The sequence below is a fragment of the Sceloporus occidentalis genome, unplaced genomic scaffold (assembly GCF_023333645.1).
Source record: "Sceloporus occidentalis isolate IW3139 unplaced genomic scaffold, rSceOcc1.0.p SCAF_62, whole genome shotgun sequence".
NCBI classification, from domain to species: Eukaryota; Metazoa; Chordata; class Lepidosauria; order Squamata; family Phrynosomatidae; genus Sceloporus; species Sceloporus occidentalis.
This window is the reverse complement of record NW_028317042.1, coordinates 3209204-3353382: the sequence shown is the minus strand read 5'-3', so window position 1 is coordinate 3353382 and position 144179 is coordinate 3209204. Positions and strand designations below refer to the sequence as shown.

At 42.5% G+C, this 144179-nt stretch overlaps 5 protein-coding genes across 5 annotated transcripts; 3 read left to right on the top strand and 2 right to left on the bottom strand.

The window, feature by feature from the left end:
* Window positions 1–29037: 29037 nt before the first annotated feature.
* On the top strand, window positions 29038–53630 carry LOC149287310 (la-related protein 1-like). The gene is made up of 19 exons (XM_089493018.1): window positions 29038–29293; window positions 39661–39722; window positions 40063–40128; window positions 43289–43453; window positions 43809–43950; window positions 44069–44218; window positions 44743–44905; window positions 45422–45566; window positions 45817–45991; window positions 46136–46308; window positions 46486–46872; window positions 49177–49300; window positions 50173–50378; window positions 50869–50975; window positions 51132–51298; window positions 51404–51548; window positions 52220–52329; window positions 52608–52735; window positions 53436–53630. The coding sequence occupies exons 1-19, from the start codon at window positions 29038–29040 to the stop codon at window positions 53628–53630; spliced, it is 3066 nt and encodes a 1021-aa protein (XP_089349144.1).
* Window positions 53631–60216: 6586 nt separating this feature from the next.
* On the bottom strand, window positions 60217–65094 carry LOC149287309 (fatty acid hydroxylase domain-containing protein 2-like). The gene is made up of 8 exons (XM_089493017.1): window positions 65050–65094; window positions 64133–64224; window positions 63581–63684; window positions 62949–63070; window positions 62295–62500; window positions 61013–61118; window positions 60578–60744; window positions 60217–60373 (listed from the first exon to the last, which is right to left on the bottom strand). Exons 1-8 carry the CDS (start codon window positions 65092–65094, stop codon window positions 60217–60219), a joined length of 999 nt encoding a protein of 332 aa, XP_089349143.1.
* A 10154-nt stretch (window positions 65095–75248) lies between these two features.
* On the top strand, window positions 75249–81270 carry LOC149287308 (CCR4-NOT transcription complex subunit 8-like). Its single transcript, XM_089493068.1, has 6 exons — window positions 75249–75365; window positions 78264–78457; window positions 79296–79457; window positions 80299–80443; window positions 80566–80676; window positions 81130–81270. Exons 1-6 carry the CDS (start codon window positions 75249–75251, stop codon window positions 81268–81270), a joined length of 870 nt encoding a protein of 289 aa, XP_089349194.1.
* Window positions 81271–92221: 10951 nt separating this feature from the next.
* On the bottom strand, window positions 92222–107059 carry LOC149287307 (gem-associated protein 5-like). The gene is made up of 28 exons (XM_089493016.1): window positions 106915–107059; window positions 106268–106422; window positions 105736–105917; window positions 105452–105603; window positions 105168–105284; window positions 104647–104779; window positions 104184–104346; window positions 103813–104025; window positions 102742–102827; window positions 102245–102327; window positions 101963–102099; window positions 101543–101616; window positions 101162–101343; window positions 100328–100467; window positions 99955–100126; window positions 99522–99752; window positions 97664–97783; window positions 96976–97098; window positions 96730–96825; window positions 96275–96412; window positions 95864–96011; window positions 95361–95480; window positions 94879–95089; window positions 94425–94685; window positions 94024–94186; window positions 93493–93919; window positions 92856–92949; window positions 92222–92392 (listed from the first exon to the last, which is right to left on the bottom strand). The coding sequence occupies exons 1-28, from the start codon at window positions 107057–107059 to the stop codon at window positions 92222–92224; spliced, it is 4437 nt and encodes a 1478-aa protein (XP_089349142.1).
* A 5279-nt stretch (window positions 107060–112338) lies between these two features.
* Window positions 112339–117178, top strand: LOC149287306 (large ribosomal subunit protein uL22m). Its single transcript, XM_089493087.1, has 4 exons — window positions 112339–112359; window positions 113223–113300; window positions 115215–115284; window positions 116967–117178. The coding sequence occupies exons 1-4, from the start codon at window positions 112339–112341 to the stop codon at window positions 117176–117178; spliced, it is 381 nt and encodes a 126-aa protein (XP_089349213.1).
* Window positions 117179–144179: the final 27001 nt, after the last annotated feature.

Sequence of the window (144179 nt, the reverse complement as noted above, 5' to 3'; positions counted from 1 at the left end):
GATATGGCAGTATCAACCTTTAGGTGCCTTCATGACCTACTAATAGGTTTTTACGAACTACATCGCATAGGGCAAGAACTAAGCATTTTGTTTTACACAAGCTCAATTTTAAACCGCTCTTTAAATCAATGTTAACGTGAGTTTTATAGCTTAGACTGGTGTTGTCAGACTCTTTTTACAGGGACCTATTAAATCAGTCATGTAATGCAATTAAGTCTATGGGTGTTCCAGGTAGCATGGAGACTTTAGATTTGCCCCATGGATGTCCAATGTTCTAAGGCATTGTAGTATTTTTATACCCACTGAGAATTCCAAGCTCCAAGAAAAGAGGATCAGTTGGATTTTGGTGACCCCCAAGAGTTTTGCTTGTTTTGCTTGTGATTGATGTGTATGAACTATTGTGGAAAATATTCCAAGCTTAAGAAAAAGAGGTTTGAAGATATTGCAAATAATAAGAATTTTTGGTCCTTATCGTACTTTCATTCAAAGTTCCTGGCAAGAGTGATGGGCTTATGAGGGCCCCGCTCACAAGCTCACAATCTATGATAAAATTATATTATAGAATTTCTTTGTCTTAAGCACCGGCAAAAAAATAATAATTTGCAGCCGATCAGAAATATATGAGCAAAGTACAAAGCTGGGGAGAAAGAGGTCTCATTGGAACCAGCTCCATGTGGAAATGGCCCAAGCATGTGAAGCCAAGTCCAACAGCTGGCGTGGAGGGCCACAGGAGCAAGCCGGCTCATAATGGTTCATTAACTCCAACCTGCTGGCATTTCTTCTGAATTCCAGGCAGGTCAACATGAGAGGGACTCCAGGGCTTCAACTAGCTGCAGAATTAGATAAATATGTGGAAATCTGGAGGAAAGGATTCCGTAAACCCAGTGCTTACTCTGAATTGCTCAATGATCATTAAACAAGCACTTTGCTTTACAGGTAGTTTACTAATCTGTAAATATAATAACACATTGTAAAGTTTTTTTTTCAAATCCTTATTTTTCTCCTCTTTGAGATGTAGCATTAAGTAAAAATATTTCTTTTTATTGATGGTCCAAAAAATTTCACATACCTGGGAGGGTTCCTATCTACTGTGACATCAGTATGACATCAGCATGCACTTTGAAATTTTATTGCCTTGTAGAATATTGTGAATATTGGGTTTTATGTAGCTTTTATGAGTAGCTTTGCTCAAGAAATCTGGAAAATATGTTTACTCTTGTTTAGAAAGCTTTTCATGTTAAAGTGACTTGTAAATAATATATATATTTATATATATATATATATATATATATATATATATAGTATGGCTGGTACTGTAGAATATATTCACACATCTATAAATTCTGTGAAAAGTATAAACCAGATTAAAAGAAAACACAAACTTTTTTTGTGGTCGGTTAATTGCTTTTGGGTAGTCTTCTGGGTGGAGGTCTACCCTGGTCAGTGGCCAGGGTAGATGTGCTATCTGGAGATCTCTTGACCCATTCCTACACTTCCATTGGCCAAATGTATCCCTCATAAATTAAACTTTGTCTTCTGCTTTGTTTATTCAGTTTACTGTGATTCTTTAACCTGTGTGATCCATGGGTATAAATCACGAGGCTGGTCATTTATCTGGAGGGCGGCCAAGCTTTCATTAGTTTTACTCTAAACAAAGGGACAGACCTCCCGCCCCATCTCCTCCTGCCATAAAACGACTAAGGGACACTGACATGGTCTATACTTTGACAAGGTCCTGCTGGAGCTGTTGAGCTATTGTCTTAGGGACAACTTCATAGGAACCTAATAAAAAAAAAAATCCAACTAAATTATTTTATTTTAATGAAAATAAAATTGTAAGTGTAAAAAATGCAACTAATCATTATGATAAAATTTCCATGTTCTTGCCATGACATTTTATATTTCCAAATTCTGGGATTTCTTCACTTTCTTTGGATTTTTATTTATTTATTTGTAATTTAATTTTATTCTTTTGCTAGGGTGACACACAACACCTTTTTTCGAAAATATGGAGTCATTTGTGGTTCAAGAACATTTTCAGAACCGGCCCACATATTCCGCTCCTTATAGTTTAAAATAACTATGTGGTTTCAACCCATGAATCTGTTACCCAGCTATGGTTTATGGATAAGTTATCCCATCTCATAAACCTATTTAATTGTTAGATTTTTTAATGGCTACAATTTATTGAAGTGGAAACACATTCCACTGACTTTAACCTCATGATTTGCTGCTTAAAGTAGCTCCTAGTGACCTTGGAGCAAATATACATTTTTCTAACACCAGAATGAGTTTTGTCTTTGTATATATTTTGTTTCCAGCTCATTAACTTTCAAATGTTATTCTGAATTGCACTTGTTACAGGGGTTTATGCTTCTTGCATCTTAGCTGGCTGAGTGTCATGGGTGTTGGCGTGTAGGGTTGTATATCCCTACTGTATAGCTATATCCCAGAATGCTGAGAATTGCTGAAAAAAGTTTCCGTTTCACCAAATATTTTGACTCGTAGACCCTAATTTGGTGAATATTTAACGCAAACTTCAGAATTTCGTGTATATTCCGATAGTTTGTGCTACAAATTACTTGGTGACGCACGTTGTCACATTCCAGCTGAGTATATAAGCAAATACAGGTAGCGTATATACATTTCGTCAGCCTAAACACAGGTTTAGGCAAAGTATTTGTACAGGCTCACTAGCAGGGCCAGACTGGGGATCACTGAAGATCAAGCGAGGATGGTCACTGTTGGCCACCGGCCCACCGGGCATTTGCCAGATATCTAGTCCGGGCATGCTCGCGAGTGTCCAGGACAAATGTTACCTACCATGCCTTTAGGGTCCCAGAAACATAGAATTTAAGGGCAGATAATATCCATTTGTCCAATCTAGTCTGCCCATTTCTAGGGGCATGAGGCCCCCACTAATATATTATATTACTAGAACATGATTTAGACTCAAAGGCTTCTTTAGAATGTTCCTTGTCCTGATCGACCTGAAATATAAGTTATCGTTCTGTTTCCCTGTCCAATTACTAGAGGTGGCTCAACGGGCATCACACATGAGCCAGGTGAGATGGCTACAAAAGGTCCCGACGTTTGGCCAATGTGGTATAAATAAATCACTAACTGAAGAATGTATATGGATTTACTGGCTAAAAAACAAGCTTCACGTCCAAATGTGGAAAAATATATCCCTGGCTAACGTACGCGATCATACTGTATGTCTACTTGTCTGCAACACAAGCAAAGTCCTTGTAAGGATCTGTAAATATTGAGCCACGTTGGTACCATTTACAAAAGGCTGTTGGTTTGCTCCCATTATCTGCCACAGGAGATGAGAAGAGTTTGTACAACCAAAAAAGTAGTATATTCATTGACCTGCTATCCTAAAAACAAACCTACTGCTTATCATATTTTATTAATAGTGTAATATAATGTGATTTAAAATATATATATATTTATTGCCTATTAATAACGTTGACTTCTGAGCTTTGAGCCACCTGTTTGGTTATAATAACCTCTATATGTTGTTCTGACAAGTTGTGTGGCCTCACGATGGGGTTATTTTAGGACGAACAAAGATTTTACGTAAAATCCAGAAACATTAAAAAAAATAATTATTAATTTAAAAATAGTTGTTGACGGATCTGTCATATTCCACATCACCTTGGCCTTGTTTTAAATAAGTATTTTTAAGTTGATAACAGAGGGTGGCAGTCCATAAAATATTTTGCACTACTGATTTTTATGAGAACCACTATGATTTTTTAACCCCTTAAGGACAATGGGCGGTCCCAAAACCCATTGAAAACAATGCATTTGGAGCCCGTACATGCACAGGCTTTGTCATTAAGGGGTTAAAGGAAAATTATAAAGGAATTTTAGATTTAAGAACACAACACATGACATAAAAGTTAATCGATGAGACAATTGATTGAGAATAGCCAAATACACAAATTCCCGCGAAATCGCTCTCAACGGAATGATTATTGGAAAAGCTGGTTTTATTCCTCTATATCCTGTCAATCAGCACCTAATAAAAATAATTGCTGATATCGGTTAATTTTGTTACCGGTTCGTCGTATGAGGAGAGGGTGATATATTGATAAGTGGCGACTGCTTGCGGTATATTACAAGTCAAAATATTGTTGTACTAAGGACGGGTCTTTAACACGTTAGTTACATATTCCATACGTCTCCCTACTCGTGGTAACACGGTCACTGTCTGTCACATCTAACTTCACTCGGAGGGTTTGATACTAAACATCCTTTCCTCAAACCTCTTGGATCTGATGTGCTATCCTCCACTTGAGAGGCTCTATGACAGGCCTAGGAGTGACTGCAGCAGGCCTGGGCCCGGGGAGGACTGGGAAGGAGGCACATTGCTGTTTAGTCTACCAATCACATTGGTGACGAGAAGTCTAGGGCTAGACGGGACTCGGAGGAGCTCTGATGTATTCTCTATGGTCTGCGATGTATGGACCGCGGCGAGGCCTGAGATGGGAGACCGGTCATACCCCTTGTTTCTGTTTAACCCTTTTTGGGTACAAGGCGTAATATGCTTTTCTCGCCAATGAAAGGGTTAAACCGTTTTTCTTTCAGATTATTTCACTTATACAAATGAGGCGATAAATATACATTTTTGCACAAAAATTATAAGTGTGATTATATTAGTAAATATGGAAATAATTAGTAAATACACATGCTATTATGGCATTTGTTGATAAAGGTATACTTTTTGAGATTGTAATTTTTTTTATATCGTACATTTTTTGCTCAGTTTGGTTAGATCCAAGACATGCTTGGTAGCGCTATTAATGACATGCCATAAACATTATTATACTAAATTAGAGGCAAAAGACAATGCTCCAGCTCCCTTATAACGGACCCCAGAGGTGCATATCGGTGCCAGATTCCTTATAACGCAAACTAGTTTTTAGGGTAAAATTAAGGGATTATGATATCAACAGGTCCTAAACCGGTTACCGTTAGAAAGCCACTCTAATTTCCTTATTTCTTATACCCCGTTCCTGCTTTGGGGTGAGGTACTCGACCCTGGCACTCAAGGGCTTGTGAGGTCTGTGCCTTCTCCAGCGCAAAGACCTCTTTGGCGATCCTACCTCACCTTTCTTCCGCTAAAGGCCTATGTGATAAGTTCCCAGTTTGTATTTAATGGATCATATTTTATTGAAATAAAATTTGCCCTGATGCTGTAATTTAGATATTTTCCCATGTATGCCTGCCTCATGTCTCACATTTCTTTTTAGCCCCTTTTCTTCTCCCAAAACTACTGTTCTAAGACATCATGGCCATCAACTAAGACTTATAGAGTTCCATGGAGGACTATAACCAGGGCCGGCCTTAGGGGTGTGCGACCTGTGCGACCGCACAGGGCGCCATGGTTGCAGGGGCGCCTGCCCGGGACTTAACTTAAAACATCGGGGTTTTTTTTAAACTTTATTAAACATCATTTATGTTAAATAAAGTTTTTTTTTTTTTAAAACGAAGCTTTAATCTAAGTCCGGGGCAGGGGCGCCGAGTGGTTGCTCGTGAAGTTCTCAGCAACCGCTCGGCGCCCCTTACGCTCCGTGACTCCGTCGCGGTGCCGGCATCTCATGTTGAGCGCCGGTCTATTCCGGCACTCAACATGAAATGCCAGCACGGCGGCAGAGTGAGAAGACGGATGCCTCCCGCTCTCACCTCAGGACTCCGGCACCAAGGTAAGTTTGAAGGGGCAGAGGGGGGGGGGGTAGTTTGAAGGGGCAGAGAGGAGGGGTAATTTGAAGGGGCAGAGGGGGGGGCGCCAGAGGAGTAGTCCGCACAGGGCGCCACAACGCCTAAGGCCGGCTCTGACTATAACAACCGTGCTGTGTGTAGGAAGAAGCCGAATTTCCACCCAAGCCTTAAAACGGGATGTGATTTAAAACCCATAGCAAACCCCCCAACTAAACGTCCCGATAATCCACAGGAACTGTGTGATATGCCTGGATTTCTATTAGTGGCACAATGCCGCATGGCACATTATGTTAGGTAAAGTCTGCTCGTTTCGCATGCATGTACCTAGGCATCATTATATACATTACACTAATTTAGCCCACGTTTGTCCCTTGTTTTGTTACTGCAAAATCGTCTTTATGCACATAATTCCTCATAATAGGTCAGTGGCAGATGAAGCCACAGATGTTACATGCTGCAGACTTTACACGTGGAACTTGTATGTTCTCGCTATACCATGTAGGATATGTAGAATACGTAGAATATCCATGAATGTCCCAAATTTCTATACCCTAGGGATAAATCACCTGGACCAAGAAGACCACATGGGTAAGGCTGCCATATTCTTGGTAAAAATGATCTTAGGATCAATAAAAAATACATACCGTAGGTTAGTATCATTTACCATACGAACCAATAATTACCAAAGTAATAAGCATGCTTCTTCCGTAACAAATCCCGTTTCATTACATCTAACCACCAAAATAAACTTTTGAATGGATTTATCTTTTCATAACATCTTTGAAAACCTTTTAATGAACACTTATAAGACTGTTGGCTCTAATTAATGTATCTTCTCTGTCTTAATAAACACAACAGGGGACATTAGCTCTGTTTGGGGCATTTTATCCGATATTCTAATGGAAAACACTGATTAGTCTGTCTCCAGAAGGGCTTCTTATCTCTGAGAATGGCAGGAGACTCTAATCAAAGTGCTCTGCAGGGCCAAAAGAGATTAACCCCTGGAACCAGAGCGCAAGTCTCCATGGGCCCCACTTAACACAACAGACGTGATTTTACACCCCTAATCTCACACTTACTGTAAGAATGTACCCAAAATACTTCACATAATTATTTATCAGAAACAACGTGATTTTTCTAATGGAAGCGTAATCATGTCTAGAAATCACGGAGAATAGACGCTAAGCTTCAGACCTTATTACATGGCATGTTTGCTTTATCTATAGATACTAAAACTGCAATTACATGGCAATTATCTTAGTATGAAATTTTACAATTTTTTTTTAACATTTTTCCTCCATTTTAGGGATAAATAGCAAAAATATTCACTAATTGCACTAGATTTGTATTCAACAAACTACACATGTAGTACCGCTGTGATCTAAGACAGTAATAGTATTCATTTGATAATAATGTCTTAAACCTATTGGAAAGATATTTTGAGGCTCATACCAAAAAGGGTCGGGAGCCAGTACAATTGGTGTAACCACAACAGCGCAGATCGCTATTAATTATACAGCTCCCTGGGCCAGTCAGGGGAGATCAGAAGATCTTCCCAACCAGCCCATTGTCCACAAAAGCAGGACAGTGGGGCAGCTACATGGGGCAGTGGAACAATGAGAATAAAGCGGGACTGATAGGATGTATGGGATATGACATCATAACCTGGTGTTTTCTGTAAGGCTTTTCAGAGAAGAGCAAATGATTGACCTAGAAGACCAGTCAATAACCCCCTTCTTCAGAAAAATTGGTCTGTGGAGTCCAATGCAGGAGAAGTCTCATGGAAGGATTCATTATTTTCATTGTGTCTAAAACGCCCGTACTGTATACAGTAATATTGTTTAGCATTGAAGAAAACCTGGTTTTATTTTAATTTCTTCCAATAAACTCTCTTTAACTACAGGCGCGATGGCCGCCATTGTTGTCAGTCATGTGACCTTTTGGAGGACTTTGCCTGCTCAAACACCACACTGAGCTGATTCTTTATGGCAATGCTAATGAAGTCCTTTTTAAGTCTTTCCACTGCAGACTTTCATTAGATAAGAAGTCTAGTAGCTTAGGCTAATATACTCTAAGACAGCCAGAACACATACACACGACAAAATATACAGCGGTCTAAAATACTGTATTATGTAAAAAGTAGAATTGTTTCAAAATGTTTTTGGAAACATATTTTAATGTAATACTTGTAATTTTTAAAAAAATAGTGGGGATTTCCCTTTAAGCAAGACTCTCATTGTTTAGCTTTTGGTCCAAGTTAACTAAACTTACCAGCACAACTTACTTAGTGAGATCCTAGATATCCTATAGACTACAACAGAAAAAAAATAAAATGAAAACAAAATATGAACATATTTTTCACATGTAATTTAATAATGTACTGAATTGGATACACCGAGAACTTTGAGTATAGCCAGGCTTTCATATTTGTTAAACTGACACTTTGATCATTTTTACCTCTTAAGTTTTGTTTCATTTCTTTCTTTTTTTTTTTTTAAATGACATTTTCTCCTCTGTGGAGGGTTCACCGATGCTCTTCATTTAGCAACGTAACTCCACTGAATGGTTAAAAATAATGACGGATCCTACAGAGTTAAATGGGTGCTTTCTTTCATCTCAGGGATGCGAATCCCCATAAAATTATTTTTTACCCTTAAAAACTTACTAGTGAGGTCACCATACAAGCCTCCCCGAAATCTAAATCAATGGTCTCCGGTTTTTGATAAGGTGATGGACAATGTGAATAATTCTACATATGTCCAAATCCCCTTAAATGCAGAAATAAGGAACATGCCACATTTTAATTTAGATGAATTTGCTCCCTCTGGGTATTTGCTATAAAAGGAATTGTGTGTGTCAGTATGTTTGTGTGTGTGTGTGTGTGTCACACACACACATTTTTTACACCCATCTGGTTTCCATCCTGATTGTACATGTTAATTGCCGATTCGCCGACTTTCTCTTTTGAAGAATTTCCCAGTTATGAAAAAGAATAAAGGGGGAAAATAAATGGAGTGTATGGGAGACAAAAGAAAGAAAAGGAAAGAACGAGAAAGTAAAAAAAAAGGAGAAAGAAGGAAAAGGAAAGAAAGAAAGAAAAAGATAGATGCAGAGACAGACAGATATAAGAGAAAAAATAGGTACTTAACAGGATCATTGAACCTCGGAGAAGTATTTGGAATTTCACCCAATAAGTCTGCATGGTAATTAGGGGTAATTATGCGCAGGGAAACTCTTTTTTTTTTAGAAATAAGGTGAAATTAAGTTAAAGTGAAATTAGGGAGATGCTTGGATGAAATATCAAAGGGCATATAAGTAGAAAAAAGAAAAGGGGGATCACTTAGATGTTGGTTTGCCCCTTGCCTTGAAATATTTTCTGTGGACATCCCTGAAAATGTTCTTAGTGAATGGAACGTAAAGGACTCAACCTTAGCAATGCTGCCATTTCTTGGCATGGCGGTCCTTATGGGTTCCAGCCAGTCTCTGCGATATCTGGGTGCGCTGCTGCCTCAGTGTCCTTCATATACGCGAGACAGAGTGAGACAGAGCTCTAGGAGCAATGAGATGGCGTCGGGATAGTGGAGGTACACAAAAAGAAAGGTTGGAATGCAGCACTCAGCAGCGAAATGGTGCACGAGCCAGGGCACCACCAAGTCCCCCAACAAATCCAAAACAAAGAAGCAAAGGCTCAGCACTCAAATGATAAGGTGAGTTTATTTCACACAGGCAACGTTTCGACGCACAGGTCTTTCTCAAGCCTTAGATGGCGTCGGGATAGTGGAGGTGGCCAGATGCCCAGGAGAAGATGAGATAGACAGGGGAGATAAGGGGGAAAAAAATTCTATCCCAACAAACCAAATGTTCACCAAGACACAAATACTACACAACCCATACAAAGGGAAACAGGGGTTACAGTAAAAACTGTTATTGGTGGTTGGTCGGTAGAGATGAGGCATATGAATACATTGTGAGATTTGAGAAGAACACGGCCCACCTTCTCTATACTTTCTGTGAGTAGATTATATATTGTACTGTAGATTACATTAATAAACCGTATAGACAGCAAAAAAAAATGAGTCTATTCATGTTATAGGGCAGTTTTTGGTGAAAAGTGTTGAATAAGGAAAACAGGGTGTCCACCTAGGCCATTTTCCCCAAATATACTGTATTTCATACTACTGATCTGTGCGTGTAAAGTGCTGCCCCCTGCAGTGAATGAGATGTATAACCGAGTAATTGATTCTCGTCTGTGAGTTTTTTCATCCCACATACTATGCGGCAGCAACATACATGTGCTGGCCATCAACAGGTGAAATGGCCAATGTGGACTCCCTAATGGTGCAATCACAGGAACATTCTATTGCCATAAAGAATCAACTGCAATGTGATCTATATGACATATGTGTAAGTGGACAGCCCTTCTAATTATTGAGTTTAGGTGTTTGCAAACAGGTGTAGAAAATGAAGCACCTAGGCAGCCATCTGTGAGTCCAGAGCTTCATGAAATGGGTTTCCATGGCTGAGGAGCTGCACACAAGCCGAGCATCACTATGTACAATGCTAAGCGTGGGCTGGAGTGGTGTAAAGCCACCACCACTGGACTCTGGATCAGTGGAAACCTGTTCTCTGGAGGGATGAATCACCCTTCTGGAAGCCTGATGATGGACAAATCTATGTCTGGCTGATGCCAGGAGAACGCTACCTACTGGAATACATAGTGCCTGCCGTAGAACTTCAAAACTTTGTTGCACCAGTTTGGGGAAGGCCTGTTCCAGCATGACTATGTCCCAGCGCACAAAGCAAGGTCCATAAAGACATGGTTTGACGAGTCTGGTGAGGAGGAACTCGAGTAGCTGCACAGAGCCCTGACCTCAACCTCATCGAACACCTTTGGGATGAACTGGAATGGAGATTGCGAGCCGGGCGTCTCATCCAACATCAGTGTTTGACCTCACAAATACTCTACTGGATAAATGGGCAAAAATTCCCACAGAAACTCCCCAAAATCGTGAGGAAAGCCTCCCCAGAAGAGAGGAAGCCGTTATAAGTGCAAAAGTGGAGTAGCAGGTACACACACAGCTTTTTACCCTAATGATAGGACATTGCAATGTCTGTGTTTAAAGTCGATGCCCATGTCCTTTATTAATTGGACAACTATATTTCCCATTTAACTGGAGGATACTTGCGGCATTATGTACCTCACAGAAGCATTCAATTGCTTCCATTCCATATGTTTTTCCATGTTTTCCGGTTTAAAGCAGACGTGCAATCACATAATATATTTATTTATTATGCTTTAGATCTTTATTGATACATCCCATTAAGGTAACAACTAAGACTATTTTTTTATTTTTGTTAATTCAACATGCTTGTGTGCGTGAGATCTGGAGTATGGGAAAATGTAACATTCATTTGTAACTTGGGTTGTACTGCCCCCTACTGGACAAAACAATTGCAACACAAATGAATATACTGTACATATTATAACAAAAGTATGTATTTTTACATGTTTATTATACGACGTAAGATAATCCTCATCTTGGTAGCTCTAACTAAGTGGATATCATTCGTTTGGCTCCTCAACATGGTCATAATGAGGGGATGCGGTTCTGTGTAGGGGCTCTAGACACAGCAGGGTGTCCAAATGGGTCCCTGTTATGGTGCAGACAAAAGTATTACCAAGGTTCAGACCACAGGTCATAGAATCCAGGACTTTTATACAATCCTGCACCCAACGAGAACATGACATAAGGATGCTGCAATAGTTCGAGGTCCTTAAAGAACCATTACATTTGGAAAATAACAAAGTAAGTCATTTCCAATTGTAATTCTGAGAGCTGGGCACCCAAAAGCCCACCATTGCTGCCGGGAACTTTGTATAAAGTACCATAAGACTAGATGGCAGCTCACAGGCAGGGTTCTTCTCCTTCTGTTGTGTCTGTATGTATTAATATATATTTGTCATGTGTGTTAACTGCCCCATTTAAATTGTAGAGGGCTGCGTAATAAGTAAAATATATTAATAATAATATCTACTGAGATACACCTTGTCCTGTCTAGTTGTCCGTCTGAAAGGTAATGGCACACGCGCATGGATGAGGTCACCAAGCATCTCAACCAATCAAGTAAATATTGACTGAGTAGAGTACCAATTTTTTTCCAGGTCACATATAATGTTTACATGTTGCTAACCAGCACCGGTTCTTCTCTATAGGGATGAATAAACCTGATTCAGTATTATAAGAAGACTAGATGAACCGTAGGCACCTCTACAACTAAGCAACGTTCTCTCGCAGCTCCTCCGGTGAGGAACGCTCATTTTAATTCACACACAGTACATTTTTACAAGTCATTTTTAAAATCAGGTGGCTTTTTAAATTTCAGCAAAAGGGGAAGAACCAAATAGACAGAAGGAATAAAGATGGTAAAGGGATAGAAAGAGGAAAACTGGTAACAAGATATAAACAGGCAACAAACGCTGGTAGAAATAGATATAGACGGCCACAGAGGACAAACAGAGATGGCCAAAGAGATAGAAGGGAAGCGGCAATAAAAATAGATTTCCAAATGAGTACATTTCATACATACCAAAGGACCCTCCCAGTATCCCTAGTAGTATTAGGTGATATCATACAATGTGAGATAATATGTTCATCATGGTAAATGTAGGGTGATATACTAGATACACTTTAGTGAAGAGTGATAGAATACTAGAAGTAGTATTCTGAGAGTGAGTGGCAATGTCATAATGTTACCAGCAGGTGGCAGCAGAGTTCTGCTGTGATGATTTTAGTAATTTGTATTATAGTCAGTGGTGGTGCTGGCATATAATCTGATTAAGCAGTTTAATGCACTCTTTGGACTAGATTGGCCCCTTACACAAAGAAGGGCTATAAAAGGAAAAAAAAACCCACAGCATTGAAAAAAGAATGCAATATGTATTGAACAGCCAAATTAAAGAGACGGGTATGAGGTCATCGGGATACTCTCTGAAATCATCCGGCAGTTTGGCAAATACAGAAATTACAAGGAAAGATGTATCTGCTGAGTCACTTAAATATGTAAAAGATTAGGACTTATTTTTCTTAATTATGTGCAATTAAAGTTGTTTTATTTACAAGTGAGACTGCTTTTTGCCGTATTGACTTGGTGCCAGGAGGTTCCCACTCAAAATGAACGTTGAGGTTATATAGTAACAGGCATATGAAGCATGCTTGATTCCTTCATTAGAAATGTTGTCATGAGCAGGGTCGGTCCTCAACGTAATATTACCCCAGGCAAGAAGGGCATTTGTCGCCCCACACACTCTATGTCTTTTGTATATTAACGCCAACGTAGGCATAGACCTCTTTGTGAAGGTATCCGTTCTAACGCACCCCTGTCAGGTACCAGAATGACATTTTCTGTGGTGACTGCTGACACCTCCTGACCCAGGGACCTCGGGTACCTGCCTGACTCACCTGACAGTAAGACCTGTTGCACAAGGTATATTAAAGTTGATTTTACATGGGCTCTAATCCAGCCCGGACTGGCCATCAGGAACACCGGGCAAATGCCTGATCATTGGTTGCTGGTCATTGGCGCTGCATACTCACCCGATCTGCCCCTCCAGCCTCTGGGTATGCTGGTTAAGTCCGGCCACATGCTAGGTTTTTATACTCATGTCGCGTGCGCATATCTAGCCATCAGCTGTGGCCACAGACCTTAAAGTGCCAAGGCTGCCCTGTGACCGCCGGTTTGGCCTTGGTTCTAATCTATTTATTCTGCATGCAAATTATTGCTCATATTCTTTTGCTATTGGGATTAAAAATTTAACTTTTGTCTAGTTTCTCTACTGAAAATAGCAAATGTAGTTGCTGTAGCATACATGCAATTGGCTGCCCCTACTCCCAACGAAGGTAAGTATGAAAGTTTATATATACACCGTGCTAGAAAAGTAGCTACCAAAGGAATGTATAAAAAGTAATACTCGATTGATGGTGATACTAACTCCTGTTTTTTTGGGTGTGATTTTAGAGGATTTTGGGGACTGTATGTTGATAAAGTATCAGGGTGTAATATGTGCATCGGGGACATCAGACCGAAACTGAAGCCTGAGATGCTCATAAAATAGTGCAGTAGCGTATCTACAGGGGTCGAAACTGTCTCCACTTGTTCCTGTCTCATTTGGCCAATCCAGAATTGTTCAGAAAGGGCCTTCTCACCTGATGCGTGTGTATGTATGTGAGCATGTATGTCTACATACACCGATCAGCCATAACAATATGACCACATCCCTAATAATGTGTAGGTCCCCCTTTTGCTGCCAAAACAGCCCTGGCCCATCGAGGCATGGACTCCACTAGACCTCTGAAGGTATCCAGCACCAAGACGTTAGCAGCAGATCCTTTAAGTCCTGTAAGTTGCGAGGTGCGGCCTCCACGGATGCATTCCGGTGCCGCGTGTTCTCTAGGTAACGCACCCGGCCTTCCATGCAATGCAAAAGAAAACACGATCAATCAGACCAGTTCTTATGCCCAGTGGACAGGAGTCAGTACAGGCACCCTGACTGGTCTGTGGCTACGCAGCCCCATACGCAACAAACTGCGATGCACTGTGTGTTCGGACACCTTTCTATCAGAACCAGCAGTAACTTTTTTCGGCAATGTAAGATACAGTAGCTTGTGAAAGTCGCTCAGATCCTTATGCTCGCCCATTTTTCCTGCTTCTAGCACCTCAACTTTAAGGATGAAATGTTCACTTGCTGGCTAGTATATCCCACCCACTGACAGACGCCATGATAATAAAATTATCCGTGTTATTCACTTCACCTATCAGTGTATAAGTGTATGTAGGCGTGGATACCTATGTATAAGTGTGTATGTGATCTTGGATGTCTATGAATAAGTGTGTGTGAATGGATGTGTATGTAGAAGTGAATGTTAGCATGGATGCGCATGTATACGTGTGTAAACTTGGATGTGTATGCATAAGTGTGTGTGTGAGCATGGATGCATGTGTGTAAGTGTTTGCATGTGAGAAGGTATGTGTAAGTGGTGTGTAATGGAGTATGTGTTAGTATGAAGGGTGTGAGAGGGATTGTGTGTTAAAATGAGTGTGTACGTATGTGTAAGTACGAGTAAGGGGGTTTGTTAGCATGTGTAAATGTGTGTAAGTGTCTTTACATATGTGTGCCAGACTGTATGCTTGAGGGGGCAAAGAGCAAAGAAGGCACAAACAAGCTGTTTGATTGCAAAAATGGCACAGGCCAGTTGTTTGAGGGCAAAGATGGCACAGATAAGCTGTTTGGGACAATGATAAGCAATGATGGGTTAGGATGCCAACGATATGCTGCTTGAGGGCAAAGGTGCCACTCACAAGCTGTTTGGGGGCAAATATGGCACTGTGGGACACCTGATCACACCCTAAAAGCTTTGCCCTAACCCACACTCCAACTTACGGAGACAGTTTATTTTTGCTGGCAGACCCCACTAAAGAAAATACACATTAAAGTACTCACCGAGCACTTTAATATGGATTTTTTATTTAAATAATAAAATTGGAGCTGACTGGCAGTAAGTATATCACATGCAAGGAGATGCGTTCGGGGAAAAAACAACTCCTGCACAAAAGATAGATGGAGGTGGGCAAAGGGGGATTCTGCACAATCCCCCTCGTGTACATAATATGCAAATGGGATGCAACAGAGATTTATGGGGACCTCTTGGCTATTATATACATGTGAAATCAAGTACATGTAATAGCTGAAGTGGGGGGGGCATGCATCCTATAATTAGGACAATGCTTTAGATAGACAGACAGACAGACAGACAGATAGATAGATAGATAGATAGATAGATAGATAGATAGTATTATTCCGCGTCTCTCATCCCTCGGTTTGCCATTACACTGCAGCATCTCCATTCATTCTCTTTCTCCCGTATGCAGCGAAGGAATTCAAAGCCCGAGTAACTGAACATTCAAGAATGCTCTCTATTGTGGCAAAGAGAATTTGGTCGCTCATGTTTTCAGCGAGCTCTATGGTGGCACCGGTGCTCTGCCCCCTCCTTTCTCGTCCCCGATATCCCATGCTGTGCAGTATTATCAGTGCTGAGTTTGCCGCCGATCCACACCCAAACTCGGCCAGCTAGCAGTGGCTGGATGTCACTGATTAAAAAGGATAGGACATGGGTGCTGCCTAATTTTTTTTGCCTTCTCTGCAGTCAGCATGATGCAGAAAAGCCTCACTATGCAGAATATGATCTCGGTCACAATCAAGCAGCTCCTCGTAAGGAGAAATAAAATAGTAATAATCATAATGCATTTTTATGAATGGATCCAGTTACCGGAGATACTATTTAGAATTAGGTCATTGATCCAGTGAGAATTGCGATCACAATGCTCTAGTGTTGGGGGGGGGGTCTAGCTATATATTCCCTTAATTATGGAAATCAAGTTAGTGAACCATGAGCTAAAGAGTTAAAAGCTGGGGAATGGGCGAGCTCACAGGTCACCAAGCTGCTCACCGCACAGAGGATTTTGGTCTGGCTCAGCCATTGACTTTTTATGACTCTTTAACAACTTAGTTTATCAGTTCTGAATTAGGTTACTTGAGGTAGCTCAGGAAGAATATTCAGGGCCAGATTTATACCCCCAGGGACACCTAAGACCCTCTTTACCACAAGGCCAAAAGGGGCAGCTGCCTAAATATCCTCTGGGGGGCTGCTTTCCCCACTCATGGTTTTTCCAATGAAAACCCCTTTGTTATGCATAAATGAGCTGAATAGATTGCACCCCCACACTGCCTCAAGTGGTTCGTTCCATAGGTACTTCCTGTGTGGAGAGCAAGCAGGGAGTGCTTCCTGTGCCAGGGTGAGATTCATGTGTTCTGGAGAGATTATGGGACACCCCATCAGTATATAAGTGCAGATGAGTGAAGGCAGTATATACATACCTGGGAACTCACCAGGTTTGGCCCAGAGAACTCCAGGAGAAGTGCTTCTTCTATGGTTCTCCAGGTCAAAACCCAAATACCCCAGGTCGCGGGGTCCTAACACGCCCAACTCCCTGCCAATTTCCCCTTTAAAGGGGGTTATTCTGCACAATGTTGCCACGTCCCGCAAGGGTAGGCTTTGGGTAGCCGGAGCCCAAAAGTCCCCAGGTATGAGTATATACTCCGTAAGGGCGACATAATTGTCTGTTATTGTTTGATAATTTGGACTCGTCACATATGATAATATGCATTTTATTTGGGGTATTCACAGAAAATAAAAAAAAAGAGCTTAATTGATGTATTTTGTAAATAACTAATATATTTCTAAATACAACCGAAACTGTTACGAAGATTTGGTTGTAATGCCCGCTTTGGGTGAGTTAGTATCATTTGGGGTTTAATGTGGTCATGCTGGCTTGTATTGTCCGCCCAAGTAAAATATATTTATGGGGCCCGACCACAGAGGTTCACCCAGGGCCCCATGAGAATTAAGCACAACCCTTTAACACTACCGCAGTCCCCACTTCCTAAAAAAATAAGTAAAAGGACATGGAATATTTAGTATCAACAGTATAGGCACCGAACTGGCAGATCCCAGTTAAATAATGGGGGGAATGAACTTTGTTTGACCACGAGATACAGCGTGGGCTTGAGTGGGTGAGAGGAGTTGGAGCCAGGTAGGGCAAAACACAGGAGCCGAGGAGCTGCCCCTTTTGCCCGTCGCTCAACCTACCCTGTAGACTTTAACACTGATCGCAGTGTTGGAAGCATCATTCCTAGTACTTCCAAATTCTTTAAACATGTACGTTTTTTTCAATCAATCATATTTTCATATGGAACACTTAATTGTCTAGTGACATAAAAGCAGACGCTATGTTGCCAAAGAAACTAAAAAACACATCTTCGGTTTTGGGTGTTGTTTTTATGGGATTTAAACTTCACAGGAATAAATAAATTTAAAGATCTGCTAATATTCATTCGCTTAACATGCTAGAGAGAAATGCATTTTTTTTTGTCTTAGTAGAAGCACTTTTAGAGGTGACCCCGGGCATGGATAAAGTTATTTTTTTTCTCTTTTTTACCCATATTTGCATACTCTCTTTGTATGCAGGTTGCCAGTAGCATATCTATCTAGAGATATTGTGCAATCTTCACTCCAGCTCAGTGAACTCGGCTTCGGTAAATGCTGACATGTCATTATCTGGATGTGCAGGAAATTCAGGACAGAGCAAAGGGCTTTCTAGCACTTCCGACAACCTTTTCGTGGCCAGGGAGGAGAAAGTTGTCTGTGGCTTTTGTGCACGTACAGGGTTAAATTTCCCTTTTTTTTTTAGAGCAGTTGAGGATTATTTCTGAGCGATGCCTGGGGTAAAAGTGGGAATATATTTTATGGTGAAGAACAACAATTTAACAAGTTCACCAAGCTACTGGTTTTCATACTTCTCAATATATTTACTGTGAAGCCAGTTATCCAAATTGCCACAAATCAGAATTATAAAGAAGTTAATAACCATTCCTGAAAAAGCAACCAAGCTTACAACAGAACAAACTGAGGACATCATTCCCTGGCCAAGGCCACCAGAGTGACCACCTCAAGATAGCGCTGCCAATGCCCAGTGTACCAAGTGGCCAGTCCAAGACTGACCATAGCTCTCACTGTACTCAACGCTAATTACTGTCTTCCAGAAAGGTTTCTCAGGTGCCACTATTATTATAATTATTTATAAAGCGCCATCATATTCCACAGCGATGTACAATGGCTAAGTGAGTTTACAAAAAGTACATAAGAATTTTAACCTACAGAAAGGTAAGGAGAACCCTGCCCAAACAAGCTTACAATCACTACTCGGCCACTTGATTGGGTTTGCTCTAAAAGTTACCCTCTCTCCCGTGTAAACGCACGAACCGGGTGATGAATGTGTGTAATGTTTTCACACTGGGTAATGGGAACAAAAAGTTTGAAGAACACAGCTGTTTTAGGCTCCTGCTCACAAAAGCCTCAGGCGCTGCTCGGGTGTAAGCACCTGGGAATATTCCTTCCCCCTTCCTGCATCAAAATACAAACGTTGGCATTGACGATATGTCAAAATACAGAAACGTTTACACATATATCTGGGAATTTCAGAAAACACTGCTTTTCGTACTACGTAGAGTTGATATTCCTATAAGTCACATTTTTCTCAACTTCAGAAATGAACACCATACCCACATATCTTATATAGACAAAGCAATACGTGGCTGTATGATTATGATAACAATGATACACAAACATAGCAGGGTACTGTATATTTAGCTGCAGTCCTTCAACCACCCTTCACCCAATTATTTGGCTAAAGGAGCGGAACAAACGTTGTCCTCCCAGGTAGGGTTGCAGTCTGCTCCATGTGTGAGCCACAAGCTGCCAACAACAATATCTGCTGAGCCATTCGATGAGCTGCTTATCTGTATACTAAGCGGCCTTCACTGATTGGTAGATCTGGGTGTCACTAATTCACTATTAACATACTCAAGAACCTCTCAGCAGTTAAAGGGTTGAGATTAGTTAATCATTGGTGATTTGGCACTAATGTCTTTGTCATCTATGATAACAAGTCCACCTCTTAACCTTGTTGTATTAATCCCTACCGTTGCACGTTTCGATATCTAGACCATTTCGAAAGAGTACAAATGGCAGGGGCCAAGGGTATAACATCACTGAACCATGTCTGCCAAAAACTCATGAAGGAAATTCTGAGGGCAGGTTGGAGTTGCATGAAAATGTAATGATTTATCGTGATGATATGTTCTGGCTGGAGTGACGGTTCTCCTACTTATGATCTGGCTAGAATGATGGTTCTCCTACTTATAACGCCATGCTTGCATATTTTTTGGTGGATAGTAAAACCAAGCAAAAGGAATGTTTGATATAGTAGCAGGGGATGCTTGCTTGAAATTATTTCTGACTCATGTAGAAGCACCTCAAGTCATTCTGATGGCCACTGACAAAAGGACACAGACAAACAGGGAACTTTGAGTCCATATCTTCTGAGACCATGATTGTCCTACTACTTATCTGAATGTGCTAATGCTTCCAATCTTGGCCAAAACCCAACCCAATTCATCATCCACTCTTCTGTAGAAAGCAGTCAAAGCAGTCTAGGTAAGTCCCTCTCTCACAATGTACTAATCTCAAATATTCTGCTGGAATAATAATTTGCATTATCCGTATAACGTTTAATGGTTGTCGCTTCTGTTGCTTCCTTCTAGAGTTATCTGGTAGGACTTGACCTCCTTGCCCCTCCTGGTTCCTACGCCAATGTTCTCAATGGTGTTTACTGCTCAATTCACAAGACTAGCTTCTGAAAATAGCTTCTTGTTAGTAGCTATGTCAAGTATTTATCTCTCTGCTGTTCTGATGACAACCTGGGCTAATCTTGATAAAAGCATTGTGAAATCACGTAACAAATATTTAGCTATTTCAGTGATGACTGTGTGTGAGTTCATTATGTCCTCATTGCTCCCTCAATGCTCATCGCAAAGGCATAACAAAGGGACATTTTTTCACCTTGGCCCCTAGGTATATTGAGCTTCAAATCTGGAACTCAGCAGATGAAGAAGAAAGCAAAGTTGCTACCAGGGGAGAATATTCTTATAATTACCGGTAGTAGTATATAAACACTATTTTAGTTCGTATAGGCACAGTATTATGGTCCGCCAGGACCTTGCCCTTTCCTGGCACTGGGTGCTACATGGTTATGCGCCCTTCTTAACTGGTTGTATATTCTCTCCAGCATAATCATCAATAAAAAAGGTGTTAGTAGCTATTGCTGCAATGTTATCATATCTCTAATGTTTGAAACACAAGGTTAATTGATCGAGGACTGTTGTGGAAGACAAGTGAGATAAGGACCAGGTAAACACCACCACACTGTTCCAGGAATACAGACTTCAAAAGCACTGAATTTTACACAGAACGACACCTACGCAAAAAGACACGACACTACAAAACATAAATCTGAAACAAATTATTAATATCATAACTGAATGCAATGCTTGGCCCGCATTGCAACAATAACTAATAATTACAGTAATACAGAGAAACATGATTTAGGAAAAACACATGGAAAGTGATTTTAATAATTTTAAATGATGGCAGAAATGAGTCCTCTCTAAATACAGACCCATACTCCTGCATTCATTCCATCATTCATTCATCCATCTATTCACTGCAGAGAGAGTAATCAGGAGTAATACATTCTGCGGGGCCAACCCAGAAAGCAGGAAGGTCTTGATATGTATAGTTACATTTCTTCAGTCTCCTAAGCCATTGAATTGTACATTACGCAGGACTAGCTCAGCCCTTCTTCCTGGAGAAATTTGCTGGGGATGGCACTAAATGATAAATAGCGAAGTGAGAGAGTTAATCCTCATTTAGTGAATAAACCTCAAAGAGTTTAAGGTTGATCTCCCATAAACAGACATGCTGTCCCCCTCCCTTTGACACTGTAATTTAGTTCACAAAGTTCTATTATTCCAATAATGGATATCAATTCAGCATGGAGCACCACCAACCCGATGCCACCAAGTCCACCAAATAACAAGGACATCTCAAAGTGGAATAACTAAAGGATGGCCCTAAAAATAAACTTTTCACTCCACAACTTGCAGATACTCTCTCTCTCTCCCCTTTATTGCACCTTCAGCCACTGAATTCAGTTTCCTCAGTTACTTTAAAGCCAAATGTAAGAAAACAATTATATTATTTGAAGAACAAAACCACCAGTTTTGATAAATTAGTTTGATGACACTGAAAAGCTATGAAGGTGACAATTCTCAATACAGAATCACAAATGATAGATGGCCAAGTGGAACAGCATCGCTAAAGCACCGCTATGTCCTTATGAAACCCCCGCTGCATTTAAACACGTTGCCTGCCACCTTGCAGACTGTGAGCTTTATGATCAAAGTACTTTCTCAGACGTACCAGTCGCAAGTGGAAGCAGAAACCTGTCTTTATTTATGATCTCTCACAGTTCCCAGCGCACAATAAACCGAGGGGGACATCTCTCTCAGAATCTAATCAGCATATGTATAGCTAGAAAAGAATCTAGCTGCGTTTTCATGCTAACAATTAAGACCTAGCGAAATTTTGGCAAAAACAGTTTAAGGACTAATAATATGGCGTCCTTAAACATTTGGCTAACCATAACTAGGGCAGCATTGCCCAATTGTGCACAATCCTGACCTGCCCAAAGTATATATGCTGACATGGACTGCACAAAAGGAGCATAGAATTAATACAGTCAGGGTGTAAATGTTGCCCAAACCCCATGCTACACTAGACCCTGGTGGCTATATGTGGTACTGCAAGCGACTAGCCTTACTGAGGGCTGTAGGTAGATGTGATCAGAGGCAGATATTGGGTGAAAGCTATCAGGAAGTCTGCAAATTTAGGAACAAGAGACTTCTCCCAAGGCAGAGCTATTCTACCTAAAGCCCTTGGGGCAGATGGGGAGAGTTGCCAGGTATGGTCATTTTGTTGAGTGACAAGAGGCAGGTCTTTGCCAAGGCATTTAACGAACTTGTGATGGGTTGATAGCTCGTTATGTAACTAGGAAATACAAATAAAACAAGAATAATGCATTATATTTGCACAATTTAAGAACACAGTTTCTGCTGTTGACACATTATTGTCACTTGTAGGGCTGTAGAACCCTGTGATACACTCATAGCCAGCAAACATTCTCAGCTCCTGGAACAAAGGGACTGGGGGATTTGTCCCTCTTAAGAAGAGACACTTAGGATGTATGACTCAATAGGACTCAATACTGAACTCCTACCTTGGCAAGTACAGCCCTGCAGTATGAATACCTTTAGTGCTCGCAGCATCCACTCATTCTTTTTAGCAGTATTTATATTTTTTGGAGTTACATATATCAGTATACTTTAGCGCTTGATCACTATATAAATTATTTGTACCGCAGTATGAATAGTCTACTGATTTTAACAATTCTATAGCTAAATCCATAATTCTGGGTAATGCTGAATGTCCAAACCTTTTTTTCCGGAAATAATTATGGAATAGTGTATAATTTTACTCCATTCATTATTTTTCAGGAAATGCCTAATTGCCACGTGACAGAAAAGGAAGCACCGATTGGCTGTTGCCATAAAGTCTAAAAAGAACCGCAAATGTTTGTGTTGGTTTAATAAATGGCAAGCACTTTTTCATTATTTTACCACAATGATGAAGTATTCCAGTGTTACGGGGTGCCATTGGAAGCTATGCAGTGGTCGCAGATTTGTGTGACCACCTGTCAGAGTTATGGTACGTAGATCGCATGATGGGGGGTGAAGATGTGCCATTCACACAAGGCATTTGATGGCCTAGGGGCCACCTTGGTTTAGAGGGTGTATCCTAAATAAAGCGTGGTCTCAATTCACATTCAGACTTAAAGAGTTCAAGATGGGGTTGAGCCAGCTAAAGACGGCTATCAGGGGTGTCGACATGGCAATAACCCTGGCTGTTTTGATTTAAACATTTTGGGCCACTACCTGAAGCTTTTTTTTATGTTCTATTCACAGTTCCAGGTGTATCCATTGGTGTACCTAGAGTAACAAGGAAGTGATTACATCATGTCTGGATCTTTTTTGTGCTCTTTTTATTGGTTTTTGATGCATCGCCTTTATAAAAATCTGTTTTAGAAATAGCAGGATAGTACGCCTTGGGCTTGTTATGTGACCTTGGGCTGTGAATTACAGGGCCGTTGAATGTCCACTTCAGTGGACACACACTAGGACCTTCAAAAATCCAGCTCTGCTTTTGTGTTGTTTGACTTGTCAAATTTGGGTCCTGGCCTTACCCCGGTTTGGATTGAACCTTCGCCTTTTTTCCACCCACCTGCTATGGTCTAAGACCTAACAATCTATGATGGGCATTGGACAAAAAGTTTGGAGTCGGAGCATTTTACAATTTGTATCACTACTACGTGATGCAGGACCTGAACATCTCCGAAACGACTGTTCAGCAATCCCCTCCCCTTTGGAAACGCTGGCCTGCCCGTACCCCTGATATACAGGCATGATATGGTCACGCAGATCCTTTAATCCCATTTCTGTGTCCCATGTACACCCCTTGTACAATAGCAGCCTGGGGCCCTGATGCTGGCACTGCACTTTCCTTGATAGTTGAAGCCTTTTCACCTCCGATTCGCTGACCAGCTGCTGACTGTGTGATATCGGAAGGCTATGGGTACAGAGGACTCCATCGGTGTGAGAGGCAGGGCAAATAACTCTGCGTTCTATAGAAAGACCAGGGTAAGCTGCAGATCCACCTGTCATGCAGCAGCATAGCCCATCATCCTCAGTTAGATGTGCAGGATGGCAGCAATAGCCTCGTGAAAACGCAAGTCATGTTCTATACTTGATCAATAGATTTCAGCCATCAGCAGAACACCATATTCCATGAAATGTACATTACAGTCATATAGTATATGCACGACATCTTAGAATGGTCGTTGATGCATAAAGAACAGGGTCTCTTGGAAAGCATTGGGCAGAACATACGCTAGACTTCCATAAGTTCTTCCAGTTTTTCTCGCATAAAGATGGCCCATGAACTGATGTGGTTCTCAAGATACTGTATGATAGACTTAAAACTTTTCTTAATAAAAAATTGAAACAGTTGACGCAATGGATACAAATGTAGATCTTCAATGTATCACAATAACAATCATTGCAAACGTGCAAATCAGTTGGGGAGAAGACCTCCCCATGTATCTGTTTTAATTGTGTTTAATGGATGATTTTACAAATGAAACTCTGGCAAAGTTTTAAACAATACATAGAGTAACTCAAAACCCAGGCTCAAAGATTCAGAACCAGAAATCACTTCAAATTTCTTGAATGTCACAGAGTACTCCAGAACACCTATAGCATATAGGAACCATCTATCATTTTTATGGTACTTGTGCAACATTTAGCACTTTCCTTGAGTTCGTTTAAATATATATCACGTTGAAGAAATGCCATGGCACCTGACACTGGACTAAAAGACAGCAACGGGCCACTGATCATAGCAGCACAAGAACCAAGAAGCACTAATCACCAGATCAAAAGAAGAAGGGATCTACCCCACCAGACAGGACCCAAGGTGCAGACATTGTAGAGAGGCCTCTGAGACAGTCCAACGTATGAAAAGCACAGGCACGCAAACATTTACACATCCACATGTATGCAAACACACACCTATACATTCATTCACACACTCATTCATTCACCCATTCATTCACTCGCTCATACTGGTCAATCAACCTGACAATGGGCATTATATACTGACCATTCTATTTCTTGTTATGGAAATAAAACTATTTTAGAACTCTGCATCAGAATCAGTTTTTATATGACTCAAACTATAGATGTAGAATATGAGAATGGGGCAAATTGGGTGCTACTGGCTGGATATGCCTGACTGCATTAAGCATGAGTATAAAAATGTAGCGCCCTGTGTGCTTATCACGCCTTAAAGTGCCAGAGCAGCCTCATCATACATAGTCTTGCCCTCTTTGAAGGCATAATAATTCCCCCTGAGGTCTGTTTGCCCTCAGTTTAATAAATAGGTTGCTATAGTCAGTGGGTTTAAAATAAAGCTAACAATTGAAGCAACTTGTAAGCAGCCAGTCGGCCTGTTTTCTAAAATACATCTACAGTATATGATTCCTGCCATTATTTACGTGATAAATAGCCCCGGTAAACATGTCAATTTGTCTAAAGAGAGGTAGTTTGTCACACAGTCTCACTAACACTTCAGCTCTAAATCTATGTGTCAACATTACTTGTTAACAGCGGCAAATATCTAATAACTTCTATCTACAATATACAATTGTCAGGCATACTAGCATACCTAGGAACAGAGACGGAATTTTGGGGCCCAGTTCCGGGTACCCCCATGAGCATACCCAGGAACTCTCTCTCCGGGAGAAGAGTCACTTCTCCAGTTCAACACCCAAATCCGGAGCTTAAAAGTTCCCAGGTATGCCCATGAGTGTTGCATCCCTTACCAATGTTCTCTGAGACCACTTCTCTTCCCAGCCCCCTCAATATCCTTGCCTCTGCTCCCAGTGCCCATACCCCTCTGCCGCCCATTTCCCAGTGCCCATACCCCTCTGTCTTCCTCCCCCACTGAGGCACTCGCTGATGGCAGCCCTACCCGGGAACTCACAGGGTTTGACTCTGAGTCAAATGGTTTTAGTCTCAGGGTCTCAGGGTGAAGGGGCAGATTCTCAGAGTCGCAGAGTCCAGAACTGACTCCTTCCTAATCCACACTGCAGTGATCATATATAAGACTCCCAACGGGTGCTTTTGCTACCAGTATGTTATGGATGATATCCCTGCTTGAATGCAGTTGACTCAATTAAGGATTTGCTTATATGTATTAGAGCTAGTTGGTATTAGAACATAGAACAGGGGCGTCCAACATGCGGAACCTCGAGGTGCGGCCCGCGTGAGATCGGCAGCCAGGATCACAAGAGCCCTGCTGCTTACTTGTGGGAGGGTCTATTCTCTATGGATGTGTAAGTGCTGGAACCTAGGCATGATGGGACTGTGATTGCTGTTAGCAATCACACTCCTATCATGCCAAGTCAGCCAGTACATGCTGAAACCTGGCTAGCTGCCCCCCTTGTGTATTGATGCTGCCAGCAGTATGGGGTCTGCACTTACAGCCACCCTGTACCAGCACGTATTGGCTGACTTGGGATGATAGGAGTGTGATTGCTAACAGCTAACAGCAATCACAGTCCCATCATGCCTGGGTTCCAGCATTTACTGGTTGCCTGGGCATAAAAAGAGTGTGTTTGCTGTTAGCAATCACACTCCTATCATGCCAAGTCAGCCAGTACATGCTGAAACCTGGCTAGCTGCCCCCCTTGTGTATTGATGCCGCCAGCAGTATGGGGTCTGAACTTACAGCCACCTTGTACCAGCATGTATTGGCTGATTTGGGATGATAGGATTGTGATTGTTAACAGCAATCTGCTAACAGCATTCACAGTCCCATCATGCCTAGGTTCCAGCATTCACTGGTTGCCTGTGTATAAAAAGAGTGTGTTTGCTGTTAGCAATCAGACTCCTATCATGCCAAGTCATATTGTTGATTTTTTTTTTGTCCAATTGTGGTGTGTTACTTTTAATAAAAGTGTGGTTACACACTAAAATTGGACAAAAAATACAATGCCCAGCCAACCAGTACATGCTGGAATCTGGGTTTGCCTGAGATTGCTGTTAACAATCATAATATATAATTTTTTGTACAATTTTGGTGTGTAACTTACTTTTATTAAAAGTGTGGGGGGGGGTCACTTTCAGTTTCGGCTAAGTGAACCCTGAATTTTCGGTTTTGGTCCAGAATTTTCATTTAGGTGCATCCCTAAATAAATAGAACTATTTTATTTTTACTTATCCAGAATCCTGAATTTGTAGGCCCAGAAATCCCAGAAATCAGTGAGAGGAAAAGTAAAGGTTTTGTGTCATTTACTTTATTTTAATCTGCATATCTTATTAAAGGCCATATTTTCTCTCAGTGAAAAATGAGTGCGGCCTGCGCACGTATACAATTCTGATGAAGCGGCCCACTGCAGAAAAAACTTGGACACCACTGACATAGAATCTTTATGACACTCTATTAACAGATTAATATTTCAAGTCTCAGAGTCTGAGAAGAGGATCCTGCTCTTGGGAGCTTACGATCTGTTAGGGACATCGATTAGGTACATTGTGAGGTCGTGTGGCTCCTGTGTGTCCACTCAATGCAAAAAGATGAATATGAAAAACTTAATTATTACAAAATACCATTGTGTACGTTTTTACCGGTATATTTTAGACACTTCAATCTTGCTGGATGGTTATATGCCCCAGAAAATCACTTTCACTCCAATAATGGCTGCCTAGCCCACACCAACATGGTACAGAAGGATGGGTTAACACCGGGGAAAGTTTGACATCCTTCGTATTTGGGAAGCATTTTAGTACCTCTGGGGTCATTGACTTTTTGTGTCTTCTCCAAGGTCGGGATCCATGGACATTTAACTGATTGATTAGATTTAAATAACCTTCAGGGAAAACTGAGAAGCGATGTGTTGAGCGGAGTCTTAAGGACTTTCCTTGGAGCCTTGAGATGGGAAAATGCTGGGAAAGTGTGATGATGTCACACCCGTGGGATATTTGCTTTTGCTCATCCTCAGATTATTCTGCTTGTTTAGCCTGGAATTTATTTATTTTTTTATTATGGGTCATCCTCAGATGACAACCCAAGGTCTGAGTTTCAAAAAAAAACTAGACTAGATGGGCCAAATGGTAACCATGCGACGGCAAATGGAGCAAAGCAGGTCACACAGAAGACAGCAATGTTTCCCGCCATTACTCTGGTGGGGTTTAATATTTATTATATTTTATTATTATTATTATTAACATTTATTTTATGTGTAGAATGTAAAGGGGTCACACAGCAGCTGCAAATGTTTCCAACTATTACTTTGGTGGGGTGTAAGATATTTGTTGTTATTATTACTATTATTATTATTATTATTAGCGACATTTATTCCATAAGTAGAATGTAAAGGGGTTACAAAGTGACCTCCATTACTCTGGATGGGCTTTGATATTTATTATTATGTTTTTATTAAAATTATTATTAGTGACATTTATTCCATGAGTAGAATGTGAAGGGTCACACAGTAGCCAGGAATGTTTGCCTCCATTACTGTGGTGGGGTTTAAGACATTTATTATTATGTTTTTATTAATAATTATTATTGTTTTTATTATTATTAGTGATATTTATTCCATGTGTAGAATGCGAAGGGTCACACAGTAGCCAGGAATGTTTGCCTCCATTACTGTGGTGGGGTTTAATACATTTATTATGTTTTTATTAATGATTATTATTAGTATTATTATTAGTGACATTTATTCCATGAGTAGAATGTGAAGGGATGTTTGCCTCCATTACTTTGGTGGGGCAGGAAGTCCCAGGTTCCCTCTCCCCTTCTCCCCTTCTCAGTAGAACGCACGCGCGCCCGTCATTCGAATCACGTTCACACCCCTCAGCCGCCCGGTGGCGCGCACGTCGGCGTGACTCAGTGCGCGCTCCCGTTCAGATCATCGCGTGGTCTGCCTTGGCTTCCATATTGCAGCGGTTAGCACGGGAGGCCGCCCGGTGACCGAGCAACTAGCTATTTCCGACACCCTACTCCTCGGGACGCCCGACCGCCTTTGTGTCTGCATTAACTCGGTGACAGAGGAGCCCAGGGCCTGATACCTAGCCCCACCAAAAGGGGGTTAGGGGGGGACCGGGACATGGCGACTCAGGTGGAGGCTCCACTGCTACCCGCGAACCCGCTGCCGCCCCTGCAGCAGCAGCAGCAGCCACCGGAGGAGGAGGTGGAAGAGAGGCAGCCGGAGGGGGGTATGCAGCTTAAGGAGGATGGGTGCCAGGAGGGAGAGGAAGGGCTTGCGCGGAAGGAGTTTGTGGAGGCTCCTCCACCCAAGGTGAACCCCTGGATCAAATCGAGCGGGGGCAACGGGGGACCGGTCAATGGGCAGTTGCCAATAGGTAAGGGCACCCTCACGAACCATGCATGCTACTGGGGTTTGGGCTCACCCGCTTATACTTGGTGGCTGATCACCTGGTGTGGGTGCATTGAGATGCGCCCCGTGTTCTCACCCACATGGAAGCCATTTAACTGCATGGGTGGAGGAATTGGGGTCCCTTACGGTTAGATAGTGAATAGCTGCCCCGTACACTGTCACGCGTGGATGCCCACCGCAGACCTTATACGTGGGTCCTAATGGCTTTTGCTGCCTGGTAATTTATTAAATGCACCTTTTCTTACCAGCATGGAATATTAATCATGTAACACGAGGGCTCGTAGACTTTTTTTGAGGGGGTTGGGGGTAAATGCTAGTGTGCGGTGGGTTTGAGGGGTCTGCCTGTTTTGGGGGGGGTTGCTTGGCTATACGGGTGCTTTGAGTCTTGTTTTTTGGGGGGGGCACACACGAGTGACATTGACTTTAATCTAGACTGGGATGTTTGCTGACAGTGCTGGGAGTGCCCCCGGATCACGGAGGCTGCTCAAGAAACGTGTAGACAGGGTTTTTGGGGGTGCTTTTCACTGTGTCCGATTGAAATGAGGGGTTCTTATAAGGTCACCTGCGAGCTCCCCCAGCCAGGCTTGTGACATGGCTGAGATCGTGGGGAGAAGTGGGTGGGAACGGGGGGGAGGAGATGGGGTGTGAATTACCTAGTACACCCTTTGATGACACTGCAGTCTGGCCTGGGGGGAGGAGAAGGGGTAGATGGCTTCAGTACCATCGGTTCCAAAGAGTTAAGCTGCAGTGTAAGGGCTTAAAAAGTGCTGCTTATTCAGAGGTCTGCGGCTTGTAGAGGGTTAAGACGATCGTCAGTCCAACGTTCCATTTTAGAGCCTGGCCGGTCCAACGTTCCATTCCGACAGACCCCGCCCACCCCAATTCAGCTTCTACCCAGCATTCCCCATGTAGGCAACGTGGGTCGCCCCTTTAGGCCTAAGCTGTGCTTCTGTCCCGTAGACCGCGTTTAAAGGGCGATCTCGCACCCCGGTGTTCGTGACCCTACGCGATCACAGGCGCTCGGGTGTAACCCCCCCGAGCTCATTGATCCCAGACACGAGAATCTCCCTGCGAGTTCCCACTTCCTCCTCTCAAACCTCGTGGCTCCTCCTCGCCATGCGTGCCCCGGCGATCCGGGAGAGAGCATTGCCGATTGCCCAATCTCTCATGCCGTGGCCGCGCCGTGCGATTGGCAGTGAATTGCCCGGCTGAGAAGCCTCCTCCTCCCCCCACCCGTTCCCTGCGATGGGGCGGCTCGGGCCTTGGCTCGCCTCCCGTGCTTTGCTGGCACTCGGAGCTGCAGGCCTGGTAAAAATAGTCCGGGCTGCTGCTCCCTGGCTATAAGAGGCAGTGTGACCGGGGGGAGCGGGGTTAATGGCCATACATCAGCCCCATCAGGTGCAATGGACCAGCAGCCCCCCTTCCTGCTACCTGCTGGCTAACATGTGCCACTCAGTCAACACCCATTCCCAGTAAGGCCCACCAGTAAGCCCAGTGACCTTCGACTAAATGGGTCTGCGCTGGGAGACCCGAAATAATTACATCATTTCTTACATTTAACATAGATTTCTTTAAAACCATGGATTTACCTCATTGCATTTTTTTTTTTTTTTTTTTTACATGATACTAAAACTTTGCATAACTACTAAATGGGTTACCGGTCCCGTGCGTTTTGCAGTCGCCGTCTCGTCAGATTGGTACGGCGTCTGACGCGAAACGCACGGGAATCTCAACCCATGTAGGACTTATGCGTGTGCGTCCTGGCTTTCTAGAAAATGACTGTTTTTCTTTTACTTCGAGAAATGTATAATAAAAATACGGCATATTCGTAAAGTGCCGAGCGCTTTGACAGCCCCAGGCGTTCTGCGAGTTATATGCCGTATGTGTAGACGGCTAATCTTTACTGTTTGGGGGAAAATGGATAGATGTTAATAGCAAACTTGATCCCCCTTCCCGTTGCTGTAATTTGAATTCGCTGCAATCTGGTTGGCGGTTGCCATATCTGCGTATTTTTACGTTCAGAGTTAGCTGTACGTGGTGTATAAATAGCCGTGGCGTAAGTGTATACGCTGCCTTTGTGTCCTTTTTGTGTATGTTTGTGACATTGTATCGGGGGAAACGCGATGTTTCTTATTTCCAGGGCTGCGGGTTGTCGGCTCGGGTTGCCGATGACAGCCGCTTTCTGTGTTGGCCGCATTGTTCGTGATAATTGCCCCGGGGTTGTTCTTGCTCTTTACAATCCTGTAGACGGTTCTGTGTTTTGGTTGAAGGTGTCGGACCCCTGATAGAGTCATACCCCCCAAAAATGAAACAAAAAAAAAAAGTTTAAAAACACTGCACCAGGACAAGGAGTAAAAAGTCGTGTAAATAAAATGTTCGATCTGGGGAGAAATAATTCAAATGGTGAGCGTTCTGCGGGATAAATATCGGGGGGAACTGGGGGGTTGCGGTACGTCCGGCTTGGGGGAGAGGTGAGAAAGGGGGGTATGATAGACACGTTTAAATAATTAAAGGGGGTTAACAAAGCACAGGAGGCGAGCTTATTTCACCTGTTAAGGACAATGAGCCTGTACATGTATGGACTTTGTCGGGAAGGGGTTAAAAGCACGAGAAATTTCCTACAAGAGATCTAAAGCTAGAGGATCTGAGGCCTGTTGTAATGTAGGGAAGCTTACTTTGCTGAGAGAGTGGTAGCTATATGGAGCAGCGTGCCAGCCGAGGTGGCTCGAGGGGTTTTAAGCACATGGCTTGGGATCGGGTAGACGGGCCGGACGGCGGTTCTCTGCCATCGAGTTGTTTGAGCTGCTGTTGTGCCGGCGTAAGGATTTTGGGGCAGTCTTTCCGGAATACCGGCCGGCAAAAAAGCTCATAGAATCACAAAGCCGGTGTGGAGCTGAGGGAAGGGGGGGGGATAAATGGCTGCAATGGGGAGGAATAACAGGGGAGGAGGAAAGTGGGAGAAAGGAAATGTAACACTTGGCCCCCTGCTCCATAGTAACTCATTTGCATCGGACTTCCTCCGTCCCGGCCTCCTGTTTGGGGCAGGTTGGCCGCTGACAGCAGGGGTCACTTTGTTGTTTGGCTGCTGGGGGGGGTGTTTATAAAGACAATGGATTGCTCTGTTTTCAGTAACATTAACCCTTTCATGCTGGCTGCTGTTATACGCTAATCGGCCTCCAGCAGCTAAGTGCAGCGCGGGGTGTCTTGGGAGCTGTGAGTGTGAGCGGAGCCGCGGGATCGGAATCGAGTCTGCGGTTGCAGACGGCAGCCTGTCCCACCATGTACCCCACCGTGTACCCCCCCGGAGGTAATTCCAGGCAGTGTATCTGTTTGTATCCAGTGGCGTTCCCCGAGTGACCGGTGCAAGGGATGAACATATGGCTGTCATGTTGCGGGTAGTAGTCAACGCGCGGGCTGCTCGGTGCGCAGGCAGGCAGCCGCTGTTATGTACGCTTAGATAAGCGCTTAATCTGCTAAATGCCTTCGCTTTATTAGCACAGCTCGGGGCGGCCAGCTCGCGCGCGGACTGCCCTGGGGAGCGATCTGCTCAGCAAAGCTTTTTCTCATGCATAGAAATGAAAAGGCCGTCTCTCGTATTGGTATTTTTTTGCGCTTGTTTTATGTGGGTGTTGACAGCAAGCGGGAGCTGGTGGTCGATTCCCTGCTCAGACTACCCACAGCATTCAGGTTAATTTGCATTTTTGGAGCTCGGCACGGGTTTCCATTATTTTGAGTGAGTTTGGGCCGGCTGACCCATCTGGCTTTATTACTATAACTACTATCACCCTCAGCCAGCACTCCAAATAGCAGGTGGCAGCAGCCATATATATAATCGCCCGTTTCTTACTAACGCGCGAAATTTACGGGTGCTTTAAATGCAGGGTTTTTTTCTTCCTGTGGATTATTTACTTTCCACTGTTTTGTTGGTTTAGAGAGATTAAGATTTCCCTGGCAAACATACTTTGGGCTTTATTCACTAAAGGGTGCGTAAACACTGTATGTTTAAAGGGCCATCATCAGCAAGAAGGATCTGAGCTGGCCCCCCGAATAATGCTTCACCGTGCATTGTCCGGGGCCGGCTGAGCTCTACCCGCAGCAGAAGCTCCCTGGGATTGGCTTCAACGTAATGTATCAAAGTCGCCATCGGCAATCTTCGTTCTTTCCTTCTCGCCCTTAGACTCGTTGCCGTCGTCTTTTGTTTCGTTTCCCATCAGCCTTCCGTGCATGATGGGACTTGTAGTGTGGGTGCTAGGCTGCTCGCCCCGTACGCAGCAGGGACTCTTGGTTTGGGGTGCGTCGGTTACTGGTTTTGCCGAGGTGTGACGTAGCCGAATGTGACCTCTTTGACCAGGAACCCGAGCCTGCGGAGAGCCGCCTGGCGTGGAGCGCGGCGTTGGGATGAAGGTCCTGGCGGCCGGTCCCGTGCAGTCGATTGCAGGTTTTCCTCCCGGAGCTCTCGTGTAAGCAGAGAAAGCCGAGGCTTGTTTGCTTGCTTGGGCTCTGCTAGTTATGGCCCGCGTTAACCCTTACCGCCGCTAATGGAAGCCACTCAATGCGTTCAAGGAACTGTCATCCGATGGGCCGGGCTGCTGCTGCCGCCGCCGAGGACTGTCTGCCGGGGCCTGTCTGTGATTATAGGCAGTGATTAAACTATTGATTAGATCGCAGAACTATTGATTATGAGCGTTTTCAAACACATGGTTAAATTTAACTCCCCGAGTGCTGGAATTATGAGCGCAATGCATGTTGGGATTGTGTGGCGACCTCCTGAAGAGTCCTCCTTCCAGCAGAAGTCCTGAAAGGAGATGTCCGCTGATCCCATAAGCTGCTTATACGTTGTATGTGCTGCGCGTTACCGGCGTCGTATCGATGTGTTCATTAAAATACTAGCGACCCCCTCCCGTGTCAGAGCCGGGTTCATTGCTGAATGCAGCGTGTGAACGTTTACATGCGCAGAGTCCTGCCGCTGCTCTGTGTTCTCAGACTACAGCCGCTGGGTGACCGCTTTCTGGTCGGATTTCCACGAAAGAGACTGCAGTGACGTCGCTGTTTGCGTCGCCGGTCTGTGGATAGAGCGCCCTGTCTGCCACTTTAACAGGGATTTTGGTGAAACCCCTTTTTCCACTTTTATTTCTTTATGATGTTTTCTGTACGATTGGCACGCGGCAACAAACCGGGGTATTTAATGCCCGATGTTCTGCCCCTCCTAGAATTAAACGGTTCGGCCCATCTAGCCGGTTTCTCAAACACCCTTTCCTTAATCAGTCCTCAGTCTTGTCTTATACTCGGCAGACATATCTCTATCCCATGCATGTTTGCATTCTCACTGTATTGGCCTCTACCACTTCTGCTGGTAGGCTGTTCCACTTATCTACCAACCTGTGTGTAACATTAAATATCAAATCCCTTGCGTCATCCAATGAAGCCCGTGGATCACGCTGCTAAATGCCCTATAGATTTAGGAGGTTTGGACCCTAATTTGGTCGCTATTGGGCACCATGGACCATGCATCGTTGCTCTCAGTGCACTAAAGTAGACGTCTGCAGGAGAGTTGCAGCTTAAACTCCCTTATATCGCTGCCCTAGTGTGCCGTTTTGGCAGCAGCTTGTACGGCCGTGTATGAAGCAGCCGCTCGGTACGTGATATCGGAGGATGTCTCTTGTTGCTGAGGAGTTATTTTAGACGTCTCTGCAGATCAGCGTGCGAGCGAAGAAGTCCCAACACGGAGGCTGGCGAATCCCACGTGCCGCTTTAACTGTACGCTTTCGGGTTTTCTTCTAGATCTCTCTACTTTTCCCCAATTCCTGTTAGAAATAAAATAAAATTTTTCCCTCTGACTCTGAGATCAGTCTCGTGCCGGCCTGTGCCCTCCCGCCGTGCCTCGTGTTGGGTGGCATGCAGAATATATGGAATGGTAGCCTCCAAGAGGAGTAAAACTGTGCGAAGGTACAAGACAGGCCACTTCTAACTCACACACGGCTCGGTGATTATCTACAGGTTTGTCTGTGGCCCTCGCACACACTCTGACCACTGAGCAGCGACTCGAGTAGAGAAAGGTGTGCGATGGGGTTGATATGTGGAACAGGGTCGTGGTGTGTGTATGTATGGTGAGTCGGGCGGTAAAAGCCTTTGCAGGTGGGGAAATTATTGTAAAAGTAGTACCGTAAGGAGCACGAGCCTGTGTGAGATGCTGCCGCAGGAATGGCGTGAAACGGTTAAACACTCAGTCCCCGCTGGAGCGTTTAAAAGCTGTGAAGTGCCCGTGTCACCCCCCTCGGGCACGGCGGCGGGTAAAGGAGGCAGAGTTACGCGGTAGCCGAAGCGCTGGGTGGAGACGGGAATTGGGAGGAGATCAGAGCTCCCTTCGCCGGTCGTGTCGGTGAGCCGGCGGTTCCTTTAGCCTCCGGTGGCGTTGGGTGGGGGGTGCGTGAAGGCTCGGCGGAGGTTAGTAAAAGCTTCTCTGTTTATAAACCCTGCATTTATCCCCCCCCCCCCCCCACACACAATGTTTCACGTCGAAGCCAAAACCCCGAGAAGTCCCACAGCTGTTGTAAAGGACGCTGTTGAGTCGTTCTCCGGTCTGAGAGCCCCCGCTCTCTGAGGTAATTTGCCGGCTCGGGCGGTTATTTTAGTTATATACGTATACGCCATGTAACTGTTTGTAAGTGTGTGTGTAAGTGTGTGTAAGTGTGTGTGTGTGTATATTATGGGTGGAATGTTTCTTGGCCGCCGTTGAATTCTATTCTGTGTTTCGATTCGTCCCAATAACGGCCGTATTTAAAGCTGCTTTCGGGTTAATGGTGACGGCCGCCTGTCCCCTTATGACACCGTTTTTACCCTCCCTGTTATCTGTGTTTTATTTGGCCCCCGGCAGCGGCAGCCTCCCCCTCGGCGTCTTGGCATCCGAAGGCTGCTTTGTTTGCCGATCTCTAAGTGTGCAAATAGATCGGGGATGGCATTAGCATTTTATATATCTGGAGTCAAATGTCCTCTAGATATCGAACTCCACAAACCCTTTATTTGGTACCAGAGAAGAGATCGGCGAAGAGAAGGGGTTAATTCACTGACTCTCCGAAAGGGACCCCCGTAACCCAATGCGGAGGCGATGGTGCAAATACCCCTTTTTTAAGCTTGATCGTTACCTCGCCTACGTTGAAGGAAGTCTTTGAGCCGTGGCTAAAAATGGTCATTTTGTTGGATTTTCCCGATTCGTTAAGCGCGGTAATTGTTACTTCTCGGATGTGGTGATTTGAACCCAAACTGAGGGATCGTTCCTCTTCCTTGGTCGTCTTCTGTTCCATTGAATTTGCGAAGGGTTAATCAGGATAACGGATAAGACCGGCAATGGAATGAAGATGTTGGCTTCTTTACTAGCGTCCTCTGCGCTGAGTAGCCACTTTATTAGCCTAAAGCCTACTGTTTTCCGCCCCAGGTTCCACGAGTCGTGGGGATCACTTGTGTTTCTGGCCCCAAATGTGTCACCGACCGGGGCGAACAATGTTCTCGAGTCTAGATCTACTTAGCCAGGTAGCCCCAGCCTCCAGAACTTTACTATTTCTGAAATATTTAAGCCGAGACCCGCCATTCCATCTTGACTAGTAAAGCTCTTTAGCGAGTTGCCGTGTTAGTGGGGGTTTGGGGGGCTATGTATGGTCGGCGTGTAACACGCTCCTGTGTGTGAAGGAGGCGCACACGCTGAGCCTCTGAGCTGTCTGCCGGGGATTGGTTTGGCACGGTGAGAGAGCGTGTTTTGCCTCTTATCCCTGCGGGAGGTGGTGTTCCCTCCAGCAAGCAGAGGCCTTCATGTGAATCCAAGCGCAGCGTTAAATGTCTTCCCTCTGGTGCCAAACTTCCCAAACCTTTCAAAATCCCTGCTACTAAATGTATGAAGGTAGCGCCCTGTCGTCTTTATGGAACCTGCAAGCCTACGCGGCTTCTAAGGTCCTCTTGATTGCCGCTTTTGGCAGATGGGCTCCGGGGGCTTTGGTGTCAACCATGAACCCACCAACATGCGCACGCTGGGCCCAATTATCCTCTGTCAAGTGCCAACATATTACGCAGTGCTGTACGATTTAAATGGGGGGAAACAAGTAGATGACAAATATACATTTCCACATACAGACACACCAGGGTTTGAGGACCCTGCCCGTGAGCTGCCATCTTGCCTTATGCAACGGTGGGCTTGTGAGGGCATCTCCAGAGCTTACAATCTGTAGTGTGTGCGCGCGCTCAGGATGCAGGTTCTCTGAACTTTCCATACAATGATCTATGGATTGCCGAATATAACAAAATCTAACATAACTTGAGTATCATGTGACACCGGCTGCCAGGGTGTTACCATAGAAACGGAAATGGCTTAAACTTTTCTGCTAAGGTTTATTTGCTTAGCAGGCTGGGCCGTGCGATTATTCTGGTATCTAAAGTAGAACAGCCCCTCGAAATAAACTTTGCTGTCGGCCAACCGTCAGTCCCGTCAGGACTATCCGCCATTAAGGGTTTTTTGGGGGGTGATTCGGATTCCTCTACTTTCTTCCTCTTCTTGTCGGGGGCAGGGAATATTCCGACGTTCCGTTAACCTCTTATTAGACGTGGATTAGGCGAAATCAATCTTATCTTTTTGGGTTTATTTGGAGCCGGAGTTGGATTTGTTGTTGACTCAGGTGTTCCCGTTCAGGGTCGCGCGTCTCGCGCCCGGGCTGTCACTTTCCCAGATGCCTTAAAAATAGCACTGAAGGTCGGCTCCTCTCGTGCCGTCCAGTGATCCCGAGACACGTGTCACTTGTTTGGCGTGACTCACCTGAGCGCTCGCTCACCAGATGTTCGCGGTGGAGAACGCAGGCTTTGAGTAATAATCTGTTTTTTGCCAAGAAAAGTTCTCTGCTGTCCCCAAACTAAAGAACGCTTTAGGTGACCTTTAGCCTTTAACCCTTTGCCAACCAGTAGAAGTTGTATCGCCCTGTGCCTACTTTCTTCCAATGTTTGTCTCCCCATTAAAAGCTCTAAAAGTCCTTCTGTACCCCGGTTTGAGAAACCGTCCAAAGAAAGGTGCAGCACTGGCTAATCCCGTTTTACGTGTTTTCTCGCCCAAAACAGTTCCTGGTGACCTCCGTTTCACGGACCCTTTACTAGCCAGCATTTCACTTCCATGCGAGGTGACGGGACGTTCACGTGTGACCGAACGGCAGCCATGTCTGTCTGCCGGCGTTCCTTTAACTTTAATGTTTTTGAATGGCGGGTGGGATGGGTTTACGGAGATTCTTTATCTGAGCTTCAGTTAGAAATAGATGTCAGCAAATTTATCGATAAACTCTTTTCTCTCCTAATTACTGCCAAAATAGAATACTTTTTGTGGCCTGTAGCCCTAGTGCATCAACTGAGTGTGTGTGTGTGTGTGTGTCGGTGAGTGTGTGTGTGTGTCGGCGATCACATGCCTTACCTTTTCCTATTCGGTTGTCAGATTGCCGGCTTACATAAACGGGTTAAGTCTGGCTTTTTTCTAAGCATGCGCAGAGCTTTATTTGCCAGAGGGAGTGCTAACCCCCCCCCCACACACACACACTCACAGTCTGCTTACAAAGGGTTAATTCTCGCTTTCTGTGTGGCGGGCAGAAAGAGATGTAGTATTCTCTGCCTGCAGGTCGTTCCTCCCCGCTGGAGCCGTGTGTCCCGACGGCACGCCTCTGTCGGTGGATTCTCTCCTGGCCACGTCATGCTAGGAGCGCGTCCCATATGGTTCCCCGACGGACGCGGCTGCACATCAGCTGACGGGGGCAGCACTTCTCCCTTCAATCCAAAAAGTACATGCGGTTTTATTTTTTTGTAATTTTTTTTACAATTTACATTTTTTTTTACATTTATTTGAAACCAGCGGCTGTGCCGAGTGCTTCGCGCTCCGATCCGGCAAATGCTTTGTTTGTTCTTATTTGGAGATAAACTTCTAGGATGTTGAATCAGTAAATAGATGGAATCCAGTTCTGGGGAAAGCAGCGCTGGTCGCAGGTATTTTTTGTTACTGGTTTATTCTGCGCCGTTGGCTTTACTGGAGACCACCGATGGACTCTTATCGGGTGATGTTGCCGGTTGCGTGAATCGGGGGGGGGGGGCGTGCTTGTGCCAAAAAGGGGTTTGCAATGGTGGCCCTTAGCACAGCTGAGGAGGGCCCTGCTCAAATGAGCTTACAATCAAGTGTTACCATCTACCTCTTCTACTGGAAGGCTATACTATGCATCCACCACACTCCGTATGTCAAATAATGCCCCTGAAAATGGCAATGAGATGGCCGGGTGCGATGTGTTTGGACTCTCTTACTGACGTCTTTATTTCTCTTTGCAGAGACGCCGGTTCCAGCCAAAGTGGTGAAAGCCGGGCTCCCGAAGCCGAGACGGGGCAGCAAGGTACTCACTCGCCTTTAGCTTGGTGTATGGTCACGAGACCCCCCATCTCAAGCTAATGAAACGCTCCATATGTTGTGTGAGCGTTACTAAGCCTTTTTTTTTTTTTTGCTCGCACACGTATGTCGTGGCGTGACAAGGTCGCTATAAGGGAGATTAAGCGGATTGGATTATGTTTAGATCCCTCCGTGGGTTTACGTTGGGGGGTCCGTCTGTAGTTTGTGGATTTATCTGCAGAGGTCATTACTTTGTATGGGGGGCTTTAACGACCTTTTCATTTAACGGCTGCGTCGTTTTGTTTGGGCGAGGAAACCTTTTTAACGAAGTGTTTCTTCTTCTTCAGGTCGGTGATTTTGGGGATGCCACAAACTGGCCCACGCCTGGGGAAATCGCCCATAAGAGCGCTCCGGTAAGACACCAATCTGAGGCCGTGCCGAACGTACGTCTTCTGCCCCTACGGCTCCGCCAATAAACCCGAGCATTTCACCCAACGCGGGGAAATATGTTATAGCCGCGGTATCTCCCGGCACCCCTGTTCTGCCGGGGGACTGCCCTCTGGAGGGGTGCAGAGACTTTTATTATATAGAAGAATATTGTGGGTGGGATTCATTCACGTCCTTTTCTCTGTCCTCTGCCTTCTTGGCAATAGTCTTGTCAGCTTCCCCATATTGCTTGCACGCCATATTGACAATACAAGCAGTCAATCGGTAGCAAGAAAACAATCCCATTGAAATCAGTGGAAGCGCATGGGTGTCTGAATGGTTCGCCGAGCCAACACTGGAAGTGAATACCATATTTGCTTGAATATAAGTATACCCCTCGCCTTATATTGAGGGTCGTCTTATAATCTCGTCTCAAATAGAGATCTGACTAGAAGACTAAGATCCAGATCCCCGCAGCGCTGCAGAAGACCTGGATCCTCCTCTCCGGCGCGATGTGTGCAGACAACCTCCGCTGCTGCTGGGGCTTCTATGATGGAGCACCGGCGTGACTCGACCTTCCGACGCTCCATCATAGAAGCCCCAGCGGAGGTTGTCTAGGCTCAACGTGCAGACGTTCACTGGCTGCCCCTACTAGGCTCCAGGGAGTCTGAAGCATGGGGGGTAAGTCAGGGGGGCAGAGTGGCATATAAGGTCGGCTATAAGGCAGGGCTCGACAAATCCCAGGCGCCATGGCAACTCAGAATTTTGTCCTGGCGCCTAGGTGTTTGTCAGCCTGTGATCGCGGGGGGCGCTGCTGCTGCTGTCTGCCCAGGAGTCTGTAGGCTGAAAACGCGGTTGCTAGAAAACCAGCAATTGCATTTTCAGCTGCCACAGGCAGCTTCAGGAAAGGGGGTTTAGTGTTGATTGGGTCTGACACAACACCCCCCTGCTGCCTGATCGCTCCAGGGGAGCGAAAGTGCAGCGTTAACCCCTTCAATTGGCATGATTTTTATACCCCTGTGCCCCTGATGTGGGGTCCTCTCTAGATCTGACTCCCCTAACACACGTTCAGTACACTAAATGACACATTCACAGGTTAATTCTAGATGCGTACTAAATGGCATCAAAACAGAATATATATATATATATTCTGTTATATATAACAGAATATAGCTTATTCTGTTATAGCTCTCTCTCCCCCACCGTTAAGTTGCCGTTGAATGGTTGGGGCAGCCATATTTGATCATGGGGGTGATGAGGAAAGAGAGGACCTCTGCACAGGGAATATACGCCATTTCGCCGCAGATCTCTTCTTCCTTTTTAAACCAAATGGTTGCACTTAGCAGATAAAGTCCCAAGCTGCCGCCTGCTTTGATAAACACGTTCTGTGGCGGTAAAAGCTATGAGGCGGACGGTTCCCCTTTAAGCGTGATTATGGGGGCACGTCCTCTTGTGAAGCGTGGAAGTGGCCATGTGACACCAGGAATAGCACCGGGTGCTCCAAGGACCAGGATTTCCTTTTTAGGGACCCCCGCGCTCTGCCCCCTCCCACCCGCCCCGTCTCTTACCGTCTCTATTCTGGGACAGAAAGCCTCCTTTGCCGCTGGTCGTCCTGTGGCTGAAGGCATGACCCAGGGTTTATTTTTAGGATCTAGGCGAGTGTAACTTGGCCAAGCCATGGAGGAGGTCTCCAATTTCACTAGCTCTTTGAGGACAGAGGTAAGGGAGAAACCGCTCCATGTGCTAAAAGACTTATCTTTTTTAACCTGGCTGGTCTTTTTTGTTTCTTTGATATTCCACCCCGGAGCCCTTTAATATATAACAAGGTTCCGCAGGCTAGTACCCAGGTTATATACGGAATATTAGCCTTGTCCTCCGTGCCCGAGGATTTATTTTTAGACTCGTGCAAGTTTGGGGCAGTTTTCTTTGAAATAGAAATTCTGATTCATGTTTTTGCCTATACCTTGTGCTATACATAGAGGTATGTGAGGTTTTTATACGTGTAAACAAGGCTTTTTGTCCCAAAGATCCTTAACATATTGCACCACAACATGCTCTGCGTCATCTCACACATTTGCATTTTTTGAAGTGTCCCCACGACCATAGTATGTGTGTTATATGTATTTATGCATGTAATAGGTGTCGAGTACATGTATGTAAAGCCACGAGAATGAGTCCGTAGCCACATTGGCAGAAACGGGGGGGAAAAAAAATATGGGGACCTCTGGTGTGGAACACGTAATAATAGTATATGTCAAGGTTCTTGTCTTCTGACTTGGAAATTGTTGAAAGTGCACACGTATCTACCTGAAATTGTGTTGGCAGCAAAATTGTGCATCTCACCCCAAAAAGTAACCCTACACGGAAGGCGTGTATTGGCTGAGCTGTTGTCGGCGGGCACCTAACATTACTGATGGACGGCCATGGGCTGGAACTCTTCTTGACACGACATATTGAGATATTATCTCTTTACAGATTAATTTCTAGCTGCACCCCATGGCTACCGCGTCCTCGATACGTGGCCCGTACGTTCTGGGTCATGAGGTTGAGGTCTTGTGAGTCCTCCATGGCGGTAGTGATGTAGCGTTCATGTGATCAGTATTGAGCGGTCATGTGATGTTCTGCACAGATTAAGGCTAATGGATGGAATGCCCTTTTAGATGCTATCTTCTCGCTGATGGAATGCTTGTTCCTTTTTTTCTACTTTGCTTTTGGTGCCACGGGGGAAGTGTAAAAAAAAAACACAGGAAGGACCCCGCAAAACGTATATCTGTGAAAACAGGAACCGTTTGTTGTTCCATTGGGTACGGAAAAGGCAACATTTCACCCCGAGGGGTCTATTACCTTCAAGTGAAGACGATGGACATCAATATATTATAACCAGCAGATTTTATATGTTCTGAAGGCGTCTCCACCATGTACAGCAGAGGCTTTACATTACACAAATATACCAAAATATAAATGTATAAAACTGTCAGTCCGGTAGGCCACCAGAACCCGTGTGTTGGCTTTCTTTCCTTCCTCTTTAATGTCTCGTGGGGGCAGAGGGCCTCCTGCTGAATTAGGATCCGCGGATTGGGTTTCTATTGTTGCACGCGTGTCTTGTGGGTTGCGTAAATCTCACCTAGCTGTGTCCTTCATCTTTAGCCACCTTCCAAACTACAATCGACACGGAGGTCCCTGGGAAAGAAAGACATGAAAGAAGAAAGCGCCGACGGGAAGGAAAACCAAAGGGTGAAATCCGACGAGTCCAGCGAGGAGAAGAACGGCGATGATGACGGCCAGAGATCATCCCAGAAAAAGAAAGGTGCAGTAAATAAAGGATGATATATATATATTATATATATTAAAAGCACCATATACCCTTCTTGATGACACCTGTATCTAATTATTATTTTCTCCAGTCTTAAATGTCCACACCCTGCGCAGATACAGCAAACGTACAATTTTAAATCGCCCTTTTGCATATTTATACAAATACACGTTTTAAAAGAATTCTGAGGCTTCTTGGTTTTGGTGTTTAAGCTTCGATAGTTACAGCAGCAAGAAACACACAACCAATTTAGCTTTTTTTTTTTTTTTGCGGAATTGGTAGAATTGGTGGAATTGCTGTTAGATCTGCGCGGTGTTTTTTTGTTTTTTTTTCTTCTGGGGGGCTAATATTTAGTCGTCGTCCACAGGAAACAAACACAAGTGGGTCCCACTTCAGATTGAAGTGAAAGCAGAAGGACCAAGAGACAAAACGGCAGCGAGAAACAACCGCCAGAACGAACAGCAGCGCCACGCTCTGAACCGCAGCGACCCCAAAGGTATGTGCTGTAGTCGCGAATGCTTCCTCCTCCCAGTAGAGGCGGCTCTGGGCGGAGTCAAGTGACACAGAAGTCTCTTACTGCAATTACTAAAGAATTCCTTTTTGTTTACGAATAGCTTGGTACTCGGACAACAAGCACGACCGGGACTGGCCGGACTACGACGACGCCTCCAGCGTGAAAAGCGAGGGGGCTGTCCGTGGAGGCTTCCGTGGAAGGGGGCGGGGCCGGGGCAGAGGAAGAGGACGCGGAAGAGGCGGGACTCGATGTACGTATAAAAAACCATTAAAAAAAAAACTGATGGCGTTGGGGCTGTTCGTAAGCCAAGAGTTTATCAATCCGGTTGCGCTAAAAGAACCTGGCGTGATAGCTTAACAACGGATGGCCCTTGCAATAACTCCCAAAACGCTCAGGCAGCCACAAGCAGCAGTTACCTGCCTTTCAGGTAAATAGAAAGAGTAGGCGGCTGTTATTTTGGAGGTTAAAGCGTCGACCTGCCCTTTTAAACCAACAATCTTTTTTTTGGAACGTAAAACAAAGACTCGTGCAAATAGACGATTGAAATAAGATCTGTAATGATAAGAATGGGGCTGCGTTGTCCTTTGCTTTTGTTGCTTTTAAAGCCTAGATGGATTATTTTAGGTAAATGTGAAAGTCTAGCGTGCGTCGTCTTTGTTAAAGCCTCATCGCACGCTCTGCCATTAACAGATCTTTAATTTACAGCAATGTTGGGTTTTTTTTATGATTGCTTCACAAATAAATGGTATTTAATTTTTCCTGGCTCTCCTGCAGCTCATTTCGACTACCAGTACGCATACAGGAAGTTTGACGGCGCCGACGGATCTCGTGGCCCCAAATACCCGAGTAACATCACTTACTACTACGACAACATGAGCAGCTCAGAGCTATACAGCGTGGACCAGGAGCTGCTGAAAGATTACATCAAACGCCAGATGTACGTTATTTCCATTTTTATTTTATTTTTTTTTTTTTTTGGAAAGCCCTTGGCAACAGGCATTTGATTGGCTCCTCGAGTAATCACAAGCAGGAAAATGCCTCCTATTGTCCGTCGCCGACGGTAAAGGATGACTTAATATTACGTCCCCTGCTGGTTTTGAAGACATAATTATTAAACACACTATCCTTAATTTAAAAACTTGGTTTGATTAGTGAAGAGTTTGTAAAGCACAGAAGGGTAAATTCCAATGCGGTCGTAACGATTGCATCTATGTAAAGGGTACGTGTATTTTGTAGGCGAGGGACAGATTGCTAGCTCTCAAATCCAAACCTGCAAATATATACTCAACGTAAGGCTTGGGTGCTGCATTTTGTCCAAAATAACCAAGCCGTTTTTGGAAAATTTCTATTGCCTCCTTATGGCAGAGTTTGGGTTTTCAAGTGTTTTTAATGATTCCTTCGTGTTAAGACGTGTGAGAAGATTAGCAAACCTTGTTTCTCGATTCTTCTGCAGAGAATATTACTTCAGCGTGGACAACTTGCAGAGGGACATCTTCCTTCGCAGAAAGATGGACGCCGAGGGATTTCTGCCCATTAGCCTGATTGCCAGCTTCCATAGAGTGCAGGCGCTCACCACCGACGTTGGGCTGATTATAAAGGTCAGTTTGGACTTCACATCTCTGTCTACAATACTCATAAATTGCCTGGGAATTTACTCTGAAAGCCACCTGAAACGCAAATCAAAACTGGTTTCATCACCTGTGTATAGAGGAAAAAATATTTTCAATTAAAAAAAATAAAAAATAGTTCTTTTAGATAAAACTTAAGTAGAAATGCTTCCTCTACTAAGCAAGCGATTTGTGTTTGCGGCTGTTCGCCTGCGGTTAAATCCCTTGCTGTTCTGAACAGGCACTAAAAGACAGCAAAGTGGTGGAGATCATTGATGAGAAGATCAGGCGTCTGGAACAGCCAGACATTTGGCCGCTACCCGGACCCTCTCTCTCGGACGCCTCTCAGACCGACTTCTCCCAGCTTATCGATTGCCCCGAGTTTGTACCCAGGCAGGGATTCCAGAAAGAAACAGGTGAGAAACTGGTGATAACTTTTAAATACATAGTGAGGAGTAAATATTCATCAATAATATATTATATTATTGCTTTTAGGTTTAAATGCATTGTTTATAGTACATTTAGTATGATTATTAACTCCATGTTTTCTGTGTTCCCAGAATCCGCTCCCGGGTCTCCACGAAGCTCCGGTCCCAATCTGACGACAAAGCCCGAGGAAGTCAGTAATTTAAAGACTATGCCCAGGGGACTGTCGGCCAGTCTCCCCGATCTGGACTCCGAAACCTGGATCGAAGTCAAGAAAAGGCCCCGACCCTCTCCTGCTAGAATAAAGGTGATGATGCATCTAGAAATGCGCGTATATTTCCCATGTATATTTTAGAAGCCAATCAGATGTTTATACATTTATGTAGACTGTCATTTTTGGCAATAAAATATCTCTGTCCCACCTGCTTTCAACCTTGGGGTATAATATATCTGTGTATTAAAGTTATCTCTGTGATTATTTTAGAAGGCAGAAGAAGTGAGGACCCCTCAGTCCGCTGCTACCCCTGCTACGACTCCTTCTAAACCACCAAAAGAGCAGGACGAGCCGGAGGAACTGGACTTCATGTTCGATGAGGAGATGGAGCAGATAGACGGCCGGAAGAATACCTTCACCGACTGGTCAGACGAGGACTCTGATTACGAAATAGACGATCGGGACGTGAACAAAATCCTCATCGTCACCCAGACCCCGCCATCCCTACGAAAGCACCCGGGAGGAGACCGAACCGGCAATCACACATCCAGAGCCAAGATGAGCTCCGAGTGGGCCAAAGTCATCAACGACGGCCTTTATTATTACGAGCAAGACCTTTGGACGGAGCAGTTTGAACCCGAATACTCTCAGATCAAGGTGTGTGGCGGCTTTACCCTTTCCCATGTTTACACTTATTTAAGGAGTGGTCAGTTCTTTAGAATTTTCTGTTGGTGAAAATGTTAGCTCGTGAATGTTCTTTCACCTTTCTATTTTTTTATTTTTTTTTAATGGGATATGCTTTGGTTGATTTCAGTGCTTTATTTTTATTTTTTTATAAAAAAACAAAACATTTTGGGGCATTTTTGTAGAATCCACATTCTTCTCTCTTGGCAATGAAATCAACGCTCTTCATACGCAGCTGAAATCGACAAGATGCGCTTGATTGTCATACATTGTGATATTTTTAGGAGATTAGGATCTATTTTCGGTTCGGTACAAGGCAAGCTTTGCGTCGGACGTTTGGTTTGCTTTGTTTTAAAAAGAGCTATTTTTGCGATATCTGCCTACGTTTACGACCAGAAACCAGTTTTATTAAATAGACCACGGCTGGTGAAACGGAACACGTCGCTACGACTGGTGTTGTGTAATTGGTTGGAAATGAATCCTGGTCTGTCGGTGGGTTTTCGCTTTAGACATTACACTTTTTTTCTTTTTCGCGTGGTCCTTTAGCGTTGGCTCTACCTTTTTCTGTATTCTGTGTGTAAATGTGTATAGGCTTCCTTTTTGTACAGGGTCTTCTCTGGCCTCCCGCTGGTCGCGTTGCTTTTGATAACGTCCGGGTCATCACACGGCGGCGGCCCGAGTTCTCTGCTTTTGTCTTTCGGCAGGTTCTGGGTCATTTTTACCGCCGGGTTCTGTGGGGCAAATTCCAGGCCTCTTTTGAGGTCTGATTCTGTACGCATCGCCTAGAAGGGCGATTCCCATACAGCTAACATTATCGCGGCCGTCCCTCGCAACTCCATTTTTTTTCCTCTTTTCGGCGCTGCTGGGACCCTCGTCAGTAATGCCTCTCACAGCATGCTGGAGGGTCATTTTTTGAGATGTCGGAGGGCAGAGTATTGCGACTCGGTGCCGTAGAATCGTTCTGTGACTCTTTGGGTCAGATCTCCAAATATGAGCTACATGACCACGTACTGCGTTCACCCCAGTATACGGGGATGTATGGGATCCATATCTGTCTACTTGGCTTCTTCTCCCGGTGGTCTTGGAACTCGGGGTAGACTTCTCCTCCAGGATCTAAACAAGGTTTTAATTTTCCAACCTTAAACTTGTATAATAGTGCGAATGTCCAGGAAAATAATTGTGGAAGTGGAGATTTGTAAAACGCTCATAGCATCTCTCTCCGATATACCGTATTTGCTCGATTATAAGACGAGGTTTTTTCCAGAGCAAATGCTCTGAAAAATACCCCTCGTCTTATAATCAGGGTCGTCTTATAATCAGACCTCAAATAGGTCTGATTATGAGACTAAGATCCAGATCCCCCGCAGCGATGCAGAGGACCTGGATCCTCCTGTCTCACCCCCCCCCCCCCCCAACTTACCGGTGCTTCTGAGTCCCCGGTGCTTAGTCCGGGCAGCGTGTAGAGCTCTACGCGATTGTATCGTGTAGAGCTCTACGCGATTATATCGCGTGGAGCTCTACATGCTGCCCGGACTAAGCACCGGGGGCTCAGATGCAGGGGACCTGGATCCTCCTGTGTTATGCGCCCCCCCAACTCAGAAGCACCGGTAAGTTTGGAAGAGGGAGGGGGAGTGTTAAATGGGGAGTGTAAGGCATTTCTGGAGGCAGAGTGCTCTGTGAAATGCTTTTTAACCCCTTTAATGCCACTCTGCCTCCTGAAATGCCTTAAACCTCCCTATATGGCATAATATGCCTTTTAATCCTCTAAGTGCCAGAGTGGCATATAGGGTTAAAAGGCATATCATGGGGCACAGTGGCATATAGGGTTAAAAGGCATATTATGGGGCACTGTGGCATTTAGAGGGTTAAAAGGCATATCATGGGGCACAGTGGCATATAGGGGGTATAAGGCACTTCTGGGGCAGATGTGCATAACTAGGAGGCAGGTTGGAAAATAGAAGGAAATAAAACCAAAATATTTTTCTCAAGCATAGCTTTTATTAAAAAAAGTGTTTAAATGAATTAAAATTTACTGGTAAAACTTTTTTCCTATAGGGTCGTCTTATATTCAGGCTTTTTCTTTTTTTCCTAAATTAATATTAAGATTTGGGGGGTCGTCTTATAATCAGGGTCGTCTTATAATCGAGCAAATACGGTATATTATATCGAGCTGTAGTTGGTGAGTAATACACGCTTGGGCACGAGATTCAGAAGCCCCCCAACTTATATCCTGTCAACTTTTCTCCATTGTTAATCATGTGCCTCCCTGTATTTCAGCAAGAGGTAGAGAACTTTAAAAAGGTGAACATGATCAGCCGTGAACAGTTCGACACCTTAACACCTGAGCCGCCCGTGGATCCCAACCAGGAGGTGCCGCCCGGCCCCCCGAGATTTCAGCAGGGTAAGTGTTTAGGGGGGTCCTCTATGCTATGGAGAAGCTGCATTGAACTTTCCGAGTCATTGTGGGCATGTTTGGTAATGTTTCCTATGTCGTAATATCTGCCCGTAGAAGGTATAATTACCAAAAAACGCAATTACAAAACATGATTTTAAAACATTTCCCCCCTTAATTGGTGCGGTCAAAGGGGGAAGCTTAATCCTAGCTCTTCAGGAACGCTTTTGACATCGCTTTGAAGAACGGGGATGTTGTGAAAGCTAATTTTGGAAAGCTGATATGTTGGTTACAAACATGTACGAGCAGGTCTGAAAATTCAGCATGTCCTCCGTTAGCCGGTTTTAGCCAGCATTTCAGGGGGTGGTGGGCCGTGTCTTCTTCAGATGTAGCAAAGGACGCTTCCCTCAGTTATTTAACGTGTCACAGCTTTGTGAGAGCCACGGATTTCAGCTGTCTTTAGACTGCCCCTGGTTCTCTCGGCCATTTTTAATACAGTCATGGGTCTCTTATTACATAAATCGCCCTCTAAATCCTTTGTAGAAGCCGACTTGCAAATCCGTGAAACGGCGCTCAAGTTAAAACATTCAAAGTTGAAGTTTGTATAATACTTTCATGACAGTCTCTTTAGGTCAGTAATGTAATACGGTAGGATCCTTGCAGTCAATCAAGGGGGTCTCTAAAAGCCCTTGTGTGCCCCCAGTTGAAGAGCTCTTATGTTATATGCGATTAGATTACGGTAGGGCAGACGTATCGCTGTGCCGGCTGGGAGGTAGAAGGGATAATGTTATCGGCCAAAAAGGAATGCAGGAATCGATCGTCGTGCTTTATTCCTGAGATGTCTCGCATTACACGGCTCACTGTTCCTTTCACATCGACAGTTCCCACTGACGCCTTGGCCAACAAGCTTTTTGGTGCACCTGAACCTTCCACCATTGCCCGCTCCCTCCCGACCACTGTCCCCGAATCTCCGAATTACCGCAATGCCCGGACGCCCCGCACCCCGCGCACTCCTCGGTTAAAGGATCCGACTCTGACGCCGCGCTTTTACCCGGTTGTGAAGGAGGGCCGAACGATCGATGCCAAGGTAACGACAAAAATAAAGATCGATAGTTTAAAAAGTTAGTCTCCTTGGACGCGACTTCGCTTATTTCCAAGTCTTGCTCTTTAAGATCTTTGAAGAAGCTGCCCAACCCCTCGCACCAGGTTTTGGGGACGGTTAGCAGCCTTAAAACTCGTGCACTCTATAACCGTGCGTTCACGATACATGCTAATAGCTACACCCGTGTGCAAGTTGGGTCTCTCTCATGGTGTGAGCATGTGTTGGTGGTGGTCGAGAATGTTGAGGTTCCAAGGAATTCTGCCCCTAGTGGCTTGGCTGTATTACTCAATTACATTGAATTAAGAACACTTTATCACATGATCGCCCATACCTCAATTGACTTTGATATCTTAACGGCATTTATTTTTACAGATAAGTTTTTAAGATCGAGCCCTACGTTTCACATTGACTAGTGTCCCTGTATGCCTTATTCTCCAGTTGGCGCTTTGTCATATAGAACCTATTTGTATTGCAGACACCAAGGAAAAGGAAGACCCGTCACAGCTCCAACCCACCCATGGAGTGTCACGTGGGTTGGGTGATGGACTCCAGGGAGCACAGGCCGCGTACCACCTCAGTTAGGTACGACGTGATGACGTTAGACTATCGTGTTTGGTTTAAGGGGGCATGATAAACATCCCGACAGTTCTTTTTCTCCCATTTAAAATGTGAGCGGCAGAATGTAAAAAAAAAAAATAGGTACACAGTCGCCTACTGCAAGCCAACATATTTCATGTTCCTTTTCAGCTCGAACGCCAGCCCATCCGAGGGGGCTCCATCCTTGAGCAATTATGGGTGCACTCCTCAGTCTTTGCCAAAGTTCCAGCATCCTTCTCACGAGCTACTGAAGGAGAATGGATTTACACAACACGTTTACCACAAATACCGCCGGCGTTGCCTTAATGGTGAGACACCTGCTTAGGAAACACAACGTTTGAAGGCTTTGTAGAACGTAACTCTCTTTTTATTTTTTATGGGGAGATTTAACCTTCGGTCCCATTTTTTGTCAGAGAGGAAACGGCTGGGCATCGGCCAGTCCCAGGAAATGAACACCCTCTTCCGCTTCTGGTCCTTCTTCCTACGAGATCATTTCAACAAGAAAATGTATGAGGAGTTCAAGCAACTAGCGGTGGAAGATGGAAAGGAGGGCTACAGGTTAGTACTAACGCCACACAAATAGTAGGTCGTTGTTTCTTGCAAATGGCGTTCGATAAGACGTTTCCAATGCCGTGTCAGGAGTATATTCTGAAAGAAGACATTTTGTGCATCTCAGCAATCGCTACAAAACTCTCGAGTAAATCAATAAATTGTACTTTTTTTTTATAATTTAATTTAATAAACAGAAGTGAGGCTAAAGTTAGGGGTGCCTGATTGCAGTTTTTCTTTTTGACCCCTACCGCTGGTATCTATAATATGGTCATTCTAACACGGAAACTCACTCTAACACTTATACGTTCAATACGTATAGCCGATATATATCCTTTTCCTTCGTATCACTAACCTTAGGCTCAGCCCTGACATTAACAGCGTACACCCCCACTCCAGTAACACTTACACCGTACACTCACACACTCTACCACCATGCAGTAAAACAGTCACTCTAACACCATACGCTCACACATACTCACTTTCCCATCAGCACAGCCCGCACCCTCCATGATATACGTACTAGCTTACTACCACTGGATCACATAATACACGTTTCGTGGCCCCCACTGGGTTCCTTGTTTACCTGGGACCCGCTTTATCTGTCGAACGACCCCTTTTTATCCACGCCGTACAGAACTACCCCTAATCAAGGTGCTTGCTTGTGTTCTTTCCTCCAGGTACGGGTTGGAGTGCCTTTTTAGATATTACAGTTATGGGCTGGAGAGGAAATTCCGGTTGGACATTTTCCGTGACTTCCAGGAAGAGACCAGACGGGACTACGAATCCGGTGAGAATAGTTTCCCTCCGTTTTTTTATCCTTTTTCGATTGCTTTGGAAAAGTTAGTGTTGGCATTGTGCTGAATCTCATGTAAACTCCATGCAAATTAATGTATTTACATTTCAAGGCTGCTGCCCAAAATTGAGCTCAATAACATTTTTATTTTTTCTTATCTGTGTCAGAGACCCATCCTGTATTTTGTAAAAAGTGTCTAATTTCTGGACTAACCTCTTTGCGATGGTAGCTATTTTTGTTAATGAGGTTTTTTTTTTTGTATCATTTTAAAGGTCAGCTGTACGGACTGGAAAAATTCTGGGCCTTCTTAAAATATTCCAAAGCCAAATCCCTAGACATCGATCCCAAACTGCAGGAGTACCTGAGCAAGTTCCGCAGGCTGGAGGATTTTCGAGTGGATGTAAGTAAATAGTTTTTTGGTTTTTTTTTTTGTTCTAAAGTATACTATTTTTGCTCTTCCCTAAATAAATGATTGTCCGGTCATGCGAGTCTCTTGCATAGAGTTGGATGTCTGTGGTTTATTTCTTTACGGAAATACAGCCTGGCCAGGTGTCGTAGATATAGTTCTCCTCTAAGGTTCCTCCATATTGCTTTCGGTCAGAGACTGCAAGACTTCTATCTCTATCAAATGTAGCATAGAAGATGGATGAGATGCTACACAGCCGTGATTACCGTCCCTAATAAGTGTGCTTGGAAAACGGTTCCCCTTGTTCTGATATTTGTTTTTTCGTGTTCATGGACCATTGGCCGATCAGAAGCTCCTCTACTTTTGGTTGAACTTCACAGTTCAGAGCTTTTTGTAGACCCTGTCATTGGAGGTGTGAAGAAAAACAAAGTATCCAGACATCATACTGAAAGGACAGAGCAAATGTTTTCCAGACCCGCGGGGCTTTTGCATGTTACCCATTTAGCGGGGCTTTTGCCTGTTATCACAGCGGCTTTCAGGAGTAGGGTTTTTGAGTCGGCTGTTTACCATTACACATTGATGAGTAACCTGGTGCCGCGTGTATTCGTTGCTGTTATATGTATATGGATACATATTTTGCCTTTAGAAAAGTTGGCTTGCATACACTGAAAGGGTTTTTCGTTTGTATTTCCAGCCGCCTATGGGTGAAGATGGAGGTTCCCGGAGACGCCACTCACTGTCTACCGGAGAAGGCCGACGGAGATACCCTTCTCAGTCATCAAGCAAGGGACCCGGTCATCAGATTCATAATCCACCAAGAGAAGATACCAGAGCCCAAGGCCAGAGCTCTGCTGCCACGTTGGATTCCCAAACTGGAGGGGGGAAGTAGTGGCATTCGATCAGGAAAAATCGAGGGGTCAGGGGAGGGAACATATGGGAGACATATGATCCGCCAGCAAAAATAAAAAGGATCCCCTCTGCCTCCTACGGGAAATAGTTCTGCAAACACCAGAGACTCCAGGTGCTGGAGGGAAGGGTTGACTGTTCCTATTATTTTCCTGCCAAGGGTGGCGGCCGCTCATTCTTTGGGGGGGGAAAGGTCATTTTAGTTTGTTTAGGGGTATTGGAATTTTAGTTTAAATTTTTTTTTAGCAGAATCCTGGCAGGAGAGTTGGGAATCTGTTTTTTTTTAAAAATTTTTTTCCTTTTTAAATTATTGGATTTGCTGCCCTCTCTCTGAGAATTTCCTTTTGTGGAGCGCAGAACTCTCACCTTCTCTTAAAATCACCGAACGCAGAGAAGCAGAGCTTTTGCTGTTACAGGTTTGGGGAGAGGAAACTGGGCCAAAGAATCGCTCGCCTGGCAAGGAGACGACGACTTTTTGGAAGCCGTTATTTTTTTTTTTCTCGTACAATTCCCGCACCATCCCACCGCTCGGAAAGTGGCCTTTGAATGATTCTTTCATTGGATGTGTAACAGTGGCCATTGTCCACAAGGTGGCGCCACTCCCCTCTGCTTTCCCATGACAGCTTATCCTTGGCACACAGCTCGCTGCTTCAAGACAGCTCCTGCGTTCATTTTATTTCTTTTCAAAGATATATATATATATTTTTATTTTATTTTTTTTGTTTTATTGTTACTTCAGACTGTGAAAGAAAACTTTAAAAAAAAAAACAAGAAAAAAAAAACTCAAAGGACTACAAAAAAAACTTTTAAAAAGAGACTGCCTTTACTTTCCCTTATTCCCTTTGAAAAAAAAAATTATATTAAGTGATGAAAAACATAACAAAGATTTCAAAAAGTTGCCTTATTGTAACGTTAAATTGCAGAGGGCTGCGCAGTTCTTTATCTGCTGCTTACTTTGCAGGCAGAGGATTGATGTGGTTTTTTCCCCGAACCCGTTGAACCACGAAATGCAACACAAAAAGGATTTTACTCTTTCTCTGGAACAAGGGCGGCAGCAAACATTTGAACTAAAGGGGGCGGGGTTATGGTTTTTTGTTTTTTTTTTTGAAAGGATTGGTTTATTTCATCTGGGCTCAATTCCACCAAAACATTGCCGAATTGGCCCCTGTAATGGAGGCTGGACTGACAAAGCTCCCCTTGGTTAGGAGGAGCTTCAATATCACCCCAAAAACACCCTCGCCGTCACTTTCATCGTATCACTGCCATACCGCGGTCTTAGGCTTTGGAATGCAGGCTGTTCTAATTGACGAAACAATATTTTTTTTGTTTTTTTCTTTTCAGCGGCTGCAGCAAAGGTGCATCAATGTTTTTCTTTTTGTTTTTTTTTATGCTGGTAAGGTACACTGCCGTTACCGAATAACATGGATTATTATAGGGAGTTACAGCGACAGATGGTTAGGGGGATTACTAGGCTAGCGATAGGATAATACCACGGAACAGGGAAGATCCTTACGGTTTTTCGGATTGCGTCGTGTTATGGCGGCATCGAACGTTCATAGAAGAAGGTGGTCGGTCCGCCCCGTAGCAGGGCGCTCCTGCGTTGCACACATTCCCTTTGTGTCGAGAGAGCCGTCTCTTTAACCCCCCAGGTGCTGCTTTCATAGATTGGATTCCTATGATTAGGAAAAGCTCTGTTCTGGTATCTTTTGAATATCATGGTGGTTCCATAGCGGTATGGCTGATTCGCATGATCATGGTTTAGGGCTGGGTCCTTAAGGAAAACGTATATCCGACTTGGTTAAAGGAGACTGGTTCCTTCTCTCCCCCCCCCCCCCCCTCCCCGTTCCTAATGTTCACCATTGCTGGTGGGCTAATGCAAGCACACCCCTAACCCCCCATATCTATTTCAATGTGTGGCCCTTTATGAGCGGGAATTAAGAGACATAGGAAATACTGCCTAAAAAGTCCCACCATTCCTGGAGGGGTCGTTGAAAGTGCTTGAAGCCTCTTGGTTCATCTTACTCCTTTATGCAGTGGAGAAGGCAAACCGTCCCAACAGCCTTTGGGTTTGGGCAACCCACAGCAAAATATATATATTAATATATATGAATACTCATGATTTGGCTGCTTATTTGTTGGCCTGTTTTTTTTGTTTTTTATACTTTTTTTAGGCTGTTTCCTATAACTCTAATTTATACCTACTCCTATTTCTGGCCAAGCGTAGGAAATTGGGGGCTTTCACCATAGAAATGAAGTCTTCGGTCGCCATCACCCAGGCATGGTGGGGGGTACCTTGTGGCGTATGATTGCACAGTCAGGCCACGTTTTGGTTTTTTTTTTCTTTTCACCATTTGTAAAATTAGGCAAAATAATTCCAGCAGGTGACTTGTCGGAATCATGTATTATGTCTGCAGTGCAAAATGCCGCGTTGAAGCATCGGGCAAAATAAAGGCATCGTTTTGATACGTAAAAAGCTGCGTCGTAACCCTTGTTCCTCCCCTCAACAGTCCCTTTCCGTGTTTCCCAATAATCAGATTTGAAACACCGGTAAGGGTCACTGGTTTGACTTTGTTAATGCGAGCTGCTGCCCCTGACTATGGAATGCTAAGAAATACATAATCTTGCCAGTTATGATCCAATCATAAGAGGACAGAAGCAAAAATATTTGAGAAAAAAAAAGAAAAAATGTAAAATACTTGAATGAGCGCTTGTATTATACCATTAATATTATTCAGAGTATCCATTCTTACTGCATTTTGATTTGCTTATAGCTGTGCTTTAGTCATTTCTTGGTAATTTGTGGTAATTATACTTTTTTCTTTTTAATACAAAAAAAATGTATAAAAATAAAAACTTTAAAAAGACAATCTTTTGGTTGATAATGTTCATTTTCTTATTGGAGTCAAACTTTTTGCCTTCTATTTCTTTTTTTCTGAATTGTCTTCGTAATAGAAGTTTTATGGTGGGTGTAAAGAATACGGATGAAAATGGGGTTATGGTTGTTGAACAGATTCTAAAAATGTTATTGCATCATTCTATGCGTATGTAATAGTGAGTGATTGGCCGCAGGGGGGTGGTTAGGTCAAAGGAGACGGCAGCTTGGGCAATGTCCGGTTGAGGCTGTAAAGGCATCTGTTTAAAGTGCTATGCGTTGAAGACTGGAAAATGTGAGGATCTCTATACAAAGCATTAGTTTAGGATATGCTGCTCAGATGGGATTGGAGTAAAAACTACAACATGAATAAATGGAGTGGGGGGATTTCATCTCTGGAGGGTTTACCCTTCAGAAGAGAGTCATGTTGTATCACAGTTAAGTGCTGACCCTAGGAAGCCAGTCCAGCTTCCCTCCGGTACCTACCTCCTGTGGCTGCCGTACCCTCTACTGAGTATCTGGATGTGAAGCCATGTCATATGCCACTCCATCTCAGGAAGGGGTATATGCCACAAGATACAACATACTATGGAGGTCTTGCTAGCCAGGCACAGTCCTCCATGATGTGTAAGTGGGCTTAGCCCTAGACCTAAGAGTCATTTCAATGAGCCATTGTCTATGGAGGTGACTGCAAGGGCCCTACAGGCTTTTAAGAATAAACTTATAGTACATAAGGTTGAAAAAAAGATCTAAGTCCAAGTTCAAGCCTTCTACCTAACCTTCCTACTCTTGATCCAAAAAAGGCAAAAACCCCTAATTAAGCTGCTTCGAATTCTGCCATCAGAGGGAAAAATTCCTTCTGGACTCCAAAAGGCAATCCGATTACTCGTTAAACGCATCTCCTGCCGACGTATATACTTATTGCTGGTCAACTCCAGTGCTGGCTCAGAAAGTTACCCCTGGCGGCTTCAAGCAGCCAATAAGTGGCACAAATTTGATTAGAGTAGTTCCACTGCAGCTTCTCCTTAAGGTATGTCATTTTTTTCCCGCCCGATAAAAAGAATATGCAAGGCCTTTTGAACAACAAACAGCTGATGGGCCGTTCCAGTGCTATAAACGCACCTCAACAGTTTATTTGGGTAGAATCTGGTAGGTTTTGAAACTGTTGTACCCAAGTAGTTTGTTAAATAATGCTGTCTCTGGTACCAAATTTAAGCTAATTCCAAGAAGAATAGTCACAAGAACACTGTTTGGCCCCACAAATACTTTATAATTTGTGGGCACATTCACGCATGGTGGTGCCAAACACCCCAAAAACACAATTATGAGATCTATAGAGTGTCAAATGTATCCTTATGGTGAAAGAATCCTTAAGTATAAGTGTGATCACTTGAATGCAAATGATAGCGGAGTTAGCATTTTCTCCCCTTTGCCCCACTCCCAGGCAATTCAGCTGAAGAGATCAAACTTCCAATAAGCAGAACAACGTATCACATAATACTGATTTATTTTATTAAATAATTATTTGTCACAAACAAGAAATCAAAGTGTTTTACAATTCTGTGCTCCGTCTCAGCGGAAGTAACCTGATTGCTCACTAAATATATTGTTCTTAAAAGTATCAAACGTTCCCCTCCTCTGGTTAAAGTCACATAACTTTAGAAGAAGCCTCTGAAAGTAATGATGGCTTTGAGAGGACGTTGATGTAACTGTAGAAGCAAAACGCTTGTACAGCAGAGGAGACATACAAAGTCAGGGGTGTCCAACCGGCGGCCCTCCAGCTGTTGCAGGACTGCATCTCCCATGCTCCTCAGCTGAAAGAGCATTATGGGAGATGTAGTCCTGCAGCAGGTTGGACAGCCCCGCACTGAGTAATTTAATGTCTAAAATCACAGTTTAAGGCATTCTTAACAGTTTAATGTGCTTGTTTAAGGTCCAATTGGCATCTTGGATTAGCACCAGAGAAGAGTGAGACCAGTGTCATTGGTAGGTTTCTCTTGGCCCGCCTCCTGTTCTGGTCCAAGACTAACAGAGCATACTGAATATGACATTATGGCGTAGTATCATGATTCGATGGGCAATGGCGCTGGTTATGGATGTGTAGAACAGGAGTGTGCCAACAGCTTCTGGTAATGGACCTTGGGCTTTAAGACTAGATATAGCCATGGATGTTTCCATTTATGACTGGGGTCCACAACTCCAGTCCCCAAGGGGTCCATAACTCCAGTCCCCAAGGGGTCCACAACTCCAGTCCCCAAGGGGTCCACAACTCCAGTCCCCAAGGGGTCCATAACTCCAGTCCCCAAGGGGTCCATAACTCCAGTCCCCAAGGGGTCCATAACTCCAGTCCCCAAGGGGTCCATAACTCCAGTCCCCAAGGGGTCCATAACTCCAGTCCCCAAGGGGTCCATAACTCCAGTCCCCAAGGGCTAGAAATAGGCCGGTCATTTTTTGTATCATTTCTGAAAAACAAGTTTTTCTTTAATTGATGCCTGCGCTCAAGCTGGAAATCCACAAATGGTGGCCTGTTTGTGGGCCTCGAGTACTGGAGTTACGCACTCCTGCTCTATGCTAATCCTTGCCTCAATAAGTCAAAGGCTAGAATGACCCGCACCCGGCTATGACAGGGCTTTTTTTTTTTTTTGCAGGTCCTAAAATAAAAACGTCTTTTGTTACGACCACAAGTGGTTAAATGTGATGAAGTTGCTCAAAACTGCAATTCTAGACGTATCCCGCAAGATAAAAAATAAATAATTTCCATGGATCTGTCTATGCGTGCATTCTGTATGTGTATCATTACGCTCTTTAGTTTTTGGAATAACTCGATTATGAACTTGCTAAGTAAGAAAAGATATATAATAAAGCACAATAACTGTGAAAACTGGAGTGAGGAAGAGGTTCTCCTGATATCTGAGTTGAAGCAAGAAGCTACAATATAGTCCCAGTGCACTAGAGTCAAGCTGTGAATGCAATAGCCATTTTAAAGAATTGGAGGATTAAACAAAATAAAATTAGAGAGTTTTGTATTCTTAACATGAGTTGATTTTACTGTAAAACTGTTATTTTGCAAACTTCTGAACAAAATGTATCTCCTTTATGTGCTTGTTGGGATTCTAAAGGCCTACTTTAGATGTCTGTAACGCAAGACTTCCCCAAGAGGAAGATATTCAGTTGTTGCCAACCTACAACTCCCATTGAGAACCATCATGTTCATGGCCAATGGCTAGTTTTTAATTAGTTGTAGTTCAACAGCACCCAGATAACTCCCTGCTAGACGCCACTGCCATAAACCATGCAGAACTCTAATGTTAGAGTGTTCAACTTCTAACAATCCATGTTTCAAACCCTTTACACGAAGAAAGTAGAGGTTCTTCCTTGATAAGTAAGGATTAAACAAGAATTTTGTCAGATTTGGAATGTATCCTTCTAGTCGTGCGTCTGCATGGTGCATACAGGTTCAGGGGAATATCCTCTAGTGCTGCCTCCTTCCTTATGTATAATAAATTAATGTCTGCCCGAAAAATGTCTCCAAAAATGCTGGAGATTAATCGTTTGAGGGACCCTACTGATTTCAGCAGGAGGTGACTTCTGTCTTCAGTGTAGGCAGGAATCCTCTTCTAAAGCTAGGGCTGAAAAAGGTCATGCTTGCACGGGGAAAGTGTTGTAGAAGCGTTGATTTGCTCTAATTTCCTGGAGACTACATGGATTTCTTGGTGGTTTCAGGGATGCTTTGATTCAGAGGGGTGAAGCCGAGTAGCAAGATGTGCCTTTCATAGGCTTTGGTCTGCTTAAATATCAAGTCTGTCCCATGCAGTCTATCGAGAACCCCCAAAACGCCATAACATTGGTTAAACCTAAAATGCAACCAACAAGAACATGAGAACTATTCAATGACATTTTAGATAACTGAAAATAATTACCCTTCAAGTTTCCCAATGAAGTCTGATGAGTTGAGCATGATGTCAAAGATGTTGTCCTCCTTACAGGCCAGACTATTATTATTAGTGAAAATTCAAGAGAAAAATGCTCTTTTGGAGGACCCTAGAGCAACTACTTACTTGAGATGGTGAAAATCATGGAACTCTGGGGACGGGAGGAAGGGCAGGTGATAGCCACAATGTGAGATTGTGGTGACGACCAGAGCAAGAGAGAACCACAGCATAATGGTAGTCACATGAGATCCCATCAGCATTGGACCAACCATTGAAGGCAACATATTGGAAAACTGCAAGAAGGATGATGTGTTAAACCAATGTAGCCAATAGCAGTCAAGGGGTTGTATTTATATTATACTTCCAGACTTGGGTACCCCAAACTAGTCTCTCTTAGTGTACCCATCGGGGATCACCATTTGGGGCTGAATGAACAATCCCAGAGGACCAGAGTAATGCAGATTCTTATAATAATAATTTGTTCTCAAAGACCGGTCCCCACGCCTTTCAAATCTCAACTATTGCGCTCTGCCAGAGACGCTTAATCCTGACTTAACTTACAATATGCTCCAAGGGGTGTGCGTAGAGCGACACGACTCCTACTGGGGCTGTCCATTCATGATGCTGCTTGTGGATGTGCTTGTATATACTGGGGTGGTGGAACAACCTGCGTCCGAGACAAAAACAAAGTCATTTCGCACTCCCAACCCCTTGGCTGATGATTTGCTTGAAAGGTGAAACTTAATGTATGTTTAAGCACAGCCCGATTAGGACATGACCTTTTTAATCATACACGATCAACACGGGAAAAGAGAAAGGTACTTTCCTACCGGTGGCCAGTGTCCCTGATGGCCTCCTGTCACAGAAGCTGCACAGGGAGCAATCACCAGCTCTCACGTGACGTTAGGGGACATGAAAGGGTGAGTTCTAATTAAGGATTTAAAAATACCTAAGGAGGTTTCGGTAACGCTGTGAATTACTCCAAGTACAGAAAAAAAACCTACATTTATTAAAAAGATAAAATAATAACTCCGTCTATCTCCGAAAGCTAAGAGTTCAAAATCAGATCACAAAGACAGAACTGATTAATTGATATTTGATCTGAGTAAAAATAGACACGGTGCTTTATACAAAAGTAATCCTAAAAAAATGGATACAAAAAAAAAAAAGGATAAAACACAGAAAACTTACACTTCTAAAAAAGAGTGAAAGAATCTCCAGATGTTAGCTCCTTGGCAGAATGATGTTACTAGAGACAAAGTTTTCCCCTCAGGTTCCCTTTCTTATAGGAATCGTCTTTCTTTGTCTCTGGGAGACATGGGGAGGGAAGAGCGTAGCCCAGGCCCTTATTACGTCATATTTTGTTGTTAGGGTACCTTGAACGTTAAAAACCCTGGGTTGATCACGTCCCCCATGTTATTGCAAACATACAGATACCAAACACCCCCCATCTACCTGTCAGCTAAGTCACACATTGTTATTTCTCAGGCCCCGTTGAACCCCCCTCCTGCCATGTTTTCCACCATTCTGGAGAGCAAACAGAACATCTTCATGTTATGGTTCTACCATGGAAACGTAACCATATTTCTCAAATCAGAACTCTAACGATGCTGTGTGACCCCAGTGCCTGGACCCCTGTAGGATTTTATGGCACCCATGACAGGACTTTTGAAGATACCCTGCTTGGATGCTCTTAATTTTTTCACTGATTTCATGATGGGGTCTGGCTAGGTCTCCAAATTAAAATTTATCAAATGTTTACATTTATTCCGCTCCAGGTGGCCGGCAACCATAGACTTGTAAATATGAGGTTCATGATGATGTCATATTTTAAGGTACTTACCGATGAGAGTAATAAAACAGCGTTTCTTCAATGAGTGTAAAGACTGATAACTCCAGGAGGACCCAGTGGAATGTGGGAAGCTCCATACCACAGGGGTTTCCCCACCACTTCATGAAAGGGTACATGAGCAGAACCATTGGGAATGAGATGAAGATCTGGTTGCAAAGCACAGTGATCACAGCATGCTTCAGCCTAGCTGGGTCCACCTGGAAAGAAAAAAACAAGTAAGGGATGATCCTGTCATTTAAATTGCTTAACTACAGAATATTAAGCATGTACATGCTAATACAACCACGTCCTCCAGTAGTTTACATGTCAATTGCGGGAGAAAGAATTAGGTCCACAGATGTCTTCCATAAGGAAGAAAAGGAGGTCTTCTTCTCACCCCAACAAGACACCAGGAAAAAAAGGCTCCATGGAGTGAAGACCCTCCAAGCCCGACTAGTGCCTGGTTGGAACTATATCCCCCACTCCATGCATCCTCTGATGTTACAGCACCGCATGCAGACAGCTAAGGAACTCATGTTTGGATGAAAATTCTGATGGCACACGATGCAAGTGGCTGTGTCACACAAAGGTATTGGGGGAAAGAAATGAGAGAAGGCAAGATAGATTCATATTATTAGAAACTTGACATCAAAACTACATACTTACTGGATCATTCTTTCCTAGTTGGATTCGATATCGGGTGAAAAAATGTGGCTTTCCAGCCAGGTCGATTGCCATTAGGACAGCATTATACATCCAGAAGGACAGGCTGGGAATAACCATGGAGCCTGTAAAGGAAAATGCATCTTCAAAGTTATATGTGTAATATGATTGTCTTCGTTGGTGGACCACTAAAGTGTCCTTGAAGGAAGAAGGTCTTTCTTTTTCTCAGCTACATTATAATGGCAGATTTTGTAGAATAAGTTGGAATCTGCTATGTTCATGCACAACTAGGTTCCCCTGTGATATCTTCACATATCGGTAATTTTGAAATCTATACAAATATATTGTATACATAAATATAAACTTGTTCATTATTAAAATTCCATTGTAGTTTTAGAAATCGTGACACTGCCTTTTCATTTAGGTCGTGAATTTCAAAGAACGCTAGAGCAAAGTTTTGCTCATGCCATGGATGGAATTCACCGTTCCCTGAGTTCCCTAAAACCTGGTTGAGATGAGTCCATGTTAATATCATTGGAAATTTGTTTATTCACTTGAAAACTGCAGGAACTAAGCAACTCGAACGTTCGACTGATTGTGCCGAATCCCTGTAAAGCCGTTTAATATCTACTCACCCAAACAGAACAACGCCAGTTCATTGCCATTGTAATAGCTGTAGAGCCTTTCCCATTGTGATTGCCAAAAGTCCCCAGAAGCCCCCCAGAACCGCTGCAAGTGCCTAAAAAAAACAACAAGCCAAAAGTCATGAAATACTAGCCGCCGTATGAATGTATATGGTTTTCGATCATTGCCTATATCATATCAAGTCTGGTGTCCTAAGGAGGAAGTGTTACTGTAGAACAATCCTTCGGATTACAAAAGAGGTAGCTTCTGAGATGTGAGAACTTAATGCAAGGTCACTAAAATGATACTCGACAAGGAGGAAAAAACTACAAGAAACACAAATTCCAAGACATGTTGTCAGAAAAGCCACATTGACTCATAGAACGAACTCTTCAAGGAGTTGGGGGAAGACTTAATACCCAAAGTTAAGGCCTTATCATAAACCTCCTGATGAGTTCCTAATAGGCTGAGGTTAATTTGTTCTGTTGTTGAGTCTATTTATGTTGTTAATGAATAAACATTTTCTTTGTTGAATGTCATCCTACGTTTCCATATTGACTGACCATGTCAGAGTGTTCCGGAACGCAGCGAAGGTGAGAAGTCCAGTACCGAGAACAAAAGCCGTCTTCTTCACCGAGTCCCAAACATGGACATCCTGCGGAAAGCGACAGGAATCATCTCTAAGCAACCGCGCCACATAACGTGGACACTGAATGTTACACAGAGTGGTCTGATGTGGTTTCCAGCTACTCGTGGGGGCTTCAAAAAGTATTATTCCACACCGGACATTTAGGTATAGGAATAGATTAGTAATAAAGCAGGTTTGTGGGCCGGATCGACCCAGGAATTGAAATGGGAATTTGGAAGATGTGTAATTGTTGTGTCCTAGACAGGGCCGGCCCTACAATGGAGCCGACTGGGGCAATTGCCCCAGGCGGCACTTCAGAAGGGGCGGCACTTTGTCGCCCCAAGCGTTTTTTTTTTTTGTTTTTTTTGAAGCGGAGGAGAGAGAGAGGGGCACCGAGTGGTTTTCGCTTACCCGCTCGGGGCCCCTCTCTCTCTCCTCTGCGGCGAGTTTCCCTGTTCGGTCTCTGTGCCGGCTTGTAATGCAGAGCGCCGGAAGTGACGTGAATTTCCGGCGCTCAGCATTACAAGCCGGCACCGTGGCAGCACAGGGAGACTCGCCGCAGGACTGTTTAAGGGTAAGTACCGGTGTGGGTGGGGGGTAGATAATGCCGCCCCCCCCCCCGGCGTTGGCCGGGGCGGCATTTTAAACTTCGCCCCAGGCGGCGTTAAGTCTTCAGCCGGCCCTGGTCCTAGATGGATATGACAATAGTGATACACAAGAAACAGTAATTAGGAATGTTTTATTCTAATTATTTAAAAGGAATATGATATGTAACTGTTGCTTGAATGGTATGCGTTGCGTGTCATTTGGCGTACATGTAAATTAAATATATCCAAGAGAAATGTATCGTACCTGACGACGACGTTCTGGAAGCTTGCGAGTCTCACTTTCACCCATCTGCAAAGACACAAAATTCATCATTTTCACATGGAAACTATGAATATATGCTGCAGAGAATATATATCGTCACTTCTATAATAAGCACAATGAATATGAACAGTCCTCCAATTACCAAGTATACTGTGACGCTAGATTTAAGGACACCTCAAGAAAAGGTCCAAGTTCTGCTGTCTATTAAGAAGCCAATTTGAACGTTTTTTATCTTATTTTGCTCCAGTTAGCTGAAAATGATGCGGTGATGATGTCACTAGTTGCGGAAAATGTAACCTGCACATACGCAGTGCCCAAAATGGAGAACTGTTCCAAGATGGCCGGCTGTCTGAACATCGGCCCCTCTGATGGCACTTTCTCAACTGAATTGGTGCTATTTTGGTAAGATTTTAGGATAGGATTCCAGCTATAACTGAGGTGGTTAAAGGGAAACACTAGAGAAACACCCCTTGTCACACTGCCTGTGGTAAACAATAGAATGGCTCGGTCGTAATCACCAAGCTGGACACGCTTCCTAATGAAAATCATGGAAGAATGGACTTCATTAGCATAGTTATAACGAATCATCCTCGGGGAGCTGTCGTGAGCAGTCACCCAAATATCACATGACTGATAACAATGGCGGTCTGCACCCACCCCCCTAATGTACATTACTGTATAAAGCGCCGTAAGTAAGGAAAATATTTGTTTTTCCAATACAAGTATGATTATAAAATAGTTTGGAAACAACTTGGAATAACCTTTAACTTGTTGGTGTTTATCTCGATGATAAAGTCACAATGCATGTTTACAATCACCCTTCACTTATTTATAACTCACGGGGCAACAGTTTTATTACTCATCACATTGAGATTAGAATGCACTCCGAAGTCATAAATAACTAAGTTTTCTCACTTTGAGCTAAAGTAAATAGGCTGTCGTAAACAGCTTGGTAGACCTTAAAGTGGAACTCCTACCAAAATCTGTATTACTACAGATAAAAATAAGCTTTAACAGCTGCTTATTATTTATTTGTATGTTTTCTAGCTCTGTTATCATACCCCTGTATACCAGGTAAACCCCCCAAATACTTATCATACTGCCTATGGTAAAAAAAATAACAGAATGGCTCAGTCTTAACCACCCGATATGACTCTCTGACTCATGAAAGTCTATGGAGGAACGGACTTTATGTGCATTGCCATAAAGTATCAGCTCAGCGTGGTGTTTGAGTAGGCAAAGTCATCCAAAATATTACAACTGACAACAATGGCGGCCTCAAGGTCTACAGATAAAGGGACTGCATCATAGTCTTCATAGTCATTACTCCAAAATCTGCCCCTTATTCTGCTGTACGTCCTTCTTTGCTGGGGTAAATACATGCACTACAATGCAAATACTGTCATGAAACAGAATTCATGATGGTAACTTGGCGCATCTGAACATTGACAATCTTGGTCAAGGTTGCTTGTTATCATATGTTTTTCAACGTAATTCCCAACATTCTGCCCCAGGTTCTCAGAAAAGAAATGGCAGTGACTTTACATACAGTATGGATGCCATTGTTATTAGCAAGTAACCCCACTCCCATGTAATGTGTCATGTTATCGCGCTACTGCCTGCCAAATCCTATTTAGCCATGAAATGTGCTCTGACATTGTTTACAATGCCAGCAATTGTATACATTGGAGTGGCCAGGGATAATTGTCAATCATCTTCACTCTCAAGGCACCTCTTGAGCCGTTCTTCAAGGATGTTTTTTTGGAAAATCACTACATTAAAACAGCCAGATCAGATTTGATCAGATTTGGTTCATGCTAGCAAACCTTAGGCTGTGTCATTTAGTCAAAACATTTGTGGGTCATGCTTTGTCCATCTCCGAACGGGATGCTACCCGAAGGAAGACAATCTCCAGCACATCCCTTTCACAGATAAAGGTTGAATGGGTCTGAGTAAATGAAATAAAGCATAATTAAAAGATAAAACGTACACAGTAACTACCCAATCTGATCATCCATATAAAATGTTGATGCCATTAAGCCTTCTGGTTTTGTGCCTTTCCGGCACTTATGCAAGTTCTCCTTTGTAATTGACCCATTGCCAGCACGTTCTCTTGACAAATCTGAAATCAGGATAGTTTGCAACTATGCCTTATGAGGAAAACCATGTCTGTGCCACCTCTCCCCGAATGGCATAACATCAATCACTGCATATGAAGAATGCAGGGCGCAGTCAGCCTCGGGGCTTATTTGATAAGGCAGAGCTTTCCCTTGGGAATATGCAATGACGTCTCTTGCAAACCAAGGCCACTGAGAAAACAGCAAACTTGCAAAAAACAGTATTTTTTTTTACATTGTTTTATGAAATTAAAACCAACATGAATCAACATTAGAGACCCCCACCAGCCGGGTCGCTCCAATAACTGAAGAAGCCCCGCACAGATTCACATGCTGTAAAATGAGTCAAAGTTCAAGCAAACTGGACCACAAACATGCATTTAATATGAAGATAGAGCAGGAACATTTAATATTCTAAGCGGGGGGGGGGGGGCAGGGAGACGCGTGCAGGGCCCAGGTCGGAATGGCCCTTTCTAAACTATTTTGAACCGGTATGGGGAGACAGGAACGTATCGGGGTCAAGCAGCCAGAGAGAAACCTGCAGAGCTTTGATTGTATTTTTGTATGTGAACATGGATATGTAATTGTGTGTGTGTGTGTGTGAATGAATGTGTAATTCTGTGTGGTTGTGGCTGTATAATTGTGTGTGTGTGTGAGAGCATGGATGTGTAATTCTGTGTCAGTGTGGATGTGTAATTGTGTGTGTGTGAGCGTGGATGTGAAGGTTTGTATGTGAGCATACACGTGTAATTTTGTGTGTGAGTATATATGCGTAAGTGGGGTGAGATGGAGTGTGTGTTAGAATGAATGTGTACTTGTGAGTTAGTGAGTATGAGTAAGCGTGTGTAATTTGTGTAAGAGTGTATGTTGGAAGGGGGGCAAGGGGAAAAAAAAGTACAGACAAGTTGTTTGTGGGCAATGATGGCACAGACCAACTGTTGAAGTGGGGGGCCCTGTGGTTTCTAGTTAAGCACCTGGGTGCAGTCATCAATAGGATTAGCAAACACAACGTGCCATTGGAACACAGGAGTGATGGGAGTGATGAAGGACCTCTGTACGCCTATGAAGATATTCCATTAAAATCAGCCATTTCCAGCTACAATAGTAATTTACTATTATTAGTTATTTACTATTAGCACCTTCTGAGCTGGATTTCTGATCCATTTCATGTTATTTTAATGGACAAAATGTGCTTTTCTTTCATAAAGAAGGAAATTTTGAAGTGACCCCAAACCTTTGAGCTACATGAGCGTACATGAAACTATGAACCTAAGACAAGGCCAAAGGCAACCTAACATATAAGACCTTACAGGGGGTGGAAGTTTGGTATTATTCTTTTCTATATATTAGCTGTTATGTTTGTGACCTTCGGTAACTTTTTTATCTTGTATTAGATTACAAGCTGTTCAGGGTCGGAACAGACTGTGTCTGAAACATAATTCTGCACTGAGCATTCGTCCAGCATGCACAACCTCTTCTGAGAAAATCACACAGTATAAAGATATAAAAGAAACAGCTGAACCAAACACTGGGGAGGATTAACGTCTCAAGCACCACTAGGCACAAGGATTAGAGCAGCCATTTCAACCCATTACGAATCTATTCCCCCCCCAAAAAAAATATTAATATATAAAAGAAAAGAATGGAGTGAGATGTGATAGAGGGGTGAGATGTGATAGAGGGGTGAGATGTGAGAGTGTGATAGAGAAGTGAGGTGTGATAGGTGAATGAGAGTGTGATAAAGGAATGAAGTGTGAGAAATGCTTTATGATCTGTGTTTCGGAGTGAGTGTGTAAGTGTGTTAGAATGTGTGTGTGTGGTTGGTAGTGTAGTGAATGTTTTATAGTGAGTGTGCATCTGTGTGTGTTTGTTAGTGTGTATCTTACAGGGAGGGGGGAAATAAAGAGCTAATTTCATATCTGTTTATATAAAACTAAAGTCCAAACATGGATGGAATGCTAACGTCAAGTAATAAGGCAAATACATTAGGATTCGGAATACTCATTCATTCACTTGGCTGTTACTGTTTGCAGAGGGAGCCATGCTGACAGTCTTTAATTTGACTCCCCCATGTGTATGCGCAGGAAGCACTCCCACTGACTTCAGAGCACTTCCCTGCCGCTGATTTGTCTGAGCACGGAGGTGGCATTGTGCAGCAACTGTGGAGCTGCAGCTTCTCCTAAAGGTTAAAACTTAATTTTTTTTAAAGAGGTTTAATGAAGGCGCTTACAAACCACTCAAGTATGAATTCTTTATTGGCGACGCTACATGGGACATTAGACTAATGTAAAGCAATAAAAGGTTGTTTTAAACATAATTATACTCACTGAAATGATGGTGCATAATAAATGGGCGGAATACATTCACTAAACGCTCTACATGTACAGCACCGCAGAATATGTTGGTGATTATAAAGCAATAAGTAATAATACGCATATGGTCTATAGGAATTACGTAAACAAAAGCACTTATTTATTACCAATTGCAGTATCAGGTCATCAGCATTTCTATGAATCATATTCTAAAGTATGTAAATCGTATCCCTACCACTCCCATCACCCTCATATTAAGAGTTGGCATCACAGCTAGAAGGTTCAGGTTTTACCAGTTAACGTTACTGTAAACATGAAGCACAATGTATTATATATATATATTTATATAATTATATTTATAATATATATATTCTCCATATTAAGGGGAGGGCTGGTAAGGGGGCAGGGGCAGCAATTGCCCCTTGGGCTGCTCTGACTTTAAAATTTTAGGACATTGACGTATATATCCTCCAGGATGTCCAGATTTAAAAGGACAAAAGGCAGCATTTACCACCAACTGGATTCTTTCTGTGCTCAACGTACACCATTTCACTCGGCCACTCTGTACACTCCCCCCCAGCTAAATGGTGCCAGCCCTTTCCCTCTAGATTGTAAGCTCACCTGGGCCAGGCCCTCCTTACCCTTCATCTCTGTTAAATTGTTAAATTGTTATGTGACTCAGCACGTTACCCCCTGCTTACCTACTGTACAGCGCTATGGAATATGATGGTGCTATATAAGTCTAACTCCGACTATATTGTAAGCTTACCCCCTTGGTTCTGTAAGTCGAATTGTTACGTTATATACTACTTGCTTTGTCCTGTCCACCCATTGTACAGCGCTGCAGATCATGATGGCGCTATATAGAACAATAAGTAATAATAACTATAACAGTTTCTCTAGTAAAGGTTTGCTATCTGCAGGCTGTGGGCCGCTGTGATATGATGTGATCGGGGTACTTGCCTCCCTCTCCTGGCTCCTTACCTCTGCCTGTTCTTTGTTCACTGGGACCGGCAGTAGCCTCGTACCCTGTTCTTTATTGTTATGCCTCTATGGACAGCCTAAAGAACTCCACCTCCCTGTAATACGGAGCCAAAGTGCATTCACTTCCAGATTATGAAACTCCTCTTAAAGCCACAGATCCACAAGGTTCCAAATACCGACATCAGTGATATAGCCGTCTGTACCCGGTAACTTTAAAAAGAATACACCTGGGCATGATAAGCTGGAGGACGGTACATGCTCTCCTCCCGTAACTATCTCTCAGTCCCGTCACACTTCACCATATTGTGTTTTCATATGATTAAAAATGTGGGTGCTTCGTCTTTACTGTAGACGGTCCGGAATGAAGCTATCTCTCGTTTCCAAAGAAACTAAAAAGTACTAATCTTTAGCATGACTGCACTTGTCTCAGGCATGCGTTGGTAAAATGTAGGATTTTGTATTAAGGATTAAAGCTGAAAATACAGAAAAATGTACAGTGGAGAAAAGCAATAAGGGATAAAGTGAAGGACATGATTCACAAGGACAAAGAAGGTCAAGCCACAAGATCTTCCATATTCAAATATAAAGCATTGACTATGGTCAATGGTCAATACTTTTGTTCACTTATGGGGCACTATTTTGAAATTAGACATCTTAAAACTATTTCAATCATCGAAACATTAGGTGTTTAGGTGTCACCAATATCCGTAAAAAAGCGACAGGGCTCCTTTTCTTTGGATTTCCTACGCACGTTACTGTGGTGAGTGGTGTACGTGGATCGGATGCTGCCATAAACCTGGCCATGGCCAATGCCCCCTCTGCAGACACCGTACGGAGTATTGCGGTATGACATCATATCCCTGAGGTCAGCACAGTCTTCCATAGAGTAAGTAACTGTGTCACCTGGGCCATTGGGCAGCGGCACAAATGAGGCCTGATCACCCAAGTTTTGTGCCAGAAGCACAGCCGACGTATGGACCTACCACCCAATGCATCACTGATTGTGGCTTTTTGGGCTGTGGAACACTGTGGTCACCTATACCCAGCAAACGTTCTCAGTGATAGAATTCTTCTGTCCCTCCTTCTTCCCCTGATGTCCCTCTTTTCTCAGAACCTGGAAGCCTCCTGGAGATCAGAATGTGGCAGCTGACCGGCATAAATAAGTTCTGCCCTGTATATGAGGAATGTATAAGAGAATATTGAGTTAATATACTTGTATGATACAACAATTATATCTAACAGGTGCTAAAGATCATCAATTTAATATGTAGATTCCACTCGTGGAATCCCGTGACGTCTGTTTGAGGCTAGGTTTCCACTTGGGTTTTTGTCCTGCGTTTTTTTCTTGATGAAAAACGCCAGGAAAAACGCCAAGAAAACTGCCACTGCATTTACCTGCGTTTTGGCGTTTTTTTCTGGAGTTTTTTCTGGCGTTTTAGCCTTTCTGTGGAAATTGCTTTTTTTGACCTTAGGCAGTTTTTCCAGCCTTTACACGTTAGAAGTTTCACCCAGCTAAAAGGGATTAGGATAAATGGCAAGTATCTGCCCCCTCCTGATGTCCTTTACTTGGTAGAGTTCTACTTAAACGCCCCGGCGGACCCTTTTGTCTCTTTTCTGTGGTTTGTAAGGCAGGCTTTATTCCGAATGTCTGCTCCTCTAGGAAGATTGGCCCCAAATGATGGTGCAAATTGTTTGCTGTTGCTTTTGGCAGGCAGGATCCAGTTGATGCGTCGCGTATGTTTGTTTGTAATGGCATGTTAGTTCCAAATGGTGTAGAATTCAATATGAACTTTGTTTTGTGTGAAACTGTTTGTTTCCAGCCTATTTCTCGTAGGACACACAGATACCGGGTCCATCCTCTGCATTGTAATTGTGGAAAAAAACGCCATAAAAAACGCCAAGGCAATAAACCCACCTGGCTTTTTCATGGCGTTTTTTCTCTCCCATAGACTTCTATTGGAGAAAAACGCCAAGATTTCCTTGCAAAAAACGCCAGAGTGTCAACATGCTGCGATTCTGAAAAACTGCCAAAGAGCCCAAAAAAGCAGAAAAACGCCAAAGAGGACTGAAAAAACGCCAAACAGAAAAACGCCAAGTGGATATGTCATTGTGCGATTTCCTATTGAAGAACAGCTAACATCTGGCTGCAGCGTTTTTTCACAAAAAAAACGCCAGGTGGCGCTATTGGCGTTTTTATGGGCGTTTTTAGCAAAAAAAAAACAAGTGGAAACCTAGCCTTAGGCAAGACTTGTCGTCTATGGTGTGGATGGTGGATCCCACCTTGTGGTAGAGATGATGACAGTTTGCAAGTACAGATGTTTTGACGTCCACTCCTCGCTATTAATATGAACTGCACATGTTGAGCGACCTTGACAAAAGTCCACAGAGGATAGTTTCTATAGTCAACTATTGCCCAACGCTCTCCTAATATTTCATATGTACAGTAGATAAAGACTGGACTTTCTGCTTGACTAAAGGCACAGATCAGAGCAAAGAGGCACAGATAATAGCCAGATTTATATTCAGGGAACGTACTACCGAGATAACGACCTGTTGTTTGATCTGCTGTCATCATCAGTTTCGGAATAATATCAGTCACAAACACAAATAATGTATAGCTATGGTAGGCAATAGAGGTTTCCTAGAGGCTCCTTTGGTTGTTCGCCTGTGCGAATACCCATACCTGGGGACTTTCTGGATCTGTAGGCTCTGACTGAGGGGTTTAAGGACTTCAGCTCCACCAGCTGCGACCCCATTCTGGCCAAGTGACATCCTTCCCCTGCGACTCATGCCCCACATAGCCCACCCCAGAGTCACGTTTACCCATACAGTAGCTAGATTTATTAACACAGTTTACTGGGCAAATTTCTTACCCTAGAAATAGGTGAGGGGAGACTTTAAATTAGAAGTCTATGGTGTATAGAAAGTTATTTATTTGTAAATATGTGGATGACATGTCTCCCAACTTCTACCCCCATTGAATCGGGATACCGGTGGTCAGAGCTTGGAAGGGACAACCCCAGTATGCCTTCTCTGGTGTCCCAGATACAGGAGAATGAAATTGGCACAGCGGGGTTGGAGTCCCACTGTCCCTCCAAGTTCTACCTCGGCCCTGAAGAAAGTGGGACAGAGGTAGAACTCGGTGGGATAGAGTGGCAAAACCAGGACTGTCCCACTCAATTGGGACAGTCGGTAGGCATGGGAACACCGCAGGTTGTGTGGCATCAGTTATCCCAGCGATCTCGCTATACTTTTTTTTCATAATCGGAATCGCTTTCTACCCATACATTTCCTAGATTGTCTAGCACAAGGTATAGGTGCAATTTTTTATCCTGCAAACAGGTGCATTTTATGTTAAAATTAACTCTAAGCAGTCAGTGAGGACAAACACTAAGCTGTCAGCAGAAGTGTATTGTGTGTCCACGCTATACAAAATACTAGGCACATGCATTTTAGGTTTAACAAGGCCTCAGGTGCACGCATGCGCAGTACAGCCAGTCAGCGGCACCATGCTTACGCACGCACGCCGACTGTAACCACCAAGAGAACCCCCCTCGCCCAGCCTTGTTTATCCTCCTTTGCCATAGAGACTAGAGACTAGAGACTAGATGCTAGAGCGTCCGGACGTTCACTCACACCTCGCAGCCATAGAGAGGGAGCAGAAGGAGGTTACGTACGCGCCAGTTGTGTAGCGACGTCTGTGAGGCCTGCAGCCGGGAGCCTCGTCACACGCACCGGGAGGTGAGTATGGAAAGTCCGGCGTCGGTACGGCCTATGTGCGCAGGAGGCGTATAATATCCTATAAAACGTGAATATTGTAACGTCTGTCGGACGTTATGTGTTTTCATAACAGGACATGCCTGGGGCTAGAGGGAGCAAGGAAATGCCATACCGAGTGAGTTAGTGTTATTATAGATGTGGAATTGAATAATATTATTATATAGTATAATTTAAGGTACCAGCTGGGTGAGTTTGTGTGAAGGTTATGAGTCAGATACAGAGGATCATATATATTTATATATATATATATATATATATATATATATATGCATGCCTTAGATAAGGTAACGCATTCTGAAGCACACAGTATGAAACGTTTTCGTGGACTAATTATAAGAAAATGTGTGATTTTGATGAAATGTGTGGTTTTTTTTTCTCGTAGCTCTTTCCTCCTCGTTCTGTGTTAGTGAGCGTGCAGCACACGGGCCGGGAATGGGCAGCGTCAGTATTACAGATGGGGCTAGCGAGCCAAACAAATGGACGCTTTAAAGTCCTGTTAACCATCTGCCGGCCGTCCTTAACTTTAAAGTGTAACCGTAACGAGCGGTCGCAGGCCAAACACCACCGTTTCGGCGTATACGGGAAGATATAGCGTGATAATGGTGACTGAGGACGGAAAGTTTGATTTATCCACCTTCGACGTGGCGTTTAACTGAAGTGTTAGCGGCTGTTTAACCCCTTATGTCCTGTTCAGCCCCTCTTTTTGTTAAGGCATGGACAGGCCTTCGCTAGGCTTACTTCTGATACGGGCTGCAATAAAGAAATACACCGGGGGTGTAGAGATGGCAGTTTAGGAGAGGTGCAGCGTCCTGCTCCATCCGTTAAATCCGCTGCTTTAAATTGTACCGGTCGGTAAACTGTCAGTTGTTTCCATCCCCCGTATTAATGATGTCCATTTTTTTTGTTTGTTTTTTAGGTCAGGTGAACTGCCTGTGTTTGAGACAAGTCTTCTCCGTCCCAGCACCCCATTCGCTTTCCTCCATTCACGATGCCGGCGGCTGTGGTGGATAATAGCCAAGTGATCTGTGAGGTATGGGCCGTCAACCTGGAGGAGGAGATGCGTAAGATCAGAGAGATGGTTCGTACGTATGGATACATAGCAATGGTGAGTGAGGTCAGCAGTCCCATTTTATTTTCTGAGATAAGTTTACTGCGAATACATTTACTGTTTGTGCTACTTAGTCACGAAATGTGTAAATTAGAATGACTGGCTACAGTGTCTCTGTTGCATACAGCCCCTGGCATTACCAAATTAAAGCCAAAATACTGTTTTTATGCATATACCGCTTTAAGAGTGAATGTCTCTTAAAGGGACGCTCCAGCTATTATATGCACTTGAATGTGTGATAGCTCGGTGGTCCCTCTTCATTTTTAGGATGCCCCCCTATGTGGATGTAACGGAGGATTCTGCTGAACCCCTCCATATGCATTTTTTCCCCTTCAGAAATTACTGTAATATGCATTGTGGTTTGGAATGGCTCCCCGGGACATTAAACTGACCCTTTAATTACTATTACCACTGCTCGTGTAACATAAACATAAAGGAGCTAAACAACCAAAACTTTATGGCTAAAACGCGTCTTTACTTTGGAACACTTATATTTAGAAATGGGGAAAGATAGTAAATATTTTGTAAGTTTTTAGCACTGTTTTTAATGGGAAACGGGGCGTAACAAGTATTAAATACCATAGCGATTCGATACTGCTAAATGAGTTTACAGTGTGGAGGGAGTTGCGGTTTATTACACGAGTGGTAAAAGTGCCCCTGTTAGGGATGGACCAGAAACATTAGTATAATTATTTCTTGAGAGTTACTCGGAAAGGTGAGCTAAGGGAATATTGGAGGAAGGGCATTAATGTCTAAGTTTGTAGCCATCCTTAAAGAAGTTTGTCTTGAGAGGTTTTTTTTTTTAAAGGACCGAAAGGCAGGCAGATAAGCCGGGGAGGGCATTCCAGAGGATGAGGCATGAGAACTAGAAATCCGAGGAGAGGACCGAGATCATTGGATGAGCAGAGAGTGTTAGGAGTGTATTTGGAGATGAGTGAAGAGTTGTAGGTTGGGAAAGCGCTATAAAGAACTTTGTAAAATAAGAGTCAGGATTTTGAAAGGAATTCTGAAGCACTCATGGTGGATTGAGGAGCGAGACTGGTGTGAGGGAGACCAGCTAAAATAAGGTTACAGTAGTTAAGACGGGAAATGAGGGAATGAACAAGAGCCTTAGTGGCATCTTGTGTTGGGAAGGGGTGAATGTGGGCAATGTTCTTAAGATGGAGACGGCAGTTTTTGTTCAGACTGGATGGGGGGCAGAATGAGTGGTCACCCCGAGGCAGCGAGTGTGTGAGGACGGGAAGATGGTTGGACCATTAACATTGAGGGAGACTGATGAGGGAATGTTAGCATTGGAGGGAAGATGAGAAGTTCGGAGAGATTGATTTGTAGGAGTCGTGCAGACATCCAGTTAGAGACAGAGGCAGTTGGTTACACAATCTTTAGACAGACAGACCAGGAGAGGATAGGTAGAGCTGTGTGTCATCGGCATACAGGTGGTATTGAGTTGAGTTTGTAAAGTGAGAACAGAAGGGTCCTAGAACTGAGCTTTAGGGTACCTAGATTGAGGGGAGAAACCTGAGGGGGGGTAACTGGTGAGAGAGATACTGAAGGTACGACAGTCAGGAGAGAGCAGTGTCACGGAGGCCAGTGTCAGAAGCAGCAGAAATGTCCTGTAGGATTAGCATAGAGTAGTGGCCCTTGGATTTAGCAGCGAGGAGGTCAGTAACTTTAGTAACGGCAGTCCCAGTATTATGTTGAAAGGTGTATCCAGATTCAATAGGGTCAAGGAACTGTAAACAATTCTTTCAAGAAGCATGGAGACGAGAGGAAGTATAGATGGGAAGGAAGGACTCATGGTAGTGTGCTTAGAGGCGGATGGTACGGATCAACACGGAGAGAGAGAGGGGGGGTTGGAGATCTTAGTTTAGGGACAGAGTACACGAGACTGGGAAAGACGAGATGATCGGGGCATCTAATCGTTTGTTTTATTAGTGAAGTATGTGGCGGTCGGGCAGTAAGGTTAGTGGAAGGGGTAAAGCTGTGATAGGACAAAGAGAGGAATTGAAAGTACTGGAGCTGTGTTCAGGGTTATGAGACGGGGAGGTGACGTAGGTTTCCTTAGCAGAGTAGTAGGAACGTAACATGAATTTATAGTGTAGGAAGTGAGGCTTCTACCAAGTATGTTCAGCAGTGCGGGGGCAACGGCGGAGGTGTAGGATTAATGTCATGTGTGGGGTTGGAAACGTGAGCTTCGTGAAGAACGAGTAGTAGCTGGGGCTACATCCTCCAGTGCAGATGTGAGTGAAGTTATAGAGAGGTGGGGTGGTTAGTGCGTGACATGTTTAAGAGGAAAAAAAGGGAAGAGAAGATCCAGGTAGTGATCATCTTCATGAGTAGGGCAGTCGGTATGCTGTAATGCTGTTAGTATATAGTGTGGTGGTGAGGAAAGAGGGAAAGTTCTGTTATTATAGTAACAAGCGGTTTGTGGACATGGTAGTTGGGAAATTAACCTGCATGGCAGCTGTTGACGGATCAGAGAAATTTGAAAGGCTCCCCCCAAGTTTCTCTGTCATTCCTTGTTGCCCTCCTTGGTAAACTCCTTATTGGCGCTTCGGAAAGTGGGACACAAACATAAAGTGGCCTGTGATTCCAGGAGACTTGTGCCAACAAAGTCCTGATATAAGGTTTGGCTGCTTTTGCCCCACAATAAAATCAGACACATGGGAATGCGGGGAGGACAGCCAGCAGTGATGCAGATTACAAACGAGGGTGAACACAAAAAAGTGGACTTTCTTTACACTTTAAAATGTATTTTCCCCCGGTTTTAACCCATCTTTGATGCTGTTGTCATAAGGATGTTTACATTGTTGAATCGATCTATTAAGAGTTCTTGTTAAATCTATTGGTCATGAAGGATTTCTCAAGATTTTGTTATAAATGTTGTTTTTGTAGGACACAGAATTTCCCGGGGTGGTTGTAAGGCCTATTGGTGAGTTTCGGAGCACGATAGACTACCAGTACCAGCTGCTTCGCTGTAACGTGGACCTGCTGAAGATCATTCAGCTGGGACTCACTTTCATGAACGAAAAGGGAGAGTATCCACCTGGGACCAACACGTGGCAATTCAACTTCAAGTTTAACCTCACGTACGTGCCTCTAATTTCTTACGTGATGGCTGCTTTTTCCAGATTAAGACACAAACCCCAAATGTGATGCGGCTCTGTGCTGTATTCTGAGTAGACCTCCCAACTTGGTAGAGGACAGACACCTTTCAATATGTTGTGCAAAACAAAAAAGTAACTTTAAAGGCACCTTTTATATCAAACAATTTTGTAAATGTATCTTAACCCCTTAAGGACAATGGGCGGTCCCTAAACCCATTGAAAACAATGCATTTTGAGCCCGTACATATCATTAAGGGGTTAAAAATGTTCTTTCCCTACACTGAGAAACATTACAGAACTGCCAACCTTTCCGACATATTTGTCATGAGGGTAAATACTCAGCCTAGCCGTTTGAAGAGATAAATGCTTCTGATTGTCTGCCAACAAATTCAGCTGACAGTTGGCGCTCCGTCATTTAAGGCTCGGAGTGAAACACAGAGAGGCAAAGGATAAAAAGTTCTAACCGCAACCTCCACCGGCTTTGCTATTGAAAAATGTATAATGTATATGAAAAAGTAAATTTCTAATAAGTAAGAAATTGCACCTATTTGTTGTGCTAGCCAACGTAGATAAACGTGCGGAACTCTTTCCAGGGATGGCCCTATATAATGCGTTTTCAATTTAGCAAGTTGAAACAACTCTGCTGTAAACTCTACATCCAACTGCTTTGATAAATGAAATATCGTATGGTCACCTACATGTTGGGTCACTATAGTCGTAATTTACATTTCCTAAAAATCTTTTAAAACCTTTAAAGTCAAAAGGAATTCTGTAAGAGCAACGGAGCCCTCCTGACAGTCTGTCTTGTGCTATTTTGCAGAGAGGACATGTATTCTCAGGACTCCATCGATTTGTTGGCGAATTCCGGCCTTCAGTTCCAGAAGCACGAGGAGGAAGGCATAGACACGTTGACGTTCGCTGAGCTGCTGATGACCTCTGGAGTGGTTCTGTGCGATAACGTCAAATGGCTTTCTTTTCACAGGTGAGCTTTAGTTGCTTTAGACACCGACAGCATATACATCTGATTCTAGCCATAACTTAAGTTTAATAGGTAGTATCAGAAATCAATTTACCGTATTTGCTCGAATAATGCTCTGGGAAAAAAAACCCTTGTCTTATATGTAGTCAAATAGAGGTCTGACTACAAGACTAAGATCCCCCGCAGAGCTGCAGGGGACCTGGATCCTCCTCTCTGGCTACCTCCGCTGCTGTCGGCACTTCCTCTGGGGCTTCTATGATGGAGCGCCGGCGCCATATGACCCTCCTGTGCTCAGTCATAGAACCCCCGACGGAACTGCCGGCAGCAGCGGAGGTTGTCTAAGCGCATCGTGCAGACGTTCACCAGCTGCTCCCAAGAGACACCAGGGAGTCTGGAGCACGACTTACCAATGCATCTGCAGAGTGTCATAGACGCTCCCTTAGGCAACGAACACATACAGTCCTGTGTCTTTAGTTTCTTAGGGGAGTGTTGTGCCCCCCAGTCTCTAAAAGCTTGAAGACCCTTTTCAGGCAAAAATACCATTTTAGGAAATTTTCATTCCGTTTTAAAATACAATAAAAGCTTATAATTTCAGCTAGTAAAACTGTCCAATCAGGAGGAACATTTCATTTGTTGCTATGGGGACAAGACCAGTTTTAAAAAATCTGCACCTGAATCACATTTTTATATAAAACTCCCCGTGTGTAAAGCTTTATAAAGCAGAAGAAAGGGAGTGTTGGTTCACAAAATATAATATATGGCACAGCTTCTTTCTTCTGTCATTTTGCTGTTTCTGTGCACTCTACCTGCCTCTGATCTTCACTTGTTGGCTCTCTCCCCGCAGTGGCTATGATTTTGGCTACATGGTAAAACTCCTGACAGACTCTAGGCTACCTGAAGAAGAACACGAGTTCTTTCACATTCTGAATCTCTTTTTCCCATCAATCTATGATGTGAAGTATCTTATGAAGAGCTGCAAGAACCTCAAGGTAGAGTACCCTGTGAAATGATTTAAAAACATGAAACATGGGAAACTTTCCCTTTTGTTTTTTCTTATAAAATGTATATTTTGCGTATAGCGTATGGTCAGGTATATGTATTTTTCCCATAGGGAGGTCTGCAGGAGGTGGCAGATCAGCTGGATCTGCAAAGGATCGGTCGGCAGCACCAGGCGGGCTCGGACTCTCTGCTGACGGGCATGGCTTTCTTCCGCATGAAGGAGGTGGGTGCAGATTGTCTTTTAATTGGTAATAACCAGGTTTGCATAAAAGTTTTTCTTATCGGTAATAAACAAATTTGCGATGTCGCCACCTGTGCCTTTTCATCTTTCACCATTTGCCTCTTCCGTATAACTAAGCAAAACCTGTTACACAGGATCACGTTTGTAGTCATTGGGTGTGCGCTGCGGCACATTCTCCCTCCCCTAGCAGCAGAGTTCAGGGTTGAACATGTCTATTTGGCAAATGTACCTTTAACCCCTTAATGAGCATTTCACCCTGTAGTGCTGCTGAGCAGATCTGGTTAGGCGACTGTTAAGTTTTCAAGCCTATTAAAAAAAAAAAAAAAATGTGACTGCTGTTTGTATTACCTTATGGGGTAGTATGCAAAGCATTAGTGTGGCCTTTATGTAAAATGACATGGTGGTTTTATTTTTTATTTTTTTGCTTTTATTCAGTTGTTTTTTGAGGACCACATTGACGATGCAAAGTACTGCGGCCGTCTCTATGGACTCGGCACCGGAGTGGCCCCGAAGTCTAATGAGGAGGCAGAGGAGAAAATGAGCATAATGTCTCTTATCAACAATGGACAGCCATGAATTCCAATCTTTCCGTCATCATTAACTCCTGTCCCCAGGCCATGGCGTTTTCCTTAGTGTCCCAGTGGATGGAACTGGGACTCTGGCGGTTTCCTCTCAGCCACGCAAAGCCGGTCATCATTTCCCCAAAAACCAGGAGACGAACACCACAAAGTGAATACACTGCCCTGATAAACCAGAATTTTTCTTTTACTGCAAGGTGATGCCCTCATCGTTTTTGCCTTTGACCGTTTACCTGTGGAGGGTCGTGCGACGATCATAGCTGCATGGCTACAGAGGCTCTGTTGCTTTAAGGCCCAGGCATGTATTGTGCGGTATCGTTGCCATTTTAGAAGCATGTATGCCATGAATTGTGGAGAGCCCCGGCAAGGTTAGTGTTTGTCCCCATCGTGTCCCTCTCTCCAACACAAGGCACCTTTTTAATGGTGCTTTGTGTCGTTATGGGCACGGGATACGCGATGCAGGACAGATGAAGGCATTTGTGGCAAAGCACCTGTACATCAGGAGAAAATGAAGAATTGGACAAAAAAACTTCCAAGGTGTTTCCAACGACAGCTCTGTGTGTCACAATCCCTGCCTAAACTGCTGGTTAACCACTAGCCTTCCATAGATTAGTTAATCCCACGATGCTTTCCCAGTTCATCGCAGATGTTTTTACAGTGGGACTGTCAGAGATTGCCCACCACTTCCACAGAGAACGAGAGGACCCCTTTAGTAATGTGGAAGAGTAGGTACATAAAGCCTGAAACGCAATGATTTACTTTGGACAGTTTTGCTGTAAAGAGGGACTGCGTTGCAAAACTGGAGGTTTCGTTTTTTGTACAGATTACCAGTTCTAGTGCTTTGTGTCCCAAAGCTGAATGTTTTATTTTTGTACAAGTCAGTGGTTCTAGGTCTTTGTGGAACCTGTCGTCTTCTTCTTCTTACATGGCTTCGCCTTGCATGCAATTGATGCCGACTGCAGTCAAGCTTTCCTGTTGAGTCCTCGCACCTTTAAGAGGTTGGAATGATCTTCAGATTAATCTTGGCTCTGCCTAAGCCATTGCTTACCGCGTCTCTGATTTATTTCGAGTGGGCATGAAAATAAGATACGACTGTATGTTTCTGGGGAGACTGTCAGAGTCCAGGTACATTTTACCAAATTATTTAAGTTTCATCTTAAATAGGAAAAGAGAAAAACAATGCTTTTTTTTTTTCCTTGATTCACCAAGAGAGTTAATGTTGGATACAAATTCAGTGGCTGGTTCTTAAATGTGGAGCATGTTTTGCAAAATAGTCAGGAACTGCAATTTGTTTTATAAGGGGCGCTGGCAAAACCCAGTTCACAATTCTATTTTAAGTCCTGAAAACAAAAAAATGAGATTTCAAATCTTTTTATCCAGAATGTAAGTTGATAGTAGATATTTTTTTATTGCCTTCAGTGCCACCAAATGAAAACAAACACTTTACTATCCATGTTATTTCCATGTAAAAAAAGACGTATATTTAAAAATAAAAAACAATAGTAACAATTGGTTAAAAAAAAAGAGAAAAAAGTGTTTGAATTTAAAGTTTTGCAGTTTTACCCAACACATTTTGTAATTCATGTTTCATTGTTGGCAGGAGTTTGAAACATGTGTAAATATTATTTATGTTTTTAAATTTGTAAAATAAAGATGTTTTTTCTTTTTATGATTCAAACAGAATTGTGTATTACATTTGTGTCTCCCATGTGTTTCTATCAGGAGAGTGAAAGCCCCTTGGCAGATATCCTTAAATAATATATATATATATATATATATATATATATATATATATATATATATATATATATATATATAATATATTATTATAGTTTTAAGGATTTCTTGACCAAAAAGTGGCTGGATGGCAAGACTAAACCAACAAAGCAGTGAATCGGGCAATATCTTAGGGCAGCTGGAGGACAGATGTCCTCTGCTATTGATGTTGGAGACACATTGCCATGAGAACTTCTTGTTTTATTAATATGGTTGGTATTTAAAATAAAAAAACAAAAAACGTTCTATATATAAAATCAGTGTGTGGGTGTAATAAATATAAATATATTTGTATATAATGTCAAAAAAAAGTATTGCAGAGTATGTGGTGATACCTTTTTTTTATTGAACTAACAAATTTAAAAGACAAGCTGATGAAGAGAGGAACGCTCAAAGGCTTTTGTCTACTGGACTAATACGGCTTAACTTACACGTGTGTATAATATATATATATATATATATATATATATATATATATATATATATATATATATATATATAATAAAAAACATGAGCTGCTAGGTAACTTCATCTCTTCCAAACACTACAAAAAAGGATTGATAGGCGGTGTCTCTGTAAGTGGAGAGATTGTACAGTTGGAACACTTTAGTCCACATTTAGCACCCCCCCAATATTTGGTAGCAATTATGTTTTCAATTCAGGTCTTGTTTATAGTTATAAAAAATACCTATTAAAATAACTAATACTAGTTAACTTTAGTTGTGGATGTTCTTCTGTAGTGAGGATTGTGAATCACAGCTAAATCACCATCTGTCTTTAGCTGGTGGGATATCTTTTTAAATCTACTGAGTTTTTATTTGCACCTGAGTATCTTGTAGGAACAATGTCACCGATATCCTTTCTATAGGAGAGTTAATGGGAACAGATTCCTGTCACTGGTTGGCTGCATACGACGTTAATCTGTGGCAGAAAAGTTCCCTCATTGAAATCGGTGGGAAGACTTTACACAGGCGCGTTGGGGTCTAAAAAGACCACGGCATGCACCGTTCAGCAGAGGCAGTGCTGGATCTGACCGGAGGTCAGTATATCACATGCATGGAGATGCATTCATTCACTTGTATTTCTTTCAGGGCATTAAGCTGGGTGGTGGGAATGGGGGCAAATGTATTTGGGGCGATTCTGCAGAATCTTCCTCATCCATTTGCAAACAAAGCAACATAAAAGGGACCATGCATTGTATTAAAGTGCGTATGATGGCTGGAGTGTCCGTTTAAAACAAAAAGTTGAGCAGAAATGGAAAAGCGAGAGAATGACAGAGATTAACGACAGAAGATTATAGCCAGCAACGGCTGACCAAGGCTAGAAGTGTGCCAAGGAGGTAAGCAACTCATAGCTGCCTTATTAGTAATGCCAGATAAACCCTCCATCCATCCATCCATGTATGCACGCTGTCAAAAAGGTGACTGTCGAGCGGAAAATAATTGTAGGTTTTTTGCTAGTGATGTTCAGATTATTGGGTGTTCCAACTGCAGATCCATAAACATCTCTGAGGAACGAGGGAATCTTTGGATCATGAGAAATTACCACCGCACATACTGTTCCATTATTAGTAGAACCCCGTTCAGACAAAATCTAAAACCCAAAGCTGACGATGTAGGTTCGCTAGACTGTAAATCTACTTAAACCCCATGGCCCCAAAAGGCCACTGTAGCCGCTACACAAACTTCCAAAGTCGTCTCTGTCCGCAGAGCCCGTAACAGAAGCAGAGTCCCTTCCATCTGCGGTCATCAGAAAATCATCCGTTTCAGAAATCTGAAGTTCCTATAAAATTACCTCTCATGCTTTCTTCACTCTGATAAAAAAAAAACAAAACCAAAAAAAAAACAAACCTTTTCGTGCCAGAGCGAGTACCAGCGTTGGCCATTAATGTTTGATCTGCACCCCAGAACACCACTGGTGCAATTCCTAGCAGTTACCTTCAAAATTTAGCCTCCTTCAATACCCCCCCCCCATTACTTGTGTGTGTGTGTGTGTGTGTGTATATATGTATTATATATAAATGCACGCAGGCACACACATCTGTAGTTTGTCTCTGTTATTCCGCACTGTGTATGTGAATGGATTGGTACCCCCAATTCCATTTGATTTTTTGTGTCTGTTCCACCCAATCACATTGCAGCCGGCTCAGAGTATAAAGAAGTGGCAACAGCAGGAACCATATATGGCAGGGGTGTCCAAGTTTTTTTCTGCAGTGGGCCACTTCATCAGAAATTTTATACGTGCAAGGGCTGTACTCATTTTTCACTGTGAGAAAATATGGCCTTTAATAAAATATGCAGATTAAAAAAAAGTAAATGACACAAAACCTTTACTTTTCCTCACTTTTTGGGCCTAGAAAGTTTTGTGACTACAAATTCAAGTAAAAATGAAATAGTTCTATTTGTCCTAGGGATACACCGAAATGAAAATTCTGGACCAAAACCGAAAATTCAGGGTTCACTTAGACGAAACCGAAAATGGTTTCTCTCCCACCTTTAAAAATAATAAAAAAAAATCCCACAATATAGATATATTATATAGATAGATATATAGATATAGATATACTAGATCGATATAGAGATATAGATATTATAGAGATATAGATAGATCTAGATATATTATATAGATAGATATATTATATAGATAGAAATAGATATATTATATAGATATTATATAGATAGATATATATATTATAGATATATTACAGATATAGATATATTATATAGATTATAGATATAGATAGATATATTATCTAGATTATAGATATTATATAGATATATTAAATAGATAGATATATAGATATTATATAGATTATAGATATTAGATATATTATATAGATATAGATATATTGTATAGATAGATATATTAAATAGATATATAGAAATATATAGATTATAGATATAGATATTATATAGATATATAGATATATTATAGATGTATTATATAGATATATAGATTATAGATATAGATATTATATAGATATATTATAGATGTATTATATAGATATATAGAGATATTATAGATGTATTATATAGATAGATATATTATATCAATTATAGCTATAGATATGATATATTATATAGATAGATATATTATATCAATTATAGCTATAGATATGATATATTATATAGATAGATATATTATATAGATATAGATATATGATATAGATTATAGATAGATATAGATATATTATATAGATAGATATATAAAGATATATTATATAGATATAGATATATTATATATAGATATAGATATAGATATATTATAGCTATAGATATATTACATAGATATAGATATATTATATAGATAAAGATTATAGATAGATATATGATATATTATATAGATATAGATATATGATATAGATTATAGATAGATGTAGATATATTATATAGATATATAAAGATATATTATATAGATATAGATATATTATATATAGATATAGATATATTATAGCTATAGATATTACATAGATAGATATAGATATATTATATAGATCTAGATATGTAATATAGATTATATAGATATATATTATTTAGATATAGATATATTATATAGATATTATAGATATATTATATAGATTATAGATATATTATATAGATATATTATATAGATTATAGATATATTATACAGATATATAGAGATAGATATAGATACATTATATAGATATATTATATAGATTATAGATATATTATACAGATATATTATACAGATAGATATATTATACAGATATAGATATATTATATAGATAGATATATATATTTATTATATAGATATAGATATATTATATAGATAGATATAGATAGATATATTATATAGATATATTATATTATATAGATTATAGATATATTAGATTATAGATATAGATACATTAGATAGATATAGATACATTATATAGATATATAGATATATTATATAGATATAGATATATTATACAGATATATTATATAGATAGATATAGATATATTATATCGATAGATATAGATGTATAGATAAAGATATATTATATAGATATATTATATATAGATATATTATATAGATTATAGATATATTATATAGTTATATAGATAGATATAGATATATTATATAGATAGATAGATATATAGATAAAGATATATTATATAGATATTATATAGATTATAGATATATTATATAGATAGATCTAGATATATTATATAGATTATAGATATATTATATAGATCTAGATATATTATATAGATCTAGATATGTAATATAGATTATAGATATAGATATATTATATAGATATAGATATTATAGATATATTATATAGATATATTATATTATATAGATTATAGATATAGATATATTATATAGATTATAGATATATATTATATAGATCTAGATATGTAATATAGATTATAGATATATTATATAGATATAGATATTATAGATATATTAGATATATTATATTATATAGATAGATATATTATATAGATTATAGATATAGATATATTATATAGATTATAGATATAGATATATTATATAGATAGATCTAGATATATTATATAGATCTAGATATATTATATAGATTATAGATATATTATATAGATTATAGATCTAGATATATAGATCTAGATATGTAATATAGATTATAGATATATTATATAGATATAGATATTATAGATTATAGATATATTATATAGATTATAGATATATTATATAGATATATTATATTATATAGATTATAGATATATTATATAGATCTAGATATATTATATAGATTATAGATATAGATATGTAATATAGATTATAGATATAGATATATTATTTAGATATAGATATATTATATAGATATATATTATATTATATAGATAGATATATTATATAGATTATAGATATAGATATATTATATAGATAGATATAAATATATTATATAGTTATAGATATATTATATTATATAGATATAGACAGATATATTAGATATATTTTATAGATATATTATATAGATATAGACAGATATATAGATATATTATATAGATATATTATGTTATATAGATAGATATAAATATATTATATAGTTATAGATATATTAGATAGATATAGATATATATATTAGATAGATATAGATATATTATATAGATAGATATATTAGATATATTACATAGATATATTATATATTATCTAGATATATTATATAGATTATAGATATAGATATATTATATAGATATATTATATAGATATAGATATATTATATAGACAGATATATTATATAGATATATAGATTATAGATATATTATATAGATTATAGATAGATATATTATATAGATTATAGATAGATATATTATATAGATATATTATATAGATATATAAAAAAAAAAAACAACATACCAATAACATACAAAATATGAAAAATATATGGAACAATTCATTCGTATTTCGAAATTTACAGCATTTTCTTATGCAATAGCTTAATTAAGCAGTAAAATATACCAATCAAACCCATTCAAATGGGTCTATACTAATTTTCTTATTCAATAGAAGATCATATATAAATCATACTTCCTAATACACTACATTCACTCACGACACATACTATCAAGGACGCATACAAACAAGGGTGGCGGTAGAAGGGAGGAGTAAGAATATGATTATCGGTGACTATATTATATTCCAAGACACTATAACCATTGGTGTGTTACATTACATGGGAACAGTCTAGATACAGTCTAATATGAAAAAACTCAAGGAATTTAGGATTTATACCAAAAATAGAAAGGTAACTAGATGATATGATATAATCAAATTTGTTTAAATGAATATACAAACTACATTGAATGAATAACAAACTCAGGCTAGTGTAAAAAGACTCAGGGGAGCCAAGAATAGTACCAAAGAGAAAGGATTTCTAAACAGTGGAATCAGGATAGTTTGAATGAATATCGGTAATATATTTAAACAACAAAGACCATATATGATTTTATTTTGAAAAATTTTGATTCGTCGAATAAAAGTATTTTTCCATTTTAGCTTGATGAGTTACTTGATCAATTATTTCTTTCCAGGTAGGAGCTTCAACTTTCCTCCAAGCTCTCGCCATGCATATTTTAATAGCTAATAAGATGTTAACTGTCAATAGTTTATATGCGCTATCTGAAGGAGGAAGGGTCAAATGAAAAAGCCAGGTATAAGAATGAATGGAAAAGTTACATTTAAATATGTATGAGAGAAGCTTAGCAGCTTCCAACTTAATATTGTCCAATTTGGAACAAGCCCACCAAATATGAAGTCCCCTCCTCATATCCACATCTCCAACATAAGTTAGAGTTTAAATTGGAAAATTTATTTAGACGGGAAGGAACTAAATACCAGCGGTGGAGCAGCTTAAAGAACATCTCTTGATACTAATCGCATGTACCGCATTCCTGACTTGTGACCAAGTATCCGCCCATTTTTCCATAGAAAATATAACGTCACAATCATTTTGCCATTTTTCTACAGAAGAAGGTATTATATCATTTTTTTGAGTATCTAAATATGATGCTATCAAAGAGATTAGATTTTTTTGTAATGTTTGTTAATAATTAAATCGAGTTCTAAGGATCTATATAGATATAGATATATTATATAGATATATTATATAGATAGATATGATATATTATATAGATATAGATATGATATATTATATAGATATGATATATTATATAGATATATTATATAGATATATAGATTTATTATATAGATTATGTAATATATCTATATAATATCTATATCTATATAATATATCTATGATATATGATATATTATATAGATATATTATATAGATATATAGATATTATATAGATTAGATATATTATATAGATATTATATAGATTTATTATATAGATTATAGATATATTATATAGATATATATTATATATAGATATATTATATAGATATATATTATATAATATATAGATATATTTTTACTTATCCACCCCCTTACCTGCACTGCAGCTCACTCGATGCTGCTCACAGACTTCAGCAGGGGGCGCAGCCTCCCTCTGCGTTCTCTGGTACTGCACAGAGTTCCGCTTCCTCTGTTTAGTACAAAAGACCCTCCCACAGGTAAGTAGCAGGGCTCTTATGATCATGGTTGCCCTGGCTGCCGATCTCATGCTGGCCGCACCTCGATGTGCCGCGGGCCGCATGTTGGACGCCCCTGATATATAGATTGAATGAAAATACATATATACACACACACACTACCGTTTAAAAGTTTGGGGTAACCATACCTGTGTATGCCTCTAGTGCCATAAGACAACTGTATTAATATAAATATAAATTTACTACTGTTCAAAAGTTTGGGGTCACTCAGCTGTTTTCATGATAAACATGGACATTTCTAGCTGTAACATAATTGAACAGGGTTTACTAACAATCAATTAACCTTTTAAACCTAAATAGGTAAACACAACGTACCATTGGAACACGGGAGTGATGGGAGTGATAAAGGACCTGTTTTATTCCATTAAAAATCAGCTGTTTCAAAATGTGCTTTTCTTTCAAAAACCAAGGACATTTCTAAGTGACCCCAAACTTTTGAAAATTGTTTATATTCTTTAACAAAAAATGAAGAAAAAAAAAACAGCCTTTAAATGACCTGCATCTTATATTGAAAATGCAACAAAAAGCCAGATTACTGTTTCATGGAAGATCGAAGCGCTTTTTCTCACCCCTCCCTAAAAGAAAACCGCACATACAAAATATTCAAAATCAAAAATATTTTATAATTTTTATTCCTTGGCGTAGCGTTCTGATCACGAGAACATGCAGAACAGCCTTGGCTTTCACAGTGTTGTTTTAACATCCTCTAGTAACCAATGAACAGGGTGGAAACTCTTTACATTTCTGGGTTTGCGCTATTAACTCATAGCGTCTGCCGCAGTCCATACAGCTTACAGGGCGAGACCGGGTGCGTTGGAACGTCCCAAAGCCATACAAGACAAAATACAAGTTTCTGTGTTTTTAAGTGCCATACAATAAAGTATATACACCTGCAATCTGTGCAAATCCCACTGAATTGTGTACAGGTTTCTGCAATGCAATGTCTACTCTCAAACTATAACAGCCACCGGTTAATGTAACACGTCAGCCGTGTCGCAGGAGCCACGTCTCTTGCTGGTAAGACGTTTAGCTGGATGGTTATCTGCTCGGGCGACCGCTCAGGAGAAAGCAGACGAAGCATGAATACTGGAGTCAAACCTACCACAAGCTCCCAAGTGGAGTAATCCCTCAACTTAAATCTGTCCCACTTTACCCAAGTTTATCCGAATGGCCCAAGTGAAATGAAGAAGAAGAACAAATCTTCCACTTTATGGCCTATTGCCAACCTAAGACTGACCCACCAACTTAGAGTAAAGATCGGCCAGATAATCCACTTCCAGCTGGCCTGGCCGAGGAACCGGTCAACATGGACTATGATGTCCCCCTCCAAAACATCCACTTTAACTTAATACGATTCGCTGTGGAACAATTCTGTGCCTTTAGATACCTGCCTGAGAGATCCTTACAGCAGGCAAAGAATTGTGTCCTCCAAACTTACAAAAACAGCTTGCAAACTGGAAAAAAAAAGAAGAAAAAAAATGAAAAAAGGGAAGTAGTTGCACTTGGCGTTGCACCGGCGCATTATATAAGTGCTTGTTCTGATTTTCAGAGGCAGCTGCAGTCCATGAGGCTGCTTCATCTACAAATAAGTGTCCTGTCTATGTATCTACTGCTACCCAATACGTGTCAGCCTTTAAATCAACTCCCAAATGCCTCTACGTAAGCTGCGCATGCAGATTTCCATCTAGAGCCACGGGGGCTACGGCTCTGGGGAAATAACTGAGCCACTCGTGGAGTTATCGTGTTATACGGCTCCAGCTGAGACAAGGGTAACATTACAGATGGTCGCAGGGAGTAGACGTTATTTAAGTGCAAATAAGCTAGTTTCACAGATAAGCCTTTTTGGGATCCCCTAGCCATTTAAAGAAGCCGTCAGTATACTCCATGCAGGCACGGACCCTCGGAAATAATACGTCTAGGTTAGATCTTGAGTTTGAAGAGCACGGCGGTAGAAAAGCTCACGCGGCAAGCAAACGCAGCTGCTCGGCAACTTCACTAGTGTAGAGTTATTGCAGAGAGAGAGAGACGTCCTCATCAGACGTTCCCGGAACACAAATATTCCTGGAGAAAAGTCATTTGGATGAAGAGAGGAACCTCGCGGCAGCTTTTTGATGATCAGGAGATCCCGAGCAATGGTTCTGCAGCAGAGCCAAGGCCCGCGCCTGTATTTCGGGTGAAACTCGGGAAGGAGGGAGATGAAGAAGCACCAGACAGCTCTCTAGAACCTCGGGAAAGGGCAGCACCTGGAATAAACAATACCAGAAAGGTGAACTACAGAGCGATCGGGGGCCGGGAGGTTTAGAAGATCGTGTGCCGGTTACGATGTATTTTATTGTAATATCACAGTTGTCTCGGGTGCTCGCCTGGCAGCCTACTGCCAACCCAGCTTAAGGATGGAGACGCGGACAGGTAGGGAGGTCCTTGGGCAGCGGAGACAGAGTATTAGTACCAGGGGGCTGCAGCTCTTGTGAAGCTTTTCACAGGTGTTCTAGGGGTTCTTGTGCTCCCCCACTGTTATTAAAGAGAGTAATCTCGCCAATGTGTAACAACATGTGTGCTGTTGATAAGATGTATATGTTTGCAATGAGACTTTCTATAGACCCCCAGTCTACCAATGCCTCGGATGTACAAACACACACACACATTTATATATATATTATATATATATATATATATATAAAATTTAGTTTTCATCAAGTTTCTCACCTTTAAGTACTCAGGAAATTCTGCAAGTTTATGGTTTGCCGAGGAAAGCTTTTTCATCAGTTCTGCCAATGACACGGGGCTGGGACCAGCGGAGCTGCGGAAAGAGGTAAAGAAATGAGGGAAAAGTGGATAAAAAGAGTGAAAGACAGCCACACTGACCTGAGAATGATCAAAATCTTGGCATTAAACAGCAAAAAGGTTCCAAACTCTGGCTAATTGCACTAACAATTCTAACCAACGTGTCTGTACACAGAAATAGATATATTCATAATAATAATAATAATAAAAAAATACAAGACTTGATTTCCAGGCGAAAAGTAGATTAGTCATTTTACATTTTATAATTTTACTTTTTTTTTTTTTTTTTACTTTTAATTATTAACTTCTAATCACATAAAAGCACAAGAACTTTTAGGAAGCCAACCTATCAATGCCAGCTTTCGCAACACATGACAATTAAGCATTCCATGAAAAATGATGCATTAGGAAAAATGATTCCATTCTACAAGCTGATTTATGTCTGGGAAGGGTTTGGATATTCAGCGGTACTATAAGTGCCAAGGAGTAATTTACAAACAGCATGACCCGGAGAAGCTGCCGCTTCACTTAGAGACCATAGTAAGAGACCACTGCTTACATTTGGCTGTTTGGAGATTTGTCCTGAGACAACGCACTTGGATCTTCCTCCTGCTCCAGTTCCAGGGAGTTATCCTGCGCCTGCCGGAGTCTCTGGTGCTGCTGGATCATGTCTCGGAGCGCTCCCTGTACCTCGGCAATCTCCCTTTGTGCTTTCTGAAACGCGGCGTGCATCTCCGACAACAGCACCTCAAATCCAAACACGCTTGCCAGTGTTTCTTCCTCCCCCGATGACTGCGGATCTCTGCCCGCTCCCGGTGGGGCGTCCTGATCTTGGTCTGCTTGTGGCTTGCAGGTAGGAGAACCGTCACGATGACCCCACCATTCCTCATAGAGCTTCATATAGGCAACGAATGCCCGAAGGCTGTCGCATGCAGCCACACTAGCTTTGCTGTCTGGATTTGTATTCGCCTGCAGCTCGCAGCAACCTGAGAAACGATGATATCAATTGTTTCGAATCTCCAAAAGAAGGCATTTCCAAAATATACACGAGGACCTCTCTCCATTCTCATAGCCTCTGCCTTGGACTTACCGTGAGGAAGCAGGAGCTTGGAAACCTCTTGCATTAAGGTGAAATGACCTGCTTGTTGACAGCGGGTGAGGGCACGTAATAAAGATGGGGCAGCTTCATCCCATTTATTTGTGAGAAGGCTCAGTGAAGACAGAGTGACCTCGTGAGCGATCTGGAGAAGGAGCTGCAAGCATGGAGACCGAGGAGAAGAAAATCAGCCGTGGAACTTAAGCGCACAGCTCAGGACCAGAACACACTACCATGTAATTAATCGGTCTACACAAGATGGAAAATTACTGGCAGACGTAAAATAATGAGAACTTCCAAAAACATCACGATCCTTTAACATGTTTAGGACACACAGCAGTAATCCTCAACCAGTCCCAACATGAACAGAAGATACTATGTGGCTTTACTCTTACCTGCTTAGGGTTGGTGTTGGCCGTCGTTGGAGGGGTTTCACATGTGTTTAACTGTCGATAAGCTTCGGTGTAGAGGTCTGCAGTGTTTACAGAAAACTCGCTCTGCCACAGATCCGTAAGCTTAGCGAGGAATGGGCCTTCAGCCACGCTCTTCTCCCACTCGTTGAAGCACGGGGTGGATTGCGTCTTCCAGTCTACAGGAGTCTTCTCCTCCAGGAGTTTGTACAGCAGCTCACTTGTGCAGAAGACCAACCTCTGGCCCTGGGAACCACAAATCACAAACATTCCAGATTTGCCCTCTGCAAACATCCCAGAGCGCGACCAACAAGTGATATTGTATTGACTTCCATCTAAATAAGATCCTAATTCATTCACATTCTGCTGAGAAAGAGGTCCACAAGAATAGGGAATACGTTCCTCATTCCTATCATTGGCGTTTGTTAAAGGTCCTTACCAGCAGGCTGTGGTGCTGTTGCAGGATCTGTTGGGCTCCCACCCAGTTCTTCGCAGTCACAAACTCTTGGGCACAGCGGAGGGCGAAAGAGCCGGCCAGGTCCCTTTCCCCGGCTATTAAGGCGAGTTCGGCTGCTGTGCTCAGGGACAACGCATCTCCTTTCTTGGAAAGCACTTTAGCTGCATCGTACGGAGAAGATGCCCCTAAATAACTAAATGACAAAAAGACATAGGAGAGAGAAATAAGAGCAAATACAGCTCTGCAAGTTCAAGCAGTTGGGGACATGGCGGCCACCGAGCAGTTCATCAAGAAATAGTTTATTCGTGAAATGTTAAATACATACACCCTACTTTGGTCAATTCCTAGCCACCCTTCACCAAGAACATTTCAAACCCAGAGAAACCACTGGCATATTAGCGCCTCCCCGTGTTCTTATGTATGAACAGATGTACATTGACTTTCTGTTAATGGGACCCTCTTACCACTTGGCGGCCATCGAATAATGTCCATCCTGTTCTAGCACTGCGGCCCAGGCGGTGTACAGCTCCCGTAGCACGGGGTCATCATGGAGGAGACGAGATTTAGCCACGGCGATGGCTTCCCTGAAACAGGCAGCAAAACCATAAAGATGCAATCGGTGCACCGTGCGAGGACATTTCAAATAAAAACACAAACATGTAACATTTAAAAGATACAGTATAAGAAGAGTATCAAAAAAGAAATATTCAATTGCCTTTGTAAGTACTGCCTGTCCTAAAAAAAAAAAAATATATATATATATATATATATATATATATATATATATATATATATATATATATATATATATATATATATATATATATATATATATATACACTAGCTTATATGGACTTTATAAAATGATGTATAATGAATCATTACTCCATGGCAGTAGTAATTTTCCACATGGAAAAGGAAGTTGTCCTCTAGTGATGGTTTTCCAAAGCCTTCGACATCCACTGACCTGTAGAGATGGTTTCCTCTGAGGAGTTGAACGGCTTCATACACTTTGTTAATGGACAGCAGGTGGGACGCAGCTTTCACGTATTGCTCTTGGAAGCAGAGCTGTTTGACAAACGCTTCGACCGTCCACAGCCAGACCGCGTATCCAGCTGGAAACAAAGACGCGGATAACGTTCAAAGTGAAAATACAGATTCAAAAAATACATTCTGTATCTAATAACAAGAGCTTGGGGGACCTCGGCATCAGTGCAGCGGCCAGAAGGGACGCTCAGGGATTTACTGACTAAACACGACCGAGATAGGGATGCAGCATCATACCGAGCATTCATCAAGAGTTACTTATGGCTTCCTCCGCCCAGCTGGACAGGTAAACAGCCCACCGGAGAAAAACCTTGTTACGTCAGCCACCTACCCATGGGTGAAAGGGCTACCAAGTGGTCCGTCAGCTCTCCCCTCTCCGCAGCCAGCTGCAGGGTCCCCTTCAGGTCTCCTTTCCACAGCATAATCTGGTGGTGAAGCTCTGGGTGGCCGCTCTCCAGGTGGGCTCTCCCTGTTGAGCACATAAAAGGTTAATCCGTCTGCATTGATATCGAGGCAGAAACAAAACAGAGTTTTTAGGACAGAAAATAACTGCTAAGAGGACATTCTCATTTATAAATGTAAATTACATCCTACATAAATGTGCCAAGATACAGAGACCGGTTATGTGGAGCTCCAAGTGTCTTCCACAAAGGAATCCCTTCTCCACCGGTCTCCGTTTCCAGTCGGCCGGGGTGAAATCACTACAAGGCCAGTTATACAGCCAACCGGCTGCTCTGCTTCAATATAACAATAAAATACAATTAAATACAATGAGATTCGACGTACCTTCTTCCTCCATGAGCCGATACAGAGCGGCTCGATCGCTGTAGAGACCCAGATGCATCGCATCCTCCAATACGGCAGGAGATCCGTCCTTCGCCTCTGCAAGAGGAGAAACAAGGTATGGACTACATTTATAGCCCATCAAATTCCAAGACCGAGCCAAAGCCGACACATTGGACCAAGATGTACCCGACTCCCCAAGATTGTAGCAATAGCTCTGATAGCACAAGATAAATATTAAGATACTACCTTTAGCACATACAGCAGCCGCTAGCCTCACGCAGTCACGATGCTGCTCCTCCTTGGACCGGTGATCTTTGCTGGTGCTGAGCGGGAGCAGCGAGCGAGATTTCTTCTTTCTGCTGTGGAGTTCTGACAGAGGGTGGGTGGGGGAGACGCCATTAAAGAATATTAAACCAGGGACACTAAGACACATGAGAAGAACCGCCCTATGCCGGACGGTCCTTGGTGCAGAGCCTCAGGACAGGGGGGAGCGATAACATGGAGGTCTCTGCCGGGCAATGCTCAGACCTCGGCAGTATAAACCGACCGCTTACCGTTAACTCTCGGTAGAACCCAATGGGGAAATATGGAGCAATCGGCACGGAAACCAGTGGGATGTTGAAGACACATATATAATATATACATGCATACATACATATATAACAGAGCTTCTTTAAAAGGGTCGACTGGTTGTAAAGGACAATGGGTTTTATGTATAGAAAGTAATTTGGGGGCATATCAAGTGGCCTGTTGATTAAACGAAACCATCGGTTGCATTTATTGATGGCGACTACATTTACAGAAGCGCGATGCTGGGTCACATAACGGGAAACGCGAGAAAGAAAAAAGGTTAAGCCTCTTCGTGCCGGGAAACGCGGAATAGCGTAAAGGAGAATATACGGAGGAAGGAGAGGAAGCCGCCGTGCGGATTTACCCGTCTTATCCTTGGCGTGATCTTTTCTCGTAGGCAAGTTCCTAAAGGGTGGACTGGGGCAGCGTTTCTCCGGGGTGGGGGAAGAAGGCGAAGTCGGTTGGGCCTGAGATTCAGAGGCAGCTGTAAGTTAACCATAAAGCAATGTAAGCAACAATAATAGTCATCAGGTATTATTATTATTTCATATTGTTCCAGTAAAGTCCCTTTATCCGCAGATATCGAGGTCGCCGTCGTATGGATGCGATATGGAGCTTCATTCTCTACACAGGCACCACGTTGAGCGGATTCACTACGGTGATGCCAATGAGGTCCCCGATAAGCCTTTATTAAGTCAGAGGGTCCTGCTAGGCAGCGACATATTTACTATTTTAAAAAAATATATATTTATTTATATACACCGCCGCTCGGCGTCTTAAAGGCACCCGGCGTCATACTATTAATTAAGAAACTACGTTTTAAGTTCCAGCCCAATATTCACATTGGGTTCTACAGGTTTCCAGCAGTAACCTAATGAAGCAAACTTGTGATAAAGTCATAAATGCCATTTAAAGAAACATACGAAGCATCAACTGTTCAAACACCATAAAACCTATTAAAGCGTTAAAGTCAGCCGTTTAGAGTTTCTTAAATTTTTTTTTTTTTAAATCAATATTTCTCTGAAAAATAAATCCCGTAATAAACAAAATACACAGACTGTGATCAGCGTGGGGGGAAAAAGAATACCCAGGATCCTCTAAGATCTGCAGAATTCTCATCGTTTACAATTAAACGCAGAGAAGATTAACAAGATCGCTCTTTTTTTTTTCCCTTTCTTGCAGAATAGCTAATTAGCAGCTGCTCTCGCTAAATAATGTATCGCTTTATTTATAAGGTGCCTAAAGCGCACTTTAAGATGAAAACGTTAGGGAAATGTAATTTGATATATTATTCAGAAACAATCAAAAGGAGATAAAACAGGCAAAAGATAACGCAAAGTAAAGGTTAGACGCCCCCCCCAAGGAGCTTACAATCTAATGTCGGAATGGAGCACTTAAAAGGCGCGAGAAAGGTCAACTATATCTGGAGGCAGGTATGAATAATTTAAAAACGGTAGAAAGTAGCGTTAAAAAGTTTCAAAAAGTGTTTGGTTCAGCTCCCTTGTTTATTTCTTGAAACTATCTTATTCTGTAAAGCAGAGGGACTTGCGGCTCGGGTACGGAGACGCTCTAAAAAGAGGTGGGGGGGGGCAAAAAATAATAATACATCTTAGACATGATTCATGTCCAATTTATTGATTTTGTCTCCAAGATCCGAGTAAACAAGTCAAAAGTGGTTTATCTGGCACTCAGGAAGATTATTCAAGACTGTGCAAATGAAATTTAAAGTCTTATTGATTCTTCTCGGTACGAAGACGATATCCGCGGTTCTAATTGTGCGTGTTTTCTACGGAGTCTCGAGCATTTAATTAAGGCTTGAAATTTATTTGCACAGCATGAACATTTTGTAGAGTGCTGGCCATAAATAATTCCCGATTTTCTCTCTCCTGGTTCCACTACAGGCCACCGACAAGTAGTCAAACACCTTGAAGAGCATATATATTGTGTCCCTAACCTTCTATTCTGCCATTAAGCCTCCCCGACTTGATGCCCGCTGTCTGACGCTGAATTTTGTGCCCAGTCACCTTCTGCTCTGGGCCAAAGGGCCGACATATTAACGGCAGACACAAGTGTAAAGGGATTAGCATGTTAAGTGTCTGCCACATTACCCGGCTTGTTTTAATGACTGCCAATCAAAAGCATTTCTAATAAACTTTTGCCTGCAATACAAGCAGTGGCTCCTTTAGTCTATAATGTCTTTAACACGACCGAATATAACCTACTTTGATATACAGTATCTTCCTGAGTGGCTTTGTCCGGTGTCTTCAGCGCAGAAGCCGCCTGATCCTCTTCTTGGTCTGACGTCCCGTTCTGGGCAGAAGACAGGTTGTCTATGTCTCCTCCGACGGCGTCTCCTCCGGGTTCCTGTTTGGTGCTGTCTGGCTTCTTCTTTTTCTTGGCTTTGGGTTTAGGCTGCACGGAACGTTTCCTTTCCAGGTCAGTGGCTTTTTTGCCTAGAACCAAACATATTACAGACTTGGCTTTTGAACTGGCTCAGAACCATATAAAATTCATCTCCCTGGTTCTCCAAGACGGTCCTTCTGTCAAATCGGTAAAGACTACAGCTTAACGTCTTACATGGCCGCACTCTCCGCTCTAGCACCTTGTATATTCTATATTCTATATACAGATCATCTGAAGGCGGGAAGAATTCACCTTTTGGAGGGCGACTGTGCTCCTGTTTTGATATGGACCAGTTATGGAGGCAGAAGTCATCAGCTCCGGTCCACACTTGATCAGGTTCCACAGGAGACCACTGAACACAGAGTAAGCGTCCCTTGTGCCCGCGATAGTTACTGAGCGGCTCCTCTTGCAGTACGTCCCACACCTTAGACAGGAGAACATAATACTTTTGTATAAAATTTTGCTACATGTAATCTGTTGATTGTATCACTATATTTCCACGGAGAAATGGGGAATGACAATCAAACAAAATCATTCCTGCGCAACGCAATTTACTAGACAAAGAAACGACAATCTACGGCGACAGCTTTTCTCGTGTGGCGTACACATGGATAGTTCACAGTACCTGAGATGTTCCATCATAGCAGGCAGACACCAGCCTGGCTTCGTGGTGAGGACTCCAGGAGAGGCTCGTAATCCTCGCCGTGTGGCCAGTCAGGGTACGGAACGGCTCTGCGATGGTGACGGGGGCATCGGCGGCGCTCTCTGCAATCAAAGAGAAATCAGCAGAAGTCACACAATCTGATTTTCTCCATCAAGACGGAGATTAAGTGAACAAATAAGCCAACAAAAACATACAACCGATGTCCGCTGCTCCCGAGGGGAAGAGACAAGCAAGGGGGAATGGGAAAGATAGGAAAAGAAGGTGTGTGGGGGGGGTTACAATTATTAGTATATGTGTACGGTGTATATAGGAGTATTGGTTTATTCACTCCTTCTCTCTCAAAAGTATATTTTCAAATAAAAATCAAGACTAAACATTTTTAGATTCCACTTTCTAGAATGAAATGCAAGCGACGGGTTCCTGGTTTCCCGTTTTCAGCAAATTCCTTATTCCTAACCTCCTAAAATATAATCCAGCTATACTGACCCCGACATGCGCGGTTCTGCGGTGTTCATTCAGACAACGCCTTAAGCCAGCAACCGGCTGTACAAGATCATTGAAACGGGATTTAATTATATTAGGACGGCATCAAACCCATTAGCAAATGCCAATACGGCATCATTTTGTAGACAGGCGATTGGGGCTTTGAGTAATTAAATATTAATAATATTCCTCTGAAGCGGGGGGCTCATTCATTCACATTGATCGCATGAACGATTTGAGATACCTTAATTTTCTAGATGTTCGCACCATTCAAGAGAGGAAACAGACGTATTCTACCGAGAAGCCTCTTACCCAGCACAGCTTTCAGGTTGTGTACGTAGAGGACGGCGTTGTTCGATCCCGAGGCCAAGAGGAATTTAAGGTTGGGGTCCTCGCTGTGACCGTGGTGCCAGCGCAGGGCATTCACCAGCTTGTGATGCTGCTGGATCGTGCAGACGAGCTGCAGCCGCGGGGCCCGGAAAACCTCGATGGTCCTGCAGGTCGGTCACAAGACATTGGTGTTCAGCGTTAAGAGGACTGGATACAGAATTTGGGGGAAAGGGGGATTACAGAATAGGTCGTTTTTGTCCCTATCAGAATAATGTGGTCCACATGCTGGTCCTTAAGGAAGAGCTTATGGTATACGACTGCTCCCCCGAAACCTTTCACAACTAGATCTTACAGACCACATACCCATCTTCATTGCCGATGGCTAAATGCTCCCCGTCTGATCTCCAGCTCAGTTCTGTGCGTAGAGGTAACTTGTGCTGAACGAGCAAAAAAGAGAAAAAAATAAATAAATAAGCAAGCCTTCCAAATCAAATAACTGGGAAGCCCCAGCATACTTATGCAGACAACTAGGTAAACATGTCCATCTCTGACTGTTCGTAAATTGGGATAGGCCCAAGTATAGAGGAAAAGAGATGCCATTACTTGTTATATATCTATATATATTATATATATATATATATATATATATATATATATATATATAACATTGCAGCTGGGGGTGAATTTTTATTAATATTTTGTCATTTTTAACTGAATTACAAAATGAGTAACGAGCCAACAAAACATGCCATTAAATCATAGCTGCATTTAGCGAATAGATACCTTAATGTCGTTGGTGTCTCGGATAAGTCTGTTGATGTCGTGAGCCTCTGCGTTCAGCTTCCACGGGTTGTGTTGGTAGATAACCCCTTCGCCCCCACAGCTGTACAGAGTAACGGCCGGCCGGTCCCCTTCTGCTCCTGTACGAAAACACGTATTACGGAACTACCACCGAAACTCACCGCTGGGGGGGGGGGGGGACGTATTTACTAAAGAAAGCGTTAATAAAATAAAATCCACAGGCCGGTGGGGAGACGTTCCAGCGACGAGTAACAGTAAACTCACCGAGAGAGACGGGGGGCAGCGGTGATCCCCATGACAGGGAATAAACAGTCTTCTTGTGATACGTGCTAGAAGTTTGCGGGGGTCTAAAGAGACAAAGAAAAGATACACGTTTCCTATTTTGGAATAGTAAATATGAGTTATAGATGGGAAAGCAGGGGTAAAAGGCTGTGGTTATTGTCTGGCCGATGCTACAGTATACATAAGTGTCAGTAGATAATACTTTTTTTATAATAAGAGACACTTTTTCATAGACAGACTAAATATTTGATTTATCGTCTACGTTTCCAAGTTTGTATGTTATTAAGGAGCGGAATAAAAGAGTACAATTCAAGTAAAAAGCAGGCAAAAAAGTAAAATAACCACCAGCCATTAGACTTAAAATCTGACGTCATATATGTACCACTTAAACACATAGAGGACACGTCAGTAGAGCGTAACCGGCTCATTCATTCTACATATTTCATGCACAACGTGATTCCATCATGCCAGATTCTCACTTGTTGGAGTAAACTTCATAAATGCCGACTTTCCCGTCGTCTGTCCCAAACGCCAGGCTGCCCTCTTTGGTCGGATGCCAGGACAGCTGCACGGGACAAACATTTTATTTTAACAGAACGATAGAAGACAAGAGAAGAAGAAGCAGGAGGAAAGGAGATTTACAGAAACAATGGCAAAATAAATGCATAGAAAGACTGAATAAACTCACAGATAATCCGCATCAGAAGGGATTCCGATGGTAAAACATCATCAGCCTGCCAACACCTCTCTAATTCTCAAACAAACGAAAATAACGAAAGCTTGTGAGGAGCTGCCCTAGGGGTCCCTGATCCCAGTAGGAGCAAAAATGATTGAGAGACGGGGAACTGGAGCCACGCAAACCAGGTTGCCGCATAGGCTGTATACTGATCCCAAGCTTGGGTCATCAATTCCTCAGCCTTCCTAGTCTCCTCCAGCCTGTTCACTCAATGCTCAATGGATGGAGTCTTATCCGATGTCCAATATACGGGTATCAGGCATTTTGCTGCATTAAGGAGATGTATAGCAATGGACTGCATGTAAGCGGACACAGCTAGTTGGGCGAAGGAGCATCGCACTCGGGGGCAAGGAAAGAGAGTTGTCCACCAAGAAAGTGCTGAGTGAACCCTCGATCAGAATGGCCGGAAGGAAGCTCCCTTTTGTGTGGCAGCACCAGAACATGGAATCTGTCTTTGGAAACATCCCATGGACCATAGCTGTGTACTCTACTTAGATACCTCATTCTGTAACAGGTCCTCCTACCTCCCCATAAAGCTCGCTGTGGGGGGGGGGGGGGGGGGTCCTCTTCAGTAGCATTTTGTAGAGAACCAACAACCCCCTAGGAGGGAGTGAAACCTAAGAACTGAGCTTCTCAAAAGATGGTCGCTCCCTAGTCAGCCTGTTCCTACATGGTCCAGAGCTGATGAAACATGTAACCTGGACAGAACGGAACCTCTCTCCGGGGGGGGGGGGGGCAAACAAAGTTTGGTAAACAGTACAAAAACTTCTCAGCACCTCTGTTCCTGGAGAAATCACGTAAGTAAAAATCTTACCGCAGTGACTTTACAGCGAATGCCCTGCCACAACGTCTTCACGTCATACGCGTTGACCACAGACAGAGTGTTCCACACGCGGATCATACTATCGCCAACGCCAACGGCTAGACACCCCGCAGCCACCGGGGAGAAGGCGAGCGTGTACACAAAGCCACCCAGCGACGTCAGCGACCAGCAGCACGAAAGGGAGCCCAGATCCCAACATTTCACCTGCATTCAGAAGAGGGACAGTAAAACGACTTCAAATACGTTAATCGTAGAGCACTTCTTTACGGCTCATTCCGGAGACGCAGGTTAATTGTACGTTCGATACACATCGAAACGATATCTACTGCATCACAAACGCATGGTCGGAGTTAGATACATACATCTCGATCCATGGAAGTAGACATCAGGAGCTCTCGTCCCTCCTCAGTTACTAGAGAACACAGGTTAAACACGATTCGGGAGTGATTCTGACCCTCCGAAGAGCCCAGGATCGTCCATTTCTGTCTCCCAGACCTGGAAAGATCCCATAGAAGTAGCTCTCCCCTGTATTGAAAGATCATACATGTAGACTGTAACACGTTGCGTACAGAGTGGGGAAAGTTAGACGTCAACGATTGGTCCAAGTTACAAAACTTCAGAATTTCAGTACATCTAGGATCTAAATCTCAAAGAACGCGGTCGCGGCCATAACAGAATAATAGTAGACTCTGCTGAGGTCCCTCATGGAGATTATGAGATACGATTTGGAGTTTACTGCAAATAAGTTCAGGATTCAGATATACGAGTGTGAATACAAACGGTGTTCCACGTAGAAGTCTACGGCGGGGGTAACCAGACACTGACCCAAAACAGCTCGATAATATTTGCGTAGGACGCCCACGAGGCCAGAGCACCGTCAGCCAAAGACGTTCCTTCACAGCCAGATCAACGCCACCACCGCGGCGCTTCAGGTAGGGCATCTTCAGCGTCATCACTCCTACATGCAGAAAATCAGCAGGAATTATCTTCACAAATCGGTTAATTCGTTTGGTATAAATAATCAACCTTATACTGAGTACCGGCACCAATCCTGGGCGTCCTGTGGCTCATTCAGAAACCCTTTTTTGGTTAGCTTTCAGGTGTTCGAATACAGTAGTATCATGTGATGACAGACCTATTTATCCTTTGTTTGCGTTCTGCTCTGAAACTTTATTCTGTAGTGCAGTCTTGGTATTCTTGGGCATCTATATTCGATTGCGATGTGTCCCACACATATAACCCCCCCCCTCTTGGCAGCATACCCCCACTATATGAAGAACCCTTTAAGTTCAAAGCAGATCTTAAAGCTACGATACATCATTTTAGGAAGCGTTTGACCCTCTCACCTTTGCCAGAGGAGGAGTTCCAAATACGGAGAGTTTGATCTTTGCTGCCGGAGGCCAGGTAACACACCTTGCTCTCGTTCTGCGGGAGGAGGTCGCCGTTGGCTGCGTTCAGCTCTTCTCCTGATAAAGACACAGAGCCCAGATGAATAAAGAAGAGCAAAAAAGGTCTTCAACACTAGAGAACGACTTAACGGAGACCAAGCTCGTAAGCTTAGCAGCAGCTGATGGCAAGCGCTGATCAAACGGTCTTCCAGTTGGCTTTTGGAGGTTTGTGATTCACGTACCGGTTGCCTCCTCCAACCTCAGGTGCAGTTCATCCTCGTGGGGCTGCGGGCACCATGCCAAGCAGTGTATCTCATCATCATGTCCACGTAAACGGTGGACAACGTCACCCCTTCGGCTGATGTCTATCAGTACAATCATGCCGTCCTTGTACCTGTCAACAATGGACAAACAGCTCGTTAACAGTGAGAAGGTCCAACTTTAGCTTCTTCGTGCTCTGCAAGAAGGGCGTCATCTCGACGGTGGGAAACCTAGACCTAGCAGGACATCAAAATGTAATCCTCACCCAACAGCCACCAGATCCTCTTGGTGGGGGGAGCAGGAGAGGCAGAAGATGGTTCTTGGTTCAGGAAAGAACTGCTGGCCTTCGTTGCGATTGCACCAAAAACAAACAACTATTCCTTTCTCGTCCCCGGTCACCAGCAAGTCCTTAACCAGCGGGGACCAGTGCAGGGCAGAAATCGTGCTCTGTGAAGGAATAAAGAGTGGAAAAAAAGTCAATGAAACTGTCAGTCCAACCATCGTATGCACATTACCGCGTGGCCCCGTTAGCAAACACTTGGGGGATTCTGCAGGGCCCCCATATGAATTTGCCCCCAGCTATAGGGCATGCAGGAGACGCGTTCAGCCAAAACTATCCCCCTGCACGCGATATACTCGCCTCTGGTCGACTCCAGAGCTGGCTCAGGGTCCGCTCGCTTTAGTATATGTAACTTTATGTATTTAGATTCCAGCTCATAAACGAGACCCCCCAGCATACTCCTAGCCATAGGCTTTATAACGTACCGAGGCCACCCAAAGCCCCGTCCTTAACGTACCCTGTGCAGCTTGTGTTCGGTGACGGCGCTCTTGGTCCGCGTGTCCCAAACTTTGACGGTTCCATCGTCGGAGCTGCTGGCGCAGAGGTGAGATTGCCCGGAACAGCGAGAGAAGGCAAAGCCGGAGACCCTCTCCGTGTGGCCAAGCAGCTCCCCTGGGGGGGGGGGGGGGGACAGAAGATGCAGTCGTCGGCAAACGTTCATAGAGAATACCTGGCTTACCCTGGACTTAACCCCTTCCTCTCCAAGGGAAGCCAGAGGAGGGGGCTGAGAGTGTATGGTTGGGCATTAAAAGGATGAGAGTGGGGAGGGTAGTAGTGGGGGGCACTTTGGGCCACTACCCCTCACCCAGAGGTGACCACCAATAAATGGGTATACAGTGACGACGTGTAATATGACCCTATATAGAACGATGTGATATCTGCCGGTTTGCTGGGTGATGAGTTTATCTAATACTTTCTGCCACCCGATTAAGATCCAAGTTCTAAGGAGATTCTGATTTAATGATATTATGCAACGCCATCGTCCCGCAACCAACGGAACAGCCCTTCTGAGCGGCCCGTGCATTGGTTGTCATGGTAACAGCACACTCTGCACCGTTGTTAGAAACCCCCTACAGGGTTAAATCCGCAGCAGGGACCACGTACCATACAATCCAGGCTCCTCCGGGGTGATCCGCAGAAGGTGGACAGAGTTCCGCGCCCCGAATCCAAAGAGACCCCCGGCGGCATCGCTACACCGGGTACAATACCAATTGGGAGACGCGCTCAACACCCGATCCGGGTCCCCCATCCTGTACAAAGACAAAACACCATCAGCGTCGCCCCACGGACCAGTTTCAGGTGGGTACAGAGAACGCTGCCTGTGTCTGGAGGGCCACAAGGATTTAATGTTGGCACCAAAAAGGGGGGGCAAGAATCAGGGCAACCAGGCAAGGGTATGTGCTTATGAATGGGGCACGAGGAAGGCATTTAACAGCCTCGCTGCATTAGAGGGGCATTATTAGGGCATGTCTTTCTATAACAGCCTCGCTGCATTAGAGCGGATTCCCTGCAGAGGTGGGCTACAGGAAGCCTGTAAGTAGCCCCGGAGCCCGGCTGGGTTAAAGCCCATTACAGCCCCGCATATACTCTATCGGTTTTATGCCCCGGCATCCCCCTCCTTACCTGCTGTCCAGAAGCCCCTGATGCCCCACACGCTGCGCCTCTTAGAGTCGCAAACACCCGGCTCCCACGTGAGTGACGCCTGCAGCAGAGCCGTAAAGCGAGCTCATTCCAAGATGGCGGCGGCCATGGCTGCGTGTGAGTATAGAGGAGGACGATAGTGTCACGGCCCCGGTGCGTCCGGTATCCGGTAGAGGAGGTTTAGGGACGTGACCGGTGAATCCTGCTGTGTAGGAGGGGAGGGGGCGACATTTTCAGGCAGATCTGTAATTTCTATGCAGCGTCTCTCTCTCTCTCTCTGTATATATATATATATATATATGTGTACCTCGATGTGTGTGTGTATATATATATATATATACATACATACGGCCCATTACTATACCGGTGCTCTTGGGAGCTGTCACTATTCCCAGCCCACATTGTACAAAGTAGCAGCTTCACAGCTTATGAGGCCGCAGCTGCTGCAGCACCTCTTTGCACATGTCAGCCAGTCTCACATTGGAGTTTATTCACTCAGGAGCGAGTCTCGGCTACCTGATTTCTCTATGGGTTATGATCGACTGACCCTGGTAAGCTTCTTCTGCTGGCCCTGGGTAATGCATGGTTAAACCGCTGAGGTTTCTTCAGTCTCCTTGTTGAATTATACATTATGCAGGGCTAGCTCAGCTCTTTACGCAGGAGAAATATGCCAGCGTGAATAGAAACCTAGAATTCAACGGCAGATCCGACCCATCTGGCCGTCTACTCTGCCCCGTATTCTGGATGTTTATTCTACCCCCTACGGGGGGCCAAAATATGGAGCATGATATATCAGGAAAAATCTGATAAGCTGCTAAAAAGAGAAACAAAGAGGGAGAGGAGGTGACAGAAGAAAGAAATATTGGGGAGAGAGGAAGAAAAAAGAGCCCCGTAGAAGGGGGTGAAAGGAGAGCGTGAAAAGAGAAACAGAAGGAGAGGGAGAGAGAATGTAGAAGAAAGTGGTAAGGGGAAGATAGAAGAAAGATGGAAAGGAGGGAGTGTGAGGTATAAAGAGAGGGAGAGAAAAGAGAGACACGTACTATCAGCCCGGTTAAAGGGAAGAGTGGAATGGAGAGTGTAAGTAAAAAGTTGGCTATGACCTCGTACAAGGATCGGGTTGCAGGATGAGACGGTATTTCTTAGGATCTCAGGCTGTTATTACTAATCCACACTGCAGACGGTGCAGAAATCTTCCTAGGACGATGGGGTTTATTCACTAAACGGAGAGTTGTCAGGAGAGTTGCGAACCCTCTCGGTTCACTATACATTACAAAGCATTAACACTGGCAGGTTCCTCCAGTATGAATGGCTGAGCTTGCCCTGGATAATGCTTCATTTAATCGCTGATTTAACTATACATTATTCAGGGCCAGCCAGGCGCTTCCAGCAGCTGAGGCTCCCTCGTAATTTATAGTAAAGTTATGAAGACCCCCAACCGATTCACACTTTAGTGAATAAACCCCAATGTTTAGAACCTATATGATGAACGGTTCCTTTAAATCTAGCGATCCGTGGAGGGATTACTTTCAGGGCGTTGATAGAATGCCTGCGTTCCCCGGTTTCTCGAGGATTCACGATGTCAGCGATGGGTCAGCGCCGGGTGAGCGCCCGGCGCCCACGTGATGTCCCGGGGAGTTCTGTCGCCGGTTGCCGTCCTCGTAAAGTGTTTCGCTGCGTTACTGGAACTCCCTGCGGTCCTGATGATAGAGAGAACGGTCTGGATGTGATGCACCTTTTGTAGATGTAGGGGGGGGCAGGAAGTGATGTCATATCCCAGCAGCTCCATTTATCACTATAAAGTGATGCGACGGAGCAGCAAGCCAATCATCAGGGGAACAGATCCCAAGTTCTACCCTGCAGGATGCGGAACAGATGTGCCCCGGTCATAACTTTAACCCCTGCCGTTAGGATGGTAGTTAGAACCTCGGGGTAACGAGTTCCTATTAGAATACACGATCTATAAAACTATATATATATATATATATATATATATATATATATATACCGATCAGCCATAACATTTGCCGTCAAAACAGCCCTGGCCGGTCGAGGCATGGACTCCACTAGACCTCTGAAGCTGTGCTGTGGTGTCCGGCACCCAGACTTCAGCAGCAGATCCTGTAAGTCCTGTAAGTTGCGAGGTGCGGCCTCCATGGTTGGATCCCGGTGCGGCGTCTCCTCCAGGGAAGCAACGGCCATCCACGTGATGTAAAAGAAAACGAGATTCATCCAACCAGGGCCACCTTCTTCCTTTGCTCCGTGGCTCAGTTCTTATGCTCTTATATCCATTGTAGGCTCTTTCGGCTGTGGGCAGGGGTCAGCACGGGCCCCCTGACTGCTCTGCAGCTACGCAGCCCCATAAGCAACAAACTGCGATGCTCTGCGTGTTCTGACATCTTTCTATCGGAACCAGCAGTAACTTTTTCAGCCATTTCAGCTCCAGTAACTCGTCTGTTGGATTCGACCTCCCAGGCATCAATGAGCGCTGGCCGCCCATGGCCCCCACAAGAGCTGCAGTTTTGGAGATGCTCTGGCCAGTCGTCTCCCGATTTGGCCCGTATCTAAGCCACTCACATCCTTACGCTTGCCCGTTTTTCCTGCTTCTGACGCATCAACTTAGACGAAATCTTCACTTGCTGCCTAATATAACCCACCGCTGACAGACGCCATGATAACGAGATTATCCGTGTTATTCACTTAACCTGTCATATATATATACACAGTATGTCTGTGTAGCTATATATGTAATGCATACATACACGCGGTATTAACGTACCATAACGTGACGATATATCTTCTCTTTTACAGCTATGTGGGGGACGTTACTCCGGATCCAGAGGGGGTAAGTAATGGCTGTGTTTGTAACCGTTAACCTATTCATGATCATTTCAGTGTACCGTTTGTAGTATCCCATCTCTTCTTACTGTCATATTGTTACCTCTCCTGTATGTATACTTCACTATGCGACATGAAAGGCCGGCCCCCGGGGAGCGGCTCCTGCAGCAATGTCTCAGCTGTCCCCGTATAATGCATAGTTAAATTAACATGGCATTAAAGAAATCGTTCCTCTGTCACCAATGCATTATACAGGGCCAGCTCGGCCTGTCTTATCTTTATAATGAAGGAGTTCAGATGTTCAGCTCACCCCGGAATCGTTCAGATATTTATTCGAAATTAACAATGTTGGGGGGGGCGCTGCCAGCAAATTCCCAGGAGTAGTGGTTACTGGGCTTTGCCCCACCAGCAATACTTCTCCCAAGGTTTGCATCATTAACCCTTGCCATGAAGTTACTCGTTCCCAACGGTGGAGGCTGATGGGTGCTTTGATTCATACAGGAACACTATTTAGCTATGGCTCTTACGCTGGCCCTTATGGAAACCTTGAGTTGTCGTTATTTAAAGATACACTTAATGGAGTCACCTGGATATCAGCCAATCACTGATACAGCCCCGTCTCCAGCATTATGAATAACACAGTAACAGGCATTTATTATGGCTCCATAAGTGTTTGTTTTCCATTAGCTTTAACGAAAAACCACTGCTTTTTGGTCAACATTTGAATTGGTGTACGTTTATAATGACTGATACCGCACTATGCACACCAACAAGCAGACAATTAATTAGCCAATTAAAATTAATAGAGTATTATTTAATAAAAAAAATATAGAAATTGGTAAACAAATGAAATCTTCGTCTGGTTCAGATTTGGTCTTTTATCAAGATTCTGTATAAAAGCCATGAATCGGAGAACGCTTATAAATCAATTCCGGTATCTCTCGGTTTCATCTTCATCCACGCTGTTGGCTGAATTATAATGAAATCTCTGCAGCTCATTAACTTTATAAAGCTACAATTAATTATTTGTTTGAGTTTCCTAACGAGAACAGCATCATTTAATTCAAACTGAAGCAATCGCTCTGGTTTTGGTACATAATGAGTTCCATGTAAATATATATTACAGTTTGGTTGTAATATCATCTTGCAGCTGGCATATTAAAGGTGCCGTTCCACTTTTAATAAGTTTTATAACCAAAAAACAGCTTGAGGAACATTATTCCAACTATCGCACGCCCAACCTCGAAAGAATATGTGTTGGACCATCTAATAAAGCATGGAGCTGATGGAAATATATGGTGTCCTGCAGGTTAACCGCCTCTGGCAGCTTCCTATCCCAGAGCTCAATCCACACAAGCGCAGCGCTGGAGAGGAGTCGGAACTGGGAGATGAAGAATAATGTATTATATCCCCCTCAAGAGCCCGGAGAGCCGCGCAGGCCAGCGGTGAGTAGGGAGATCCAGCGAGGAACGCATGGAAACGGAAATAGGCTTGATCATCTAGAGAGCAATGAACAGACAAATGGGTTGCATAAAATATACACAAAAATTGTAGCTTTGATGTAGGCTGTAGATTTTTTTCTTAAATTTAGCTTCTTTTATTTGAAGTCAACACTGCGGGTGTATTTTTTTGGTCTGTTATTGGTCATGTTTCACTCTTCTGGTCACATTATGGAAGAGATTACAATTTATATCCTCAATAAATGAATCTTATTTTATCTGCCCTCAGTCTTCATTCTTGCTGCTACATCTTAGCGGATAGAATCTCTTCTGTCCTCCTTCTTCCTGCATAATGCAGAACTAGATGTCCCACAAAGACCCAACATCAAGATCCAACATCATTCCTTCTACTTAAATACTAAGGGTGTATAAAACTTCTGTCCCTGTAGCCCATTGATCTAAGTTCCTGTCTGTATCTCGTCCATCATGGCTGTTAACATATTTATGTGTAATGAATACCTTAGCTTATTCATTGCATAGTCATTATTGTTTGTTTTCCACCCCATAGGAGGTCTACCATTGCCGGAAGCAAATCAAATATAGCCCGGACAAGATGTGGTATCTAGCCAAACTGGTAAGCCAGCAACATCTCTTACAGGTTGAGATCTGGAATGGAATTCTATAAGGAAATTGTTTGCAAGTGACTTGTTACTATTTAGAAAATATTGTATCATTCCAAAGCACTGCCCGGTGCCTTAGTGTACAAATTGCCTCATTCGTACGGATTCACTCACCAGTCGTGAGTTTGCTGTTCTTCTCGCTCCAGCTTTTGAAGCAGGCAGGCCGTCAATCCCAGCGATAAAATAAAGGTTGTTGGCCTCGGTGAGACAAGCTTTTGGAAGAATGATGTTCTACTTCTCTCGCAGAAGACCATGAGCCAAGATAATGTTGAAGTGCTGAATGAGAGGGATAACTGCAAATACATACGTTGTGATAAGAGGGGAAACGTCATTTTTTGGCGTTGGGTACACCGTACAAAAAGTAGAACCTTGTAGGAAAAAAACAAGCGTTATTCATTATCCTCAGAATCCAATGATTCTCATTCAAAGCTTCAGTGTGAGGGTCCACCCAGGAGGAACTCCTGACCCCTCGAGGTTACTTCCATGTTTAGGAACTCACTAAAGCTTAATGGAAGACTTATTTTGATGCATATTATAGGCCGTAGATTTAATCACACTTGGTTTTTTTAACATTATGCATTATACTAGGAGTTTTCCATACAAACTAGTTCAAAAGCTGTGCACATGACTTCGACTAAAGCAATAAACGAGTCTGGCGGTCATCAAAGAGAAAATGAGCAAGCGCTATTAATCTGTAGATAGTTTGTAGAGATATGCTAATTCATGTGTGGTTTATTGAAAATGGCTTTTATTATCTGTACAGAGCACAGATCTCTTGCGTATCCTTCTAATATTAACCCAATCCATGACTGTCTAGGTACGTGGAATGTCTATAGACCAAGCTATCGCTCAGCTGGAGTTCAGCGACAAGAAAGGAGCCAAGATCATGAAAGAGGTAAGCGACATTAGATTCTGGCAGGAAGGTATTTGCAAATTAAGGGTGTACATTCCATATAAAAAGCCAATGGGTTGGAAAAACAGGCTGATGACGCACGCATTGTTAGGGATATTAATGAGACAAAATAGGCAAAACCAATATTTTATCACATACGCAAAATAACGACGCTACCAAATATTGTAGTACCACATCCACAATATTAATTTAAGGAGATACCCTATATTTTATCTCCGATCCTAAATTCTTTCAGATCGCCGAAAATTACAATTCAAATTAGATAGATATCACGAAGATAATCAATCAAAAATATTATTTATTGTGAATACAATTTATCAAATCTATATATGGGTCACACAGTGCATGATATAAAACACAAAATTCTTAAAACATGTCAAAATGAATCAATTCAAATACAGTATATTATCGATAGTTATCAATATAAGTTACTACTTTATAAGTAACACACAATTAATTTCCATCCCACTCAGCAACCAAAAATTGATAATAATCAGGGCAGTAATAAAGATATCACTATCTCTCTAATATTAGTTCAACTAATATAACAAATTAAAAATAATATAATTGTGTCTAAGAGTATTAGTTAAGTTCCTAATAGATGCAAATAATGTCAAACTTCATCTATAGGTAAAAATACCTTTTCATTATTGTTATTATCACGGGTTATAAGCTGCAGTCTCACAAGCCGTCATATACAATAATGCAATATAGTACTTCCCGGAAACAGGGAATTCTATACGAAGAAGACAAAATTCATCTCTATTCAGAATAATAAAACAATTATAATTACCACCACTTGTTGCTGTTATCCCACCGGTCCTTGTAGAAATTAATCCAGGTTCAGTGGCAAGAAATTAAGTGGAAAAAATATAACTGTCTACCAGTTATATAGGTTATAACTCAAAGTAACTCCAAGAGTGAAATATGGTGCCAGAATCTTAAGATTCCAAGTCTCTGGGGAAAATTTGGTGAATAAATCCGTCAGGGTCTGTCCGTTCCAGGGTGCGATCTCTTTTTTTTTCTTTTTTTTTAAAGGTCCCCCCCTTTTTTATTAAAGACATAAGCTTTTAAAGACAGGGCTTATTATCATAGCCTCCACCTTTTGATTGGAATTCTCCAATCATAACGGTGGGTTTTACCCATTATAATTAGAATTTCTACTCATATTTACACCGTTGTAATTTCTTACTTTACCTGTGAGAGACGCTCTGGTCTAAGAATTAACTTAAAACCATTACATATATGTTTGGAATTTATCCTTGGTCACCCTTATCGCTAGGTGTTACCTCCTAGATAGTAACTCAGGACTTGGTAGACTTACCATGTATCCCCCATACGAATTTACGTTCCCAAGGATATGCAGCGTCTACTCCTTAACTTTCTCATGGAAAATAACATTAATTGTATCATACTTACTGAAACATCTATATACATGAATACTTCTTTGTTCTCAATTATAGAGAGAACAAGGACGAAAAGAAATAATCACTATATGATTAAGTAAAATAAAATGGCTCTGACTCCATTTTGTTTTCATGTAAAATACAGAATATGTGGAATACATGTTTTCTATCATAAAATATCTGACAGCATGTGTGCCGTAAAACCCTAATGGGGATCAGATGGAATGCATGTGTCATTAATATTAATTCCTGCGCTCTGACGCACCAAGTTTAATACTGGATAACAATTTTGAGATTAATGAGGAGGGGGGAAATAGAAAATAGAAGTTGAAGAAGCTTAAAGGGTTAAGATAGGTGGTGGGGACAAAGGGAAAATGTTAAAGTAACAGAAATTGGGCAGTATTGAAGGCAATAGACATTCAACAAAAGTACTTTGACTTCCCGGTGTTGGGGTACAGGTTATAACCGGGCTTCGCTTTCTGTCCTGTAGGTCCTGCTAGAAGCGCAGGAATCAGCGGTGAGGAATTACAACATAGAATATCAATCCAACCTGTATATAGGTACGTTCTTTTATGTGTCCTTTATTTTCATACTGCATCCAGTCGCCTGGCGGTTGTTACTAATAAAAACACCTACTGTCATCTGTGGTCATTAAACTCTCTGCTTACTTCTAATAAGTATCTGAGAATGCAGTAATTCGGATAGGGCAGTATCTGAAAATATATACTTTCTGTTACTCTTCTTGTAAACTGCTGGAGTGTCTTTTTTTTTTTTTAAATGTCTGCATTTAATGAGTATGCACCTTGTAAAGGTAAATGTACATAGGTCCCCGTAGGTCCTACCTTAAAGTAGCAGAGAAAAAGTTAGCTCAGACATGTTTTTGTAGATAATGAGCGCAATTAGGGGAGTATAAAATGTAAGAGTTATGGAGCAGATGCTTGGGGATCCAGGGAAAGGTTTTTAAGGAGTCTGTGGCTGAAGCAAATGTTCCTCCAGTTCAAATATCAATTAAATGAGTACAGATTTATTTATTATCCGTACCACATGTTTCCTTTGTACTTCACAGCTCCTCCGCAGCATATGTGATTATATATTTTTTAGGAGCAGATGGGAGGGGGAAGGGGTAGGGACCTTGTGATTTCCATGAAGATGAATGGATGGATGTTTTTCTATCCAGCGATAGGCACAGACATGGTTAGTGGCAGAGATTTTTAAAGTCACTGAACTCAGTGAAGGACACTATACACAGTTCCCCTTGAACTGTCAAGACACACACACCTGCCCATATACACGCACTTTCCCTTACACACCAGCATCCTAGCACACACTTTCCCTTACATACCCTCTTACTTCCCCTAGCATACAAACTTCCTACGCACATACTCTCCTCCACTTTCTTTGTCTCTCAAAGAAAGTGTCCGTGTCTTGTTTCTCCTTTCCTCTTTTTCTCCTTTCCTCTTTTTCTCCTTTCCTCCCCACCTGCTTTTATTCCTGTGGTGAGAGCATTTCAGAGTCTCCATCGCGTCGCAGACCACTTTATTATTAAGATCAATGAAGTAAATGTCTGTATGAATAGCTTTCACACTCCCTTAATTTTGGGCTAGTTAGAAGGAGATCAATGATCTCCCAAACCAGCCCTGCTCCTCCAGCAGCTGGCAGTTTAGTCCACCTTTGTAGGGCACAGGCACATGACAAACACAACAAATTGTGATGACTGTAAAGCGTTTATAATAGGCAGATCAGTAAAAATATAAGGCTGGCATGACAGTTTAAAGCATGGGTAACATGGGGAAATGTTTTTAGAGTTATCTTGCCATAATTCACTATGCATTATCTGGAGTCCACTTCTTACTGGGAAATCTCACTCGGTACGTCTAGTGAAGGTGCCATTATTTTTTATTTTTTTTTTTACTTTTCAGGAAACCATAAACATATTTAAAGTTAGGTTTACAGAAACGTTTTTTTTTAAACATTTGAGAGGACAAAGCCCATTTACTTATCTGCCGTTGCTCACGTCCAACTGCTGCCTTCTTCTTGCTCCTCTTATAGAAGCTGGTCGTCGACCACACAGGAGACAGCTGTGTCCATAAAACCTTCACCTAGATCCTCACCTAATAGTCATTTTCTTAAGAGTGAAAAAGGTCTAATGGCCATTGAAGTCAGGCGGCTGAAATGTTCAGCTGTCCTGTAAACTCCCCTGTCCGCTGTCACATTACTTTGTTGTTTTTTTTTTTCTCCCTAGCGGAATCCTTTTCAAACAAAGGCAAGTACCTTAAGAGGATTCGTTACCACGGCCGTGGCATGTTCGGCATTATGGACAAGGTATACTGCCATTACTATGTCAAGTTGGTAGAAGGACCTCCTCCACCGCAGGAAAAGCCGGTGACGGGCTTTGAGCAGGCGCAGGAGTATATACAACAACTTCGAAACCGCACGATAATTCACAGCCTGTGAGCTCGCCCTCCTCTACAACCCAAGGGGTTTCTGACCAAGTTATGGCCCTTCGCTAAAGACTGATTTCTGGGGTATTGGGGTACACAACCCCTTATCCAATCCTTTTTTTTTTTCTATTAATAAATCACTGGATAACAATCTCTATTTATCAAAAATCTCTGTTTTTTTGATTGTGTCAATTATTTGCTTTTTCTGCCGTCCCGAGAGAAGCAGTCTTTGTGTATTTTTGGCATGAAAACTAAAATCATTTCTGTGAGATACCGTGACTTGGTTGGTTAATACATCTGCCGTAGCATCGGTTAAAACCTTCGGAGGTCAATATAAGGAGTATTATATGGACAGGAGTCTGAGGCATGTAAGCCATGAACTTATAGCGCCATCGTGGCAGGGAAAAAGGTATGGCTCCATCCACGCCTGTGAATGCCACCCTCCCCATTCTGTCCTTCCTTTTTTCGGGCAAGCTCCATCCATTCGGGATCGTATTTTCATTTTAATGAAGGCTTTGGATGCCTGTAGTCTTTCTCCCGAGGGCCAAGTAACAATGTAACACTGTATACAGATTAACATAAGCCACATACGTGTCTGTTATCTCTGCCCAGTTGTTAAGTCTCTGATTGCTGTTGATTGGTTAAGGCAGTTGAGGGTGAGGAAGAGCGGAGAGAACTTTAGGAACTTCGTGAAGGTAATTAGATAATGCTGGTTCTGCCACATACTGTCACCAGCCAATAGCCTCCAGTAGGCACGTTTTAGATGGACAAACAAAAATCTAAAAAACTGTCGTGTTTCAATAAATTAATTTATTTCTGCAGAACACACCAACGGTGATAATTCCTTCTCTAAATAAAGTGCGGCTTTTTCATTTATGATTTGGAAAAAAGACTCCAGTGTTGGTGTCTTATTTTCTCCACGTATCAACTCATTCCTTTTTAATGCACATAATTAACTATATATGTAAACCTAACGCAGACCAAAGGCAAATATTGATCCTACATTTGTGGGGTTTGTGTTGAGCGTGAAATGCAGGCCTGGAAATAAGTTTGGCTGAAACTCGTTCATGAATACTGCTGGCATGTCCGGCTGACACGGTGCCTCCTTCTCGCGCACGCCATTGGCTGATTTCCCCTCCTACATCGTATGTATTTTCTATACGCCTCGGTAAATATATTAATGCTCCAAAAAATGTTCTTAATAGGGCTTTTACACTTAAACCGTTACAATCTTTCTCGCTCTGATACATTGGACCAAAAGGCTATAACTTTATAATATAGAAATGCAAAGTGAGTGGAACAGAACAGAAGGAAAATCTAAATCAATGTTTGGTGTGACCACCCTTTGCCTTCAAAACATTATCAGTTCTTCTAGGAACACTGGCACACAGTTTTTCTTCTGTGGAATTAGGCAGTCTCAGTTGCTTCTCTCTCTATTCATGTAATCCCAGGCAGACCCATGATCGGGGCTCTGTGGGGGCCATGCCATCATTTCCAGGACTACTTGTTCTTTACGCTGAAGATATTTCTTGATGACTTTGGCTAGATGTTTGGAGTTGTTGCTGCGGAATAAATTTTGGGGCCAATCAGACGCCTTCCTGATGGTATTTCATGATGGGTAAGTATCCGCCTGTACTTCCCAGCCTTGAGGAGACCGTCAATTCTGACCAAATCCCCAACTCCATTTGCAGAAATGCAGCCCCAAGGTGGGAATACCCCAGAAGTGGCTGGGAGCCATGTTCTAATACCATTCCAGAGTACCACCTCATGCCAATAGCAGAGCGAGGTGGCAAAGTGGAAGCAGCTCTGAGCTACAATAGCGCAGACTGCAGTGGATTTTAATTAAACCTCCCTGGTCTCGTCAGAGGAGCTCAGAAGATCTACTTAACCCATAATCCTCCTGGGAATCTACCCAGGATAACAGGACTGTGCCCAAAAATTAGGAGGTATGTGTATCTATTCCAGTATATACCAGTAGAAAGGTACATTACGTCTGTACTCGTCCCCAAATCTCAGTAACACATAAAAAACAATATACATATAAACATGAAGCTTTAGTATTGTATTTTGGCCAAAGCACATAAACTCACCTGCCTTATCAACGCACCCCAAGAGAAGCGAGAAAGAAAGAAAGAAAAAATAGATTAATACCCCAATGTGGTGTAGACATAATGTTAAAAACTACCCCACCAGAAGTATTGCCCCTACCCCTGAGACGAAATTAAACACTCTCGCATACAAAACATACAACGTCTACCGGCGTCTAAACATCCAATCACACTTGACCCACTCTTTATTTCCACGTGGTCCTACACCGTATCATTACACCGTTACGTTGGCGATGAGTGTTGTCCTGATGACTTCTCTCTCATCCGATAAGCCCGATGGAGATCCATTGGCAGAGAAGCTCAAACTATTCCGAGGCGACTTATGACCTGTTAGAGATTCCTGCTCTAGCTTTTTGTGCCTGGTGGCCTGTCTGCGTATGAGTCGCCATGCATCATGTTGAAATAAGCTTTTCCGGAGCCGTCACAAACAACCCTTAAGAGATTTTATTAAATTAGGTTTATTCTGGATGATAACATCTCCAGATCTTATAAAATCTCTCCCATGTACTTTTTTTTAGGAGGATTCTTGAAGGCTCGCTTCTGAGGCTGTCAAAAGAAAAAGAGAATGTTATTTTATGAGTCTTGCTGGTAGTGCATTGAACACATCGGCACAGTTAGTACATTATGCTGCGTGTGGTTTACAAAGCTCAAGGTTAGCGGCCGGAACAATGATTTGTCAGATTATAAATCAGCTCCGGTGTGCGCGGCGTGGAAATAAGATCAGTCTGCGCCCAGAGCATTGAAAAGAACAGAAAATGTGCCCATCCTCGGCAAAAAAAGAGCCTTTTTTTGGTTTCCTTCAACAAATGAGAACTATTGTTCATATTAAAGCTAACATACCAGACACTTTGCTTTAATTGATGGCATCTGAAACAATTTGTCATTGAGCGCCTGAAACAGAAGTTTACTGTGTATATTATTATTTACTATACTATCTACAACTTAAGAAGAAGACGAGCATTTAGGTTATTTCTCATTGTAATTTTCAGAACAAAGAAGTGCCCAACTAACAGCTGACGGGCTTTAAGCCCAAGGTGATGATGTCATGGATGATGTCATGGATGAGGAACGCTCCTTACGGCTTACAATCTGCTCCATTTTCTAATTGCAGTGGTGCTTTTCAGTAGGGTTACACCTGTTCTGGTAGAAGGGGTAGCAGCAGTAGTGTATTCTGGGGCAGATAACCACCCGGAGGCTGATCACCCCTGTCCACCACTCACTCAATGGGCTGGATAGGAATTGGTACACTGTGGAGGTATATCCTTAGAAGCCAGGCACCAGTTTATGACCTCATATCCCAGAATTGAGAAGAAAAAATGGCAGCCACAGAGCTAAGTGGTGAGGGACAGGGGGGTACTGCCATAGGTCAGCTCCAATCAAAATACATTACTTGGCATTTTGGTGGCAGTTGATGACCGTCACTGTCTTTGGCTAAGCCTACCCTCAATGCCTGGCGGATATTTCTACCAAAGCTCATGGGCCATCAGCACCGTGTCTGAGAAGACACCACATGCTTCACAATTGTTACCCCAAAGACTGACATGACAATATTTTTTTTTTAAATCACCACTGCTTGGTTGGAAATTATAATGTTTATTGCAGGTCCAGTATGACCTCATACATAGACTCCAGGAAACCGATGGCAATCTGTCACTTGATACAGACGTTGTCACATGGCCTCTAGACTGTGATTTAAAGCCTCTGAGGACCTATGGACATGGATAACAGATTGAGAGTTACCAGCCTGGATAACTGATAGAGAAAGCCGGAGAAGTACAAGGTGGAGAAGTAATATTGTTTCACTCACTGGAACAGCACGGAACAAATGGAGAAAACAACATATTTAGTGCAGGTACGGATTAGGTTGCATTTCAATCAGCATCTTCCCGAGAAACCGGAGAGAAGCCAAACAGCAGGAGACGTAATGACAATTGCCGGGTACAATACGGTCAAGGAGAAAAGGACAGGGAGCAGGAGCTGCAGAAGAGATAACGAGAGACAGAAATAAAAGTCCTGCAAATGACACCTGTGTGTTGTGTGACCGTTTTGGAATCTTTTGAAATCCAGAGAGATCTCCTCAATAGAGAAACACAGAATTTGGCGGCACATAAGAGCCATTTGGCCCATCTTACTCAGTCCTTCAGTCCTTAATATTGAATTTAAGGAAACATAGCCATCCTCAGCCATAGAATTCTCAGGGTCAGACTATGAGCCCCAGGTCTGTACCCCAGTCTCAGAGTAAAAGGGCAGAATCTTAGGGTCGCATAGAGCTGGCTGCTTCCTATTATGCTTCGATTTAAGGGTATTTGTTGCATCTCAATGGGTGACGCTCTCACTGCTACATCACGGCTGAAAATCCCTTTTTGGGTTAGAATATCTTGTTTTTCACAAGGAACATTTTTAGAACCATTCGGTTTCACCATTAGTGAGTCACTGCAGCAGAACCTTTGTAGGGTTATTAAATCTCAGGGTCGATTTGTGTAGAAGGTTCAGAATAAGAGGATTACGTCATTTTGCTGGTTATTTTCAACGTCACATATCTGGTATACGACTGGAGCTGGCCACGCTTCTTTTTCTAATGTCAAATCATAAAAAGTCACCCATTGAGTCATATGAGAGCTGTTATTTTGTCCCCTGAGTAAACAACTTTGAGATACTACAGTGACCTTCAAGTGACCATGGAAATAATAATTTAAATGGAAATAACTATTTGAGTCAAGAGGAGTCTTAAACTAAATTAAGTGAATGAACCCTCACTGCCACCATCAAGAGGGTAGGACCAGTATAATTATTTTTGGTCTATTCACTAAGAGGTTGAGTGGCCAGTCAAGTTAAGGGTTCATTTGATGGACCAGACTTAATTTCAGTTGCGTGCTTCACATGCGAAACACTCCACTTCACATTTATAGTCAATCACCAACATATGAGTGCCTGTGATTTCAAATTGTCTGCACTTCAGAAGAGGGCATGTGAGTTGAATGAAAATGCAGTTGCCCCTTTCCCGATGATAGCAAATTTCTCCCACTGATTTTGATTGGAGAACTTTCTTCCTTCCCATTGACAGCTTCAAGCAGCCATTCAGTGGCAAAAAATGTAGGATCGTGGAGGAAAAAGGAACACTTTCTTGAAAAATAAATTAAATACCCCTACAAAGCCTCTTCTCTTCCCCTATCATTAGTGCTGATTGGGAGGGGGTAATAAATCAACCTCAAAGAGGTAAAAAGCACATGTATATAAACCCAACCACTTCTGAGGGCAATGAGGGGGGTAAAAGTATATAAAAATACCATTAAATACCAATGGAGTCAATGGAAGAACCACTTGGGATTGTTTAGGATTAGTATTATTTTTTTATTTTTTAATGTCAGGCTTATTTATGTTTATTTTTCGTATGACCTATTTTGCTGTACCCTATATATATACCCAGTATATGATAATTTTTTATATACTTTTATACAAATATTCTTTCCAAAGAAAAACAGAAAGACTAACTGGCCACAACATGTAATACTGTCTTAAAACTGCCCCAAATTATCTGTTTTACATGCCTTTTGTTTCTATATCTTGCAAGTTGATACATTTTACCCAACCCTGAAAAAACCTGCAAAAAATAAATTTTTGTTCTTTAAATTATTCTTTTATTGGCTTTTTCTAAAATAAAACTATACTAGTTTCTAGTTTGTCGCTGCAATCAACACCCAGGAATCGACTATAATATAAGCCATATTTTCAGCAAATGGAGCTTTCAATTTGACTTCCATTGACAAAATACTTTTTTTTTTATATATATTGATACGACTGGTAAGGAACGGCAGGATCCCGCTGAGTCTTCAATAACGCAAAGAAAGAAAATACATATAATATGCATAGGATCGTTTCTCCCGAGTGCTAGACATCCAATAAACCATTACCGTAAACAGGAGGGAGAAAAATGGTTAGGATGAGCCTATCTAATAATTAAAATAAAAAACAGATGTGAGACTCGTGAGAACATATGTCTCAATATAAGAGAACGTCTGCACCTGGCTCGTGCCTTCGTGATGGATGGGTCCAGGACAAGCCCAGCCGAACTTTCAATGGGATTTCTAACACAGAGATCACGTTGTTAAGGTGTAGTATAATGAACGCATATTGCAAAGCCCCACCGCATCTGTCCTCCTTAATACGGACCGTCACCTAAAGCAGTTTCTATCAATCAGTCAAGCTTGGAAAAAAAATGTCTGTATGCTATCGCAACGTTTTTTAAAAATAAATGACACACTCGTGATTTGCCATCTTCCCGGTTGGGAGCTCATCTTGTATATCTTTCCATCAATATAAAGTGAAATAAAAAGGGTGCATAGTTGCCAACGGTGTTGATTTTATCGGGGCAGTCCAGATAGAGGCATTCTTTTTAGGACTCCACTTGAGCCATGCCCAAATGGCTACGTAAAGGCTAAATGGATGGGAAAAGTCATACCCATTAGATGCCCTGATAAAGGGGCATGTCACCCTTCTGCAAGACCAACAATGTCTATGTAAGAAATCCATACTTCATTTGTTCCATATCCATATCTTCATACCAGGTATGGGGGAACGTCGACGCAAGGAACATGTGTATCCCTATATTGCCATATGATATTGCAAAGGGGTATAAAAACTAGACTTGGGCACCAGGGGGCTCTTCGTGTTCGTCTTCATGCTCGTCTTCGGGGGAAAAAAAATCTTCGTATTCCGCGAATATTTGCCTGGTCCTGTCTTCTCTTCGGGCGAATATTCGTGGACATTCTTCGTGTTCGGTTTTTCTTTGTTTTTTTCCGGTTAAGGGGTTAATACGGGGTTAACGCAGCTCTGGCGCCAGGAGTTTAAATGTACGTATGAGCAACTCATTGGTTGATGGCAGACCAAAATGTCCGTACGAGCGACTTTATTGGTCGCTCGTACGGACATTAAACTAATTGAACAGGGAGGGAGACCAGTGGGATCTGCAGGGTAAGTTGCAGCATTGGGGTTTTAAAAGTCTGTACGAGCGACCAACAGAGTCGCTCGTGCAGACTTTTAAAACCCCAATGCTGCAACTTACCCTGCAGATCCCACTGGCCTCCCTGTTCTATCAGTTAAACGTCCATACGAGCGACCAGTGGGATCTGCCGGGTAAGTTGCAGCATGGGGGTTAACTTTTTAACTTTTATTAGGGGTTAACTTTTTTTTTTGGTCGCTTGCACGGCCCTTTAACCTATGGATTTCCGCTCCCGTTATCTAACGCCGCATCGAAGGGGTTAACGGAAATCCATAGGTTCGCTGTCAGGGGTTACAACTTACAAAGGCCGTGCGAGTGAGCCTATTGGTCACCTGCAGGGTCTTCCTCTGGAGGTCCCTGTAGGCGACCAATAGGCTCATTCGCACTGCCCTGTAACCCGTGACGGCGAACCTGCGGATTTCCACTTCCGTGAACTGCCGCGATGCCGCGAAGACAAGGTAAGTTAGAATGGGGGGGAGAATGGTAGACGAAGATGAAGACGATCACGAAGATCTTCGTGGTGTGTGTCTTCGTCTTCGCCTACGTTTTACCGCCGCTGTCTTCTCTTCGGCGCGTCTTCGGAACGAACACGAAAACGCACTCTTCGTGTTCGTTTTCATGTTCGCCCGAAGACGAATGCACAAGTCTAATAAAAACTCATGAATACCATGAGGGTAAGTTCTTATTTCTTTCTCTTCCATACATGAAACCCACCATACAGCACATGGGTTCCGCCATCCAGTTGTTGGTTCTGTATGCTTTGTTTTCCCTTCTTATAGAAGTTTCACCATATTCATACCCGGGAAGCACCTCTTCTCTGTGTCTCTGGGTCACCACGGGGAAACTCCGGGACAAGGGATGCCCCACTTCCCCTACAACAATCGATTCTTCCTACGTTTGGGTCTGGCCCCCACCCAAAGTCAGCGGGACCACCTCTGAGGTCAGAGATACTGGAGGGCGCAAGGGAAGGCCTCTGGGTAGCCGGAGCCACAAACATCCCAGGTATGTTTATATGACGTGGATGTATACTGCACAATCCAGAAGAGGATGGGTTAAATCTTTTTACAAACAGTTGCTGACCGAGGAAAATGGACGACACAGCAGTTTCTTATCAATACGGATTGTAAAAGACCACCATTCAATAACCGCGCGTAGTCTTATCAGGTATAGGACAAGCTGACTGCTGCAATACTGAATAATAATAATTCTCCAATAACCCGGAGAAATCATTATTATGCTCATAACACATAAAACTGTCGACAGGAAGGAAATATCGCAAGGCCGGGAAAACATTGTTGGGGAGACCGTGGACAACACCAGTGACGTCAGTAGGCAGTCCTGGCCGCGTCCCGCAAGGGTAGCCGGAGCCCACAATTCCCAGGTATGCTGATAATGAGGAAAAGTCCTGTTGCAGGCCTCAATGCTCAGAGGATACTATTGGTCTATTGATGTTTTTACGACAGTCCTGTTTTTTCCATGAGAAAGCCCTGATTTCCAGGCACTGTCCCACCCTGGCAGGCAGCGAAAGGAACGGAATGGTTGACGAGATCCTCTGATCTCCCCTGACCAGCTGAGAAAAATCATTACAGTTCCCACCTCGCCTCCTCACAACGCTAGTGCGATGTAGCTATTCAGGTAGTGGGCGGGTACCATGTATTATACCCCACCCACCTCCACGACAGCCCCTCCCAATGTGAACCGATTTATTTGCCAGATGTATGGGGGGGGTACGTTGACTTGTGTTGGACATGGCCGGAATTCACGTCAGCGACAATTATTCAGCAAAGTATCTAGCATGGCGACCTTGTAGAAGAAACGTTGCTCGGCAATGAATGGGTTAATGCACTGAAACGTTTCTGCCAGTAACTTAAAAGCCTAGTGGTTCTCGGTGTCCATTATTGCGGTAATGGCTTCCTGATTACATTTTTTACCAACACAGAGGAAGAGATCAGAATTGGTTTTATATGATGACAGCGGACACCGGATATCAAGTCAACGCATCACAAAAAACGACGAAAGACCATAAATAACGTTGAGTTAATTTCCAGAAAGCAAGATTCAAGGTGAATCCGTAACAGCACAGGGTACGTTATCACCTCGTATATTAAGAATGACAAATACCGGAGCAGTATTAAGGGCCACGTCTACATCAGACACTAAAGGTGACGAGCTACGACCTAGATTTATCTGCGTTCTAGAGTTTAGGGCCCCTTAAAGGAGTAGTTCTCGATAGCTCCTCCGGCCCTCGCATTCTGTATTTTAGGCACAGAGCTTGCAGAATGAAGGACTTGTTATATCGGCATAAATAAATTCACACACAAATCAAATACATAAAAAACGGCAACACAACATGCGCAACTTCAGGCCACCAGTTCTTAAATAAGTCCCATGTTACAATTTTATTATCGATAGGGGGTTTTGATCTAAATTTGATACAATGGTATATTGTGTATAGTGCAAACTCGACACTAAATTATTTTCAATACGCCATACTTGATTCATGTGTCAGCGTATTTGACTTTGATGTTATTTGCTACATATACCTAACAAACACCTATATAATATATATAATGTCTACTTAACAAATGCCTATATTATATATGTATATATAAAACATCTACCAAGCAAACACCTATATTACATATATATAAAAAACATCTACCTAACAAATGCCTATATAATATATATAATGTCTACTTAACAAATGCCTATAAGATATATATATATATATATATAACATCTACCAAGCAAACACCTATATATAATATATAACATCTACCTAACAAATATATATATATATATATATATATAATATATATAATGTCTACTTAACAAATGCCAATATTATATAATGTCTATCTAATAAATACCTACAATATATATACATATTATCTACCTAACAAATACTTATATATATATATATATATATATAACATCTATCTAACAAAACTGCCCTGAGGCAACATTGTAAAAGATAAGTTGGGGATAATTGCATGATGACCCCTCTCAGACACTTTGCGCTGTTGCAGTTCCCATTATTTACGTAATAGCAAGTCAAAAAATCTGTCCCTTGGATAGGACATCCTGTTGGGCACAAAAGTCCCTCTGCTGCAAAACTGGGGTCACCCTATTCATATTGGATGATCGAGCCCCCTTATGAGCTGTTACAAAGGAAATAGCCCTAACTGCCCGACCTACACTATGGAGTGCTGAGCTTGGAGATCTTCAGAGTGCCCATCAATGCCTCCGACCTCCTTTATTGCCACTTGTGTGACAGATCCTATCTTTTATTGTAAAAATCTTGAAAAAAAAAGTGTAAAACGTAGCGTGCGGCTATATCAGATAATGGTTTTAGTGCCAGGGCAGATTTTAATCCCAGTCCAGCCCTGAACCACGTCGTAGGAAAGCGTAACAGACCACCAGTAACCTCTTAGAAGCTTTCTTTGGGACTCACGTGTCTTGTTGGAGAGCCGTTTACCACCCTATAGTAAATGCTGAGTACTCAGGTGTTTAAATTCCCAGCCTCATCAACCTGGATTAGATGGACATCTCAGATTTAGCAGCAGCCCAAAAAAATAACTCAAGCCACTGGAGGCTCGTCTCTGACCATGGGCTGTAATGAACCCTATGATTGGAATACACACAAGGCAGCTCATTAAGGATTTCATTAAGATGCTAATGTTTAGCGCTTCCTTGAAAAATGAGATTTTAGCTGTTCAATTATGCAATTAGAATCCCGGAATGAAGGAAAGGATTGCAAAGCAATTGTCTGACGGGGAAAAACACAAACACGTACAATAAAATTGCTTTCAAAATGTTCCCTGGGCACCGAAAAACCTTGATTCTCCAACGGAATCTCAATGCATTCCAAAGACTTTGATGGAGATATAAGACTTGTGATAAAAATGGTGGCCATTCCCATCTAAATACACACTCTGCTCCCATCTAATGAAGATGCTCCTTGCCATCAGGGATGGACTGGTGATAGTTGGGCAGCCCTGACACTTTAAGTCTGGTAGATGTCTGATGGCTTCTACGGGGTCAACAGCTGGACATGTTCTACAGCTCGCTTCTTCTTTCTGCTCACGTAGCACCCGATCAGCCGTGATGTCGGTAAGCGGCCCACCGGGTATTTGCCCAGTGTGCTGGTGTGCCATAGCCACACAACCGAAAAAAAAAATGTAAACATGTAGTTCAAAGACTTTGAAATGAGAACATCTCTCCTCTGCGCCCGTCTCTTCACATTCCCAAACCTAAGAGACAGCTCAGCATCTTCCCCTTAAATAGTTTTTGTGTCGGATAAGCGGAAGCTTCAAATATTCATAATCCTTAATCTTTTCTTTTTGAATGCAAAGTATTAATTTTAGTTAGTGCTCCAGGGCTTGTCACGTCTGCCGTACAGCTCCGAACACTGCCTGGGGCACAAAGTATCTACCGTACATCTTCTGGATATTATCCACGGTGTCCTTCTCTGGGATGGAAATGCAGGAGAACACAAACTTACCTTGTTTTTAAATTCTTACAAACAGCACAAGCGCAGTGGAGATATAACACCGAACACTGGTGACTAATGATTAAAAAACAAAACCTCTTTAAAAAGTGAAATCTGTCACATTTGATATCTGTGCTCATGTATATTCGTTGTATACGTTCTTCTACACATGTGTGACCACCCATTGCTTTCTTCTCAGTACACTTTCACACAGTTAGGGAGTTTGTAGTCATTTATTACCAACCAGGTGCTAACGATCATCAATTTAATACAAAGGCTGACTCAAAATCATTAACTGAAACAGAAATAGCTGTGTAAGAGGAATAAAACTGGGTGAGGAACATCCAAACTCACTAAGAAGGCGAGGCTGACGTCAAAAGGCATACACCATGACAAGACTGAGCAGAGCGAAGGCTTCTGGCAGGCAGAAATTTCATGGCAGACAGTGGTTTCCAGATGTTCTGGAATGTTCTTTTGAAGAAGCAAAGAACTGGGCAATGTTGACGACCAAAGATGCAGTGGTCGACCAAGGAAACAATGCAGCAGATAAAAGAAACATCATGTTTACTTGAATTCACAGTCGGAAGAAGTTCAGCAGTTCCATCAGCTCAACATTGGCAGAAAGCTGTGGGGTCCTGGTACACCCATCTACTGTCCAACCAAGTCTGGTTAGAAGTGGTCTTCATCAAAGACTTGTGGCCAAAATGCCATACCTCGGACGTGGAACCAAGGCCAAGCGACTCAACTATTCATGGAAACATAGGACCTGGGGTGCAGAAAATGGCAGCAGGTGGAAAAAAAATTAGGAAAAAAAAAGAAAAAAAAAAGTATTTGGCTGCAGAAGTTTGTTAGCTGAAAGGCTGGAGAGTGGTACAGAAATTAGTGTTTGCAGGCAGCAGTGAAGCATGGTGGAGGTTCCTTGCAAGTTTAGGGCTACGTTTCTGCAAATGCAGTTGGGGATTTGGTCAGAAATACTTCTCAATGCTGAGACGTACAGGCAGATACTTATCCAACATGCTATACCATCAGGGAGGCATCTGATCGGCCTCAAGTCTATTCTACAGCATGGCAACGACCCATTAAGAACTATCTTCAGCATAAAGAAGAACAAGGAGTCCTGGAAGTGATTTTATGAACCTCATCTCAACATCGTTGAGTCTGTCTGGGATAACAGGAAGAAAATCAGCCGAAGCTACATAAATCCACAGAAGACCTTTGGTTGGTTCTCCAAGATGTTTTGAACAACCTACCTGTCAAGTTACTTAGAAGACTGTGTGTGAGTGTACCTAGAAGAATTGATGCCGTTTTGAAGTTAAAGGGCGGTCACGCCAAATATTGAATTGATTTGGATTTTTCTTCTGTTCACTCACATTTTATTAAATGATACAAATAAACTATTGACATGTCGATTTTTGAAAGCATTCTTACTTTACAGAGTTTTTTCACACCTGCCATAAATTTTTGCACACTTCTGTAGAATGTTGTGTCTGTGGTAAGCAGACTTGCACACTTTCACCACTAGATGTCAGTGTAACACCACTCGTGTCCATACATTGGGGTTGAGCCCATACTGACCCTGGCTTAAAGCTCTAACAGAGACACAAGGGAGACACGAGGTATGCCTATGGCTGCTATACTACCTTATTTATACTTCTTGAGGTTTTTAAGACTCCTAAAGATAAATAACATGTAAAAGCAAATGGCTAACTCAAGGGGTCATTGCTCTCCGTTAGATTATTTAACCTCGGTTGTTAAGTTACTGATTCTTGTAGATTTGTCCATGTAGTCTTGGAAAATGTAGAAGAGAAGAAGGAAGAGAACTTCAAAAGGAGAACTGGATACAAAATAGTCCCACCTATGTCCGAATCAATTAGACTGTCTAAAAACTGGAAGGCGCAATCAATAGGTAGTTCGAATAAATGGATTCAGTCATACTGATTATACAATGCGTCTTATATCAATAATAGAATAATGTATGTTGCATTGTTACATGGACTGCCTTTAATATATGAGGGACAAACGGAGGTATAAAAATGATCTGCGATTAGTACGTGTCGAATGGCAAGCAATTTGTTTGTTCGCTCAAACTCAACGCCTCCTCTTTCCTTTGCCTTCAACAATGACATATTTGTTGAAATACCATGAACGCAAGCAGGCCACGTTAGTCTTTTTTTACAGAGAGAGATCTTTGTTGGTGCCAATCAGAGTGAGAAGTGCAGTACATCAAAGTGACGTCCAATTCACACCATGGCAATCCACACTGACATTGCCTCCAAGCCTTGGCCAACTTGATTTCCCAGAAGACACAGATGAGGTTCCCGCGGCTGTATCAGTTGAACTGCGGGTCTCTTCTTAACAAGACTAGTGTGTCTTGCTCTGGGGAAGTGTAGGTTAACTGGCAGCAAATGTCAATCCTCGGGCCAATGTATACATTAACCCAATGTTTACCGGTTTCAGGGCTTACTTCCACCCCGTACCAGATGACACGTTACTTTTCCTTGCTTTGTCATGGGTTTATCCGCTATCTGCCAAGGCCAGAAACTGTCCGTGCCGATTCTTGAGCCTCAAATTGATATTAATGTTTTTTATCTGAATTTTATAAGCACATGCCAATCTAAAACGAGTCAAAAATCAACAATGTAGCTGAAGCTCTACTATTTACCAAACATTTTGACTGCTTTCCCTCAAAAGGTAATAATTATGTTGGTATATGTGCATACATCAATTATAGATATACGGTAGTGTGAAGGTACCGTATGCAAATTACCTTCTGCTACGGAAAGTTCTTCATTTGCATATGATGCCGACTCACTAAAGAAGGGGAACCAACAAATATATAATTTCAGACATTAAAATAAGCAAGCTTATTTCTCTTACAGGCCCTAACTTATTTTATTTTTAATGAACGGTTTAATAACAAAAACAGCTGCCTTTGAAAGGGCCCAGAATATGAAAAAGGCAAGATTTAGGTTTATTTGAAAATACTACCATCTGGTTCTGGTGGGAGGAACATTATATGGAATTCTTTCCTCGGGTTCTCTGATTGGCTGGGACTTATGTGCATACCTGGGAATGCAGCTACCCGGAGCCCTTTCTGTTTAGGAGGAGTGGCTTCTGAAGGGGCAGGGATAGCTGTGTGAGGGGGCAGGGCTAGACATGTATGTGGGCAGGGCTAGCCCCAACTACATTACTTATGTATGGGGATGGGCGGGGCAGGGGGCTGGAAGTGGGCGAGCTGACTAAACTCTTAAACTACACCGGACTGTTTAATACGGTAGTCTCACCATTTGCAACAGGTGTCAAGCACTTATTGCGTGGGGGTGTCTAAATCTTTATTAAGCTAGTTTTTAAAAAATTACACGGGGAATTAAATAAAATGTTATTTAATTTTAATAATTTAATAAACATTTTTAAAGGTTATCATATATAGTATGCTTCGTCGTATTAAATAAATGTGCCTTTTCCCCCTGTGCACTTCAAGACCTTCAAACAACAAAGACGAGCTGAGAATTAATATCACGATTATTATTAATATTAGGGCTTTTAATTGAGTTAATCAGCACTGTACTGAATATGAAAAGCGCCGGCTAGAAGAAGAGGATGAAGAAGGTTAGATAGACCGAGGTCTGTTTTCAATCATTCCTTGAAAATCTATTTTCAGAGACTATCAGATAATGAGTTAGGGGGAGAGTGACAGCTGGCAGGGACTCATGGCCAAAACAAACACCGCAGCTTTCCCTGCGACCTCCACGTAATCCATTGAGCAGACAGATTGCCATGGGCTTCCCTGGGACCATCATACATCTCTATCGACATCACCCCCACTCTTCATACAATTAAAGGCGCCGTACCATTAACGCTTCTATAATCATCTTTGCTGTGGATACATACCGTACATCCCATGCCAATAGCATGTTGTAAAGCCAAGGGGTCTCCTGGCACTGCAGTGTCTTTGGTTGGCTGGACATGTTGAGAGTTGTAATCCTATGTAACCAAGACATTTTTTTACTGCAGAACTTTCAAAAGTGGTCACTCTTAGAAGCAAGTCTGTGGTGATTTTGAGAAAGTGGTAGGTGACAAGGTCCTTAAACTGCTGATGACTACAACCCTAATCATGCTGAGCCAGTAATAGGTTGTGCGTTTTAGACATCATTGGCCAGAATGCTCGGAGGCAGCAGGATTTGGGATGAAACTGTAAGATTTTGAGCAGGTCCCTCTTTTCTTAATGTATCCAAGACCTGACTGGCCATCTGGCTGTACGCTGAATTTCATTACTAATAACATGTATTTTCCCAGAGGCTTCAAAACCCACTTTATTTGCATCTTTATTCACAATTTTTGAATACATTATACACTTGTGATTTTCAGAGCGACTTAAACAAACAATTAGACCTAGTTGTGCATGGGACACCATTACTAACCGCTGAGATCATACCTCTGGTATTAGGAATCATACACAGAATTCTACAATATAGCATCTGTAATAAGGGAGGGAGAAACGATGGAGAGAGAAGGAGAGGAGTGAGAGAAAGAGGATTAGAAAGACAGAGGGAGGGGGAGAGAGGGAAAGAGAGAGAGAAAAAAGCAAACAAGAGTGAGAAGGGGAGAGAGAGACAGAGATCGGAGAGAAAGAAGTGTAGTGAGTAAGAAAAAGGGGAGAGAAAGAAGAAGGAAATAAAGAGAAGAGGAAATGAGAGTGAAGGAATGAATGGGGGGAAGGGGAGGTGGAGAGAGAAGGGGGAGTGGAAGAATGAAACAGGGAAAAGAGATTTTGGGTATGTCATTTCAATGACAAGTACATACGCCTATATTAAATGATACATTGTATTATAAGATAATAACTACTGTATAAGCATATGTTTATGGTGGACAACCATCCTTAGCCAACCCCATTTGTTGCCTTGTGACTTCTTTTGTAGATGATAGCCCAACCATAAAAACCCAAGGAAACATATTTTCAATGTATTCATTCATTTATTCTGGCTGGCCAAGCATCTTGGTAATTGCAGTCCGGTAGCTTAAAAGCCTGGATATTTATTGTTACCCCTCCTCGATCTCCTCCTGTCTTTCTTGCAGGGTGTAAGAGTTTTCCGTGCCCGGTAGGTTTCAGGGTCAATGCACAGTGCGGGCTTCAGTGCAATTCAGCACCCTTGACAGCTGCTGCAAAGTGGCATCTTGCTTAGTTCACATATTGATCATTAATGCTGTAATTAGTTTGACTTAAGGAAGTGTCAGATGTGTACACAGCAATTTACAGAACAGCCATTAAGATAATGAAAACTCTGGTACAAGAAAGATGCCTGTACCACATCATTAAAACCGAGGCTAATTTTCATCCCAAAAAGCTTGACTCAATATATATATATATATATATATATATATATATATATATATATATATACAAAAAAGTACAAAAAGTGAAGCACATCCTAAAAGGCATATAGATTCAGATTCCGGGGTGCTGTTGAAATGACCAATATGTTCATACAACAAAGCAAGGAATCAGCAAAATACTATTTAAAAGCACCTACCGGAAGCATAAATATTGGGGATTCTGTCACATTATTTGGCCATCTACTCCAAAACCCGACAACCTAAGCTATTTCTAGGCTCATTTTGCACCATTTTTTATGCAGCCATTTCTCCAGCAAACGCTCCTAAAGTACATGGCAGAAAATAAAACTGTATTTTCATTACACACATTTGTAAGTTTGGTTTGGCTTCCTTCAGGACAGGCGGATCTGACCAAAAAATAACTATTTATGCAGCATTCCCGAAGTATAGTAATACCCCCAAAGAATTGGACCTATAAAGCTTTCAACAACTCATCATCTCTTACATCTCATCAAATCCTATGTGTCTATCTTCTGCATTTGTGTATCCATCTCTGAAAGTCCCTGCCTTGTCCTGTCAAACTCTGTCCTACCTACATTAACTATAAATACTCACTAAAAACCTATCTATTCAGAGAAGCAGCCAGAAGCTACCCTCATAATAGCTTCAACCAGCATCTTAAAGAAGCCATCTGGCACGACAATCAAGTCATCCTCATCCAAGTGGTCCTCTTCTACGGTCTCATTCCCCCTCCAAGGCAATTCGACTCTCAGGAGCAGGTCCAGACTGGCCATCTGCAAACTGGGCAAAAGCTCCAGCCGCATGTCGGGTGTTGCAGTGTGCGGCCACAGGCTGGATATGCATAATAGCGTAATGTGCGGCCATCGCTTTATGGCCAGTGGCCGCCCCTTCATTGCCAGTCTAGCTCTGCTTAGGAGGTATTCTAGCAAAGCAATACAGCACTACCCTTTAGAGCCGTGCCGGTTACAAATATGTCAACAGCAATTGAATATTCTATAGATTATTGATTTGATAATTGTCACAAAAAGTACTAAATTCTTATGACTATACAGAATACACGGTGAAAATTCTCAAACGATATTAATTTTGTTCACTAATCATGTCTGAGGCTTATCATTGATTCAAGCGGGATTAGGAAAGATCTTCAGAGCTATATTGTATAAATGTAGGAATTTAATATAAACCACACTTTTTGTCTTTATCACCATAGATAATACATACTAGGATTTCTGATTCATGTAATCTATTCTATCTGAATGCACCTTCCTGTCGATGCTCTAATTATGAGATATATTTCATATTATTTAGATTAATGAGTTTGCGCCATGAAAGTAATATAGCTGAATCTTAGAGAAGCCTTGGGATTCCTTCTTCTTAACCAGTAGCCCAATCCTTATTAGTAGTCCAAGGACGTACAACTTCAATGCATCAATTCAGTCATTCTCAGTCCTATAACATTTAGTATAACCTGGTTAATTGGGTCCCTGACCACCTTCTGGGGGGGAGCCTTCATACTGGCAGCCTCATCTATACATCTGCTCGCAGCACCAACATTTTCAGCGATGCTTGCCAAGGTTTGGCATCTCTTGGCCAGTTTTCATGTCCTCTATGTGCTGAACGTCCAGGCACATCAGTCTCGAGACTCTGACGATCTGCCAGGAGCAAAGGGTTATATAATGAAAGGTCACAGCCAAACACATTAGACTTAAAATGTTAATTGGTTTATTATGAGGACTGGCATTAGCCCAACATAGGGAGTTTGGTTTATGGACAGGAGTCGAATAGGCGTTTGAATAATATTACAGAGGAACAGTAACATCTTTATGACATAGAAATTCGGGATTATAGGAAATCTTTACGGTAATGTAGAAGAACGGCCAAAAGGCTAAAGGTTCTATTTTCTCCAAGAATCATTAGCTCACTGTTGTCTGTAATTTGTGACAATGTATCCTTCACAGAAGGTGTCCCTATAACATTAACCTTTTCTATCTGATGCTGATTTCACCCAAAGTAACCTACTTATATTATTATAGATATAGTCTGCTCAAAGTCAATACCTGATGGGACACCTGAGGATCTCAGGCTGGTTTTAGCACAGAAGTGTTTCTTCCCCAGCTCCTTCACGTCATTCCACCTTATCCAGTTGCCACATCAACACTTCAACTATTATTTTTTGAGGAAGAAATGGAAAAGAAATTAAAAATGCAACCAAAGATTCAAAGTTGCCGTGGTGTCGGAGTTATGAGGACCTAGAACCCAAGTGAATTGCAGGCACTATCCTGCTGAGCAGGGAACTACCTGATGTTGACCTCAAACATTGAGTGCCTTTCCAAACTGAACCTTCTCATGGAGGATAAATATAAAGATATATATTAAATATATGGCTTCTGGTCCTAGAAAGGAAAGTCCAAAGGAGGAACAAAAATATCTACATTTTGAAAAAGGTGCTACGCTGTGCCAGATAATAAACATAAATGTTTTTTTCCCCACCACGGGAGGATTTAGATGAAACTTGGGCTCATAAAAATCAAATAAGGTTCAATGCGGTTGTCTACTGCACTAGGAGAAATGGAAATATAATTCCAGCCTATGCATTTCATAGAATAATATTAGGAAGATCAATGATGGAGAAGGGTTAGCAAATGCTGTTGACAATTTTCTACACTGCAATGGTCAAGGTCATCTGTCAACCGAAAAATAAGATCCTGAAACTGTTGATGAATGTAAATGCAACATTATTATTATTATTTAATGCCAAACCTTGAATATATATAATTTTGGTAAAGAATTTGTAATTAGAGTTATTTTGAATGATGGAAAAAGTTAGAAGACCCTAGATCCTGCTTAAATCAGACACGGGCTGGCCCGATGTTGCATGACAAGGCTACTTGCACGGGGTAGAAAGAAGGCCCTCGGTAAAGGGGGAGAGAAGGGTAGAATGGAAGGAGTAAAAGAGTAAGAGAGTAGGGGTGTTAGGGAGGGTGAAAGAGAGTGAGTATGTACATATGTATGTGTAAGCATGAGTGTTATGTGTAAGTGTGTGTGTGATAGCATGCTTGTGTATGTGTAAGTGTGTGTGTTAGCTTGAAGAGTGTGTCAGTGTGTGTTAGTGGGAGAGTGAGTATGTGTAAGTGTGTTTGTTAGTATGAGTGTGTATGTGTGTGTTAGCATGAGTGTGTAAGTTTGTGCAAATGTGAAAGTGTGTATGCAGGTTACTGGAGGGCGCCAATGGGACCCCTTGGCTTTACCTGCCCCGATGCTAGAAGGTGCCCAACCTTGGCTTGAATGCTGTGTAAAGGGCTTGCAGTCTGCAACTAATTGCCCCATTTAGCATTAAATAGACATAATGAATAATTATTATGTTTTATGTATAAAGCACCATTATATTCTGTAGCATTGTACATAACAATCTGGATTTACAGAAACAAAAAGAGTGGAGGGCCCTGGTCACATGACCTTACAACTTAGAAGATGACCAAGTATCCCTATTATCCGGGGATAATTCTGTGATTGAGACATTTTTCGCCAGTTTCTATTTGCATTGCAAACCCCTAATAGTTAATATTTCAAAAATAACCTTTTTTGATACTGAAGGTATTTATAAATGGTATTTACCATTATAAAAAATCACCTGCCAATGTATTTCATTGACTATTACCCTCAGAAACAACACCGTGATACAAAATGTGATTGAAAAATCTAATATGTTTATTTTTTTCCAAGCTTACCTTATTATGGATACATTTATTTTCCATTCCAACCAATTCCATCTACAACTTTTTGAAATCGTATGAAAATTTTATCTTAATTATTCTATGCTAATATGAAAATATGTTAATTTAATAAGCACGTGCTTCATAAATATAACCCCTAGAGGACACTATAGGACTGTCCTTTGGTGAAGGTCACAAGTAAAAAGTTCCCTTATTTACCTTGGTGGACCTGACATTCTTAGGATGGATACAAATTACAAAATAACCTGGGTATATTAAGTCATGGGTTTTAACCATTGCAGAGGAAATAATGTGAAGGATAGTGTGAATTAGAGTTATTTTATGAAATTAGGAAACCTTAGCTAATATTGACCAGGAGAGCCTTCCAAGAACTTGTGCCGTAGAGGCAATCTGCAGCATTTATACCTCTGCAGACCCCTCAAGATTTTATGTAGTCCCCTTTTATTTTTGATGAATTTTATGCATTCAAATTGGGGCATTCGTTCTAAAGTTGAAGGAGTTACCTATTAAACAAGGTGTCTTATTTAACCCCTCCCGCCTGCCTTCACTAAAAGCAGGAAGTGTAAGCAGGAAGTGTAAGCAGGAAGCACACTTCGCGCACATGCTCAGTTGCTCATTTGGAAGAAGATGGGAGTCTACTGGACGTAAGAAAGAGACGTACTTACGAATGCTTCCTGCTTTCAGTAGAGGCAACTGGGGGAGGAGTTAAGGTACTCTTTTGTTCTGGGGGCCTTGTTAGAGGCGTGGCTAGCATTTTCGGAAGGCATTGTGACCTATCATTGAGTAAGAAACTTAGAAAATGACTAGTATATTTTATTTACTTAAATGAATGTGTTAACGCAGTTCTTGCTGTTCCTACACATAATATTTTGGGGCCATAGAACTCGTTTGGAATCTCTGATAGTAGCTAAGGTTATTTTTCATCACCTTTTAGAACTTTCGGAAAACCTAATTTGCTGTGGCTTTCTGACATGTGGTGGGCTATAGCCAATCAGCTGAGACCATCTGCTGACAGCTAGATCTGCTACTGAAAGTGAGGATCACTAGTTTTGGATCACAAACAGTAAAGGTGATATAGATAAAAACCCTTATGCCAGGCCAGATTTGCAATGACAAGCCGGCCCTGGCACTTTAAGGCCGATGGCCACCTCTTGAGGTAGGTGCCGCCAACGGCTGGATATACTATAGCTTGGGGCTAGGATATCCAATTATCTAGCTGCCGGCCGCAGACTGTCAGTATGGGGCATTGTTGGCCAACAGCCCACCCGACATTTGCCCAGTGTGCTAAATGTCCATTCTGGGCCTTCCCTCTACTGATTTAGCATGGCCTAGAGCCAGCTGCCGTGAGAAAAAAAGCCTGTAGCACGGGGGCTGTGAAAAAATGACCGGCTTCTGTTGTTTGTTGATTGTACTTTAACAACAGAATGAGGGACAATAGAATGGTCTACACCGTTAGATCATCAAGGGGTTTTAAAAAGAACTTTGAATACCAACACCAACAAACATAATAACAATTGCCCCTAGGTGGCAGCAGCACTTGTAACAATTGCTCCTTCAGATTATACGACCCCCCCACCATCCAGTCCCCATTCAAACCTTTCATAGCCAAAAAACGCACAAAGTTCTTTAATTTTATTTATGAAATGATATACAGTAATAACCTATACCTATTAACTGTACAACACCATGGAATATGGTGGCGCTATATAAACGAATAATATAGAATAATAAATTAATAACAGTAACACAGAGTTAAATGCCTGACTGGCTGACTGGTCCTTCAGTTTAATTTAACCCTGCGTATCAACACAACATTACACTTGGACACGAACAGGCACCGATCAAAACGCATAATGCATATACAACACCCAGATTATGCATTAGAGTCCCCGGGCTCGCTCTATCGCCATGGCAACTTCATAGATTCCAATTTTGGGCTTTGGGCTTTTAGTAGTGATTGGGAGCTGCAGACATGAATTATCTGAGTGCAAATTCTGGCATCAGTGCTGCAGTAACTAGGAACCCGGGGGCCCTGGTGACGTCACGTGACCCCCGAAACGCTCCTTTCTCCCCATGCCGGTTTAAAATAGTTTAGAAAGGGCCCATCCGACCTGGATCGCACCGAGGGCCTTTCTAAACTATTTTGAACCGGTACGAGGAGGTAGGAAGAAGGGGTCGCAGGGGTTGCACCAGTGGCTGACTCGCAGCGGAAACGGCACAGAGCCCTGAAAGTTCACTGAAAGGAGTGCATGGAAACCCATAAAAATACAGCAGAAAGGATCCAGTCAGGGTACTGATGACAAAAGTACCTGGTACCCTAGTGGTTATATGCGGAATTGCAAGTAAAATAGACGGGAAAAAATGCTTTTGGCTCAGCTGTCCCCTCGTCATCACCCACTCCCGACTCTCACGTCAGCTAAAATATGAAATATATTTTTTTAACCCCTGAACAGCTGTCATTATCGCTCTCTGGCGCTATTCAAGGAAGTACTTGTCACTCCGGGGGTAATAAGTATTAGGACAAAGCAAATGTGCACCAGCAGACTCCCATTACTCCCAGCCAGAAATATCTAAAGCTAATAGAGTTAATCGAACAATATATATATATAGTTATATATATATTGTTATATATTTTAGATACTGGTGTCCAACCACACATCAGTACATAATTACACAACCCATTATACACAGACATACAATCAAACATAGATATGCAATAGCACCACATTATTCAGAGGTTCGCAATTATACGCAATTATACACGCAATTATACACAGAAACGCAATCACAAAATCGGTGACAACGTCGCTGACAATAAGGCAGACAGACGGAGCGAACAATAAACAGATATAGAAATATACAATCATCACGGGCTAACACGGGTCCCGTACGGCGCTTTCTGGGACAGCCCCGCATTATTCTAGCTGCCGTCGAAGAAAACATACCGTTATATTATGATGGAAGGAGAAGGCAGCCGCGCAGGGGTCCTTTTACACTCCAAAGCCAGACTATAATTAGCAGTAATGGCAGACACTCGTTAACTATGATTCTTAGCAGGGACACAATTGCAGTAAAAACAGACAGGTTGTAAAAAAAAAAACGTAAACTTTGCCAGAAAATCTAGAATTTCTTCTGTATTGAAAAAAAATAAAATTCAGCACAAGCTCCAGAGGGGCTAACAGAAAGCGACATTGGGGCAAGTGAGAAATGATGGCAAGATCAAGTGGTATCAGGGCACACGTCCAACATTCAGTGGGTTTTAAGAGTAACTCATCTAGGATATTCAGAATAAAAGGACGCCGTCGTACTTACAGACAGCGGTCAAAGTGGATTAAATACAGCAGCCGTACTGCTGTTTTACTGTTTTACTGAGAAGGTGGAACAGCCTCCCAGTAGAAGGGGTAGTGACTAATACAGTGGGGGAATTTAAACATGCATGGGATAGACCTATGGGTATCCCGAATCTAAATCAAGACCAATTAGCGATTAAGGTTTGAGTCTTTACATCAGGAGAAACGGGTTCTTTGTCATCACGTTCTACGCTTCTGTCTGGTTCTGGTGGCAGATGATTGGCTGAGGTTGAGGGAAGGAGAAGGTTGAGAACATTAGGATAGAAAATCAATTGAAACGCTGGTTCTGTCTCCTTTTCGAGGAGATATCAGACTTCATATCTTCTAACCGCCATTCCCTTGTTTTTAAAACAGTTCCACAAACACCGTGAGTCCTAAAGCGCGGGCTGGAGGTAGTTTTAATAAAGGAATTAAGGCATACTAAAAGCCGTGACTGGAACGTTCCCTGGTAATGTTTATCATCCAAGGGATGACAGGTGATAATCAGGGTCCTATAGGAACTGGCAGAAAAACCCTACTTAAGGGAGACAAAAGCATAAAATGGACAGCGTGTGACTCGAAAACAGGCAAGAATGTGGAGAACTTTGGTCAAAACAGGGTTCAAAGCAGGGCATGACTGGGGAAAGGCACATTCATGGAAAAGATAGGGAAAACTGCCAAAGGATGTAGGCCGCATGTGGTGGCATCTTGCTAGCCATTGTGGTAAGAAGCACAATGGCTAGCAAGAGGCCACAAACATCTCTTTTTGTGGAATGGGATAACATTATGTGTCTTTCTTTGCGTTGACAATCAGATATGGGCTCAATTTCCAAGGTTAGGGCAAGACCCACTCTTTCAGGAGACAACCATGGATGGGGAATGTTAAAGCAGGTTCCTTGGATAGGGTGGCCATGAGCTGGAATGCTACATAATTGAGGTCACAGGATTGGCAGTTTCTACTTTTCAGTAGTCATCAACCGGCTTTGGGGGCTGTGGGGAATCCCACAGAAATGTTGTGGACTCCAAGTATTTGGGTGAGAAAGCAACGCAATGTCGGGGTATGTGTGTTCAGAGAGGTAGACATTATTTACCATGGGAGAATTTCAGGACATTACCCCATTTCTCAGTGGCTGATGGAGCCCAGGTGCTATGTTGTTGTTTGTAGAACTAAGAGACTCAGTGTTGAGACTCAAGACACCGATTTCTAGTTTCTTTCAGAAAGTTATTTAATTTTAGCTATTATATCGGTCAAAAATACACAGTCTGAAGGTGGGAAACCAATGTAAATATCATGCCTTATGAAATAATTAGGGTTAATATAAGTTGGAAAAAAGATTTTCTAGAATATCTCATAAACGATTCGGTATTGTTAAAAACCACTATTGCGATCGTTTTTCCATCTCTGCTGAACGGAGGAACGGTGCAGGTTCCTTTTAAGGGTCGTAAATAATAATCAGGCAAACCTTAACTCACCCTGCATTATTTTTTCATAGAAGAGGATACTATGCGGACTGATGGGTGGTTGCTGTACAAATTATTTAGAGGCAAAGCTCCTGGCATTTGTGCTAAACATTCCGATCATTATCTTGGAGAACCATAGTTTGTTTTTTTGGCAGCGGATTGCTTTGTGTTTCTGCCAGTGCTTTGCAAGGTATTGTGCTTTGCCTTAAGTTGTAAAAATTGATTGCAAACGGGATGGATTTTTATTGTATCTGAACGGCCGTTCGGCGTTCGTAATGGTGCACTAAGCCAGCTCTCTGTATAGCGTCGACAGCGTAGGGAGGCTGCTGTGACGATCTCTCTTCCGGACGCATTTTGATCCATACACAAGAGCAGCAGGTGCAGCCGTAACAGGGAGGGTAACCGCAGGCAGGGGTAAGCGATATGTCGCCATATACGGCTTCTCTGAGACAAGCTAGAAATAGTCACAAGCGTGCAGAAGTTACTGGGACAGACGTGTCTCTTACACGGCTTCATTACGGTAGGGCATACGTTAAACTTTTTAATGCACATTATTTTTTTATGGATTCAGCCCATATATGTCTCTGATGATGTAATACAGTAGGAATATATATATATATATATATATATATATATATAAATTATAGGCATAAAGCTATATAGCTGCAGTGCATCTATGTACACAAATTTGCACACATAAGGGGGTCATCCCTGGACCCCCTTACAGTTTCCACATTGGACCATTGCCGGGATTTGTCTGCGAGATATCAGCGGGTTAAATACCGACTGTAAAATATTTGGGATTTGCCAATAACGGCAGTAAAATACTTACAAAAAAGGACAGCCTCTTTACACAACGATCTTAAAGGGGGAACCGTGACCCACGGAATCATTTCCACTTGTATACTTTGTGTTAGAGCACCATGATGATAATATGAACGTATAAATTATATCCTTTCATTCTTTTTATAATCAAATCCATTAAATAGATTACAAAAGGGAGGAAGGTGGACTCCTGTATTAAATGGGGAATGAGCGAACGGCATGAGAATGTAAAATTGTCTTTTTTTTTTTTGCTCAGACGACACCTTGAATATGTAGCTAGGGCACCCGTTCATAAAAAAGATATTGTGGAACTTAAAAGGACTCAGAGCAACAAAATTGATTGAAGGAATAGAATATTTTAGCTACTAAGACAGACTTACAAGCTGGTAAAAAGTTAAAAAGGAGAATAAATGTGGAATGTCGTTGGTCGCCGACTAAAGGAGTGAGTTGGGAAGAAGTGAGGGTTGGTTTATTTTGCTGGGGCAAAAATACTTTTTTGGGCTAACTGCATTGCCCGCATTAGATTGCAAGCTTTAAAGACTACTAAAGTATCTCCTTGTGGTATATTATACAAGTGATGATAGGTGAAAATGTATATATCAAAATATTCAATCCAACTGCATGTTTTCTGATAATATCTTGTATACTGTACAGCACTGCAGAATATATTAGCACTTTTTAACATAAAATAACAGTAGTATGAATTTACAA

What these genes read in the sequence shown, in the direction of transcription:
- LOC149287308 (XM_089493068.1), top strand. Translation starts at nt 75,249, where the DNA reads ATGCCGGCGGCTGTGGTGGATAATAGCCAAGTGATCTGTGAGGTATGG. An exon ending in AAATGGCTTTCTTTTCACAG is followed by an intron (nt 79,458 to 80,298) that starts GTGAGCTTTAGT and finishes CTCTCCCCGCAG; the next exon opens with TGGCTATGATTTTGGCTACA. An exon ending in CTTTCTTCCGCATGAAGGAG is followed by an intron (nt 80,677 to 81,129) that starts GTGGGTGCAGAT and finishes GCTTTTATTCAG; the next exon opens with TTGTTTTTTGAGGACCACAT.
- LOC149287307 (XM_089493016.1), bottom strand. Translation starts at nt 107,059, where the DNA reads ATGGGGGACCCGGATCGGGTGTTGAGCGCGTCTCCCAATTGGTATTGT. An exon ending in ATATTATCGAGCTGTTTTGG is followed by an intron (nt 104,347 to 104,646) that starts GTCAGTGTCTGG and finishes CTTTCAATACAG; the next exon opens with GGGAGAGCTACTTCTATGGG. An exon ending in TCACGCCAAGGATAAGACGG is followed by an intron (nt 97,099 to 97,663) that starts GTAAATCCGCAC and finishes ACCCTCTGTCAG; the next exon opens with AACTCCACAGCAGAAAGAAG.
- LOC149287310 (XM_089493018.1), top strand. Translation starts at nt 29,038, where the DNA reads ATGGCGACTCAGGTGGAGGCTCCACTGCTACCCGCGAACCCGCTGCCG. An exon ending in CCCAGAAAAAGAAAGGTGCA is followed by an intron (nt 43,454 to 43,808) that starts GTAAATAAAGGA and finishes GCTAATATTTAG; the next exon opens with TCGTCGTCCACAGGAAACAA. An exon ending in GCCGAACGATCGATGCCAAG is followed by an intron (nt 50,379 to 50,868) that starts GTAACGACAAAA and finishes TTTGTATTGCAG; the next exon opens with ACACCAAGGAAAAGGAAGAC.
- LOC149287306 (XM_089493087.1), top strand. Translation starts at nt 112,339, where the DNA reads ATGTGGTATCTAGCCAAACTG. An exon ending in TGTGGTATCTAGCCAAACTG is followed by an intron (nt 112,360 to 113,222) that starts GTAAGCCAGCAA and finishes ATGACTGTCTAG; the next exon opens with GTACGTGGAATGTCTATAGA. An exon ending in GAGCCAAGATCATGAAAGAG is followed by an intron (nt 113,301 to 115,214) that starts GTAAGCGACATT and finishes TCTGTCCTGTAG; the next exon opens with GTCCTGCTAGAAGCGCAGGA.
- LOC149287309 (XM_089493017.1), bottom strand. Translation starts at nt 65,094, where the DNA reads ATGGGTGAAAGTGAGACTCGCAAGCTTCCAGAACGTCGTCGTCAG. An exon ending in AACTAGGAAAGAATGATCCA is followed by an intron (nt 62,501 to 62,948) that starts GTAAGTATGTAG and finishes TTTTCTTTCCAG; the next exon opens with GTGGACCCAGCTAGGCTGAA. An exon ending in CACACCCCTTGGAGCATATT is followed by an intron (nt 60,745 to 61,012) that starts GTAAGTTAAGTC and finishes TCCTTCTTGCAG; the next exon opens with TTTTCCAATATGTTGCCTTC.